This window comes from Solanum dulcamara, chromosome 6 (genome assembly GCF_947179165.1).
Source record: "Solanum dulcamara chromosome 6, daSolDulc1.2, whole genome shotgun sequence".
In the NCBI taxonomy this organism is placed as follows: Eukaryota; Viridiplantae; Streptophyta; class Magnoliopsida; order Solanales; family Solanaceae; genus Solanum; species Solanum dulcamara.
In genome coordinates, this window is record NC_077242.1 from 2,824,079 (window position 1) to 2,935,737 (window position 111,659).

At 32.4% G+C, this 111,659-nt stretch overlaps 6 protein-coding genes, 2 long non-coding RNA genes and 1 other non-coding gene across 11 annotated transcripts; 4 read left to right on the plus strand and 5 right to left on the minus strand.

The window, feature by feature from the left end:
• Positions 1 to 10,280: 10,280 nt before the first annotated feature.
• Positions 10,281 to 12,898, minus strand: LOC129892639 (uncharacterized). The gene has a single exon (XM_055968222.1). The coding sequence runs from the start codon at positions 12,605 to 12,607 to the stop codon at positions 10,394 to 10,396; it is 2,214 nt and encodes a 737-aa protein (XP_055824197.1). The 5' UTR covers positions 12,608 to 12,898; the 3' UTR covers positions 10,281 to 10,393.
• Positions 12,899 to 41,198: 28,300 nt separating this feature from the next.
• Positions 41,199 to 48,277, plus strand: LOC129891959 (probable E3 ubiquitin-protein ligase ZFP1). Of its 3 annotated transcripts, none has more exons than XM_055967467.1 (7): positions 41,199 to 41,301; positions 41,587 to 41,650; positions 44,981 to 45,879; positions 46,331 to 46,659; positions 46,794 to 46,892; positions 47,029 to 47,184; positions 47,919 to 48,277. In XM_055967467.1, the coding sequence occupies exons 3-7, from the start codon at positions 45,012 to 45,014 to the stop codon at positions 48,087 to 48,089; spliced, it is 1,623 nt and encodes a 540-aa protein (XP_055823442.1). In that variant the 5' UTR covers positions 41,199 to 41,301; positions 41,587 to 41,650; positions 44,981 to 45,011; the 3' UTR covers positions 48,090 to 48,277. The 3 variants fall into 3 exon arrangements, with proteins under 3 accessions (XP_055823442.1, XP_055823441.1, XP_055823443.1); XM_055967466.1 differs by having other exon boundaries at positions 41,617 to 41,650; XM_055967468.1 differs by lacking the exon at positions 41,587 to 41,650.
• An 8,591-nt stretch (positions 48,278 to 56,868) lies between these two features.
• On the plus strand, positions 56,869 to 59,359 carry LOC129892079 (basic leucine zipper 61-like). Its single transcript, XM_055967624.1, has 4 exons — positions 56,869 to 57,548; positions 57,727 to 57,817; positions 57,919 to 58,045; positions 58,688 to 59,359. Exons 1-4 carry the CDS (start codon positions 56,986 to 56,988, stop codon positions 58,831 to 58,833), a joined length of 927 nt encoding a protein of 308 aa, XP_055823599.1. The 5' UTR covers positions 56,869 to 56,985; the 3' UTR covers positions 58,834 to 59,359.
• A 2,661-nt stretch (positions 59,360 to 62,020) lies between these two features.
• Positions 62,021 to 65,506, minus strand: LOC129892369 (uncharacterized). Its single transcript, XR_008767310.1, has 4 exons — positions 64,399 to 65,506; positions 64,219 to 64,291; positions 63,681 to 63,757; positions 62,021 to 62,263 (listed from the first exon to the last, which is right to left on the minus strand). It is a non-coding gene; the product is annotated as an uncharacterized LOC129892369 (long non-coding RNA).
• An 86-nt stretch (positions 65,507 to 65,592) lies between these two features.
• Positions 65,593 to 68,237, minus strand: LOC129892368 (uncharacterized). Its single transcript, XR_008767309.1, has 3 exons — positions 68,019 to 68,237; positions 67,101 to 67,151; positions 65,593 to 66,000 (listed from the first exon to the last, which is right to left on the minus strand). It is a non-coding gene; the product is annotated as an uncharacterized LOC129892368 (long non-coding RNA).
• A 7,533-nt stretch (positions 68,238 to 75,770) lies between these two features.
• On the plus strand, positions 75,771 to 82,177 carry LOC129893356 (sodium/calcium exchanger NCL-like). Its single transcript, XM_055968874.1, has 7 exons — positions 75,771 to 76,261; positions 78,086 to 78,271; positions 79,616 to 79,797; positions 80,137 to 80,282; positions 80,359 to 80,635; positions 80,713 to 81,018; positions 81,730 to 82,177. Exons 1-7 carry the CDS (start codon positions 76,135 to 76,137, stop codon positions 81,976 to 81,978), a joined length of 1,473 nt encoding a protein of 490 aa, XP_055824849.1. The 5' UTR covers positions 75,771 to 76,134; the 3' UTR covers positions 81,979 to 82,177.
• A 531-nt stretch (positions 82,178 to 82,708) lies between these two features.
• LOC129893357 (uncharacterized) lies at positions 82,709 to 85,016 on the minus strand. Its single transcript, XM_055968875.1, has 6 exons — positions 84,693 to 85,016; positions 84,511 to 84,659; positions 83,494 to 83,610; positions 83,214 to 83,347; positions 82,943 to 83,135; positions 82,709 to 82,864 (listed from the first exon to the last, which is right to left on the minus strand). Exons 1-6 carry the CDS (start codon positions 85,009 to 85,011, stop codon positions 82,709 to 82,711), a joined length of 1,068 nt encoding a protein of 355 aa, XP_055824850.1. The 5' UTR covers positions 85,012 to 85,016.
• Positions 85,017 to 87,069: 2,053 nt separating this feature from the next.
• Positions 87,070 to 87,143, plus strand: TRNAI-UAU (transfer RNA isoleucine (anticodon UAU)). Its single transcript has one exon. It is a non-coding gene; the product is annotated as a tRNA-Ile (tRNA).
• A 3,543-nt stretch (positions 87,144 to 90,686) lies between these two features.
• On the minus strand, positions 90,687 to 93,434 carry LOC129892115 (transcription factor TCP4-like). Its single transcript, XM_055967662.1, has 2 exons — positions 91,171 to 93,434; positions 90,687 to 91,073 (listed from the first exon to the last, which is right to left on the minus strand). The coding sequence occupies exon 1, from the start codon at positions 92,408 to 92,410 to the stop codon at positions 91,208 to 91,210; it is 1,203 nt and encodes a 400-aa protein (XP_055823637.1). The 5' UTR covers positions 92,411 to 93,434; the 3' UTR covers positions 90,687 to 91,073; positions 91,171 to 91,207.
• Positions 93,435 to 111,659: the final 18,225 nt, after the last annotated feature.

Sequence of the window (111,659 nt, forward strand, 5' to 3'; positions counted from 1 at the left end):
GATACGAATTCTTGAAAATTCAATTAGACATCCATTAAAGAACCAAAAGATTCTTATAAATGATGAATTTTTATGCGTTGCTTGTTATCAAGGCAAATTAATTGCCAGACCGTCGACCTTGAAGGTTGGCATCAAATCTTCTGACTTTTTAGAGTGTATACATGGAGATATATGTTGACCTATTCATTAACCTAGTGAATTGTTTAAATATTTATGGTCTCAATAAATGCATCATCTAGATGGTCTCATGTGCATCTTATCATCTCGCAACTTGGCGTTTGCGAAGATGTTAGCACAAATAATAAGATTAAGGGCGCAATTCCTAGATTATCCAATTAAGACTATTCGCCTTGATAATGTTGAAGAATTTACATCTCAAGCATTTGATGATTATTGCTTATCAATTGGGATAAAAATTGAACATCCTGTTGCTCGTGTTCATATTTAAAATGACCTTGCAGAGTCATTTATTAAGTGCCTACAATTGATAGCCAGACTTTTACTAATGAAAAAATAAAATTGTCAATTTCTGTTTGAAGTAATGCTATCTTACATGCAGCAACACTTGTATGTCTTAGACCGACACATTATAATAAATACTCTCTATCACAACTAGTATTTGATAATGAGCCAAATATAGTCCATATACGAATTTTTAGTTGTGCGATATACGTGCCTGTAGCACCACCACAACGTAAAAAAATGGGCCCTCAACGAAGATTGGACATATATGTTGGGTTTAACTAACCTTCCATAATTTTCTATCTTGAACCGTTGACAGGAGACTTATTTACTGCTCGATTTGTAGATTGTCGATTTGATGAAATAATTTTTTCGCCATTAGGGGGAAAGAAAAAGGACCTACAAGAGAAATTGCATAGACAGTTTTATCACTATCTCATTTTGATCCACGTACCCGCACATGTGAGCAGGAGGTCCAGAAGATCATCCACTTATACAACATAGCAAATCAAATGCCAGATGCATTTACTGATTTGAAACGGATAACTAAGTCACATATCCCTATAGTGAATGTGTCTATCCGGATTAATGTCTCAAAAGGATCATCTACTAGTATCATAGCTTCTGAATCTTAAACATGCCTAAAGCATGGTAAACCGTTGGGTTCAAAGGATAAAAATCCTAGAAAGAAAAGCGTAAGGAATAATTAAAATGATACTACAAAAGACCCCCCTCCTCCCCGAATAAGGTCAAGATTTGAGTAATCTTAATATTTCTGAAGAAATTAGTGAATCTGAAACTCAAGTCAATGAAGAACTTTCAATAAATTCTATCAGTGATGAGATAAATTTAGATCGATCAAAAATTACGATGGATAATATTTTTGCATATAATGTTGCAATTAACCTCATAAAAGATAGTGAAAGTCTTGAGCCAAATTCCGTCGAAGAATATTGACGTAGATATGATTGGCTAGAATGGAAAAAGACAATTCAATCAGAAATAGACTCACTTGCTAAACGTGAGGTTTTTGGACCTGTAGTCCAAACTCGTGAAGGTGTAAAATCAGTTGGCTATAAATGGGTTTTAATGTGAAAACAAAGTGAGAGAAATGAAATTGTAAGATACAAGGCACGCTTTGTTGCATAAGGATTCTCTCAAAGATCCGGGTTCAACTATGAAGAAACATATTCACTTTTTATGGATAGAATAACTTTTTGATATCTTATCAGTTTAATTGTACATAAAAATCTTGAAATACATCTAATAGATATAGTTACAGCTTACCTTTATGGCTTACTTGATAATGAAATTTACATGAAAATACAGAAGGATTAAAATAGCCGGAAGCATGTACTAAGTCTCGGGAGATGTACTCAATGAAACTGCAAAGATCATTATATGGTCTGAAACAACTAGGGCATATGTGGTATAATCGCCTTAGTGAGTACTTGATATGTGAAGGTTATATAAATGATGTAATTTGTCCATGTTTTTATCAAGAAAACAGAATCAGAGTTTGTTATACTCGCCGTTTATGTTGATGACATAAATCTCATTGGAATTTCTGAAGACGTCCAAAACGCGATTGAATATCTAAAGAAAGAATTTAAGATGAAACATCTTGTAAAGATAAAACTTTGTCTAGGTCTTCAAATTGAATATTTAGCAGATGGGGTCTTTATCCACCAATCTTCCTACACTGAGAAAATCTTAAAACGATTTTAAATGGGCAAAGCACGTCCATTAAGTTCTCCAATGATTTTTCGATCACTTAAAGTAGAAAAAGATCCATTTCAAACTCCAGAAGAGGATAAGGAATTTCTCGATCCTGAAATACCATATCTTAGTGCTATTGGTGCACTTATGTACCTTGCTAACGCAACCAGTCCTGATATAACATTTTATGTTAATTTGTTGGCAAGGTATAGTTTATCCCTAATGCGAAAGCATTGAAATGGTATCAAACATATTTTGCGATATCTAAAAGGTACCATTGATATGAGTTTGTTTTATACTAACAGAGATTGTGCAGACCTTACCAACATCAACTTTTGAGAAGCTAAGATATAAGATTGGAATGCGTTGTCTCCACAATATCAAATAAAGTTTTCATCAGGGGGAGTAAAATACGCACTGCACTCTTTTTTCTTAATCAAGGTTTTGTCCCACTGGATTTTTCTTGATAAGATTTTTAATGAGGCAACACTCAAGGCGTATTACTAGATGTGTGTACTCTTTTTCCTTCACTAGGCATTTTTCCACTTAGTTTTTTCTAGTAAGATTTTAACGAGACACAATATTTATGGATGTTTACAATAATTATGTATATTATTTCTTGTAAAGTTTTTTGTTATTACGTGGACATCCAAGAGGGAGTATTATGTAATTGGATGTCACCTTCCCTCCCCCTTTTTCCCTTCTACGTTTTTCTTTTTTTTCTTCTACTTTTTCTCCTCCACTAACTTTTGTCCCACCAAGTTTAGGAATCAACTTGTATCAATTTGTTGCTTTCTTCATTTGCAGTGGTTATAAATAGCCACTATAAATGTAAATATACACATAAAAAATAATTATCTGGTCCTTTCTATTTTCTCTTACTCTCTACTTCTTATTTTATTAAGTTAGTTTATTTTATAACAGTGAATGCCTTTTTTGGCTTTTGCTCATTTTGTTGCAAAGTAGATGTTAATATTTTTTATTTATTGACTTAAGAATTCAAGTGTCATGTCATCAAAAATAATAGTTTAATCTTTTTGAAGTAAGTGACCTTTTAAGTGAAATAACAAAATTCAACTTTGTGATCTACTAAATGGTTGTATATTGCTTAAAGCCACATGATTATTAGCAAATGATTCTTAGAAATTTATGTTGATTGTCTATTTTGAGGAGAATTATTTAATAAATGATTATCTTTTTATTTTTTTTTATAATTTATGGATCTTTAAGATTAGTGTTATGACACTCCACTTGATCTTGAAGAAGGTAGAAGAACTAGAGTCTTGAAGAGGTTAGTGGAAGACTCTAGATTCTTGTAGAAGCTTGCAGAGAAGTCTTGAAAGACTTGGAATTCTCTAGAGTGTGTAGAGAGTTCTAAAGTAGAGACTTCTTTGTAAATATGGAGGGACTTGTATAGTAAATTTTATTTACACTTAGGCCCCTTAGGAGTAGTATAAATAGAGGGGCATTCATTTGTAGCAAACCATCAATCAAGCATTCTTCCAAAGCAATACAAAAGCCTTCTTCATAAAAGTTCTCTTGTCTTTCTTACAATCTAGCATTCTCTTAGCGATCTAGTCTTAAAAGCTTACTTGAGCTTGCAAGATCGCGAAAGATTCATGAGTAAGTTGTCAAGTGCCGCACGGAGGTCTTAGTTGAAGTCTAAGCCCGTGACATTAGGCTCTAAAAATTCACTTAAGCAAACTAAAAAACTTGTGAGAAAAAGTTAAAGACGATATCTAATATCTTGTTAATACTAACTGCTAAGAGCTATATTTACAAAAGTTTTAATAAACAAAAGGGAAAATAACATTTATATCCCAAAAAGGAAAAAATATTTATCCTTTAATGCCCATTACTTTTATATATCATTTTTTTAATTTTAAAATAATATAAATTTATTTTAAAATTCGCACGTTGATGTCATGCTGACGTCAGCACTCACCCTAGATGATAGAGATAGTATATCAATATACCGATGGAGTATTACATAAGATTAAGCTCAGTCTTATATAATATCGATATGGTATCAATATATCGATAAGGTATCGCAAAGAATAAATTACTAATTTAGAGTTTAATAAATAGGATTGTGATTTTAATAATTTTCTCTTAATTGTTTTATTTTTATTTTCTTAAAAAAGAGTCCAATCCTATATGATACAGATAGGGTATCAATATATCGACAGAGTATTACAGAGAATTAAGTTCAGTCTTATATGATACCGATATGGTATCAATATACCAATGGAGTATCACAGAGAATTATTTCATAGCAGTGATGCTGACGTCAGCATGACGTCATGTGCAAAATTAAAAAGGAGAAAGTTTGGTAAAAGGATAAATAGTTTGGTTATGAGTCTATTAAGGGTAAATAATTTGAATTGTACCCAATTTGAATAAATAATTTTATAATTGGGTCTATTTGATGTAATTTTGTATAAACAAAATCCAAATATCAACTAAAAAAAAGGCCATTTGCCTAAATCAGCCGATGACATTGCTAATGGAACAGGCCCAACTATTTCCTGACAAAAAAAAGTTAAAGGCCCATACTGAATTTCATCCCTACTTTTAAAGAGAAAAATAGGTCATTTGCACTTTTATTCCTATTTTTGTGCAGGCCTTTAATTTTATCGTTTAAAATAGATGATTTTTTTTGTAAGACATAAATTTATATTTTTACATTATAATATTTCACGAATTATATCTCGTGCCTTTAAGAACTCATGTCCAGCTAGGCCTAAATTTGATTCTAAAGACAAAAATTAAAGAACATTCTACTTGAAGGGCAAATATTAAGAAAAATATTCTGATTTGACTCAAAATGTTAAGAATTTATGCTTCCTCTAAAAGATGAAAATGTTGGGTTTGGTCATGGTTTGACTATGAATATATTTATGACTAGATGTAATAAGTTCAGTAAAAGAATATTTACTCACAGAGATTACGATGGTGTGATAAATAATTTCATCATCTTTAATCATAGATTTCAAATTTAAGCCTTAGATATGAAATCACTTTTATTAGGGAATGTTTGACTTTTCAACGCAATATGAACAGGTAATAAATAGTATATATGTAAAAGAAGTATGTCAAAAATTATTTACAAACCTCGTTTTAGTTCAGTATAATTAAGAAAAATGCTTACTGCAGATTTAATTTAATTTGGATTGCTTAACGTGTAGGACAGTCTGGCACCTAGGTGTTGTTTTTATTAGAAAAGTAATTAAAGATTTCTCATTAATTTCGTGTTAATTAAATCAGTATAACAAATTATTAAATCTCGATTGCATAACATTAAACAATAGCCTGGGAGTTGTTTTTGTCAGAGAAAGTGAAAGAAACATACACGATCCTTTGTATCAGAACAAACAAAATAATATATTTCATCTCTATTTTTACTTATCCATTTTACTAAAAATAAATATCCAACAATATTTTTTTCAATTTATGAAATCAAGAGGTAATTTTAACTTGGTTCCTAATTTACATTTATCATTAATTAGAATTCATTTTTCTGTTATATTTTTTAAGACATCACATTTATTATATTCAAAGAGTGATATAGTAAAATTATTCTTCTATTTATAGTTTCTTATGAATTGTGCAAAGTCAATAGTGGATAAGTATTAATGGACGGAGGGAAGGGGAGCCTTGGAGTAACACGTAAAGTTGCTGTCATGTGACCAAGAGGTCACGGGTTCAAGTCTTGAAAACAGCCTCTGACAGAAATGCAAGGTAAGGTTGTGTACAATAGACCCTTGTGATCCGGCCCTTTCTCGGACCCTGCGCATAGCGGGAGCTTTAATGCACCGGGCTGCCCTTTTTTATTGATGGACGGAGGGAGTAGTACTAAAAGTGTTGCATTTGATTAAATAAAAACTCCCTCCGTCCATCTTTACTTATCCACTATACTAAAAATAGATATTCAACAATACTTGTCTAATTTATGAAATCAAGAAATAATTTTCACTTAGTTCCTAATTTACCCTTATCATTAATTGCTAGTCATTTTTCTATTATATTTTTTAAGACATTATATTTATTATATTCAAAGAGTGATATGGTAAAATTGTGTAAAGTCAATAATGGATAAGTAAAGATGAATGGAGAAAGTATTATTTACGAAGGTTTCTTTATTTTATTAAAATAGTGAAAGCAAAAAATAACACTGTAATAAATAAACTATATGTAGACTCCTATAAATTACGTCGATCATAATTCATACGCGTTGGAACTCGGAATTTGTGTACGTTTTTTTTTCTTTTCTTTTAATAAGTATTTAGTATTTTTTCAAATCGTACGTAATATGAATCTGAATTAAGTGGATCAACATAAATATACATCATGGATATTTGATGATGCAATTTCAATCCATGGTCTAACTTAGACATGTTTGATATCTTATCTGGCGTAGATAAACAATAAAAATTAAATTTTATGAGTTTAATATTCGAAAATTTTCATATTAAATCTATTTGTAAACATTAAAATTATATTGGATTTAAATCCATAAATTAATTTGGACTATATTAAATTCAAAAAAATAGTTCAAATGATGTGGCAATTCAAGTCAAATAAATGATCCACTAAAAGCACACCATGTGTCAAAGTTACGTGCAATCCAAGTCAAATTAAATGAGTCACTAAAATTACACCACGTGTCAAAGTTATGTGTCAATCTAAGTCAAATTAAATGAGACACTAGAATAATGTCACGTGTATATGTGACATGTTCTGACTAATCAAATTAGAGCACTTTACCAAAGAAATTTGATTGGTCAGTTCAAACCAACCAATCAAATCACACTCTCATACCACTCTCTACAACTATAAATAGGGGTCCTTATTATTCTCAGAAAAGGGGTGGAAAAGAACAAGAAGGAAGAAGAGAGCTCGTGGATCAAATGCCATAAATTTTCTACAAAACTATAAAATTCAAGTAATCAAATTCAAGTTCAAGATCAAGAACAAAGTCAAATATTAAAAAGTTCGAGATCAAGTTACTTGTTCATATTTATTATTCGTCATAACCATACAAGTGTTCGTGAAGAATAATTCAAATCCAAATTTGAAGATGAAGATTCAAGACCAAGTTATTCAAGCCCCCTTGATTCTAAATCAAATTCAACTTCAACATATTCCATATTATTTGAAGAATCAGAGGATTATCATAGAGATTGTAACACGCACTACATTTTGAAATCAAATATTACTTTTTGTTACTCCAATTTTCTAATCTTGATTATTTATTTTTCTCGACTCGAAAATTTGTTGTTTACACTATTATAGATTCATATCTACTTTTGTTACAATATTTGCATCAAACCTATTGGATTTACGCATCAAACTTATAATAACACCTCCTTTTCAACATTCACTTTTGCGGATTTCACTTTTTTCCTTTTATATCTTTTTGTTTTTGTTTTACTTGTTTCCTTTATCGACATATATTGCATGTGTTTCAATTGGATTCAGTTTTCTTTATGAGAAAAAAATATAATAAAAGTGCATAAAAGTCAGCACTTGAGAAAGCAAGACAATCACTGAAAAGATAAAAGAAAAAAAAGCAAGATAATCTAAGGTTGGGAAGAAAAATGGGAATCTCTGACCAAAAAGATAGTTTTTGGTCGGGTCATAATTCTTATATTTTTTATACGATTATAATTACGCTTTAATTTTAAATAAGTAAAAATTAATAAATTATAAAAAAAATCATATTTTTATTTTAGCTCAACTCATATTTTCATCCTATCAAAATAAAAATAAAAGTAAAAATAAGTTAATTTATTGAGACCAGAATATAAATTTAAGTTGAACAATCAAAACCTAGAAAGAGATACTTATTCACTAAAAAAAAATTAAAATATAAGAAGTCTTTTACTATTTTTTTTTATCGGATGTCCCCGAAGGGACAAGTATTTTACTATTTTAATTGGAAAAACTTATGACTTATACTATTTATACACAAATATTTTTTTGTAGGCTATTATTTAGTTTTTCTCCTTATTTTGAACGTTGTAGATTTATACCTCTTGAACTGACAGAAAATTAGAAAGTCCTTGAAAGGTAATATAATTCTATAAATAGTTCAAGTTATATATCTTTTCTATTTACAGAGATAAAAAAATATTTTAAGTAATTAAAAATTAAATATTACATGTCATATATCACAATAATCAAAATAAAAATTAATTAATAAATAAGTTACCAGAAATATTATTAAAAATGTATAAGAATATTTTAAACTTTAATATAAGTGGTATAAAGTTGAGGAAATAAAGAGGCTCCTTGTCACAGATAAGAAAACAAAAAAAAAAAGCCAGCTGTCCATTTTAAATATCTTTCGAGCATATACTGTTCCTATGAATCTTTTATACAACATATGTAATTTTTCTCAAAAGAATAAAATATACATAAATTTTATCTTACGTGAATGTAGTTAGGAGCAAAATTTGATAGATGTCCTTACATTATGGTTAGTTCTGATAAATCATGTCATCACGTGGCTCCTCCAGATTGCCCCATCAAAGACACAAAACTATAGTGCTACTAATTATTAATTAATTGTTGTAATTTTGGCTTTGAGTGTTTATTTAGATTCAGCCAAATGTTTTTTTGGACATTCAATTATGAGTCTTTGATTCATATCATTACGTGGAACTACTTAAATGAATTAGTACATAGATTGCACTATCTTTCCATATGCTTAAAGATTGACTTTATTGCTTGTTTGGACTAGATGATTGCTTTTTGTTTAGTAATCACTCGTTAAGTATTAAATGAGTATCTAATTAAAAATATTTATCTAATATAACTTAGTTATATATTAAATCAAGATAAAATTAATTAATTTTTTTTATTTTACCCCTAAAATTAATATGACATTTTGAATGTAATCAATTTTCAATACTGGCTAAAGATAGAATTAATTAAAAATAATTCTTATTTTACCCTTAAAATTAATATGACATTTTGAATGTAATCAATTTTCAATACTGGCTAAAGATAGAATTAATTAAAAAAAATTCTTATTTTACCCTTAAAATTAATATGACATTTTGAATGTAATCAATTTTCAATACTGGCTATTTCTATATTGTATGTATATTGCATTGGTATAAACAAAAGATAAAATGATAAAATCTTTCAATATATTAATGATTTTTTAATCACAGTGTAAAGTGAAAAGTGTCCGTCTAATATGGACGGAGAAAGTACTATACTAGCATTTTCAATTTTTTTTATTGGAATTAATAACAACAATTATTTTCGATACATCCTCGATTTAAAAGAGAAGTATTTAAATTAGAATTACAAGAAAATATAACATCAAATAGCAAAGATACAAAGTAAATAAAACAACAAACAAAGGTGTTAGTGTAAGATCATTTTTCGGTGATCAAAATTTTATTTAAGAAAATAAGTTGTTTCAAAATGATGGAAATGACTTTCATGGTTATAACGACACACAAAAAAGAGATCAATTTAAGAAAAGAGAGATACTATTAGAAGTTGTAGGAGTGATAACCTAATCTAATTAAATTTAAATTAGTCAGACTTAAAAAGATATCGAAATGAAAAAACACCAAAGGAAGGAGGGTCACATCTCATCAATTTATCAGTAAAAACATTCATATAAAACCTGTCCTTAGTCCTCATCGTCTACCACCCCAACAACGGGATGTTAATTCAGAGAACAGTTGCCATTATCACTGGACCAGTAGCCTTAAAACCATTTTACAAGGATATGTTTGTCTTCTCTTTAATATAAATAAATTATTATTCATTTTTCCAGACTGGATATTAAAGAAAATACCAACTACTAAAATTCACTGGAGACCAAACAATAAAAACAAGAAGAGGGAAAATCCAACAAATCAATGCTCCCATTGCCTAACTAAACTGTTCACACCAAGTTGTAACAGAGTAATAAGTACTTCTTAAATCTTTAATCAAATATTTCATGTTGAAGTCTCTTTAATCAAATATTTCAAATTGGAGTGTGAATATGAAGTCGCCTTTGGTAGATAATGCTTCCTTTACCCACAATATAGAATTTTCGACGACACTAATTGAAAAATCAAAAACCAAAATTGATAATTTCAACTAAAAAATTTACTGATGAAATAATTTTAAAGAAAAATGTACAAGCTAGACAAACAGTGCTAGACTACTGTATCCAATAGTAACAACAATTCGGGTCAGCTCAAAACCCGACTCCAGCTGCTCCAACTCCAAATGTAGCCGGCCGGTGAGGCTCAATCTTTCTATTCTTCCAGCAACAATTCTCCGGTGTCAGCTTAGCCGCCGCAGTCCTCATTGGCTCCGACTTGCATCTTGTCAACACAAACGGCTCGTAAGCAGCTGCATTCACTAGCTTCTGCTCAATCATGGTAGCCATGGACATACCCGTCGCCGCCGGTAAAGAACACGACGATCTTGGTGGTTGTAGTAGGTGTTTATTCCTGTGTTCTGTAGGTTTAGTGTCAGTGCTCCGCCGCCTTTTGGGTTGTTCGTCAGGAATCTCTTTCTTGGGTGGTTTGGCGTGGTGTTTTCTCTCGGGTAACCATCTGAGAAAATCCCTTCTACACACCCATGTTTCTTTGGAAACTTCCATTGATAACTTGGGTTCACACATCATTAGTAGCAAACAGTCTGGCAAAACGGATTCTTTTTCTTCGTTTTCAGGCTCTTTGGGTTGTTCCATTTGCTTCTCTTCTTCGATTTGTTCATCATTTTGTACAGCTTCTTCTCGTCCTTCATGTTCAGATTGTTGTTGGAATATTGTTGAATTTAATTCTATGTTACCCAACATTAGTATTTCTTGAATTTCTTTCATTATGATTGACTTGAATCTTTCTTCTTCTTCTAAAAATTCAGCTTCTTCAGTTACTAGTTCTACTTCTTCATCCTCTATTTTGATACTTCCTCTGTCTGAGTTCTCTGACAAAGATGAACGGGTTGAAATGGTCAGTTTTTCTCCTCCTCCTGCAATCTCTCCAATATGGATACCTTCTATGCCTTCATTATCTTCTGTTTGATTTACCAATTGGACTGATTGTTCAAGATACTCGTCTTCTTCTACTACAAAAGACTCTATTTGGTCATCTTCTTGCTCGATTTCTGGTGCTAATTCACAAGTTTCATGCTTTTGCTCCTCCCTGTTTTCTTCTTCTATTTCCATGACCTCTGTTTCCTCTGGATTCTCTTCGATTTCATTGAGATTTACCGAAAGACTAGTTTCACCTGATATTTTGCACAATTTTTCCTTTGCTTCAACTTCATTAATGGGTTCACATTTCTGACAATCTACTACTTCTATATGCTTATTTTCTCCGAATTTTTCTAGTTTTCCAGCATCATCTTCTTCGTCTTCCTCGTCATAATGTTCATCTTTCAGAACAGGTGACACCCTGAATCGATTAGTTAGGTCGGCCATTTTCAAAGGATCGGATCTACATCTCATAAGAAGCAGAGCGTTTTTGGGCGGAATACAAATACTCACTCTACCTTTCTCTTCATTACCTCCTCCCCTTTCCATTTCAACAATGTCATCATTGAACTCAATATCTTCAAACACATGCCTTCTTGAACTCCTCATTGTACTATGACTCGCCTCCTCCTCTGTTCTTTCCTCTTCACCACTCGCCACCACCAACTCAATATCCCTCCTTTTTCCTCCTTCTCCATCTTGCACTGCTACTAACCATCTAGCGAAAACCGCCCCACACGATCTCTGCTCATTATTGTCTCCTCCTTTCTCTTCCTTTTCTCTTTCGTTCGTCGAAAAACACGACGAACGGCACGGGAACAAACAGCTGAACTCTGCCCCAAAAGCCCTCAAAGCTTCACAAATCGTCAATGGCAGATGAACCCACCTCTGATTTCTATGAGAAACGCATTCTTGTTGCTGATAATGCACACTCGAGTTCCCTTGTGAGTACCTCTGATTCCTCATCAATAGCCTATCATCTGTTTGATTAAATGCCTCAGTGGCTTGCTCCAGTTTCCTAAAACTCACCTCGCCGCTTCCACTTCTTCTTTTCGACAAACTACGTGATTGTTTCACTTTCTTCTTCGTCTTCACTCTAACCTGACCAATACAAGTAACCTTCGGCGAAGTAGGTTCCGGGTTTTCAAAACCCGACCCACGTTTCTTCCCGGTGGCCGGAAACATAGGAGAAGCTTGACCCCCTTTTATGCTACCATTTGCTCGGAGTCTCCGGCTAAGAGAAGTGGGAAGAGAAAGAGGCCCATCACGTGCCCGACCAGGACTAAGAATTGATTTAGAGAATTTCATGGAAGAAGAAAAAGATGAAGAAGAAAGACGAGAAGTAAAGCAAATAAAGAGCTCACTTGTTGTGCTATTATTACTTGTAACGGCTGCTGTGCGGTGATGGGGTCTGGTGTCTAAGTCCATTAAGCCCTAAAATTGACTGTGTTTTGAGATATTTTGCTTTCATTAGTACACACTACACAGTGTAATTAGTAACCATGGATGGTAGTGGCCAACTGAAAGTCCCAGAAAAAGGGTTGTGCGTGTGTGCGGATTACGGACTGTGGCCTGCAGAGTTGAGAGATGAAAAAAGAGGAATATGAGAACATGGCAAGGAGCTATGGGCTCCGCCCTTTTTTAGCCTTGGCCTTTTTATGATATTATCTCTAATCAATTTTGCAAAGTTAATGGCGAGTACCACATCTGAATCAACATTGGATTTCTAGCTTGGGCAGTCAGTTTACTTGAATTTTAAAATTTATCGGTTCGACTTATTAATTAGTGATTTATAGGCATATTATAACTAAATTATTATAGAACAATTAAAAATATTGACATATCCGTTATGAATTTATTGATTATTGATCGTTATCATATCGATTGTTGATTTCATCAAAATACAAAGTGACAAATCAAAATCAAACGAACAATGCATCTGAATTCGCAAATTGCATCATGCCCAAATAATAATAATGGGTGAATTAAGCGCTTGCATGAAGAAAGAAAGTGAAATAGAAAGAAGAGGCGAAATAGAAATTTTCTAATCTGCAAGCAACAAACAATAATGATTTTTTGATTTTTAGGTATTAGTTTTAAGTCAGATACTAATTTAAGGAGATTATTTAATAAACATAAGTACCTGTGTAAACTCTCTTTTATCGATCTTCGTCTTCACTAACAAATCAATAAGTATAGTACTTCAATAATTGTCAAAGTAAAGCTAAATTTGAGAAATAAATAATTATTACTTCTTGATCCTACACTACATATACTACCCCAATTCTTTCTTCCTTTTTTTTTTCCAACTCCATAAGCGCAACAATAAAAAAAAACATATCGTCGGGCATTTGAGCTTGTGATATTGTTTAAGTTGATTCATTCTAGGATTTAGTAGTAGGTAAAAGTAAAACCATTAAAGCTCTCATTTCCCTATTAAATATATATATAATAAAAATAAATATTCTAGGATTGAGACAAAAAAAATTTACCCTTAGGTAATTGTGTCGTTATGAACAGAACATGTTTTACCCAAAAAGCTTTCAAGTGATTTTGTCAATTAGTTTCGTACGTTAGCTTCATGCCTTTGGACCACCCAATCATTTTCGATCTTTTGGACCCATTGAACACTATCTGTAGCTTGCATAGCACATGGTTGATCCTTATCATTTTCAAGAACTAATTAAGACATATTGATTTGATGTAATGATAAGATGGTTTAAATGTTTTACTATTTTGTTATCTATGACAAATTCCTCCATGAACATGGCCAGATCATGAATTCATGAATGAAATCCAGCTGCCAAAGGACCAAAATTACCCATATGTTTTAATAGGATTCCGATGGTAAGGGTGTGCATGTCTGATAAATACAAATACAAAATTATTATACTGTTAATTTTGATAATACTTATACTTTGATATCGATGCAGTATATCGTATAATTCTTTTGATTCTATAATATTCGATACAACAAGGTCCTTTTAATGCTTTAACATTGTACATCAGATCAGATATGAATCGAATTGTCTCACAAATTTTAAATTCGACTCATATATAATTATAATAGAAAAATAACGTAATCTTCGAAACATATTATAATTTCAGATGATGATGAAGAGTCGACATTGAGATATCAAACCTTTTTTTTATCAATTAGTAACTTCTATTTTTTGAGCGACGGCCTTCCACTCAAGAAACTTTAGCACGTCTCGATTACCTGGTGTGAACGTCTACGTCCCATTGAAACTGTGTAGTAATATTGGATAGTTATAAAAAAACAAACTCAAACACACAGTAGGACATATTGTGCAAAATCAGACTTTTATCTTCCTCTTATTTTGACTAATAAAATAAGGGAAATATTGTCCTCATGCGAGTAAAATCTATTGTAAAATTACCGAATGGGCCCCACCATTTCCATTCACCTGACATTTTGTGCTTGGATTAGGTGGCATTTCCGTTATTAAATAGAATTTTGGTGTCAAATTGTGGAGCGATCACATGGGGAGTAGAAATCGACAGAGACGAGGTGAAACAGAAAACCCCAAGAGGTGCACGTGACGTGACTAGTGGCATTAGAAAGACGACATAACGCGTCTCTTGTGTGCGTGAATTGCAATTGCCACTATCTTCAAAATAGGGTCACAATTCAAATGCAATACATGTTTACAGCATATGGCTATAGATAACAAAGGCAAAACAATTACTTTTTTATTTTTAATCAAGAGGTTTTAAATTTGAGTTTATTTGAGTACGAAGTCTTCTTTATTAGGAAGCGTTTCACCTTTTAATGTAATTTTTTTAGCATAAATTTAAATTTAATCAGGCTTTAATATGGATATCAAACAACGAATGAAAAATAATTAAAAAAAAGGCAAAACAACATTCTATTTCTATACACGATCTTCACTCCTTTTTATATAGAGTGATGTTCTTAATAATATGAGGTTGTTTTATTTCTATCTAATCACCTTTCTCTAATATAAAAATTATATACTGTAATTTTTAAAAATAATTATATTAAATTATTTCTAATTTTTAAAGTTCAGAATAAAATTATTTTTTTAATTCTTAATAATAGTAATTATTTTCAAGACTACAAACACTTATTAGAGTAAATATTTAATTAAAAAAATTACATCTTAACATATAAATAAAGATAAAATAATTAAGAACTTTCTATAATTAATATTTTTTCAAAGACATCAACGAAAGTACTATAAAAAAGATTTATGATTTTACTTTAAATATTTAATTAAAAAAAGATTACTTCAATTGCATTTTTAAGGTGTTAAATTCAAGAAAGTTTGTTGTTCATATTTATGATTTTACTTTAAATTATTTTTATTGTCTAGTTAGACATTAACTAAAGGGGAAAAAGTGTGACAATAACTAAATTTTTTTTTCTTAATAAATATATATATTTTTCTCACAAATTTATTTAATATAGACTAAAAGAAATTTTTTTTAATAGAAAAATGAAAAATATAAACAGAAGAGTAATTTAAAACGTATGGTGGGAGAGTGGACGCACCCAAAGCGCGAGTGTGCAAATTGTTTTTCCTCGTTAGCCGCATTTCTATAAATCTTAGCTATCATTGAAAGCTGCAAATCTCTCGTGTTTAAGATATGAGAATTGGAAGCCGCATTTCTCAGCAGGTAGTGGCGCGTGAACTTTAAAAAAGATGTTAAAAGACGTAATTACATGTACTAATTTCCACTATATAAAACATAAAAAGCCTTAAAATAATTTGTTTATGTGGCATATCCTAGCTCAGTTTGATGACGTGGCTCTAATCATGATTTATATGAATGACGTTAAATTTGACGCTCTTGAATTTTTAACTGATATTCTTTTCATTTTTTTTTAGTTATCACAATAAAATTTTGTATAATTCTTAAAAAAAACAGTAATTAGGGGGTTTGGATGAATCTCTATGGGCAAAAACAATTATACTATTTATATAGTTAAAATATTTTTTTCATGTATATATAGTAGATGTTGAATCCTCTTCGACTAGTTCTGTGTTTATTTCTTCGGATATTGAACTCTATTAAGTCAAAATTCTAGTATTGTTACTAATTAGGAGCGTTATTTGACTAATATATCCTTTATTAATTCATTAAACCTTATCTATTTATGTGTCTCTTAATTCTAGAATAATTAACGCTAAAAGTAAAATTTTAAAAAAATCTCTTAATTATTTAAATTAAGAATAATTTTGAGTCAAAGGGAGTATTCATGTGGCTAGCATAAGTAGGAAGTATATTCATATGGTAAGCATGATAACTAATGGTAAGCATAAGTAGAAAGTTTAAAATCGCTTGGTTTCAAAGTTGTGTAATTTCCTAGATATATACATTAATATAGATAAATATATTAAGTTATATTTAAATTGTTATAATAACTCATTCACTTTATTTTCAGCTTGCTAATATTATTTCTAATAAAAATTATATGTATAAGTGAGACAACAGTATTAAAATTTACTTTATGAGTGTATAAAAGTTAATACCTCATATGAGATTGATTATTTATATTTTTATATGTGATAACTAATTTTATTATTTTAATATAAAAATTTAATTAATGCTTTAAATTAAATATAAAATAAAATTAATTTTAAAATTATTATTCTTATCCCAAATATCAAACTATCTATTTGATACTTATATAAAGATTCAGGGTTAAGCAAATGTTAAATTATGTGTTTGTACCCACCAGCAATGCGGTATAGCGATAAATATTTTTTTATTTTTAATTATAGATCTTAAATTGGAATCTCTTTGATACGAAGTCTTATTTATTAGGAAATGAAGAGCGCTTTTATTTTTAATGTAAAGCTCTTCCACGTAAATTTAAATTTAATTTGAACTCTTATGTTTAAGTAGAGCGGTTGAGGGTGGGGTAGTGCTTAGTCTAATTCAAGTCAAGGATTACCTGAAAAGAAGGGCTTTGACCAGCATTTATTACATCAGAAATGGACAAAAAGACAATTGAGTAATAAACTCCCCTGCTCATATTTTAATTGTCATGTTGTGCTTTGCGAAAATAAATTTGACTAATTTTTAAAATTAAATTATATTTTTTTAATTTAATATTATAAAGTAAAAAATAAGATATATCAAAAATTATATAAAATATAGTTTGACTCTCAAAAAGAAAATAGAAAATCATGAGAGACTATATTTATTTTTATTTATAGTGATTGGATTAGAAGTAAAGAGTTGAAAGATTAGTTGGGTTGTCAACTTGTAATTAATTATCTTTGCACATGCATACTAGAACTAGATAAGGTGGTCCAATCTAATGAAGTTGAACCTCCAATTTAGTGAAGTGATTGTGACTGTTTTAGTGTTTGGGCTTTCCTAATAAAGTTTCAAAGTCAAGGTGCAACCTTTACCCCCCTGGATCGTAGGAATAAATCCAGCCCACTTTTACTTGGTCCTACAAAAGATCCAAGGCCTTTATTCTTTTTCCTTTATGGCCTCAGCAAAGGACAAGATAAGGAGACGAGACTAAGATTGTTCAAACATATAAAGAATAGATATACGATTTTTTTAGTGCAGAGGTGTGAGAGGTTTTGCTTTGATAAATTTTAGGAGAGGTAGATATAGATTGAAAAAGAATTAGAAGAGATGATTAGACATGAAATAACACAATCTTAGCTTATAGATACATGATTTTACATAAATGATTATGAAGGACATGAATTACCGTAGAAGGTGAGTAGACAATTGTGTGCTACCTAGCTTCCCCCTTCATGCTAGTAATAGTAGTATTTACTCTACTTGAAGATTTTTGTTCTTTAATTTTGTTACTATTTGTTGTTTTCATACTTTAACTATCTTATTATTTTATTGTAGTTATTATTTTATTCTTTTTTTTTTATTTTCTTTTGTGCCTATATACTAGGTTGTTTGATATGCATGATGGATTAAGTAAGGATATTCTTTGAGATTATTTTAGCCCAGCTTTAATATGAAAAGGGAATTTCTCCATTTTAGTACAAAAGGCGGGGATAGAATAATCTTGAGATTAGCTAATATTTCAAACCAAACATTGAATTAAGTCAAATTTTAAATTTTATCTCGGAACTATTGTCTTTATCCAATGTACCAATCGGCATGATAACATTACGTGATTTAAGTTATATATGTTATTCATTGTGTTCTTAACTAGAATAATTGAACTTTATATGTAAATAGTAATGTTTAAATCAAAATTTATTTCAAGCGCACAAAATTTGTCGTAATAACAAGTACCTCAAACTCCAACAACGTTCGAACACAAAGACACACTTTTGACTTTGAACTGATTAAATTTGGGTTGCATTCACGCAAGGTCCAACCTCAAGCCACTAGATCTTAGGAATAGTCCAGCCCACTTTGACATGGTCCTATCCTGCCCAAGGCCGTTTATTTATTTTATTTTTCCACTTTTTATTTTGTGGTTAAATTTTAATATTTGCAGTTTGGTAAGTGATATATAGATGGTAGGGGAAGGGAATTTATCGCACAATTATATTCTCACAACTTTTATTCTACGAATTTCAAAATAGTCCCCTATAATTGGATATATAACTCAAAATAGTTATATAGGAGAATACAAAGTCATCCTAGTCGGCACATTGTCAATACCATCAATTATTGAAAAAGCTCAAAATAGTCCCATTGAGATTGAACATAAATTCAAAATCGTCTCTGGAATATATGATGAAACACTAAAAGCCTATTTAGATTGGTTTAAAAGTATCAACATTTAAGTTATTTTTTAGCTTTTATAAGTGTTTGACAAATAAAAAAAATACCCCACCTTCTTTTTTCTTTTTGACTTAAAATTCATTTGGGGCTTTAAAAGCATTTTTTTAAGCCAATCCAAACGGGCTCTAATAGTCTTCCTATTCAACATATTGTTGAAAATCATTACTTTTAACACACAGTTACTTTATTCGTAACGATGACTATTGAAATCCAAAATAGTCCTTTAAGTTTGAAGAAAAACTTAAAATCTCCACATAAATATATGATAGAACTGTCACGATCCAACTCTGTAGACCGTGAGTGGTGTCCAAACTGGACACTCGCGTACACCCCTGTTAACTATAATCAAACCACGCGTAATTTAGAACTTAAGTAAATAGAGTGTTATTTCAAAGCTGTCACATGTTCATATATTAACACAACCTGTCTCCTGAGGAGTCCCAACTTATCAATAGGTAACACAGTATGTAAGCCGACGAGGCTGTCATAGCATGTGGGGTCGTCCCTTGATAGACATATACGTGGGCCGATAAGACTGGCACTACGAATAGTAACGTCCCAAAACAAAAGTCATATAGACACAACCGAAAACATATACCCACAATCCACACATATGTCTACAGACCTCTAAGAGTATTAACAGTACCATATGGCAGGATAGGGTCCTGCCGTACTCCTGAATAAAAACGTACATATACATAAGGGGTCTATACCAAAAGTCCAGGTTCCAAGACAAAGGAGCACTCCAAGATAGCTGGATAAGAATCCTAGGCTAACGGATCACCGAAGTTAGTATTTGTACCTGCGGACATGAAACGCAGCCCCCCGAATATAGGGGGGTCAGTACACAATATGTACTGAGTATGTAAAGCATGAAATACAATATGAGAGATCATAACTGAAGTAGATCAAGAACTCACTGTAATTGTGTTTTACGAAACAAATCATGCATATCATTATCATATACCATACCGATTCATTATGGGACTCGATACTATAATCGTATCATTATTGTAATGACCTTGAGGGTGATTTTCGAAAATTTGTACAAAACACGCGTGAACAGTAACACGCGTGAACAGTAACACGCGTGAACAGTAACTTTTTGGGCAGAAAATGCCCCTTTCTTCCTATTTCAATATTTTTCATCATTTGTTTGAATTCTTGAACTCCTTGAGGTGATTTAAGAAGAGATTTTCGAGGCAAAGTGTTGGGTAAGTGATTTTTGACCTAAAACCTTCCTTTTTCATTAAGTTTTTGACGATTTTAACTCTTAAATTTTAGTTTCAAACCCCAAAAATCTTTGTTTTTTCCCTAATCCGAATTTAAGGAAAATTGTGATTTCCAACTCGTTTTGAGCTCTATTTTTATAGGTTTTTCAACCATGAGTTCCTTATTACCAATAGAATGGGATTGTTCAATAAATTTCCAGATTTGACCCTTTTCGAAAATAGTTAATTTTTGGACCATTTTACCCCCGGTTTCGAAACCTATCAATATGGGTGTCATTGGACTCCTTGTGACGTGTATGTTTCATTGTTGATAGTGTGTTGTCATTCTGAGCGCTAAATTCGAGAGTTGCTTGTCCGGTGGAGGTATTCGAGTGCGGTTTCGGCAATTGAGGTAGGTTTGACTATCTTTCTTTGAGATTGAGATGGGGTAATTAATCATTCATATGTTATAGACTTTGGAATGGGGTTATAGTATGAGTTGAGAATTTTATATATATTGTGATGCCCGTGTGAGGGCTTATTTATTAATGTGTTGTCGTGTGGGGGTTTATTCGTATTACATAGCCCGTGTGGGGGCCTTATTTGTTATCTTATTTGCTTTGAGAGCATGTGATTTGTGATTTGCCCAAAAAAGAGGCTTGAGTATATTATTTGACTTGTGATGCCGCCTGAGAGATTGAGTTGGATTTTTTTGAGCATACTTGAGTATTGAAATATTGTTGAGAAAGGGGTGAATATTTAAAAAAAAGTATTTCCTTTCCGTTACTATTTATTGAGGGTGAATATCATGTGTAGGTTAATTTTTGAGAACTTTGAACCTTATACCACATGTGAGTTGAATATTACTTCCATGCCATATGTGTTTTGATGCATTCATCCTCATTCATCATATCATGAAACATGAGAAGTTGAGAAATATGGAAATTCTTTTTGAGAAAGAAAATGAAACACCTTTAAACCTTTGTATTTTGAGTCCCTGACCGAGGCAGTTTTCCGGCAGGGTAGTGGATGCATTGTGATCTCAACCTTTGTATCTTGAGTCCCTGACCGAGGCGGTTTTCCGGCAGGGTAGTGGATGCATTGTGATCCCTTGACCACGAGGAGGTGGCAAGAATAATGAGATATTGTGATTGAGGTATATGGTCTGCGAGACCCCCATGGGCCCTGCTTGGTAGCACAGCTCAGCAGGTGTATACGACAGTCTGTGCGACAGTCTTGATTCCACCGTACCACCACATCATTGCATCATCATATTTGATTGCATTGCCTTGATATTTGTACTGCTTGAATTATCTGGTTAATTGTGATTATGAGCTGTTATTATGGGTTTACTTTACTCGCATCAATATATATATATAAACTGGCGGCATCGATGCCGAAGTGGGACTTTTCTGTATGCAGGTGGATGCGTTCCTTAGTTTATTTCATGGGTTTGATTAATTCTTTATACTCAGTCAGCTAAAACCTACTGAGTACATGTGAATTGTACTCACCCCTACTTCTGTGTCCCTTTTTGATGCAGATACTAGTCGGGGTACCCCACGTGGCAGTTAATATTTTAGCGGATTGTGTATTCTCAGATTAGTGGTGAGGTCCCAGAATTTGGATCGTCACTAGTCTATCTTTATTTTCCAGTCTTTTGTATCATTCAGAGACTTATGTTGTATCTTCAGATTCAAACCTTGTATTAGATGCTCTTTATACTTATGATACCAGGTTTTGGGATAATTTCTTCATTGTTTTTTTTTCTTTTTATTTAAATCGTGGCATCACTTTCCCCTTTGGGAGTTTTGTATGAGTTTTATTTTTAGGGTTACACATCAAATTGGGTTTTGAGATGTGTGTCATCATGACCTCAGTTTTTGGGTCGTGACAATTGGTATCAGAGCCCTAGGTTCACCGGTCTTATAAGTTAAATAGGAGGGTATCTAGCAGAGTTTTGCGGATCGGTACGTAGACGTCCGTACTTATCTTCGAGAGGCTACAAGATACTTAATAGGAGAATTTATTTCTTTTTACTCCCTTCGTGCGATTTATTCATATTAAGTGTTGTATACCTCTAATCTATTCCTTCTACGCAGATGGTGAGGACTAGAGCCACAATTACTGAGGGTGAGGCTGCACCTGCTGCTCGAGCCCCAGTACGCAGGCGAGGTAGAGGACGTGGTGGAGTCAGGGGACGAGGCCGAGCAAGGGGAGCGGCACCTGCTCGTGGATGAGCTAGAGAGCTATCACCTGAGCCCATGTATGAGCATGAGGATGACTTAGAGCAGAAGACTGAGGAGCAGAGGCCATCCCAGCCTCCTGTGGTTCCCGATAGTGCTCCGATTCTTCAGGAGCTACTGGTTCGATTATTGGCTAGACTGGATGGTGCTCCTACCTCTGGTATTGTTTCAGGTGCTGTAGGTTCTCCTATCATAGTTGATGCAACACCGCCAGTTCAGGGGCCTAGTGTAGGATTTCAGACTCCTGGTTCATCTTCAATGCCTTCTATTGCACCTCCGAAATTTGTAGCTCCGCCAGTTTCTGCTAATGCTGCCATGTCGGTAGCTGAGCAGAAGAGTTTCGAGAGGTTCGTTCGATTAGCGCCTCCGAGGTTTGATGGTAAAGCCGGAGAGAAAGCCTATGACTTTTTGACTGAGTGCCAAGACAGGTTGTTCAACCTAGGCATTTTAGAGGCACATGGAGTTGCTTACACTTCATATTAATTTGCGGGAGTGGGCAAAGAATGGTGGAGGTCAGTTCTTGCTCGTAGACCTATTGGTTCTCCTATGATGAGTTGGGAATAATTTACTGAGGTGTTCCTTGAGAGATTTGTGCCTTATAGCCTTCGTGATCAGCGTAGGGATGAGTTTGACAGACTGGAGCAGGGCTCCCTATCTGTATCTGAGTACGAGACTCCCTTCCATGAGTTATCTCGTTATGCTATGTCGAGTATTCCCACCGAGTTCGAGCGGATTCGCAAACTAGTGAAGGGATTCGCCAGTTATCTCCAGGAGGCTACAACCTCTCTTGTATTGTCTAGGGGTACGTTTCAGAGTATTATTAATCATGCCAGGATGATAGAGAGTATCCGATGTGCTAGACAGGGCGGGGCCAAGAGGTTTCGTCGGCAAGGTCAATTCAGCGATCATTTCTCCAAGGGTAGAGAATATTCGGGTTCAAGAACCTATGGTTATCAGGGAAGACCAGTCCAGGCAGCTATTCAGGGTTCTTCGAGCTCCGGAGGTCGTTTTGATACTTCTAGTTATTCCCTACGGAGTTTAGGTCCTCGAGGTTGTTATGTGTGTGATTAGTTTGGGCATAAGGCCCAAGATTGCCCCAAACGTGCTCCTTCTACTAGACGGCCCGGGGCACCAATTGTTCGTTCTACAGATGCTCCAGCTGTTCGAGGTTCTTCGCAGAATACTAGAGGTGGCACCCGTGGTGCTAAGGGTGGAGCACGAGGTGGTGCTCGTGGGGGTTCACAGGCTAAGGGTGACCGTCAGTTATGTTATGCTATACCGGGTAGATATGAGGCAGAAGCCTCTGATGCAGTTATTACAGGTATTGTTCCAGTTTGCCATCGTTCTGCTTCAGTATTATTTGACCCAGGGTCTACCTATTCTTATGTGTCGACTTATTTTGATGTGGGTATTGATTATGTGAGTGAGTCCCTTATTGTGCCTATTACTATTTCTACCCCAATAGGTGAATCTTTAGTAGTGGATCGGGTATACAAGGGATGTTTGGTGATATTTTCGGGTAGAGAGACCCGTGCAGACTTGATTTTATTAGACATGCTTGATTTTGATGTGATACTGGGTATGGACTAGTTATCTCCTTATCATGCTATATTAGATTGTTATTCAAAGACCGTGACCTTAGCTTATCCCGATTTACCTAGCGTGGTATGGAAAGGTAATCCGAGTTCATATCCTAAGGGGGTGATATCTTATATTCATGCTCGTCGCTTGATGGATAAGGGTTGTTTGTCTTATTTGGCTCATGTACGTGATTTCACCACAGAGTCATCTCATATAGAGACTACGAGGGTGGTGAGAGAGTTTATGGATGTATTTTCTACCGACTTGCCGGGAGTTCCTCCTAACCGTGATATCGATTTTGTGATTGATTTGGAGCATGACACTAAACCCATCTCTATTTCTCCTTATCGGATGGCTCCGGCAGAATTGAAAGAGTTGAAAGAATAATTGGAAGATTTATTGAAGAAAGGGTTTATTAGACCTAGTGTATCACCGTGGGGTGCACCGGTTTTATTTGTGAAGAAGAAAGATGGTACTATGAGGATGTGTATTGACTATCGACAGTTGAACAAAGTCACTATCAAGAACAAGTATCCTCTTCCTCGCATTGATGATTTATTTGACCAGCTTCAAGGTGCATCGGTGTTCTCAAAGATTGATTTGAGGTCGGGTTACCATCAGTTGAGAGTTCGGGAATCTGATATCCCAAAGACTGCATTCAGGACTCGTTATGGGCATTATGAGTTTGTGGTTATGTCCTTCGGGTTGACTAATGCCCCGGCTGCTTTTATGGAGTTGATGAACCGGGTATTTTGACCTTATTTGGACTCGTTTGTGATCGTGTTTATTGATGACATCTTGGTTTATTGCAAGAATGAGGCGGATCATGATAGGCACCTGAGGACAGTCCTTCGGAGATTGAGAGAGGAGAAGTTGTATGCAAAATTCTCCAAATGTGAGTTTTGGCTTGAGTCCGTGACATTCTTGGGTCATATAGTGACCAAGGATGGTATTATGGTTGATCCAGCCAAAGTTGCAGCGGTTCCTGATTGGGTTAGGCCTACTTCGGTTACCGAGATTTAGAGTTTTATTGGGTTGGCAGGCTACTATCGTCGGTTTGTTCAAGGATTCTCTTCTATTGCAGCTCCATTGACTAGGCTAACTCAAAAGACCGTGGCATTTCAGTGGACTGAGGAGTGTGAGGCGAGCTTTCAAAAGCTCAAGGAATTATTGACTTCAGCACCTATTCTAGCCTTACCCGAGGAGGGCGTGGCATTTATTATGTTTTGTGATGCTTTGGGAGTCGGCTTGGGTGGTGTATTAATGCAAAAAGGTAAAGTTATAGCTTATGCTTCTCGACAGTTGAAGGTACATGAGAAGAACTATCCTGCCCACGACTTAGAGTTAGCAGCGGTGGTGTTTGTTCTGAAGTTGTAGAGGCATTATCTCTATGGAGTGCATTGCGAGGTCTATACTGACCACCGTAGCCTTAAGTATATCTTTTCTCAGCCGAATCTGAACATGCGGCAGCGTAGGTGGTTAGAGTTATTGAAAGACTATGACATCACCATACTTTATCATCCGGGAAAAGCTAATGTGGTAGCGGATGCCCTGAGTCGCAAAGCATCTAGCATGGGTAGTTTGGCCTTTCTTAAGGCTGTGGAGAGGCCTTTGGCATTGGAGGTTCAGTCATTGGCTAGACAGTTGGTCCGACTTGATATTTCTACACATCATAGTATTTTGGCCTTTGTGGAGGCTAGGTCTACTTTGATAGACCAGATTCGTACATACCAGTTTGAAGATGAAAAGTTGAGGGCCATTCGAGACAAAGTGTTAAGTGGTGAAGCAAAATCAGCCTCTCTTGATTCGGAAGGAGTTTTGAGGATTAATGGTCGTATTTGTGTGCCCAAGGTTAGTGAATGGGTACGTATGATATTGGAGGAGGCTCATTGTTCCAAGTATTCGATTCATCCGGGAGTGGCAAAAATGTTTCATGACTTGAAACAACACTATTGGTGGTGTGGCATGAAGAGAGACATTATTGATTTTGTGGCTAAGTGTTTAAATTGTCAACATGTGAAGTATGAGCATCAGAAACCGGGTGGTCCTATGCAAAGGATGCCCATTCCTGAGTGGAAATGGGAGCGTATCACTATGGACTTCGTGTCTGGATTACCCATGGCATTGGGTAAGTATGACTCTGTCTGGGTGATTGTGGATCGATTGACCAAATCAGCCCATTTCCTTCCGGTGAAGACTAGCTACAATGCGGATCAGTTAGCTAGGATCTATCTTCGTGAGATTGTTAGGCTGCATGGGGTGCCTATCTCTATTGTATCGGATCGGGGTTCAGTGTTCACCTCTCACTTTTGGAAGGCATTACAGCGTGGTATGGGTACGCGGCTAGAGATGAGTTCAGTATTTCATCCCCAAACCGATGGTCAGTCCGAGCGGACTATTCAGGTGTTGGAGGATATGCTTAGGGCCTGTGTGATTGATTTTGGTGCCCGATGGGACCAACACTTGCCCTTAGCAGAGTTTGCCTATAATAACAGTTATCACTCCAGCATTCAAATGGCACCATTTGAGGCATTGTATGGTCGTAGGTGTCGATCACACATTGGATGGTTTGATTCTGTTGCGGTTGATGCATTGGATACTGACTTACTTAGGGATGCTGTGGAGCGGGTACGTTTGATTCAGGGTAGACTATTGACAGCTCAGAGTCGTCAGAAGAGTTATGCTGATAGGAGGGTTCGTCCCTTAGAGTTCATGGTGGGTGATTGCGTGTGGCTTAAAATATCGCCCATGAAGGGTGTGATGAGGTTCGGAAAGAAGGGCAAGCTTAGCCCAAGATTTGTTGGCCCGTTTGAAATCCTGAGGAGAGTAGGTGGAGTGGCGTATAAGTTGGCCTTACCCCCTAAATTGTCAGCTGTCCATCCGGTGTTACATGTTTCCATGCTTCGCAAGTACATACCGGATGAGTCTCATGTGATTTCTTATGATGCGGTAGAGTTGAGTACGGATTTGACTTATGAGGAGGAGCCGACAGGTATTCTAGATAGGCGGCTTCGTAGACTCAGGACCAAGGAAGTCGCTTCGTTCAAGGTGCAGTGGCAGCATCGGCCTGCTGAGGAAGCGACTTGGGAGTTAGAGTCTGATATGCAGGCTCGGTACCCTCAGCTTTTTGAGACCCCAGGTACTTTATTTTATCTTATGTTCGAGGACGAACATCCTTTTTAGTGGTGGATATTGTAATGACCTTGAGGGTGATTTTCGAAAATTTGTACAAAACACGCGTGAACAGTAACTTTTTGGGCAGAAAATGCCCCTTTCTTCCCATTTCAATATTTTTCATCATTTGTTTGAGTTCTTGAACTCCTTGAGGTGATTTGAGAAGAGATTTTCGAGGCAAAGTGTTGGGTAAGTGATTTTTAACCTAAAACCTTCCTTTTTCATTAAGTTTTTGACGATTTTAACTCTTAAATTTTAGTTTCAAACCCCAAAAATCTTTGTTTCTTCCCTAATCCGAATTTAAGGAAAATTGTGATTTCCAACTCGTTTTGAGCTCTATTTTTATGGGTTTTTCAACCATGAGTTCCTTATTACCAATAGAATGAGATTGTTCAATATATTTCCAGATTTGACCCTTTTCGAAAATAGTTAATTTTTGGACCATTTTACCCCTGGTTCCGAAACCTATCAATATGGGTGTCATTGGACTCCTTGTGACGTGTATGTTTCATTGTTGATAGTGTGTTATCATTCTGAGCGCTGAATTCGAGAGTTGCTTGTCCGGTGGAGGTATTCGAGTGCGGTTTCGGCAATTGAGGTAGGTTTGGCTATCTTTCTTTGAGATTGAGATGGGGTAATTAATCATTCATATGTTATAGACTTTGGAATGGGGTTATAGTATGAGTTGAGAATGTTATATATATTGTGATGCCCGTGTGGGGGCTTATTTATTAATGTGTTGTCGTGTGGGGGTTTATTCGTATTACATAGCCCGTGTGGGGGCCTTATTTGTTATCTTATTTGCTTTGAGAGCATGTGATTTGTGATTTGCCCAAAAGAGAGGCTTGAGTATATTATTTGACTTGTGATGCCGCTTGAGAGATTGAGTTGGGTTTTTTTGAGCATACTTGAGTATTGAAATATTGTTGAGAAAGGGGTGAATATTTAAAAAAAAAGTATTTCCTTTCCGTTACTATTTATTGAGGGTGAATATCATGTGTAGGTTAATTTTTGAGAACTTTGAACCTTATACCACATGTGAGTTGAATATTACTTCCATGCCATATGTGTTTTGATGCATTCATCCTCATTCATCATATCATGAAACATGAGAAGTTGAGAAATATGGAAATTCTTTTTGAGAAAGAAAATGAAACACCTTTAAACCTTTGTATCTTGAGTCCCTGACCGAGGCAGTTTTCCGGCAGGGTAGTGGATGCATTGTGATCTCAACCTTTGTATCTTGAGTCCCTGACTGAGGCGGTTTTCCGGCAGGGTAGTGGATGCATTGTGATCCCTTGACCACGAGGAGGTGGCAAGGATAATGAGATATTGTGATTGAGGTATATGGTCTGCGAGACCCCCATGGGCCCTGCTTGGTAGCACAGCTCAGCAGGTGTATACGACAGTCTGTGCGACAGTCTTGATTCCACCGTACCACCACATCATTGCATCATCATATTGCATTGCATTGCCTTGATATTTGTACTGCTTGAATTATCTGGTTAATTGTGATTATGAGCTGTTATTATGGGTTTACTTTACTCGCATCAATATATATATATAAACTGGCGGCACCGATGCCGAAGTGGGACTTTTCTGTATGCAGGTGGATGCGTTCCTTAGTTTATTTCATGGGTTTGATTAATTCTTTATACTCAGTCAGCTAAAACCTACTGAGTACATGTGAATTGTACTCACCCCTACTTCTGTGTCCCTTTTTGATGCAGATACTAGTCGGGGTACCCCACGTGACAGTTAATATTCTAGCGGATTGTGTATTCTCAGATTAGTGGTGAGGTCCCAGAATTTGGATCGTCACTAGTCTATCTTTATTTTCCAGTCTTTTGTATCATTCAGAGACTTATGTTGTATCTTCAGATTCGAACCTTGTATTAGATGCTCTTTATACTTATGATACCAGGTTTTGGGATAATTTCTTCATTGTTTTTTTTCTTTTTATTTAAATCATGGCATCACTTTCCCCTTTGGGAGTTTTGTATGAGTTTTATTTTTAGGGTTACACATCAGATTGAGTTTTGAGATGAGTGCCATCATGACCTCAGTTTTTGGGTCGTGACAATTATATTATCATATCATCATATACATATACCGTAATTAGCCCTCTAGTAAGGAACTCGATGCATAAAATCGTGTATACGTATACCGTATCTGACCCATCATGGGACTCGATACCATAACCATATCATTGCATCATCATGTCATCATATATCGTACCAACCTTCTAGTGAGGGACTCGGTGGATAATGTAGTAAATTGTGCGTGATAACATACCCAACTCGGGACTCGGTGAAAGAGATAATAACAATATGCACGAGCAAAATAGTGAGTAACTATATGCAAATCAAATCATCATTTGAGATTCAATAGAACAATCATAATGAACTATCATTTGAAGATCAAAATAGTAATCGTCTCAAGTACCCTCTGAATGTCATTAGGGACCATATCTAATAAAGCCTTAGGAATCATAGACATGTATCAAGATAATGCTAAACAACTTATGAAATCAGAGACATTGGTCATCGTAGAGTTCTTAGGAATAGGAGCTTATATATCCATTTACTATTCAACATAAAGAAGGCTCGAGGGCAGTAACTCAACTACTTCAAGAGTTTTACCGTCAAGAAGTGAATAAGAATTATGAATCATACTCGGAGCTTATGAATGGAATTACCCCCAAAGCTCATATCATATATCACTTATATCTAAGACATGTCAAAAGAAAATAGGGTTGCTTTACATACCATTAGCGCTTATTCGCCACACAACACGTATAGACTGCCCGAAGCATCTCCACCTATATTAAGATATCAAGAACTATGCTTAAATTACTAAAAGATTATGATGTTGTCATCCTCTACCACCCAAGGAAAGCAAATGTTGTACCAGATGCATTCATCCGTAAATCGATGGGTAGCTTGGCAGATGTACAACCAGAACGAAAGGAGATAGTCCGTGAGATTTACCAGTTGGTTAACCTTGAAATCCATTTAGTTGGTTCTGATGATAATGGAGTTTCCACTCGAGGAATTGCTGAAGCCTCTATTATAGGAGAAGTAAAGCAATGCCAATATGAAGACCCTATTCTGGCACAGTACATGGATGTAACCTTTCAAAAGGAAAAGACCTCATTCGAGGACACACATGACGGAGTGCTGAGGTATAAGGGTAGGTTATATGTACCTAAAATTGCAGGGCTACGACAATAGGTTAGGGAAGAGTCACACTATGCCCGTTATTCTGTTCACCCAGGAACAACAAAAATGTACCATAACCTCACATATTTATATTGGTGGAATGACATGAAGAAGGACATAGCAGAATTCCTAGCCTAGTGCCTAAATTGCAAACAAGTCAAGATTGAGCATCAGAAGCCTGGTGGAATATTATAGGAGATGGAAATCCCGACTTGGAAATGAGAAACAATTAATATGAATTTTATCACAAGCTTACCTCGCACTCTACGGAAGTATGATTCCATATAGGTTATTGTTGATAGGCTGACAAAATTAGCCAATTTTCTTCCAGTTAGGACTACATATTCAACTGAGGATTATGCGGAGTTATATATCAAAGAAGTAGAAAGATTTCATGGGGTTCCTATATCTATTATCTCAGATAAAGGAGCCCAATTTACAGCTAACTTTTGAAGATCATTCCAAAAGGGATTGGAAACACATGTGAATCTTAGTACAATATTTCACCCTCAGATAGATGGACAGGCCGAGTGCACTATGTAGACACTAGAAGATAGGTTGCGGACCTGTATTATTGACTTCAGAAGTAGCTGGGATGATCATTTTCCACTTGTTAAGTTTGCCTATAGTAATAGCTATCATTCTAGCATCCAGATAACACCATATGAAGCTTTGTATGACAGAAAATGCAGATCACCTATTGGTTGGTTTGAGGTTGGTACGATTAAACTAGTAGGCCCAGACATGTTTCAGCAAGCTATTGATAAAGTAAAGTTCATTTAGGAGAAACTATTAATAGCCCAGAGTCGACAGAAGTCATATGCAGATAACCGACGTCGACACTTAGAGTTTGAAGTTGGGGATTGGGAATTCTTGAAGGTGCCACCAATGAAAGGTGTAATGAGATTCGGCAAGAAAGGGAGACTTAGCCCAAGGTACATTGACCCTTATCAGATCATTCGTAGGGTAGGCAAGGTTGCCTATGAATTGGACCTACTATCTGATTTGGAAGCAGTACATCCAGTTTTTCATGTGTCAATGCTCCGCAAATTTATAAGCAACCCATCCAGAAAATTTCCCTTAGATGATGTCCAGGTAATAGAGGAGTTATCCTACAAGGAGCAACCTATCGCCTTCCTGGATTGATAGATTAAAAGATTGCAAACTAAAGACGTGACTTCCATCAAGATATTATGGCAAAATAACAATCGGGGAGAGATAATCTAGGAAGCCGAAGAAGAGATGAAAAAAAACAAATATCCGTCTTGTTCCCTATGTCTACAAGTAATCTAAACTCCTAAAATTATTACATTGATTGATAGGTGAAACTATATATTGTAGCAATAAAAGAGATTTGTCCGAAATCTGTATAAGATCTTGGGGGGGTTGCTTAACATTCGAGGACGAATGTTCTAAGAGGGGGAGGATGTTATACCCCGTACTTTTGTACATCAGAACATTTTTTTAGCTTCTCTAAAATTGTCATGTGATCCATGTTATCCATGATGTTACCAAATAATCCGAAGAAGGGGAGCATGTAATGCCTCATATTTTGCATAGACTAGTTCTATGTGAGTGATGATGGTTGAAAATAGGTTTGGAAGGATTTGAAAGGAGTTAGAGGCCAAATAATGAGTTGTGGTAATCGACCTACTTGCTTAAGCTATCGGTTTGGATGTCTTACATAATTAAGCTACTTGAATACATGTCGAGCTTAAGTAGCAAGAATCACAGAGGTTCTTAAGGCAAGACTAGATTACGAACCTACTAAAAAGAGTAAGTAGGCGATGCACCTACTTAGAATATGTGGGCAACATTTATGAAAAGGGCAAGTAGGTGATGCAACTACTAAATGGACCCTACCAAGACACGTGGCAGCAGCTGGTTGGTGTATGGATGGGATTAACATATGTAGGAGCTAGACACGTGCCACCCTTGGGGGCTAGACACGTGGAGGGGCTGAAAATATGTCACCCTTAGGGGCTGGACACATGTTACTCTTAAGGGCTATATAGATAAGCCTAAATTAATGACATGTCCACAATGGACACATGTCAACCCCACATGGACAGTATATATATGGTCTCTAATGACTAAGAGCTTATTTTTGGCTTATTGTAAAGTCTCTCTATCTCTCTATTTTTCTTTAAGTCAGGAAGAAGAATAATGAGCCAAAAATGAGTTCTTAGTCATTAGGGACCATATATATGCTGTCCATGTGGGGTTGACATGTGTCCATTGTGGACATGTCATTAATTTAGGCTTATCTATATAGCCCTTAAGAGTAACATGTGTCCTGCCCCTAAGGGTGACATGTTTTCAGCCCCTACACGTGTCCAGCCCCCAAGGGTGGCACGTGTCCATCTCCTACACGTGTCCATCCTATTAATGCACCAACCAGCTGCTGCCACGTGTCTAAGTGGGTTCCACTTAGTAGTTGCATCACCTACTTGCCATTTTCATAAAATGCTGCCTACATATTCTAAGTAGGTGCATCACCTACTTACTTTTTTTAGTAGGTTCGTAATCTAGTCTCACCTTAAAAACATACTTAAGCTCGACATATACTCAAATAGCTTAATTATGTAAGACATCCAAACCGGTAGCTTAAGCAAGTAGGTCGATTACCACGACTCATTATTTGGCCTCCAACTCCTTTCAAATCCTTCCAAACCTATTTCCAACCATCACCACTCACATAACCACTCACATAGAACTAGTCTATGCAAAATATGAGGCATTACATCCTCTCCTCCTTCGGATTATTTGGTAACGTCATGGATAACATGGATCACATGGCAACTTTAGAGAAGCTAAAAAAAATCTTGATGTACAAAAGTACGGGGTATAACATAGAACACTCATAGTCCTCCTACACGAACATCATTTGGATCGAATATTATTAAAAAAAATCCAAACTCAAGTTTATGTTCAAACTTGAGGGATTATTTTGAATTTTTAATAATATTCGATACTAACGATGTTCGTACAAGAGGACTATAACTGTTCCATCATATATTTAAGTGGCGATTTTAACTTTTTCTTCAAACTTAATAGACTATTTTGGATTTAAGTAATTATCATTACTAACAAAGTAACAATGTGTTTTAGAGTTATGATTTTCAGCAATGTGTTGAATATAACTATTAGTTTGAATATAACTATTAGTGTTCCATCATATATTTAAGGGGATGATTTTAAATTTATGTCCAAATTTAAGGGACTATTTTTAAAAAAAATTATTAGCCGAAGATATTAATGTGTTGAGTAGAAGGAATATTAGCGTATCACTATATATTTAATGGACGATTTTTAATGTAAATCAAAACTTAAGGGACTATTTTGAGTTTACCTCCAAACTTAAGGGACTAATTTGGATTATCTTTTTAATAATATGTATTGAGTATGATGAATATTAGCGGCCCGCCGTATATCTAAGGTGTAATTTTAGTATGTGCCCAAACTTATGGGACTATTTTGAGTTTTTCAATGATTGAAAATATTAATAATGTGTTGAGTGGGAAGACTATTAGCGTTTCATGCACCATATGTTTAAGGGACGATTTTGTGTTTATTTTCGAACTTAAGGAACTATTTTGATTTTTTTTTAATAATTGATGATATTAACAATTTGTTGAGTAGGAGGAGCATTAGCATTCCATCATATATTTAATGGACGATTTTGTAAGTATGTCCAAACTTCAGGGGGCTATTTCGAGATTTTTGAATAATTTGGCGATATTGAGTAGGAGGACTATTTTATTTGTAGCAATTATTTTTATCACGAACAAAATATTTTTGTATTATCTGTTTTTAATGTAAGATAATTTCCTATTTCTATAATACAAGTATAAGTATTTGAAACCAAACCACTTGAAATTTAGAAAATAGAAAGCACAACATACTCATATGATTTCTAAAGTTATGTATAGACTAGGTTTCCATATTTGGATCGGGTCAGGTGTTGGGCCTGACCCTTTAAACTTGGCTCCTGGCCATTTTTTCGTTTTCACTAATAATCAATAAAATGGTCCATTAATCACAAAAAATCATTAAAAAGAAATAAAGATCGAAACTTAAAGTCAAAATTGTTACAAATTATCTTTCTTCTCGTTGTTTCTCTAAATTAATTCACACATCACTTGAGTATGTATATTAGTTGTCATACATTGATAAAAATTAATTTTTATTGTATGAGTAATGAGACCTTATTATTAATTATTATTGTACAGCGCAATATTAACAATAACATATTTAGTGTATTTTTATAGGTAAAAAAATTCTCAATTAAAGATTAAAAAACAGAAACAATTTAAAATATATTTAATTAAACATGATTTTAAAGTTTCACACAATATCATATAACTTTACTTTAATCTAGATGACATACCTGAGTTATGATGTTTTCTTGAATTATCTTCGACTGAAGTGATTGACTTTAGGAAAAACTGATTTCTCTTCTTTATAGTATGCTTTTTCTCATGCTATTTGATAAGAATTAACTATGAATTGCACCCCGAGAGGCAAACTTAGACCAATTAGACATAATGCAAATGTACGTATATAATTAAATCATAACCAGCTATTTATAATTGGAGAATGATTATACAAAACACATTAACGCAGATTTAACACGTGTCAGAAAGAGATTGTGATTCCCAAACATGCAAATTAGAGCAACACCATTTATGTATGTTTAGCCGGTGTCATTTATGCAATCCTTCTAATGCATGTGTGACACATGTTAAACGTGCGTGGCAAGGGTCATGCGGGCTAACATGTGCTGTGTTGTGTTGTGTTGATCAATACATATTTATATATGGACACCTTCTATTAATGAAATAACCACTTAATTCTTCACATTTTATCAAAGTGGAAAGTTACTTTATTATCTTAAAATTTATTTAATAAGTTTTAGTCAACATTCTTTTATAGCCTTTTTATTTATTAAATTCAATTTAATCATGTGGGATATAACTCATGGAGGTAAAGAAACTGCTTGCGAAGATTCTTGACTCAATTATATGCATAAAGTAAAAATTTAAAAGAACGAAAAAATAAAATAAAGTTATCGCAGATAATAAAAAATGGCTCTAAAAAGTGTTATTAATTCTTACATCTTATAATTGTGGCAGTTAATGCTTCAAGACTAGCTGATGTGCTAGAATATGTTCAGCTAAAGTAAATTTGAGCTTTGAAGTCTGTTGGTTTTCAATTTTCACAACGGGCAGTCTTGAATTATGACTACAATTAAATAGTTATACTAAATTTCTTAGTGTATATATATATATAATCTGAATAAAAGTTAATAGATTTACCTGAATCCGTACTGAATAAAAAGAATTAAGATGATAAGATCAAGTATGTGAATTTACAATGCTGGGTCTGATTTATTCGTTTCAATAAATTTCTATTATTACTGCATGACACCTAACATATAGTATTTGTAATTCATAAAATTTAATAATCGGTCATGTTGACAATGTGTTGAATTATGATTTTCAACTATAGTTTCTTCTCCATACAAATCGTCCATTGAATGAGTTTTAAGATAAGAAAAATGTAAACATTGCTTTAAGATTTTCTTTTATATTCAAGTAATAAATTAAAAATTGTAAACAGAAATAAAAGTCATTTAGTTTCTTCTTCCAAGAATACTAAAAAGATGAAGCATAGTAGTAAAATTTTAAACATTGCTTTAAAAAATAATATAATAAATTTAGTGTAATTTCACGAGTAGATCTAAAAGAGATGGTAGAAGTAGAACTACAATGTACCAAAAATAATCAGACTAATATCCTTGATTGAAAAATTATATCGTATATATAAGTAAAATGCTACTCAATATGGTATCACGTTTTGAACATCCTTGATGCAATTGAATAATGTAGCCAGCAATGTTTGGTGTTTATGAGAAACCTAAGGCACACAACTTTTTACCATAATTTACAAATTTGATAAAAATTCCTCTTTTATTGCTCATTAAGAACAATAAATTGATAAGGATCAAAACATGATCCTTTAAAATAGAAATAATTAGATTATTATCTATTTTGTGGTATAAGTATAATAGATGATAAATTTTCATTTTTGAAATAATTTTAAATTAATATTATTTATTAAAATAATTCTTAATTAAAAACCTAAAACAAACAAAAAAAAGGTTTTGCGGGTAACTGGATAACTCTTTCTTATCATTAAAAATTTAAAGTAAAATATAAAAGTAATTATTTAATTTCAAATTAATAAGCAAATCTTAAAAGCTCTCTAAAACTTTGCCAAAAGCGAGAAGGCTCCACAATTATTTTTTTTAAAGATGAATTCATTAAAGCTAAATATTATGCAATTTGATTTTTAAATTTTGGTACATTTATTTATAAAATATTAATTATTAATATTACGTAGTTTGATTTTAAATTTTTTGATGCACTCATTCGTCAACTTTTTTATATATATAATTTAAATATCCTTGATAAAATTTCTGCTTCTGCCATTAATGAGTAGTGTATACACAATTTTATCCTTTTTTGTGCTGGTAGAAAGGTTATTTTTGATGGACCTTCGGCTCAGGTAATGCATATAAAAAACAGTATGAAAAGAAAATATATGTAGTAATGAAAAATCAAGTAGAAAATAATGAAGAAAAGAGTTGCATTAACAAGAAATTAATATTACGATAACTGAAGTAAATGAGACGACACATACTGATAAAATTGAAGAATAGAATAATAAGGATGTAATAATAATAACAATAATAATAATAATATTGATTATGAGAACTAGACAACGCTTAACAATCTACTATCCTAATCATATCTAGTTTCATGGTCGCCGTGAACTGTAAATGCACTTATTCAATCACCTCTCTCCAATGCTTCTTCGGTCTAAATCTACCTCTTTTAAGACCCATCATAGCCATCCTCTCACACCTCCCCATTGAGACATTTGTACATCTCCATTTTTCATGTCCGAACCAATCTTAGTCTCGTTTCTCTCATTTTGTCCATCATTGAGAGCACTCTTACATTGTTCCAAATTTATTCGTTCCAAATCCTATCTTTCTTAGTATGCCCATACTTCCATCTCAATATCCATATTTATGCTACTTTTATTTTCTAGATGTGCAAGCTCTTGACTGATTATTACTTCGTCCGACACAATATAACTGGTCTAACAACCACTTTATAAAACTTATCTTTAAATCTTAGTGACATTTGCTTATATTAGTGACATTTGCTTATATCATCACGTAAAATACTGGCTAGATGTGAGCCTCTATTTCACCTATCCCACTCTGATATAATGTGTTACATCGTTGTCAATCCCCAATTTCTTGGTTTATTTACATAAAAATCTTAAAACTTTATTTTTTTAGAAATAACTTGTACATCAATTCGTACTTCATATATAACTCCTTTTTTAGAGATAACTTGTGCATCAATTCGTACTTCATATTTTGTCTGGCGAATAATGTTGTTGAACTTGCATTTTAAGCAATCTATTTTAGTCATGTTTAATCTGAACATTTTATACTTCAAAGATCATTGACTTTGTCCGTATCTCATCAATGAATACTTTGTATCATTTGCAGATAGAATGCACCATGATACCTTCTCTTAGATATGTCGCATCACTTAGAAATGGCATTAGATGATATCTATCGAATATCATATTGAAATCAGAAATTTTAATGCTTCAATTTCGATATGATAATATTTAGTACGTATTTTAAAAAAAAATGATATTCGATATTTTTAAAAATATAATACTAAAATCATATTAAAGTATACAATTACATATATCATTATAATACTAGCAGATATATAAAATAGTATTAGTACAAAAATTAATTATTTAGACATTAAAATTTTATCTATTTGATCTTGATTAAAAAATCTTTTTTGTGTAATTCATTGACACACTAAATAATTACTTGTACTTTCCATTAATATTCTTACATGTGTAATGTCAGTTGTAGCATGTTTGAGAATGTCATAAGACCTTCACCATCTTGAAACAATTACTTGAATTTTTTTTTAATTTTCTTTTTTAAATCAATACCAACAGTTCATCCAATAATATTATAAAAAATTAGGACTCAACACACGTTCTTAACAATTAGGATCTTATCTCTATTAATTTTGTAATCCATAGAACTCTAATAATATAGAGTTGTGATATGCTAGGATCAGGTCACCATCAAAATCTTAGCTTGTGAGACATGATTGTTAACACAAACAACTTGTTTCAATTGTCATATTTTCTTCACATATGATATAATTAGAATGTTTTTGAAAAAGTCAAAGTGATAATTTTATATTATATGAGTATATTAGTCGAAGTCGAACATGCTATAGCTATCGATTTATCGTATAATAAAAATTCAAAATCGAACTTAAAATTTCGAACTATACCGAATTAATTTGATATTGTAATGTTATAGTATTTTTAAAAAGGCAAAATTACCAAATCAAGTTTTTTAATAAAGTACCATATCATACCATGTCCATTCCTAGTATTAGTTCACCTATCATCAAGGCAAATAAAAATGAATTGAGTGCTGATACCTGAAATAATAATAAAAATAATTGAAATAACTAAAAAAATATTAGGACAAAAAGAAATAAACTAAACTCTTGATTAGTGCAGCTCTGGCAAGAATATCTTGTTCGTACCACAATAATCTTCTATGAAAGCAATAACTAATAACTAAAAACAACTACAACAACAACAACATACTCAATAAAGTCCTACAAGTGGGATTTGGGGAGGGTAGAGTGTACGCAGACCTTACCACTACTTCATAGAGAAAGAGAAGTTGTTTCCGAAAGACCCTCAGCTCAAAAGTATCAGTCCCAAAAAAAAAGAGAACAACACTATATATACAAATCATATCATGCAAATTCTACAAGATAAGAACAATACAAAAATAAAAAACAACAACTACTATGGACCCAAATTTTGACTCTTTTGTACATGTTTTTAATCATCCTATAATATAAACATTGTTTTAGAATTCCCTCTTATAATCAATTGAAATTAGAAAATATAAAACAGAAATAAAAACATTTTCTTTTCTACCTTCAAAGAATATTGAAAAGATAAAGAAGAGTACTAAAACTTAATTTAAACATTTTCTTTTTCGAAATACCTTTGATGTGATTATTAATATGTGTTTAATTATAAGTTCATAGTTCGTCCGAAGAAGAAGAATATGTGTTAATACTTCTCTCTTCAAGTGAATCAAATATTTCCCTCTCTAATTTTCATATTTAACAGACAATTTTGGGTTATGTCCAAGTATAAAATTTTATTTTTTTAATAATTGATGATATAAATATTGTCTTGAATAAGAGATAATTAGTGTTCCACCACATATTTAAAGGACAATTGAGTTTATGTTTAAATTAAAAGGATTATTGTTTTAAACAAAATAGCCGACGATATTCAAAATGTCGAGTAAGAGGACTATTTGTGTTCTACCACATAGTTAAGAGACGATTTCGAGTTTATGTCCAAACTTAAGGGACTATTTTAACCTTTTTTTTTATTTTAATAATCATCAATATTAACAATGTACTGAATAGGAGGATTATTAGTGTTTAATCAATATATTTAAGGGACAAGTTGAGTTTATGTCAAAATTTAAAGAATTATTTTAAGCATTTTTAATAATCATCGATATTAATGATGTACTGATCAGTAGGATGACTATAAGTGTTCCACCATATATCTAAGGACGATTTTGAGTTTATGTTCAAACTTAGGAGACTATTTCTGGCTTTTTCAAAAATCATCGATATTAAGTATTAACGATGTTTAGTAGGAGGATTATTAGTGTTCTGCCATGTACTTGAGGGACGATTTTGAGTTAATGTCTAAACTTGAGGGATTTTTTTAAAAATAATCTTTAATATTAACGATATTTGTGTAGGAGGACTATAACTGTTCTATTATATACTTGACATACAATTTTAATTTTTTGTTCAAAACCTGAGATATTTAGATTTTCTAATAATCTTCGATACTAAAAATATTTGTGTAGGAAGACTATAATTGTTCTATCATATTTAACGAAGGATTTTAATTTTTTTCTTCAAACTTAAAGGACCGTTTGTATTTTTTTTTAATAATTGTCTATACTAATGATGTTCATGTAGAAGCACAATAAGTGTTCTACTATCATATATTTAAGGGAAAATTTGAGTTTATGTCTAAATTTAAGGGACTATTTTTAGTCTTTTTTTAATAATTATCGATGTTAATGATGTACTGAATAGGAGGATTATAAGTGTTCCACCATATATTTGATGGAAGATTTTAAGTTTTCTTCAAACTTGACGGATTATTTTGGGGTTTCGAATAATATTCGATACTAACGAGGTTCGTGTACAAGGACGATAATTGTGCTATCATATATTTAACGGGCGATTTTAAATTGCTCTCCAAACTCAAGGGACTATTTTGTATTTTCTAATAATATCCGATACAAACAAGGTTCGTGTAGGAGGTCTATAATTGTACTATCGTATATTTAACGGGTGATTTTAAATTTTTCTTCAAACTTAATGGACTATTTTGTATTTTCTAATAATATTCGATATCAACGAGGAGGACCACAATTGTTCTATCGTATATTTTAATGGGCGATTTTAAATATTTTCAAACTTAATGGACTATTTTATATATTTTTTTTACTAATCATAGTTATGAACGACGTAAATGTGTTTTAAGTTTTAATGGTTTTCAAGTAGTTGAGGGGTGAGAGTAGTAATTAAGAAAGAAATAAGGTAAATAATGACAAAATGAAAGAGCCACGTTGCAGTAAACTCCCAGAAAAATACACAGGAAAAACAATACCAGGGAGTTCATAGTTTTTGAAGAGCAAAAAACATGTGTTAATGCTTCAGTTTTTTCTCGAGGTAATCAACTATTTCTCTCTCTAATTTTCATTTGCAATTCTTCATCAAGCTCTATTTGGGTTAGTTTTTCTGCCTTTTTTTGATGGTTTGATTGAAGGTTTCAGTTTTGTTTTGCTTATAAAAAAGTGTTTTATTTTTGGTCGGTTACAGCTTTTTTCTTGCTAATTAATCTTTGTGGAAGTGCAGCATTTGGTCAGAAGAAAGAAAAATTTTGTGGGTTTTTGCTGGAGTTCATTTTTATGATCATTGATCATCATTTTTCATTGATAACTAACTTGAATTTAGGGCTTTTTGTTTGGTTGGTTGTTTTTGTAGGTGTCTACAGTTGTTGTGAAGTTTTCTGTGAAAGGTAAGGTTTTGTTTTTATTAGTGAATTGCATTTTTGTTTAAAAAACTTTTTATATCAGTTGCATGTTGATTCTCTCTGGAAAAATGTTAAAGATTGTTTTTTTTTATGTTTATATCTAATGTTTGTGTATGTTCATTTTAGAATTAACTTAAATGGGGACGCTGAAAGAATGATTTTCTAAAATGGGGATGTTCTTGATTGTTTGGGAAAGAAAAAAGGTGGAAAAAATTGAAGGTTTTAAATTTGTTTACTAAGTGTTTTGTTTGAATTAAATGGTGTCTAAATGGAGAAAACACTTGATGATTTTTTTATCATCTGTATAAGCATTGGTAGGATTAATCTCCTGTGTTTGTGGGAGGTAGGACGTACCCGGTGAAACAACTGAGGTGTGTGCAAGCTGGTCTGAACACCACTGTCTCTAAGAAAAAAAAATCCAGTTCTTGCTTGTTAAAGAAAAATAAAAAGAAAATGAAAAAGAAAAAGGATTTTGACAGTCGACCCTAACTAATTTGGGAGTGAGGCTTCTGGGCATTGTTTTCTTGACTAACAGCTATTGAATTTTACTTGGAACTTTGAAAGGTGTTTGATCAGCGTATATTTGTTTGTTTTTTTAGTTTTTGAGGTAATTCCTTATAAAGAAAAGGTATACGAAGTTGTTTTTGCCTTGGTTAACCTCAGTCATCAAGGTTTGTTGAATTTATAAACTACTGGTCTGAAATTCAAGAGTGTGTTCTTTGTTATGATTGTTTATATGCATTTCCATTAGGAACCGTACTTCCTATCTGGTTGAATTTTCTAAAGGTTTTTATTCTATGAGCTAACAAGGAAAGAAAAGCAAATCTTCATACAGCTAGCTCAACTCCGTGATAAGCGGTTTAGCTAAAAGTCACTCTGTGTGGAACCACTACAGCTATCTCAACTTTGTGATACAAGTTCTCTATCTAGTATCTCATATTGAGTCTAATGACTTTGAGTTTTTAAACATGGTCATATCGATCCCATGAATGATGGAGCACTCCTTATGTGGATGCTACTTGTTCTGTCTTTTCCTACTCTTTTGTAGTTTTTACTAACCGCGTGGCAAATTCGGTTTGACTTGTAAGGGAAATCAGATAACTTTGGTACCTGATAGTTACCTCTATACTTCCCAATTCTTTTTTTCTTCTTGTCACATCTGCAATCAATTGTACTAAGTTTCGTATCCTCTCTAAGATCATTCTCTTTCTTGTTTTTCTCTCATCATTGTCATGTGGACTTTTGTAGACTTCGAGAATCTATTGGTTTTTGACTGGCTAAGGGAGTAAAGGTGGCCTTTTTGCAACTGTGAATTGTGAAGGTTTATCTTGATTGTCAATTTTATCACAACTTCTTCTGTGAAAGACAAACAAATACGAAGGGTACTCTTTCATGTTTGCAATTATCTAGTCCATTAGGAGGCTTCAAGGAAGGAGGTCTTGGCACGTTAACATGTATTTAGGGGAGGGGAGTTATTTCCCCTATTTAATCATGTTTCCTATAGCCGATTTTACTATTTTCCTTATTAAAGTAAATTGCAGTTGTCTGTAAGACAGGTTTCCTATGTTAGTTATTCTTGACAATAGTAGATGCATGAATTGCTTCTACTTATCGTGTCTGTTGTCTGTTTAAGAATGGTACGAGTATTATTTAGTGCTTATAAAAAGGATGGTAATAGTTTCATCTAGGCTTAGCTGGGAAGTTATTGCCGATTACGAGCACATTATTTCATCTGGAGATAAAGCTATGATCTGTAGCTTTTGCAATGTAATAATGTCAATGATACGTATCTAGGTCAGAAAATTGGTTTCTAAGAAATTCGGTAAAATGGTATGATTAGTGGAAATCTTTAATGCTAGCTGCAAATGGGCTAGTTAGTTGGTTGAACTTCACAAGACTACATTGAAATGAAGCCTTACCGCTGCTGCTTGAGTATATGCTTACAGCGAAGCCATTAGTATCGTGCCTACCTTTTCACTTCCAATAAAATTGGAATATTTTGCCTCTAATGGCTTAAACTTGCAACAGAAATGGCTCAATTGCTCTAATGAACTGAATTCCTTCTCTGACAAATGATAACTTCTGCTTGTTGGGTGTATTTTGCAGATGTTGGTATATCCTTCCTTTCCATCTTCCACCCATTTTATACTAGAGCATTTGCGTAATTCAGCTATTTTAAGACGTCAACAGATTCACGATGTATATCACTTTAGGCTCACTCCCCACCTTCACCCATGAGATCTCCAATACCCCACGTTTAACCCTCTTTCTCCTCACCACCTTCTTTGTTTCCCCATCATCCTTTTCCCATTTGTATCAGAAACAACCTCTCTACCTGCACAAGGTAGGGGTAAGGTTTGCATACAACCTTCCCTACTTGCACAAGGTAGGGGTAAGGTTTGCGTACAACCTTCCCTCTCCAGACACCACTTGTGGGATTACACTGGGTATGTCAAGTATTGTTTTTTGTGGCAGTGGGTACCTGTGTAGCTGCCTTATGCATCTACCACCAGAATGTGGAAGTCTGTTTTCAACAAGATGGAGTGTGGTCTTTTTTACCTTAGCTTCTGTTTTCAACAAGATGGAGTGTGGTCTTTTTTACCTGAGCTTCTCTTAAGCATTCGTAGAAGTGGTGTTGTGCTTGATTTTGAGGAGAGAGGTTACCCGGTACCTGTTGCTGGTGGGAGGTGACAGATATTCTGTGGAATTAGTCTAGGTGCATGAAAGCTGATCCTGACACCACGGTTATCAAAAAAAAAGTTATTGTCTTTCTGTAATGGGAGTAGATCTGATTTATCTCTTCCCCCTTCCTAAAGAAAAAAAAATAGGGCAAGAAATTTTTCCATTTTAAGGATACTCCTTTCATGGCTAGTGAACTCGCGGTTCTTAGATCCGTAATAGTAGCTTTTTGTCTATCCACGTGCCATATTCGCTTCGTCTAACTTCCACTTCTCTTTCTGTTTGGTTTAGTTACTCTTTACCAAATGTAACAATTGCATATCAAGAAAAAACTTTATACTCGCGTTCTATTGCTGCTTGGTGTATTTCTATGATGGTTTGCATTACGTAAGTAAACTTCTGAATTAAAGAGAATTAATCCTAAAACTTTTGTATGGGATCTTGTTAACTTTACTGTCAATTTTGAAGTGTGATTTTTGAGATAAATGCCAAGAAAAATTTACATATTAGCATTGAACTTCAGGTTTAATTAAATTGGTATCATATCAGCTGGCAGATACTGAGTTTATGTGATCTCTTAGTTAATGTATGTATTGGCATGTAGTTTTGCATGACGGTTTATTCTTGTCTGACCAGATATTATCCACACGAGATTGTACTCGATATCATGGGGGAAAGGAGTAGGTCCCACAGTAATCACTTCATGGATTTGGGAGCAGATCAGCCGAGTCAAGCATATATTTATCCAGAGCCTTGTATGATGTATGGGAGCTTTACAGCTTTTCCACATCCAAATGTCCACTCTATTGTACCAGCTCCAGGAAACATTGGTAATTTCTATGTGCCCCATCTACCAGGCCATCTAGAGGGTGCTTTAATTTATGGGATGCCACCGGCCAATGGGACTCAACAGTGGCATCATCTCACCAGTGTTGGCGCAGCATTTGCACCACCATCAAATTACTTTTACCCTTATGTGGCTGCTCCATCTTCATCTACAGCTTTTCCATTTCCAGTAAATCATGGGTTACGTGATGGGGTTCCAGTCTCAGGCACTCAGGGCAGTGTTGGAAATAACGCAAATAATTTAGATAGGAATGATCCTCGTATGGACAGTACCAGAGGGTCAGCTAAGCAAAAGAGTGTTGAACGCAACTCTGGAAATCTTCATCATTCTGATGTGGCTGGGCCTAGTACTTCCGCTGCCTCCGTCATAACAACAGCTCATGAATCAGGTGCTTCTTCCAGTGATGTATCACGCGAGCATGGAGGGAGCGACTCAGAAACACTGCTTGAAAATGCAGCTCCATCTGCATCTACAGATTTGCCATTTCCAGTAGATCATGGGTTACGTGATGGGCTTCCAGTCTCAGGCACTACAGAGGATTCTGTATCACGTGAGGATGGAGGTAACTATGTAGGTCAATCCTATCAGTTTCCAGGCAATCCATGGTTAAACATGCCTTTCCATAGCAGCAGCAGTGTGGCTCAACCTTGGGCCTGGAGCCAGGCTGCTCCTTTACCCTATCTGCCCGGTAACTACTCTTTTTGTTTTAATTTACATTTATGACTTTTGAGTATCTATTCAGCTTAACTTTTTGTTTGATAGGTTATCTTCTCCCCTTCATCAAATTCTTTTGTTCTTCTAAATTTGTTTTTATATGAGGTATTAGCATGCTGCCAAGTTGAGCAATGCATACGTCAGTTGTCCTTCTTTCTTCTTACAAATTAAAAAGCGATAATCCACTTGAAACACATCTTATTCTTTTCTTTTGCCATCTTCACATTTTATGTGGCATACGTCTCTTTTGTTCCATGTTTATAACCTAATGTTTGTTTCATTTCCTTTTCTAATAATCCAGGAAAGCCTTTGTTTTTCTCTTTCCTCAAATTATCAACTGCAATTCGTGATCTTTATTCTAAGTGTCAGAAATGAACTTTATTAACTGATTGCATCTTTCTTCTGCTTTTTTCTATTTACTTTAGGTGGTGCCGGAGGCTATGTACTAGGTGCTGGAAACATGGGTATGCAAGGTTATCAAGTACCTTCCAGCAATGGGGGTTTGACTAGTTTTATGTATCCACCCATTCCTCAAGGACCACCGCAGTACCATGCTCATCTGCCACCTAATATGCAAAGTATGGTAGGCCACACAATGAGCTCCCCTCCTCAGATGACAGCATCTCCAGGCAGACAACTACAACTTAGTTCGTCCAATATGGGACCCTTGCTGCCGTCTGGCTTTAGAATGTACAGACCTCATCAAAGGGAATTCATACGTGGAACAAATACTAGTCACCACAACCTCCCTAACGTAAGAGTTTTGCCACAAGATGTAAAATTTGTTCCATTTGACCAGTTCTTCTTGTTATCTTTGCTGTAGTGTAGTTTCGGTGCAGTTAAAGTAATGAGATTGGATGTTGTATCTCTTTCTTTTGGTTTTACTAGGGAGTGGCAATGCTGGGTGTTCCAGGGTTCCGTGGAGTGGGTGTTGTTATTGATCAGCACAGAGATATGCGTTTGGACGTTGATCGCATGTCCTATGAGGTGAGGTCCATTGTAGGTTATTTTCATGTGTCATATATTTGTCATGATTGTTGATAAGTAAAAGCCGTGGTAATCCTCAGTTAATTATTTGCCATAATTTGGCAAACTTATCCTGCAATGTAAAAATTCTATCCAGGAGCTTCTTGCGTTGGGGGAGCGAATTGGCAATGTGAATACTGGTTTATCTGAGGAATTCATTGTTACCAATATGAAAACGAGAATATTTTTGTCTACCGAAACTCTTGAAAGTGTTGCAGCTCAAGATCAGAAAACTGTCTGTGTCATATGCCAGGTATTACCCCTTCACTGGCTTATAGTTGATATAAGAATATTGCGATTTTCTGCAGGGGTCAGTAGTCAATTTGTAACCTATAGTTTCTATAAAAACTGGATGCTGTTGTACTTCAATATCCTTATTTGACTTATCTTTACTGCACTCTGCGTATTGTTTATATTGCCATTTTCTTCCTATATCTTCTTCAAAATATTGTCATGAATCTTTATAAGGTTTCCTTATCATGCAAATGAGTAACTTTTTGGTTGTTCACCTGGCACAATGTCACCTCAGCCCAGGGGCGTATCTAGGTGGGGGTCACCGGGTTCACGTGAACCTATGCTCCCCTTCCCAAATAATATATATTAGTGTTATATTTTTTTAAAAAATACTTAAATATAGATGTGTGCCTACACTGAAGTATCGCATAATGCGATAATAATAGTGCACCCACTCCCTCGAAATTCTAAATACGCATCTGCCTCAGCCTCTATGTTGTGATTTTCTTCATTCTTTGAAGTTTGCATCTTATTTACCCGAAGGGTGAACTTACGTAGGTTAGCTTCTAGCACTAAATAATAGGGCTTTAGGCATCCTTGATTGCTTCTGCATGACTATTACTCCCATATTCAATGATTTAGTGTTAAAGTTTTCCTTGATTAGCTTTTCAGTTGAGCTATATTCCTTTTTCTTGTCGCTTGTTTCTTTGAGATAGCTCTGATGACCTGCATATCTTACACGCGTTATTGCAGACTGATTACAAAGACCATGAAAAGATTGGCATTCTTGACTGTGGGCACGAGTATCATGAAGATTGTATAAAGAAGTGGTTAGTTGTGAAGAATAGCTGTGCTATATGCAAATCTACAGCATTGTCTACCGAGAAAAAGGACAAGGACGTTGTGAATACAGGAGGCGATTGATATTACTATTTTGGTTCAGTAAATAACTAAAAAGCGCGGGCATTTTGTACTCTGTTTTAAATATTTAATCTCCAAGATGTGGAGTTGTTGCTGAAACTGTAACTTGTATATACTTTATACAGCAGTCCACCTCTCGTAAAACATTTACCTGTTGAACCTTATCTATGTGAGACTTAAAGTTGTACAGACTTGTACTTCTTGCTCAATCTTGCATGTTTGCTGTATCTATGTGTTCTGTTGATAGTTTGTGTTGCAGGGCGGAATGTAGTCTGTACAACAACATCAAGGTACGTAGCCTTACCCTTATCTTGTGAAGGCTAGATAAGTTGTTTTCAATAGACCTTCGGTAAGTAGCCATATATATTGAAGTAGATATAATAGTCTGTTTGGCCAAGTTTTTAAGATCAACTTTTTGAAAAGTGCTTTTTAAAAAAGCATTTTTGGCATGAAAAGTTGTTTGTGTTTGGCTAATAAATTTCAAAAATTACTTTTGAGCACCAATTGATGTTTGATAATTTTTTTCTAATGCTTCTAAATATAATTTTCGTAAAACTGTTTTTCAAAAAAGTATTTTTGGGAAACTTCTGCTACTCTACAGTAGTATTTATTTCCTCCCAAAAGTTTAATCAAATTCCTTACTTTTCTAAAACAAGCATTTTGAAAAGTGAAGTTGCCATATATGTTGGAGTGGAAAATAATAGTATGTTTGACCTAAGTTCTTAGAACCAACTATTTTGAGAAGTGTTTTTTTAAAAAAAATATTTTTGGTGAGAAGTTGGAAATGACTTCTGCTACTCTCCGATAGCATTCATTTCCTCTTAAAAGTTTGATCAAACATCTTATTTTAAAAAAAATAAGCATTTTGAAAAGTAAAATAGCCATATGTATTGGAGTGAAAAATAATAGTCTATTTGATCAAGTTTTTAAAATCAACTAGATGATTGGCCAAGTTTTTAGTATCAACTATTTTTGAAAAGTGTTTTTGTTAAAACATATTTTTGGTGAGAAGTTTGAGACTTCTAAATTTTAAAAGTGCTTCTAAAGTGTATTTTTCTTAAAATTGTTTTTCAAAAAAGTGTTTATGGGAAAAATAATTACTTCTGCTATTCTCCTGTAGCATTTATTTCCACTCAAAAGTTTGATCAAACAGATTACTTTTCTAAAATAAGCATTTTGAAAAGTGAAGTAGCCATATATATTGAAGTAGAAAATAATAGTTTGTTTGGCCAAGTTTTTAGAATCAACTATTTTGGAAAGTGACTTCAAAAAAGGAATTTTTGGTGAGTGTTTGGCAAATAAATTTAAAAAGTGCTTCTAAAGTGTATTTTGCTGAAAACTGTTTTTCAAAAACGTGTTTTTGGTTTATTATTTTTTAATGGTTTTTAGCTTCTGAAAAATAACTTCTCCTACTCTCGAGAAGAATTTATTTTGTGATCAAACACCTTACTTTTCTAAAGTAAACATTTTTTGATTAAAAAAAAGGCACGTTTGACCTTTCAAAAATTTGGCCAAAAAACTATTATAAGTTCAATAGTGAACGATTTTTGTAGATTGAGATATAACTGGCTATAAAGATAAGTGATGCTTGAAAATTGAAATGGATAAATTACAATTCTAGTTATATATAGCCCTAATCTAGTGTAAAAATGTCATATATATGGATTTTAAACATTGCACTTAAGTAGTCATAGTGTAAATGTAACTTTCGTCTAACAAGTAACAAAAGTATTACTTTCTAAAAACTATAAAAGACGTGATAATTTATTTTTAAAAATATATAGATATGTTCCGTAGTTACAAAATGCATTACAAACATATTTTCCATTTAGAATACATTATATTGAAATATATTTCTACTTATGATTTTATAAAAGCTAATCTAAGGATAAGAACTAAACATAAATGTAAAAGAGAGAGGCTCTAATTTGTCTTAATGAACATAAAGACGGTTAATAGTGAACTAGAAAAAACTGATAGGAATAGTTTCGTAACCACTAGAAAATTGTAAGTGGAATTTCTGGTTTCTTAAACTAACTTGTATATTGTTGCCGATGGTGTTGCAACCTAAGCTTATTTTATATGTCAATGTCAAAGCTTATCAAATGATCGCATTAGTGTTCTTCCTTTCGTGCAAGTTAGAAATATTATAATTAAGCGAATGTTATTAACATAAAAAAATTAAAAAAATCTCAGCGAAACAAGTAATCATGTGATTAATTGTGATGAAAGAGTGGAAATACGTAGCATGTATTTAACTATCGATAATGCGTCAATCATCATGAGTCAATATATTTTAAAAAAGATTCATAGATGCTCATGTGAGCAAATTTAGGAGTTTCTATGGTAAATAGATGTCACATTTGTTATCCTGATACTCATTCTAAGCATTGTGACGAAATTCTAAGAGTGAGTAACATATAGTTTGAAACTTGATAGACAATGGACTCCCTCCGTTATCATTCTTTATTTTATTATCATATTTTGAACGTTTTTAATTTTGCTTCAGAGTTACACTTTCTCTTTTTAGAAGTTCAAAGGTTCTTTATCTTTTTCTAAAATCCTTAACTCCTGAGTAATCTGCTATTGAATTTCTGAAAGTAAAAATAAGTCATTTGAATTTTGAAAAATATTTGACTTATGATTTCTGATTTATTTTTCACATCTTGTTTAGGAGAAAAAATAAATCAATTTCATTAAATTAGAAGTGGTAGGCCGTGATTATATCACATTGTCTCCCATGAGTTGATGAAATTGTGCAAAAGAAGGACCCGCTCTTTTAATATTTAAACATTTGCACCCCTTGTTTTTGTGTGTCCCTCAACAAAAAAGTTAATTGTCGGAATGGTCCTGCAACTTTTGATAGCTTTCCATTTGATTATATAATTTGTTAGAGGTGGGTGTTCGGTTCGATTTTGCTAAAGTTCGATTCGATTCTTCAATGTTCGATCTTAAAAAAGTGTGCATCATATTCCAAACCAAACTAGATTGGTTCGGTTTGATTTTTTCAACTTTGGTTCGATTTATTTCGATGTTTTAAAAATAATTTTTCTGTACAATTAACTATGATTATTCATTAGTCAAAAGAAAAGATTTGTTGAGTCCAGGCGTGTCATTTATATTACTTAGGTGAAGTTTATCGGTTTGATAAAAGTACAATATCGGTAAACTATTTTAATTATGTCTTTGTTCCAAATTAGTTATATAGGTAATCTATATATTTTTCACTCTATTCATGTAATTTTAATATTTCATAGAGTAATTTGAAATATATAAAGACTAAAAATATAAGTACTAAAACTCAAAAAAAAAAAAAACTAGTCTTTTGTAATGATAGCAAGAAACTTCATTGGGTGAAGAAACCAATGGAGAGTGAAGAGTGACAAGGGAGTGAAGCCTGGAGGCAGGGGGTGAGCAATTTAGGGCTCTAAAATTTGGGCCAAAATTTAAAATGGGTCATTAGGTTGGATAAAAATTAAAACATTTTGGGTCAAAATATATAATTAATATAATATTTTAAATTTAATTAATAAAACTTCGATTCTTTAATGCATCGTGATTTCGTGACCCTTACACCATACACCGAATCGAAGAACTGAAGTTTCCAAAAAAAAAAAGAACCGATACAGAATCGAAAAACCAAAAAATCAACACCAAAAAACTAAATTAATTCAATTTAATTTGATTCGATTTTTTCAATTTTCCGATATTTATGCCCACTCCTATAATTTGTGATTGAAATGAACAAGTAGGGTCCTACTGGCTCCTCCCACGTGCAATAATGCTACTTTTGTGTCCTACTTGTTAATGCTCTTTTCATGTACGGACCCCCCCCCCCCCACCCACCCCCCAACCCTTTGAGAATTTTTTTGGGATCCCCACCAATCCAAAGATTTAGGATATTTTAAAATTTTAAAGACAATTATGGAGAGGGACATTAACTAATAAAATATATTAGCCAAAAGAATCTTTGTTGCCTATATATCAAAATGGTATCTTCTTTCTCAAAATTTCTTTCTGGATTGCACATGCTAATCCCCTTGGATTGTCATCACCCAACTATCTCTTTTTTATAAACTTGAAATCTTTGTTATATTAATTTCATCATCATTCAAAGTATGAAACTTGTAAAATAGTAATAGTTTGGAATTTTCTGTGTTAATTATATGTTCAAATAATGGTTGAAATCTGAATAAAGATAAAACACTAGTAATTTCATTTATTTGTTTTAGAGTTAGTGAACATGGTTATTTGATACTTGTGACATGAATCATGTGAAATAATTGGTTAAGTTGCGCATAAGTTAACCCTGAAATTATAAAAAAATATATGTTCAAATGACAAATAATGTGTTACTCAACACATTTTAAGTATTTATGGCCTTAGGGGTATGAAATACACACATTAACAAATATTGAGTTGAAGGGGTTTTAACCCTTGAAAGTTATAATATACGGGGTAGCAGAAAAATCCAATAATTGGAGTGTGAAATTTATAAAAACGAGATAGTTTAAATAAACTTCTCACCATTATTTCCTTTATCAAATATGCCAATATTTCTTTTAATTTAGAAATCTTTATTGTTTTTTCACAAATCTTGGCGGTAGATTTTTTTTTCTTCTTTTTTTTTTTTTTTTTTTGAAATATCACTCTTTAACACCATAATGAGATATGTAATATGAATTTGGTTGGAAAGGAGATAATCTCTCAAGATTCTGAATTAACCGCGTTCAAATATCAAAAGTGGTGAACTTAAAAGATCGTCCATTGCACAAAGCATTTCGTATTAGCAAGGTTTAAGAGAAGAGTCATACTCTAAGAAATGCGATATAGATAACTCATCCTAATATAAGTATTAATAGTTATTTGCATGGCTCGAACTCATAATAAATATATCCTACAAAGACAATTTTTGTGACTTATATGTTACATCGTGACAAACTTTGCAATTATTCCAACGCTCTCCTTCTAATTTTTTATTCTTTGAAACAAGAAATAAAGGAGGAAAAGAGCGAAAATTAATTAAGACGTCATATTCAAGTTAACTTGAACAAGGGGCTTTTTTTTTTTATATATATATATAATTATTATTGTTAATGCATGACAAAGAGGGAATCAAAATTATAGAATATTAAATCAACGATCTCAAACTTTACAAAAACAGAAGATAATAATACTATATATTAATATAGACAATATATATATATATATATATATATATATATATATATATATATATATATATATATATATATATATATATATATATATATATATAGTAAGTAGGCACATGCAGTAGACAAGTTTTCTGCGTGACAGAGGTATTAACATGCCTTTAGAACTCATCACTAATCATTATTAGTGTCTCCCTTATTATTTATTTCTGCTTTAAAAAATACTACCAAGAAAAGAAAAAGAATCATTGATAATAAATGCATATAGGGCGATGGTGCAAAGAAACTACCAAAAAATTAAACTATATAGTTTGGGATTTGGTTGAAGTCTTTAATTAATGTTTAGAGGTGGGGGTATAGGACCACAAAGGTTCTAGGGTATACTCTCTCCTTAACTAGATATTTCGAATCTGAATTATAAAAATAAAGCATTTTCTGGTAATTATTATAAAAAATATAAATATTTGAGCAACTTACGTTTCTGATTAAATCAATTAGAAATTCCTCGAAAACATTACCAACGATCTAAACTTCATTCGGTTTTCAACATGCTTCGTCGAGAATTTCCATTTTTAATTATTAGTGAAAAAAAAGTTTACCTTCGGACTGAAACTTTACAATGTTAGTTTAAGTTCATTGGACTTCAAAATAAAATCGAATATTGGATGAAATTGTACCGAGTATTTTCCATCCTTAGCCTGTAGATATTTTGAATTTGAATTTTGAGAATATCGCATTTTTTAGTAGGAAAAATTTACTCTCAAAGCAAAACTTCACGTACAACTCGAACTCATATTAACCTAAGATTAACGAATATCAATTATTGAATGAAAATTAAAATAGAGTCATTTACTTAAATAATATAATATATAGCATTCATTACAAATTTTAAAACATATTTTAACTTTAACAAAAATAATAATACTTTTTTTATCCAAAATAATAAAAGAAAGACTAAAAATATTTTTCTTCCTCCCTCTCTCCTTTTTTTTTCCTTCTTTAGTCCGTTGGTTTTCCCTTTCTTTCTCTTTCTCTTTCTCTTTGTCCCTCCCACCCCCGTGTCTCTCTCCTCCTTCTTTTTTTGGTCGTTTTTTTCCGCTCTCTTTATCATTATCTTTTTTTTTTCTTCTTTTAAAAATAATAATTAATTATCCTAAATTTAATTTAATTTTAGATTTAATATTACAGAAATGATAATTTTACTATCTTTTAAATTAGATAATTTTTTTATGTAAATACATATATAATGCATTTCTAACACAATAAAGAAATATAAATATAAACAATAATTGTAATATATTTTAAATTCAATATATTATACATATTATAAGTATGTTTCAATGCACGTGGTGAATATATAACTAAAATATTTTTAATACAATAATATATTCCGTTAACAAGAGTAAAAAATAAAAAATAATTATAATAGATTTTGAATCCAATATACTATATTATAGGCATGTTTCAATGCACGTGGTGAATATATAATTAAAATATTTTTAATACAATAATATACTCCGTTAATAAGAGAAAAAAATAAAAAATAATTATAATAGATTTCGAATTCAATATGTTATAATTAAAATGTGATGAATATATAATTAAAATATTTTTAATAAAAATATATTATAAGTATTATGTGTAAATTTCAAACATTTTGATACTATTTAAATTAATTTTAAATTAGGATAATTAAAAGAGGGAGCAAGATAAATAGAAAGAGTGATGAAATGGAAAAAAAAAGGAGTCACCTAGAGAAAGAGGGGGTAATTGAGTAATTTTTTTTTATTAATTAAAATAAATATGTTATAGAGAGTAATTAGAAAAACGTATCCTAAAAAAATAATTATTAATATAAAAGAATTTATTTATGTAAAAATTCCATAAAAATAAAATAAAAGATGGCTTCTTTCTCTTTCCTTTTTTTTTTCCTTCACAAAAGGGACATTGACATAGCCTCCATGTGAGTGTGATTTGGGGACAAAGGAAAGAGGAGATAGGGGTTGCTATTACAAACAGTTCACATGGGGGAAGAAGAAGACATGATTCTAACATCCTACTTTTTATTTTTCCACAACTCATCTTCCCTACATACCCCCACTATACCTTTATCCTTTAATTTTAATTTTAATTTTAATACTATAACTTTTTTCTTTCTTTATTCAATTTGTAGAGTTTTCTCCTTTTCTATACCATCCATTTTGAGGTCCTTATTTTATTTTCAAAATTGTGCAAATTTCATTTTTTGTAAAATGATTTTAGTAACTATTTTTTTTAATTAGAAGTTTCTAATTCAAATCTCCAAAAAAATTATCTTTATTAGCGTGTGCTTTATCTATTAATGTTGAAGTTCTTGATGTAAGTTTTTTGATTTAATCAAACTCTAATATCAAATATAAAATAATAATAATATAACAATAATAAAATAACCGTCAAAACTACTCAAATGTAACAATGGTGATAATTATTTACTTTAAAATTAAAAAAGAGGAGAAAAAGTGAGAAAGGTCAAAAGGGTCACATCGATAGGCACGTGGTGACTGATTCCTCCAGTTAATAAACCGTTGAGAAAAGACTAATTTCCCTCTCTTCACAGCTGTTGCTAGCTGTTCTTAATCCCCTCCCATGTGACTCACTATTCCTCTTCCTCCAAAAACAAATGAAAAACAAAACTAAACAAATATGATTCATTTTTAATTTATCGAGGACATTATCTCAAATAAAAGAGAATAAAAGTTATGAATAAGAATAGAAAGTTAGTATGTAATTAAGAATTATCTTATTACTAGTCTATTCATGTATTTGAATTGATGATTGTATAGAGTACTGTATCAAGCGTAGTATTAGCCTATTCATATTATAGTCTTAAACTTTTGGTATCTAATCACTTGTCAATGTGTTTTGGTAGCCACGCCTTCTTGTCGCATATATGTTTTGCACTGTTTTGCTTTGTACTAGCCGTATTATTATAATTCTTGCTTCTAATATTCAACATCCTTGGTTGTTTTAAGACTCTAATTTGTCATTGAACTTTGAGAAAAAAAGCTTATCTATGCTATCAGTTAAAAGTTTGGCTTATTTATGTCATTTTTGTTTGAGAAAAGACTCATTCATGCCATTATTTATAAACTAAAAATATTTTTCGCTTTGTAAAACTATTTTGTACACGTGGTCAATTATGATTCGATAGCATAAATGAACCAAACTTTTAACGGATGACATAAATGAGTCTTTTCTCAAAGTTCGATGACATATTTTAGCATTTTCTCTTGTTTTAATTATTGCACTATTTTGTTGTTCTTGTTCCTTGTACACTATTTCTTGTTCCTTGGATTTGCTGTACTTGAGCTAAGAGTGTTTGAGAAACAGTGCCTCTACGGCATTTACAAAATAATGATAAGGTCAGCATACGCTCTATCTTTTTTAGACCTCACTTATAATAATTTACCGAATATGATATTTATATCAAATATTATCAATTTATTATATTTAAGTGATTAAATGATATAATAATGCATGCCAATTGATAATCAAACACTAATTTATTTATTTTTTATGTATAGACACATTCATATCATGCATTTATTTAGCTGATATGAATATCAAGTAGGAATAAATTTTTACCAACTTTACCTCCTTATTATCCTTTTCTTCATCTTCTTTATATACCCAAAAGCTCAATTCTTTCAACACAATTGAACCTTTTTGCCAATTTTTAGTAGTGCATGGCTCAACTACCACCAAAAGTTCCTACAATGGCACACAATTGGCCTTTTCAAAACATGCCTCCATTGCCTAATTCCTCCACCATCGTCGCCAATCACCACAGTAGTAATTCCTGGGTCGACGATTTCCTGGATTTCTCGTCGGCCCGAAGGAATTCTCACCGGAGATCGGTTAGCGACCCGATTGCATTCGTGGAGGCTCCTTTTCTCCAGCAATGTCGGGGCACCGGGTTGAATAATGGATTCGATAAATTGGATGATGAACAACTTACTACTATGTTTTCCGATGATAGCGGCGGCGGCGGCGGCGGCGGTACTGCATTTTCTGTTACGGCGCCGTCGTCAAATCCGTCGAGTACGAATCCTTCTACGCCGTCTGATCAAATCAGCGAAAATGAAGATCAGAAATCACCGTTTCGACTAGTAGATGTTAATCAAGTGGTTCAACCGAAGAATGAGCCAGGAGAAGATGATAGTGATAATCAATCGGCGGCAGCTAATAAAAATCCTGCTAATGATTCTTCTGATAATAATTCTATTGTGGATCCAAAGAGGATTAAGAGGTAATTATGATTATGACTAGCCTAATTGCTAATTTAAGCATTAATCTTTCGTCATTTGCATATGTAAATGTTAAATCACGTGAAACAGTTAGAGCTATGATATTGTTATTTATTTAATTATATTGTCAACACGTCTTATCACGATGAGTAATTAACGGGTTCTCGCTTTTTTTTTTAGAATTTTAGCAAACAGGCAATCAGCTCAAAGATCTAGAGTTAGAAAGTTACAGTACATTTCAGAACTGGAAAGAAGTGTAACCACTCTGCAAGTAAGTGTATAATATAATATTCTAATTACTAACAACTAATTGTTCATTAATCATAATCAATTAATTAATACTAATTAACTTCTGTTTTTTCCCCCTTTCAGACTGAAGTATCAGCATTGTCACCAAGAGTTGCTTTTTTGGATCATCAAAGGCTGCTTCTTAACGTTGATAATAGCGCACTCAGGCAACGAATTGCAGCTTTGGCTCAAGATAAGATTTTTAAAGATGGTAAGTTACAAGAGTTTAAAAAAGCGAATATTTTTTTAACTTGTTCATTATCATACAATTACTTATTCACAAATTTACTGAATTTCTGAAAAAGTTCCAAGTTATGACAAGCGATACTGATCAATTTTTTTTTTCCTAGTGAAATGGTCTTTCATATAATGAAACGAAGGACATGCATGCAAGTCATGATTGTCTGTACTAATTAGGTTTACACCTGGTCAGCCACAGCCCACAAAGTAATCAATTCACCTAAATTTCACGTGCTGTGAACAGAAAAGTGTAGGATTAATGCACTAATTATCACTCATCACTTTTGACTAAGAATATTAAACCATACTATAGTGACATAATTAACTTGTTCAGCCAAAATTAAAGAATTAGCTAGCGTACGTCTATTTAAGAATTATATACGTAACCATAGTATTTAATTGTTGGAAACAAATGAGGGCCTTACCGTGTCGAGCGTTTAATGCAATTAAATTTTGTACATTATTAAGTCACCTAAAAAATCATTACAGTGAGGGACGAAATTAAAAAATATAAGACGTTCATTTGAATAATTTTTACTGAAAAACTATACTGTATATACAAAGTTGAATATAAACGCGAGTTGATTATTATTTTTTCGTGTGAATTTGGCAGCACATCAAGAAGCACTGAAGAAAGAAATTGAGAGATTAAGACAGATTTATCATGAACAAAACTTGAAGAAAATGAACAACAACGGTACCGCCGATGCACCACCGTCAGCAACGGCGCCGCCGATGAGTTGCACGGAAGAAGCGTAAGCTTCTTAAAAATGTATTGCCTTCAGCTAACTTACGCCTTCACGTGATGTGTTCCTATTTTCTCTTATGGACCCCTTTTCACTAGCTGTGATAATTTAACATGATTTTTGGAAATTAATTCCTACTATTTGATTTAAAATAGTAGTAGGAAATAGTTCATTTGATATTTGGAAAAAAAAAAAAAAAGAAGCAAACCCAAAAGTTTGCTTTGTTTTGTACTTTATTGTGTGACTAATTTTTTTCTATTATCTAGTATTTTACGAAGTATCATTTTAATTTTGGTCATGTTAATTAGGGTTGAGATTGAGTCGATTTAATTTAATTTGTGACTGATTTGTGAATCTTGTATTTTATTTGATTGTACAAGAAAAAGGGTGGTTGGGAATTTTTAACAATGTAATTTGTAAGGGTAGTTTTTGGTTGTTAATTTTGATGAATTTTCGTATTGTAATTTCTTTATAGTTCTATGGTATAATAACTTGTATACCTTCTAAATTTGTTCTTAAGGAATGTAAGGACAAATGAACATAAGGAAAATTTGAATGAAGAAACTGTTTTAGATGTTTATATATTCACTTTTGTTTATTAATTCCTTTATTCTGTTTATTTTTTTTATATATGATAAATAATTGGATCCATAAAACATTCTTCTGCTTATTTCGAATTTCGATCATGTGTTCTAAACTTTATATACAACAAGATTGTTTAGTAAGCTCAAATGCAATAGGTAAGGTAATCTTAATATAATTTTTGAGCAAAAGTTATTGAGTTCGATGGAATTTTTATATGAACTTTTGCCTCCGTGTCTACTTTTTGTGTATTTCAACTCTGTTGTGATATACTTCATAGAAAACCATGAAAATATACCATTCAAGATCATCCCAAAAGATAATTGAAGAATACTAACTTGCACAAATTGCATGCACTTCATTAAGAGGAATCTTAGTAAATCACTGAAAAATGCTACCTGGTTGATTCTTCGTTTTATAATTCCATCTCTTGTTTTCCCTTCTCCAACCTCTAATTTTTTTAATAAAATTAAACTAGAACAATGACGTCTGCTTTTTCACGTGTTATTTACTTTATTAATTAATATAATACATATTATTGTCTCATTGTTTTTATTTATTCGTGGATTTGTTGCATAAATCGAGTTTCAATTATAGGTTTTTTTCCCGTCAAAGTATGCCTTACAAAAGCAATGAAATAAGGCTAAAACAGCGGAGTAAATTGTGTAAATATTCAATCAAACATATATACAAAGAAATTAAACGCTAAAAAGAAAATAAGTCAAATTTGGAGAATACTATACTTTTTTCTTTGCATATATGTCTAGCTAATTCTTCTCTGACTTTTTCTTTATTACCCATTATTATAATACAATTTTCACTTTTAATTAATAGTCTTCTTTATAAGAAACTTGAGTGAACAGTGATGTCGGTTGGTAAAGCTCATAGTTTTGAAGTAATTTTTACAAGTTTCTACTTTTGATAATATTTTTGGTCTCCATTATTCGAATACTTTTTTGCTGGCTTTGCCAAGAGTTGCTAAACATTTTATTCCATTGAGTACTCTCTACATATATTTTAAAAGAAGCATTGATTCCTTTTGATCTCTAAAAATTTTGGGTGATATATGTCCAACTTATCCACACTAATAACAAGATCTAATTTTTGTGTTTGTTTTTCTATAGTTTATTTAATTATCAAATTAAAACCAAAATAATACTTGTAATTTTACTATTATTATAAATATATATATATATATATATATATATATATATATCCAAAAAGATACTTATAATTACTTCTAATATTTTTTACCTTTGAACCTAAAACTTTGCGATAACCACTTGGTTAAACTCTTAGGGGTCGTTTGGTTTGAATACAAGTTATGATGGGATTACTTATAATGAAATAAGTTATGCTAAGATTAGTTATAACGGGATAAATTATGTTGGAATTATTTTTTATTGATTGCTTGCATAAATTTTAAGAACAAGTTATTCGTTTACAAAAATACCCTTCACTGTATTTAGTCTTTTATATTTTCTTTACAAGCTTTAGTTATTCATTCTTAAAAATAAAACCTTCATACTTATTATTTAGCTTAAATATTTTTGTGTGTGCATTTCCATGATAGTATCATATGTATTTAAAAATAAAATCTTCATCATATTTAGCTTAAAAGTAGAACTTTCATCTTAAATGTGTTAAAGTAAAAAGGGATTATTATTTATATTACTTCATTTAAGCACATATTACTTTTAAATTGTAAAATACTAAAGTTTGCATTTTAGTTGATATATAAAATACAATCTTTCAAGTGACTAAAAAAATATATACTTAAAAATATGTAATTTAGTAGTAGAGAAATCAAAACATAAATAAACATAAGAATTAGTCAAATAATTATATTTGTATAGTCTAATTTTTTAATAAAAAATATAAAGAATTATCATAAAAATAATGAGCAGTGAAGATTGTGAATGTTAGTATATGATATTAAAAATAATGTGAATATACATAAATGTGAAAAGTGATGTATAAAGAGGGTTTTAAGGGATATTTTTGTCATTTTCTCTATTTTATTTCAAGATAAGTTATTTCGAAATTACTATACCATCCAAGAGGATGAATAACTTATCCCGATCTAATTATTAATTTTAAAATAAATTATTTCAAACTTATTAATTAAATAATAAATTAAATGATATTATAATTTAGTTCTGAAACTACCTAATGTAATCTTTCACAAACGACCCCTTAGAAAATTGTAGGAGGCAAAGTCATGTCACATGACTCACGGGAGGCTACAGCCTACGTGAAGATGATATTTAATTCTTTTAATAAGCGGTGATCCCAAAGTGTCACTGAAATTAATACTATTAATAGCACGTTAGTTGAATCCACTAGAACTAATTTGCAAGTAGTAGTTGTTCCTTGTAAATGACGCCATGTGGACTCTAATTTCGTTTTGTTTAATCATTTCTATTTTCTTTATATAATTGTCACGACCCAATTTCTTAGATCATGATGGCACCTACTATAATCCACCAGTAGGTAAGCTAATCCGTCAACCCATAACTTCAAATAATGGGTTTGAGGGCAGAAACTAAATAAAATTGGCGAATTATAAAGATAGGCAAAAAGAATAAGCAGAAGTAACCAAAACATGATATAAACAACTAAAGATCCCTCCCAAAATCTGAAAGTCACAAGTACAAAACTGCTACAAAATAAAAGACGAGTACAAGTCTCGAAAATGGACCGGACATATATACAGCAACTGGCTAGTCTCAAAAGACAAAAGACGGGTCATCCGTACTGAATGAGACAAGAATGATCCAAAAACGTCAAGTGCTCACTCTAGTCTTCAAAGTTGACTTCAACAGGCTCGATCTATCCACGGCAGTAGCTGGTGCTCAGTCCTGCATCACGAAAGTAGATGCAGAGTGTAGTATGAGTACCAAGACAACAGGTAACCAGTAGGCCTCATAGATCGAATGAGCAGAAAAGGTAAAAACAATATGAAAAAGAGGAATAGCCTAAATAGGAGTCAACATAAGCATCAAAAAGGGAAAAGAGTACTACATATGAGAACTACAATTAACTATACCCAACTGAGCCCCCATAAGCCAAGCCAAGGCACTCGTGCGCAAGTTAAATAAAAATCCGAATGAACCTTCATAAGCCCGCCGAAGACACAGAATAACTACAACTATCAAGGCTAGGAACCAAGAATCTGTGATGTCAGGAGCCGAAGTATTGTACCATTTTCAAACCCATAATCTCCAAGAGTCAATCGATCTAGGGGTGACTTAGGGGTCAAGGCTGGGACCCAGATGCTCACCCGAATGTTCAAAGTGGCCAAGGCTGGAATTGGGTACCCACATGTTTGTCATAATACATAAGTGCGATCGAGGCTGGGACTGGGTATCCAGATGTTCATCGCAATACATCGGTGCGGTCGAGCCTAGACTGGTACCCGAATGCTCGCCGTAACACATCGATATAATCGAGGCCGGGACTGGATATCCGGATGCTCTTCATACTAGCAAGCCGGCGGAGGTCAGCACTAGGTACTCGGATGCTCCTTGATAATTTAGAATGGAGGTCAAAACTGGGTACCCAGATGCTCGATGATATTTTATCCCATGGTGCCGAATATTCTCTTTTCCAACTAAACAATAACACCAATGAGTCAACCGATATGCCGCCAAAACTAGAAGCGAAGCCAAAGTCAATGATCACAAAATCTAGTGTTGCCGACACATCACAAAGTCATGATTATATCGAGTTATGGATGAGAGTATTTTTAAGAGCAAGGGTAATGCCTAGCTAAGACCAAACTATCAGGCACTAACCCGCTACACCATTCTACAAGGATCTAACTCCACCGGAGCAACACTGGGGCATCTAAAACAAGTTTACATCCTATACTAAGTACAACATACTCCACAATATCAACAACATGCTCATTCAACTCTCTTTATAATACTAACAAATACCGACAAGATACACACGTTTCTAAATATCCGAAAAACCGATAACAAGCCTAAGCATAATTTCTAACACTTGAGATATACAATTAAACTTTACAACATATACTAAGGACAACATACTCCACAATATCAATAATATGCTCATACAACTCTCCTTATAATACTAACAAATAATGACAAGATACATATGCTTCTAAATATCCGAAAAACCCGATAACAAGCCTAAAGCATGATTTCTAACACCTAAATTATACAATCAAACTACCTAACCCAAATTCCAACTATTTCAACATGCTTTCACACATTCTATCTCAATCTAAAGAAATGTATAATCGTAGCCTACCTGTAGGCTAAACATGCGAGCTTTAAATCACTATGCTGGAGATTTACCCTTTCGAACGGCCTCAGAACGCTGTCAAGCTGTGAAAAACAGAACCACAATGTCGATACAGTCGTTTAGACACTAATTTTATAATTTTTGAATACGGATCAATTTTGGGGTCTAAACGGGAATTGTGGGATCCGCATACGAAATTTCAAATTTGACCCCCAAAACAGGTTCCAAACGTCACCCCAAGCTCAAATTTCAGATTTATAACACATTTTAGGATGGAAAAATAACGCAAGACGATCAAACAATCAATTCTCACATTTTTCAAACTAAGAAAACAAACAAGACAGCCTCTTTACGTGTTGATTTATCAAAAAAAAAATCTTCCAATCAAAACAAATTACACCATGACTTTTTTTGCGAAAATCTCACAATCTAGCCTCAAGAATCACTCAAAACGGAGTTTGTTGACCAAGATACACTCTTCCAAAATTCAACAAAATTTGATTTCGAAAAATACTAAATCTGCAGCTAAAAATCAATTTATTACCTCGAACGACGTTCCAAAAGCATATTTTAAAACTTCCACGATGTTCTCCTCAAAATTCCACGCAAGATAGCCTCTAGATCATCGAAATCGGATTTATATAGGTCAAGAAATAACTTGTTAAAGTTTTTCAAAAATACATTCCGAAAATGGACATTGTTGCAAATAATATCACAATTTTACCTGAATGAAATGCTCCAAATCAGTTTTCAAGCTCTCCAATGCGTTCCCCACGAAAAATCTCATTAGTGCCTTTTGAATCACCCAATTTGGAGTTATATAACTCAAGTTATGGGTTTTAAAATTGAAGCCAAACCTAAAAACGGGCTTGCACCAGATTTTCTGCAACACATATTTTGGAAAAGTCCAAAAATCTCGGACGGGCTCAATGGCGCATTCAAAATTCCCATACGAGATCATTTTAACAAAAAATGGGACCCACACCCAAAAATTATTTTAAGTAACATTCCACAACGGGCCTCGATATTAGTGTGGAAGCCTCGAAAAGCAAACGAATGGTCGTTCTAGATCAAAATCGACATTTCGTAACTAATCGCGCTGTCAGAATTTTCATTCAAGAGCGTTTTCCAAGAATATTGACCAAAGTCAACCATAGGCTAACTTTCAAAGTCAAAAGCGTCAAATGGTCTCAAATTCGTATCGATTGCCTCGATAGTGATTCCAACAGTGCTACCAGCCTAATTTGAATCTGAGATCTCGTTGAACCAAAACTCAAAAAATCACAACTAAACCCACTTAGGCCTTCAAAATACCAAAACGAACTCGGACCTCTAAAAATTTAACCAACACTTCTTCTAGACCAAAAACCATATCCCGAATCCAATGAAGTCCTCAAAATTTCATTCTGAGCATCGAAACTCCAAAAGTTGACCAAAGTCAAACCTTAGCTTAAAATTTCTCAATTTCTCAACTTAAGGCCTCAAAACTTCGTTACAACTCCAAAACTGATTCCGTAAAGTCTCCTAACCCAATTTCACATTTCGGAGCTGCTGGAATCAACAGAATTCTATTCCGAGATCTGTAGCTCCGATTGACCCCAAATACCACTTTTTAATACTTAAAACTTATGAAAACTCAAAATTTTCAAAGACTTAACTTTTCATAGAATTTTCTAAAAATCAACACCCGGTACCAATCGAAAATAACTTGGGGCAACTAAAAAGATAGATAAAATGGTCATTTTTACAAAAATTCCAAAAATACCTTTGAGAGTCATTACAATAATCAACCTTATTCAATTTATTCATCATTCATTTACTATTAATAAATAGTTTATCAAAATAATTTTTCTATAGTAAGATCACTTATTCCCTGTACACCTCGTATTGAAGCTTCTCTTCCTTTTAACTTCCTCGGTTTCTGTCATGACCCAACCCCGTAGGCCGCGATTGGTGCCCTAGTTGGGCACCTAAACGTACCCTAATCCCAAATTAGCCTTTTTAATCGAATAAACATATGTAGTGATTAGTAGAAATTGCTAAATATATCATAAAAGTAGATATAGGAACGAGGGTTGATAGACCGTCACAAAACACACAAAACTTAAACCATATATACAAAACCCACAACATAACTCTATCTACAGACCTCTACAGATGATAGCATAGTCATATGACGGGACAGGGCCCCGTCGTATCCCTGACCAACATATCCAAATATACAGAGATAAAGTCAGTACCAAAATACAAGCTCCGAACAAGGGAGCACTGTCAACGACGCAGCAAATGTCCTAAACAGGTGGATCAGCAAATCGAACTTCGGTACCTGCGGGCATGTAACGCAGCCCCCAAAGAAAGAGGGTCAGTACGAAAAATGTACCGAATATGTAAAGCATGGACTGTAATAATTAAACCATAATCTGAATAGTGGGTGCAGAAAACGGATTAAATGTTTAGAATATCAAAATGCTTATCATAATCACAAATCATATATGCAAATACATATGCCATATTCGGCCCCATTTTGTGGGACTCGATGAACAAAACGTGATCGCCCTCCCGTCATTGGCGCCACAGCACATCATAACACCAGAGTAGGATATGTCTCCATAACAGATCACATCATATCAGATGGCCATATCAAATCATATCAAATCATATCAAATCATATCATATCATATGTGTACATGGCACAGCATAACTTCGTGGCATAACATACACCACCCCATGTACATGGTGTACCTGCCCCCTCACATCGGGGCACGACGAATAATGCAAAGAAATACGCTTGATAACATATCCTGACCCAGGCTCAGTGAAAGAGTGGTTACAGTATGCACGAGTAGAGTAGTGAGAGACTAAATGCAATTTAAAATATAAAATATTTATACAGACTCGATTGCATAATTTCAAAAACAAATCATATATAAAAATACTTGAATAATAATAATAGTGCAAGTCTTATCAATGTCCCGATAGTCTATGTCAAAATAATTTTCTGAAATTGTTTTCGTATTTCAAAATATATTATGGGAGTTAACGGAATAATTAGTCATATGATATTTGGAAGAGTAGCAAAGAGTTTCCTTTAAATTCTAACTAATATAAGTCAAACGGAATAACAAAGAAAAATTCGAAATAGTGGGGACCACCTCGGACAAATGAGGTGGCGTATCGAAATTATAGGTGTTAACATTCATAACATTATTTATAAGAGTTTCAAGATAGTCGGGTCCTATTTGTGCAAATTCTAGAGGTTTAGACAATTTTTCAAAAATATTCATAAATACTTAATTCAATTCTACTGAATAGAAAATGATCAAATTTAGGTATCGATTCCGAAGAGTAAAGTCATCCTCGAGGCTCGTATCCAAACCTATTACACCTAAGATATGCCGATAGAAGAAAAAATAAAATTTTACATACCTTATTGGCTTTTCACACTTGTCCAAATTCAATTCCCGTTTTCTTCAAAATCTACAATTGGTCACATTTACCAATTACTATTCATAAGACTTTAAGACTCCAATCTTAATCAATACTTGTCTACAAAAATTTCGGCAGCATCTCCCCTATATATACAACAATCCCGAGATTTCAACTCGGCCACAATGTCAACAACCAAGCCAACAACAACACCAATACCATCAACAATCAATTTAAAACGCATCATAACATAAATTGGTTTCTTTTCCAAATAGTGCAACAACTTTCAACCCAACTTTGCATTTCCAAATAAATATGAATATTTCATGTTCATAATTAGTTTCAACTCATTCCAACATAAGTGAAAAATATTCCAAGTAAACTATCCAATATTCATCAATTTCATATTTCACCCAAAAATTCCATAAATGCAATAAAACTATTATAATTCATTTTCTTCTTTCAACTTCATAATCAACAACAATAATCACACACTTTAACAACTTTATTTTCATAATATTACAAAATCATCCTTTAAGGACATAATTCCTACAAACCATTTTAATACCAACTTACACCATATAAACTTCATTTATATCACAAAAATCATAACAACAACTAACAAATTATACAAACTTAATTTTTTCCATTTCATCACCTAACCCATATTTCCAACTTCAATAAATTCATTTAACTTCCAATTCCAACATAAAATTTTTACCATAACTACTACTCCATAACTACTACTAAAATACTACACAAAAATTCAAGTCTTCTTGCCAACAATCTTACCTACACAACTTATTCATATGTCAAAATCCAACCATATAACTTCCATATTTCCATGGATTCTACACATCTCTACTTACTACAACATAAACAAACTTCATAACATAATGAAATTGGATTAATTCTTACCTTTTCCTACTAACTTCTTCACTTAATCAAAGCTCCAAATCAACCAAACAAGCCTTCTATTTTCCAAAATAAATTTACCATGTTATAAGGGACCTTTGATTTAATGGAAATACCAAGAAATTATAATTTTTGGAACAAGATTTCTAGGACCAAAATTTCCCTAGGCTTGTCCGATCTTCTCTCTATGTTTTCTCTTCTTTCTTTTGTTTTTCTCCTTCTATCTTCTTCCAATTCTCTTGAATATTCTAGAAGTTGGAACCCCCTAGGTGAAATTACCATTTTGCCCCTCACCTTTTCTAATATTTCCAAGTTGAAATTCCAATTTTTTCCTTAACCTTTTATAGTATTTCCACATGTGAAATTCCAATTTTGTCCTTAACCTTTTATAGTATTTCCACATGTGAAATTTCAATTTTACCTTTAAACTTTTCCAATATTTCCACATCCCAATTTAGTCATAAGAATTATGTATCCAACAAAATCAAACATAGCCTTGGCCTTGACTTGTTACCGTTATCCCAAAAATGTCTATTGTGAAAAAAAATAAAAAAAATATATGGGATATAACAGTTTCTTTTTACTTATTAAATTTTGATTTGACACACCTATTAATAAAATAATAATTGGTATATTAGTTTATCATTTTATTTCTATTAATTGTTAAAGCTTTAAAAATATTTACTCACTACATTTTTCTAAAACATTAACTCAATGTTAATAAATTAAGGGTATTATAGAAAGAAAAAAATTATTCTTTCTTAATTTGTCAAAATTGACAAGTAAAAAGAGAAATTAAATTAAATGATATTTGAAAAGTGTAATCATTTAAATTTATTAAATATAAATTTATAAAATGATTCAATTTATATTAAATTCAAGATATATTAGTCCAAATAAATATTATGGATTAATAAAATTGGGTCAATTATTTAAGTCCAACAAATGTGGATTTAATTAAAAATCCAAATCCATTGATTTGGGCTATAAAGATGAGTCTACTTTGTTAAGCCCAATATCATCTCATCCTAGAGGTCCATTTTGATGCCACGTGTGAAGTGACGTGTCATGTCAAGTCAAATTAAACAAGCTACTAGAAATATGCCACGCGCGAAAGTTAGGTGGCAATCCAAGTCAAATTAAATAGGCCACTAAAATCATGCCACATGTCAAAGTTACGTGGCAATCCAAGTCAAATTAAATAAGCCGCTAGAATTATGCCATGTACCAAAGTTTGGTGGCAATCCAAGTCAAATTAAATAAGTCACTAAAATCATGTCACATGTCAAAGTTATGTGGTAATTCAAGTCAAATTAAATGAGCCAATAGAATAATGTCACGTGTATATGTAACATGTTATGACCAATCAAATCGAAGCTTTTCACCAAAGGCATCTGATTGATCAGTTCAAACCGACCAATCAAATCACACAAGCACACCACTCCCTACAACTATAAATAGGGGTCCTCATTATTCTTAAAGAAATTCTTTTTAAAGAACAAGAAGCAAGAAGAAAGCTTGTGGATCAAAGACAACAAATTATCTACAAAGTTACAAAGTTCAAGTAGTCAAATTCAAGTTCAAGTTCAAGAACGAAGGTGTTCAAGATCAAGTAACTTGTTCATATTTATTATTTTTCATAACCATACAGGTGTTCGTGACGAATAATTTAAATCCAAATTTGAAGACGAAGATTTTAGATCAAGCTATTCAAGTCCTTGACTCAACATCAAATTCAAGTTCAACATATTTCATATTTTTTGAAGAATCAGGGGATTATCATAGAAATTGTAATACGCATTATATTTTGAAATTAAATATTACACTTTATTACTTCAATTTTTTTGATCTTAATTATTTATTTTTTCTCCGTTCGAAAATATATTATTTACAACAAGTAAATAGGGACGAAGCGAGTAAGTTCTTTCTCATTCAATCAACCTTCCCATTTTTTATTTTTTTTTGGGAGCACCCATATATTTTTTTTTCTTGTATTTGTGCAATCCAAACTTGAATATCTTGGCCACTTCTAGATTTTTGTTTTCTTTTTTCAAAAAAGGTATAAGTCGACTTCTAGAAGTATTGGGTTCCAATGAGCTACTCTCCGTTTTTTTTTACTTCTTAAATTTTGACTTGACAATATCTATTAAGAAAATAATAATTGTTATATCATTTTACCCTTATTAATTGATAGAATTTTAAATATATTTACTCACTATATTTTTCAAAGACATTAAGTCAATATTAATAAATTGAGGGTATAATAGGACGAAAATTTTTATCTTTTTTTAATTTATCAAAATAGACAAATAATATATATAAAATAAGTAAATAAGAACTGAGAGAAATATTCAATACCCTTTGAAACATCACTGATATTTCAGCTTCATATAAAAAAGTCTTATTTTGAAGTTAAAATATAATGTTGTATGGTTATCAAAAGCGACTTTATAATTCTCAAAGTCCAACACCGGATATAAAAAGAAATAATTCGTCGAGTGAAGTACATCATTTTCCATATATGTTGTCGGCAACGAGACATCTTAACCAAGCATGTGGACAAAAAATATTTTTTGTCACCAGTGAAGTTATTTTTTTTAAAAAAAATTGATAATATTCAAATTTTTGAAAAATTTGTTTTTCTCACAACACAAGGTTGAATTTATTTATTTATTACATAAAGTGGTGTACTTTTTATTTTTTATCATAAATTTTTATTTCGAGCTTTCAATGGAGAGTTATTTTTAATAGAGAACGTTTTATCTTTCAACGAGGAATTTATTGCACCCCAAAGGTGAATCTTGAATCTTAAGTATATGAATTTTAGATTCAAAGACACGATTATTTATCTAATTCAAGATAGAATATTTATACATATCCAGTGAAACTTTTGACACGAATATAAAAATTGAGATAAAAAAAAATAAAATCTGCGAAACTCATGACTAATCATTATGTAGATTTGTTCTTGTGAACACCAGATGTGAAATTTTCTAATTATTCTTATATGATCCAAGCTAATCAATCAAGCTATGAACAGGCTGAAAAGAGTAATAATGAATCTCGAAGGAACTAAACGCACATATATGACAAAATACAAAAATGACTTGTAGCTAAGTGTAATGAAAATGGAATATAGAGCCCGTTTGGATTGAAGACCAACTTAAAGCCCATTTTCAGCTTTTGGACGTGTTTGACTAATGCTAACTTTAAGCCAGAAAGTTCTTAAAGTCAGTCAAAAATGAAAAGTTAGGATTCCTAACTTTTTTTTTTTCTAAGTGCTTAAAGTCATTTTCTTTGACCATGGAAATTACTTTTATATCCCTTATATTTTAACTAAATTCCCAAACTACCCTTTTTATTCTTTTAACCCTAAAATTCACGTAATTTTCTTCATTTAAGCACTTTTATCCAAACACTCAACTGCTTATTTATAAAAATAACTTTCAGCACTTTAAAGTTCTAAAAGCACTTCATACATAAAAGTTACTTTTTTTAAGCCCATCCAAACGGGCTCATAATTAGTATTCTACAGAATCTATTTTAATATAATATATGACGTCAATAATTCGAGATAGAGTATTTAATGGCCCCATTTTGCCACCCAATTTGAGGAAATTTGTGTGGGAAACCAAAAAAAAATGATGGGAAAGATGCAAATTGGCCACTGGATGGACAACCAACCACATATACTTGAAACGTCGTTAAGATTGGAATTAATAATAGAGTTACATCGACATAAAAATTAAAGTTTATACACGGCATTTGGACGTGGCGATCTGTTTGCTACATATGAACGTTATGACAATCTTTATGGGGCCATACTACTGATGTAAGAACAGAAACATAATTCAGTGCCCAACTTATCCAATCCAACAATAATACATTAATATTTCCTTTCCGTTGGCTATTTGTTTTGATTTTTCTAGTATAATTGAGGTTTTTTTTTTGTTAATTCTTTTTTTTATAGAAAAAGATTTATGGCTTTATAAATAGAGGTTCATTCCTTCTAACTTGGTAGCATTCACAATGTAGTTCTAAGGGCTTTGAGAGTTTTGTGTGTGTGTGTGGGGGGGGGGGGGAATTCGGGAGACATAGGTGATACGTGAATTGTTGAGGTTATTTCTCTCGATATTTTATACTCTCATATTTATATAGTGAATTGCCCATCTCGTCTTGTGGAGGTAGTCGATTGATCGAACCACGTTAAATATTTGTGTCTTTTGGTATAGTTCTCATTTATCTTCTTACTCATGGTATTTTGAGGTTTGCTTTGCTAGATTACGCATGACACCTAATTATTTTCGATCTAACACCTTCATGAGCTCCATCCAAAATAAATATATGTTTTCTTAATTAAGGATGTTGGATTTAAATTTTCTAATCCTTGGTAAATAATCATTTTTGTTAGACAATGTTTTACCTTTAAGGCGTGTTTGGTATGAAGTAAAAGATTTTTCACAAGAAAAATAAATAGATTTTTTGTGTTCAATACCTAAGTAGAAATATTATCATTTGTATATAATCTACACAAATATTATGGATGGTGGGATGGAGGCTATAAAAGTGGGGATGAAGATATATATGAAATGTGTTCGAGGGCGGAGAGGAAGATAATCACTTGTGAAACTTATTTTTCTTACTTCCAATAGTTAGAAAAGTTATTTTCCTCATTTTTTAAAACATATAAAATTTTTCGACACAAATTTATATTTTATAGGATCGCCATGTTAATATTGAACGCCTGATGAAAAATAAAACAAAAAATAAATTCCAATATATCTCTCTCTATCGAGATATAGAACAGATGGATTGATTGTAAAGCAAGAAGAAGCAATTTTCTATCAAGCTCGTTGACTCCTAAGTCCTAACTTACCTACTTGGGATTACTTCTATATTTTCATGTAAAACAGATCATTAAGGTTTAATTTATTTTTGTTGAGATTAAAACGTTAAAGTTTAAATACACAAGTGAATATTAAGATGTACATTAAAATTTAGAATTATGAATCTGAATCTGAATCTGAATACACATTTGAATACTAAATAAATAAGACTGTAGGTTTTCTTAAATTTGAATATATAAAAACTCTTTGTTTAAAAAATAATAAATGTAAAATTTAATATTATATTAATAAAACATTTTAAAATTTTTATATGATAATTGTTGGTGATGAATACTAGGGGTTGTGTTGACTTATGCTGGTGGTTGTGGTAGTATCATATGGTATAGTGGTTGACAGTAGTAATTAAGCGTTGTTGATGGTGGCAGCTGATAATTAGTAGCGGAATGATGCTGATAGCTAATGGCGATGATATATAATGATGTTGGTTAGTGATATATATGTTAAATAATGATGATAATTATTGATAGTAATTAGTGGATATAATAATGATTGCTCGATATGATTGCAAACGATGGATAATGATGATGACGATTGATTTTTATGATTGACAGTAATAATAGTTGTGGTTAGGCTGTGTATTGTGGTTGTAGATGGTAGGCAATGTGATAGTAATGATATTAAGATTTTATTATAGATGTTAATCATTCAAATTTATTTAGACTCATTAATTAGTTGTAAAATAAGAAAAATAAACGTATTTAATGAATAAGATTTAGATCTAAAAATTAAATAAACTTAATGACTGAAATTTAAATTATTAAGATTAAATTTTTTAGCAAGTATAAATAAATGAGGCCTAAGTCTTTGTAATAATCTGAATGATAAACAATTTCAAGGCGTCAAAATAAAACTGCTTAAAAAATTTGATCATACACAATTGTTGCTCAAAAATAATTTTAAAAATTATTGATCAAACATAAATTATTTATTACAAAATTAAACTAATTTTAAAGATTTGACTAAACAGATTATAATTATGAGTTATCCTCTGTCGAAAAAATAATTAAATTTTATCTAAATCTCATAGTGAATTTTTTCAATTGTACTCTATTCCTACTCTTTTAAAAATTACTCGAAATCCCTTCTTTTTGGTGGAATCCGAATACATCACGTATGTCTTGATACATCATTTTCTGATACATCACATAAAGTGATGTATCTGACCGATTCATCGCATAAAGTGATGTATCCGACATCCTGATACATCACGTAAATGATGTATCCGATCGATACATCGCAAAAAGTGATGTATCTGACGTCCTGATATATCACATAAAATAATGTATCAGATCGATACATCACGTACAGTAATATTTCAGAGATTATGAAAAAGTAGAATTTTTTATAATTTTTTCAAATAATAATTTTTTTTTAGAAAATATGATAAAATTTTTATAATTTTTGCCTGCCTCGCCTCGTCCCCGCCCACTCCCTCGTTCGGTCGCAATTGCCATTCCTAGGTATTTAAAAGAAAAAATAGAAATGACAGATCTTCAAAGTGCTACCCTTTTGAAAAGTTATAGAAGCGTCAAGATTTGGTGGCGTTGACATTGCTGCGGATGAAGACTAATCACCTAACTACTCCCTTATTTCCTAAACCTCTGTCTAATTTTACGTCACCTTATTTAACCTGACACGTTTTTTTTTTAAAATAAAAAATTAAAAATTTATGATCTACAACAATCTTTGATACTTGCGTTATAATAAAATAACATTCTTTTTTAGATAGACTAAACAAAAAGTATCACATAAAATGGGTAAATATTACTCATTTTCTTTTTGGGTTAAACAAATAAATATATAAGTATCTATCTTTTGATATTTAAAAATGAATAATTTTTCTTACTCTTAATAATGAAAGAACTTATAATTACATAAATGAATAAACTTAACTTTTAGATTATAAAATTTTCAAGCATTCTTTTCTGTTTCAAATTATATATCAGTTAAATAATATTAGATAGATTAGGATTGATGGAGTATTTAATAGGCATTTGAAGATAAAATTTGGTTGAAACTTTTTTTTATTTTAGAACTTTTAAAGTTGCAATTAGAAAATAATATTTAGAAATTAAAGCTATGTTTGAACATAGATATCACTTGGAAAAGAAAAACTAATTTCAATATAATCAAATAATATTTTAAAATATCCTCCATTTGGCCCTATACGGATATGGGAAGTCAGAAAGTATAATTAAGCACATATAGCATATTTTGTCATTTTAATACAAAAAAAATTCACTTTCTTTTTAGTTTGTTTTTCTTATTTTTTTTTTCCTTTTTAAGTCGTTTTAAAAGGAATATATTTTTTCTTTTCTATTAACTTTTGTAACTTTACATATAATATGACATATTTAAGACAATAAAATTTAAAAATCTTTAAATATATTTTAAAATAAGTAATAATTAAACACAAGATAAAATAATTCTCCATGACCCTTGACTTTCCACTTTCCAGAAAACTGGATCGGATAGTAAGCAAAAAGAAAAACAAATTTCGTTACTTAATATTATCTCCATTTCATATTACTTGACTTTTATTAATTTAAAATATTTTTAATTAAAAATATATAATAACAACAAATTTAGTATAGTCTCACTATGTGGGGTCTGAGGATATAAAAATTAGGTTAATAGACAAGTAAAATGAATGTAAGAATTGATACATAGATTATCAAAAAATATGATACAGATTAAGCCCTCCGAAAAAATCGTTGGTAGGATTCGCTTTCCTCTCTGAAAAAAAATAATCAGTACACGGCAATACACGTTCGAAAAAAAGGACCCACACCATACGATACGCGTTAAAGATTAAACTAATTAAATTTGTCTTAATCAGTGAGACTAAAACAGATCTCTCTCTGTATATATAATTCATATATCTAAAAATTATTCTGCGGATATTTCTAACTATGAAAAAATCTTCAAATATGTTCCCCAAATCTCCTTTTCTTACTCTCCTGATTCTCTTCATTTTATCTACCGTCGTATACGGCGGCCGTGTTATCGTCGACCAGTCATCGTTGGATCTCGTCTCCGATGGAGTTCACGGCGACGGCGGAGGAAGAACTAATAGTAGTACTGGCCGTGAATGAGGAATTATCTCCCTTTTTTCTGCAACAGAAGAGGCATGTGAACAGAGCTATGGCTTTTTGCCTTGCACGAAAACTGCTCTAGGAAATGTCTTCCTCATTATTGTGTATGGTTACCTTATGTTTTCGGCTGCTACTTATCTCTCCTCCGGTAGTGAGCTGTTGCTTGAGATTTTGGGACCTGGTCTTATTGGTGGACTTTTCCTTCCTATTCTCGGTGCTCTTCCTGATGCTATGCTCATTCTCGGTACGTCGATTTCCGTCCTTTCGTTCACTCTGTTACCATTTAGTACCTTCTTACTTCCAAAAATGGTGTAGTTGTTAAAATTTGGTAGGGTTGAAGATGCCATGTCTTATTGTAGTATTAGAATTGTAAATACTCCATTTATCCCAATTTATGTCCCAAAGTTAGAATTTTGAGATTGGAATTTCTAAAATTTATCATGAATTTACACATAGAAGCTTTATGTTTTTTGAAATAAAGTTTATATATTTGAAAACTGGGTAAAAAGTTTATTAATTACAATAATTAACAACTTATATTTAAAAATCATATAAAATTTATATATTTGAAAAACTATATAAAAAATATTATAAATCACAATAATTAATAACTTATATTTAAAAATCATATAAAGGAATAAAAAAAAACATGTTGGACTTTTGAAATTTCAACTGTGCCATATAAGTTGGGACGAGAGAATATTAGTTTAAGAGATTTACGGGTTGTCTTCGTAGCTGAATCGGATCTGCAACAACCACATCTAGAATCCTCGCGAAATGGATATATTCCCTTTGTCCAAATCCAGGGCGGATCCACGGGATGGGATGGTGTTCACCCGAACCCGTTGACAAAAGATTCACTATATATAAAAGATATTTTTTTAGTTTTGTATACATATGTAGGTTTTGAATCCATTGAACACAAGATTAGAGGTTAGCTCGGTGATGCAAGCTCGGTGATATAGGGGTTCAAAATTTATCTTGAAGTTCCAAGTTTAAAAGTCTTAGGCACTATATTTTATTTTTCGAAATCCTTAGTGAAAATCCTTGATCCACTATATTTTCCGAACTCCTTAGTGAAAATCTTGATCCACCACTATCCACAGCCTAAATATCCTCTGAAGATTAAGAACATTTTTTTCTGTGTCTTGGATAGCTAAAGCTAAGACTAATTAGTACCCCTTGTGGTTAGACCCAACCTAATAGTTATTTCCAACACTTATTTTGAAAGTCTCTGAGGACTAAAAGAAATATTCAAATCACAATTGTTTGTTGTTAAAAGTTAATTGAAATTTATTATAGAAATGGAAAATCATTTTTTAGCCAAGTAATCTGAGACGAGGGAGTATTATTATGGGATATTAGAGAGGTTTAGAATTGCATCAGAAGGAACAAACATCCAAAAATTTCGTTTATCTTGTTTTATTTGATTATTCTGTCTAGATTTAAGTTTTTGTACATTGATTTGTAAGTTAACTTTTGTTGACTTAATCGGTCATGCTTTGAATTCTATTTTTTGTGAAATTCCACTTAATCAGGACCTTAATGTGTAAATGTATTTTTCAAAGAGTGAATTCCATTTTTTGTGAAATTTAACCCATTTTTATATTTAGATGTCAAATTCATTTGAAAGGACAACATTACCATTCTATAACAAATCATTTCTCTTGAAAGATCACACAAATGTGATCATATAGTTGTAGAAAATTGTAATCATTTTTGTTGAAGTAATTTTAGGATGTAGTAAGTAAATTATATTTGTAGTCAAAGCATCATCATCATTGATTGGATTGGTGATTTTACTAGAAAACATCTAATCAAAATGTGTTGTGACGCTAACATAAATTTGTAATCAGACATGGCAACTACAGGACCTATTGTAGATGTAATAACAACTAAGTTTATGTTGAACTAGTTGGTATCCCTTATATAGATCAGTTGCTTCCATTGTGTTTTGTTCTTAGGTAAGTTCTCCTTCCTTTTCATAATAAACCTTATTTTGATATTAGATCATAAAAATCATTTGTTGCAAGCCATATTAAATTCACAAGTTTTTTCTTTTCATCAGTATCGGGGATAACTGGAAGTGCTGCAGCTGCTCAGAGCCAGGTCTCTGTAGGAATAGGCTTGTTAGCTGGGTCGACAGTGATGCTTCTTACTGCGATATGGGGAACCTGTTGCATTGTTGGCAAGTGCGATATAGAAGATTCTACTGCTGTGGATTTGAAAGACACTAAAGGGCTCAGTTTGACTGGTTTGTCTCTTTACTTTAGAGTATCTGCGCATGAACTTGCTTTTCTCTCACCCTCCTTTTTTATCAAGTTTTATGAATGATGTTTGATGTGTTGCATCCACAAAAGCATAGTTCGCTACTACAAACTGAAAGAGAAAGAACAGTCAAAAAAATTAGTTACAACAGTTACGACTTTGGTAATTAGTATACCAAAAATAAGTTCACTTAACATCTAGCTTTTATGAAAGAGATGACAGATGAAACCCCTCAAAGTTCTGTTTTTTTTGTCTCCATATTGTCCAAAATGGCAGATTGGAATGGATTGCTGTAGCTTCCTACGGATTTTTTGTGCTTTCAAGTGAGACCAATGAACATCATTCTTCAAGTTGTGCGATATTATCGAGAAACCAGAAAGAGCAAGTAACACAGTTGAGATATCTCTAGCAGCTGAACAATAAGTAATACCTAAAGCAAGGCTTGAATACTCTCATCTTATTGCTTTAGGTGAGGCAAACCTCATGCATCAGTAGCCTTCTGAAGCAGGTTACTTTTGCTGGGATCTGCAATCTCCATGTCAATTTCCATGTCCATTTTTCAATATTACCTTCTCACCAACAAACCATGCCTTACTTGACCGAGGATGGTTTTCTACTGTTACTTGCCATCTTATTCTGTCCCCCTTTTTAGGGATTGATATTAGCTTGCTCCAGCTTGTTCATCAAGGCCAGTAGACTTTCCAGTTCCCCTGTCCCTTTCATCATTGTTACGTTATTGCTGTAACACAACACTTTAACCTGATGTCTTAAATTTAAAAATAAAATAGTAAACCCTGCTGTTCTTTCACCTCTTCCTTTTAAGCAGATATCTTTTACCTTTTCATAGGAGGATGGGAGCCATTCTGAGATGCATAAGTATACTATTCTTGACCGAATTTTCTTTAGGAAGAATTACAGTACAAGTAGTTACTGGGCTGTTGTTGACTTTTGAATCATCCTTTTGAAAAACAGTATAAAGGAAAGAATTCCTTGGAAAAGGAGTTGACTTTCTTGTAGTCGATTATGAATTGAGATTTGTAATTAACTTTGCTAGTTTACATAGGGGAACTTTCATGAAAGACCCTTGTACCCATCTGGTACCGAATTTCAGGAACAAATCCTGTATATTTGCTTTTATTCCATATGATATAAAAGATTAGGACGTCTTAAACTTTAAGCCTCGGATATTTTTATGGTGACAAACATGTTCCTCGTAATTCTCCTTACAATCTGTAGCCTTGAATAATGGATGTCATTTTTTATGCTACTAGAAGGTAGCTTCTATCTATCAAAGCGTTTCTGCTCAAAAAGTAGGTCTATCTGTCTGTAGGTTCTGGTGTTACTACTGATATCTGGACAAGCTATGCTGCAATGATCATGGTCGTATCTGTTCTTCCATTTATTGTTGTGCAGTTACCACAGCTCTTTCATTCAAATTCAGGAAGACATTTAGCTGTCTTGATAGCTCTTATCATATCATTGTCGCTGCTCCTCTCTTATTGTCTTTATCAGGTAATTGTCAGGTTTTCATTTTTTTTTTCTCTCCATCAAACTTGATGGGTTTTTCTTTCTTGCACACCACTGACATTAATGGCCAGAGAATACACACAAGATTGAGCACATTTTGCAAAATGGAATCAACTTTCACAGTGTTTCAAGTAGTTTCATCCAACCAGAATTGGATAAATCACTTCCCCATGTAACCTCTTGAGTTCAAGTTGAAATGATTTCATCTCATCCTCTTCTCGTAAACTAAAGGGATGAAGTAAAGGGGAGAAAAACCTAATCATCCTCTTGCCTGGTTGGTAAATAGATAAATCCTGCTGAACTTCCTTTTAACTTCTAATGCAGGTCTTTCAGCCTTGGATACAAACACGAAAACTTGCTTATGTAAAACATAAGCATGTCATATCAGGAATTTTGAAACATTTAAAAAAGCACGCATTGGGGAAGCTTTTCACAGATCATGGAACACCAAATAAAGAAGTTTTAGAAAAGTGAGTTCTAAATTCTTTTTGCCCAGTTTATATCACCGCAGAATGATGGCTGATGTGATGAGGTGTTGTGTGACAGGCTGTTCAATGCAATTGATGGAAATGGTGATGGACATCTTTCCCATGCTGAATTAAGAGCTCTGGTCGTAGGAATCAGTCTTGAGGAGATAAACTTAGAAGAAAATGATGCGATAACGAAGGTACTGAAGGACTTTGATACGTCTTGTGATGATCAAGTTGATCTGAAAGAATTCATTGCTGGAATTGAAAAATGGCTTTTAGAAGCCAGGAGTTCTAATGGTTCTTCTGTTGAGGCTGGTTCTGATACATTCAAATGCATTGATAATTTTCATGAGGTATGTTATGAGCTGATGGCATTATTTGGATAGTTATAGCTAGGATGATTATGATGCAATGTAGATGCATTTTGCAGGAAACAAGGAGGGAGCACAGCCTCTTAGGGGAGGATCAAAGTGATGAAATTGTTGAGGGTGTCGAGAATCCTCGAAAAATTGCTATAAAGGCCGCGTTACTGTTGTTGCTGGGTACTATTATCGCTGCTGTTTTTGCTGATCCTTTGGTGGATGCTGTTAATAATTTTTCCAGTGCCACGAGTATTCCATCTTTCTTCATCTCATTCATTGCACTGCCTCTGGCAACAAACTCCAGTGAGGCAGTGTCTGCTATAATTTTCGCTACCCGAAAGAAGAAGAGATCTGCGTCATTAACATTTTCTGAGGTCTGTTTTTCTGAGTTGACTTCCGCCCCTTTAGTATGAGAATTTAATGGATTTATCCTCCAATACTTGCATTAGTTAATATAAACGATCAAATTCTTGGTAATCATCAACGATTTAGACTTGAACTGAAGATTTAAGTTGTAAATCCTTTGTCGTTCACAACTTTAGCTGTACCAGCACTTCACTAGATTTAATGGCATAAAGAAGTTTGCCTAACAGTTTATGGTCTGTTGAAGCAAATAAAGAAACCTCATTCATCACAAAAAAGAACGACGAGTATAATAGTAAAATACAGAACCTCAAATAGAGATTCTAAGGGTTTCTGCATTTTCATGGGCACATTTCTGACAGGACTTGGTATTACACTTGTTTTCATGCAATAATTACTCTCCTAATTTCTTGTTCTTCGATTTTATTTGTTGTCGCTACTGTCCTCTTCTCCTTCTGTTTTTAGCATGTCATCTTCATTATTATATTTTCTGTCTATACTTGATTTTGATATGCTTTACTTGAGTCACGAGTCTATTGGAAACAACCTCTTTGCCTTCACAAGGTAGGGATAAGGCTGTGTACCCACCATCCTCCCCAATCCCCACTTGTGGAACTAGATTGGGTATGTTGTTGTTCTACTTTAAACTTCACTCTTAGGTAAGCCTCGTTTGTTTTGTTCAGTTTCCCAAGTCTAATAATACATCTGATGCTATCTTGCAGTTATATGGAGCTGTTACTATGAACAATCTCCTTTGTCTGTCAGTCTTCTTGGCTATTGTTTACACCCGAGGATTGATATGGAACTTCTCATCTGAAGTGCTGGTTATTCTAATTGTTTGCATTGCTATGGGGCTCTTAGGGAGCATCCGCACCACCTTTCCTCTGTGGACCAGTTTGATAGCTTTTACATTTTATCCATTCTCCCTTGTACTCGTATATGTTCTTGACTACGTATTTGGTTGGTCGTAGATCGATCATTGTATTGAACAAAGATCAGAGTTGGTGTGTATATTTTGAGCAGCAGTGCACATCGGTCGTCTTGAATGTGTCGAAAACTTGTGGATTATAAACCTCAATTGCTCTTGTCAGAGCTGAGAAACCTTGTTTTTACGTGTAATTTGAAATTCCGCATGCTATGTTTATTATGTATCGGATTTTAAGTTTTCCAGATCTGCATACATGTCATTGATGTTGAGCTAATTGCTGTTGCATTCTCAGTCTTGTTCTCTCTCGCACACATTTATCAAACACTGTCTCGACAAAAAGTAATAGTACATACTCGGACACTACAGTGGAAGTATGTCAATCAAGAACAGATTTAATGCCATGAAACACATCCTAAGTTTAAGACAGGCCTTAGAAGCCTGTTATTCTTCTGATGTTTTCGATTGTTACAAGCAAAAAAATGACTTCCATTACACTTTTCACTTCAAGAGACCTCATAAACTACCTGAAAGACATGAAATGAAGAGCTTTTGTTTACCATGATTTTTGTAATAAAACTATTCTCAAACAACTATATCTTTCTTTTTTCCCTTGGGGGAACACTATGTCAAGGCATCTTTTTCATTTTTCAATTATCTAGTGCTGCAGTTTAGAAGTAATGGTTTTTACCTCTATACTTGACAAGCCATTTCTCCAGGATATCATAACAGATAGTTTCTCCTGGCAAAAGCATCATATGGCATGGAATAAACTTCTATAGCTTCAGATTGAGATCAACTTTTCCTCCTACTTCACTGTGAGTGTTTCCTGGTTGGCTAATTTGCACGTTTGGATGTGGGAAGAATCTGAAAACGTGTTGTTGAACTGATCTGTTTAAGCCTGACCTAGTGCTAGGTTCTTCAGCAACTTCCTGTGGAGTTAAAACAACTAAATAAGGATGCATATAAGGTACATGAAACATAGATGTTGTAGTCCTTTTGTTGCTCACTTGAAAAGGTACAGTCTCGAATTTAAATAACTCGATGTTCTGAGGGGCTGAATAAGGAAAAGCTTGCTGATTTCCTGCAACAACAGCTGTAGGAGGAGCCAATGTGAGAAAATCTCCATTGAGAGCTCTATTTTGTCTAACAACATTCCTTGGTTTTGCATCTGGCAGAGTTCTTGATTTTAAAGGAACTTCCCTGAAAAAATTGATCAACGAGACTCGTTAGAGGTACTCAACAAGTAAAACAACGCCAACTTCAGGGGAGGTATCGAACCTTTTAAGAAATGTTCTCGAGTCTGAATTCATTGTGCACATGGGGGCATCATAGCGCGGAGGAAATTTGCAGTGAAATGCAGGAACAATTGGGAACTCTGGAGGGAATGGATATGGTCTTTTTATGCCAACCCTCTACATTAACAAACAAAATATAGTAGCTATCAACCAAAAACTACAAAACTTGATCTCTTCTACAAACAGATTAGAAGATAGAAACTATTTATCTTAAGTCAGGAATTGTATGGCATTTCTATCATGTAGATGAAACAGAAATTTACCTTCACTTCTTCAGGCCATAGAGGTAAATAATTATAGCCATGGTAACTTTGGTTTGAAGGGGGCTCCATCTGAAAATTTCTTACAGATGATGATGAAATCCCTGATGAGATATTCACCTGCAACATCCAGTATACTAATTTGGTTCAGTAACTAAATTCGACCGACTAAAATTTAGCCTGAATAACAAAACATAGAACTGTAGGTGATGATTAAGCTACCTTCAAGGGCTGTGATGGAATGGTAAAGATTTCTCTACCCTTAACTAAAATTCTCATGTTCAAGCACCGGGAATGGACGACTCATTGATAGGGAAGTAAAAACTCCCTCTAGTGGATTGCACACACCAAATGGTTAAACAAGAAAAGAACAAAGGTGACAATTAAGCTACCATCAACCACTGATGGAATGCTTTAAAGATTTTTCTATCCTTAACTAGGGGTCTCGTATTCGGGCCTTGAGAATGGAGTTTTCTTTAACAGGAAGACCAAAGCTCCTCGTAGTGGGCTTTCTACAAAGCTAATCAGGATTAGTCTGGAGTAATTGATTTCGGAAACCAGATGATTAAACCAAGAAAAAAAAAGAAGATAAAAAGTAAGCTACCACCAAGGGTCGTGATGTAATGGTAAAGATTCCTCTACCCTTAACCAGGGGTTTTTGGTAGGAGCCCTAAGAATAATGTCCTCTTTGATACGGAGCCTAAAACTCTCCATAGTTGTCTTTCTAAGACTCAAATTCAAATTAGTCGAGCTAGTGAATTCTGAACCACATATTGTTAAACTAGAAAAAGGAAAGTGATAAGTAAGCTACCACCAAGGGGCATGATGGAATGGTAATAGGTCCTCTATCCTTAACCAAACAAAAGGTCTCAAGTTCGAGTCTTGAGAACAAAATCACTCTAAAACTCCCCTAGTAAACTTTCTACGACACTAATGTAGACTAGCCGGGCTAGTAGATTCCGAACCCAATTGGTTAATCCAAAAAAAAAAAGAAGTAAAAAGATAAGTAAGGTGGCTTACCATTGATGAAGAACAAACAGGTTGCTGAAAATGTGGCAAGGAGAAAATAGGGGGCTGAAAAACAACACCATTGTGGTACAACTTCTCATCATGATCTTCCTCAGAACTATACTTTCCACTACACAATTTAGAGCAATCATCATCATACCCTTTACCCAAAACTGCTGACAAATTCATTTCACCTTCACTCACATTCACTTGTTTTGGAGATTGTAATGCATTTGGACTCAAATTATCAAGAAATGGGGTTGATGAATTTAGTCTAAAGTCACATTTTTTCAAGACTGTTGTTGGTTTTAAAGGCCTAAAAGTTGAATCTTTTGATGAAACAATTGAATTTGGTGGCAAAATTTCATCTTTTATGTGTTGTTCCTCCAATCTTATCTTCTCAAGTTGAGCAACACCTAGTCCTCTTTGTGGAACTCTTTTTTGCTTCAACTTTTTAGTGGCACTACTACTACTATTGGTATGTTCATCTATTGTCATTATTGCTTCAGCCATCAAAATCAAGAAAATTGTATCTTTATAAAGTATACAAAAAAACAAAAAAAAACAAAAAAAAACTATATATAAATAAACACAGAATCCATCAAGTTATATGAACATGATTTTCTTGAAATACAGAGGATCTGAGGACAAATATAAAAGAAGAAAAAGATCAAAAGTAATGGGGAAAAAAATCCCAATTCAAAGAAATGAATACTCAAATAACTCAGCAAGATTGTGACTTTGAATATGAAAATAATATGTGAGACTTGGGATTTTTGATAAACTATAGTTTTTGATCAGATCACTAAAATATGGAAATAAACACACTTGAGAGCAGAGTTATTAAAAAAAAAAATTAAAAGAGAAAAACCAAGAATCTAAAAATGTTCAAATTTTAAAATGCAAATCTAAAGGAAGCTAAAAAAGTGGTCTTTCTCCCATTTTTTTCCTAACAAAAATATCGGCAAAATGGTCGTTCCACTACTCATTTCTTTCTCCCTAGACCGACTCTCATGTACTCTTCTTCCTCCTTTCTTCTCTCCCACCTACGTCACATCTGACGGAGACTAAAAATATTAACTTTTTATAAATTTAAAAGATCCACTAATTGCTCACTGCATATTTTATAGTGAAAGTTAGTATTTATAAAACGTAGCAATGATTTATTTTAAAATGTAGCGGAATATATTGTTAGTAAAATACGCTATATTCATGCTACTGTATTTTCACTATAATTATAACTAATATTTATAATTAACCATCTTGCATTATATGATTGTCAACATTATATTAATTGATTTAATTCTCCTAAAAAGTACGTTGGGGTTGGACCAAAATATGGGACCCTTTTATTACATGCATGCAATTCACCAACAAGAAAATTAAATTAAAGAAAAAGATCTTCATCATGACCTCAATCCATCTTTAATAACTAAAATATATATATATTTTTAAAAGTGAGTCGTTTAAAATTTGAACTACGTCATATAAATTAAGACGGAATATATATATATATAGTGCTATGTACGATCTTATGTAAGTTGATCTTGATGAAATGTAGTTTATTATAATTATTGTTGTCATTCTTTCTTGAAAATGATAGACGATCTAAAGTGGCTTCACAAGGTCATCAAGTCACTTTTTAAAAAAAATTAAAGATATTCAGAATTTGAAACTCCATGACAGTTGCTGCTTTGTAAATAAATAAAAGTCGGAGCAGCATCGAAATTGGCCAATGATTGCTATTTCATCGATGGGGGTTGACGTTAGATTTGGAGTAGGTCCATTGATCACGTAATCTTTTAAAATCTTAATTTTAGTTTTATGTTAATTTTATTATAAGAGATCTATAAAAATTATTTTCTTCTATTGAAATTGTAATTGGTCGGGGGAGACATATCATCACACAAAGATTTGTTCAAGAAATTTATCTAAGCTCATCACAACACAAACACAAATGGAGAAAAGAGGCTTAGGATGCAAGTGAACAAAGACTGCTACAAGTAAAGGGAAAATAGATGGTAAAATTCACAAATATCTATTTTTCAACGCATGCAATTGAAAATTATTCTCATGGAGCTTTAGAAATTTAAAATTTCATAATAATGACTACTTTCTTTCCAAATTAAAGCCATAACCATAAAGTGGCCAATTGACGCAACTTTTAGAAAGTAGAGAAGTAAAGATTAAATTCTTCAATGTGAGGTCCGAATTAGCTCAAGAATCTTCTAAAAACTAGAAATAAAATAAACTCTGAATAAAGCAAAATAGATAAAAGAAAATCATAGAATACGATAATCAATAGACTAAATTGGAATTGGTGTATAGCCAATTGATTTGAAAGAGATAAAAATGGTTAAAAAAAACATATCCGTATCGAATATTTACATGTAACCAATATGCATAACATGTATTTGAACATATTAAACTAATTATGATTAAGTAATGTATCTTTTTCCTTTATTAGATCACATAAAGTAAATAACAAATGATTATCCCCACATTTTCGATTTTCTAAAGTACATAAATATATTGTAAAAAATAGAAAAAGTCCGCAAGTTGAAGTTGCAATGTCCCGTAGCTCAGTTGGTTAGAGCGTTGGTCTTATGAGCCGAAGGTCACGGGTTCGAGCCCCGCTGGACCATGTTGAATAATTATGTTGTATATTTTATTTTTTAAGAAAAAATTGTTTGGATGGTTGATATCATATTGTATTGTACTATTTTTTGTTTTGATGAATACAATATTGAATAGAATGTAATTTTTCATATTGTATTATTTTATTTTGATGAATACAACATTTTGAATAGGTTGTATCATTCATCATAACATAATGTCTCACATTAATGAGGAATAAATTCACAAAATTATAAAAATAAAAAGAGTCAAGAACAAGATGAAGCTATTATTAAAAAAAATGGATTAAAGAATAAAATAAAAAATTATTGAATAGGAGTAATAAACAAAGATAAAATGAGAAAAAAAAGAGAAGATAATGACAATGAGATTATACCAAGTTGATGGATAGTGAGTGGCCTGATTAGGCAAGTTGTCTTCCTGTAGAACAACCTTTTCTCCTTGAACTGCTTTACAGTCTAGTTAGGTTCGAGATTTATTTTCTTAAGAAGGTCTCAAAATTAGGTTGACCCAATTTTCATTTAACTCGATTTTGGCTTCCATAGTCTTATGCACACTTTGGTCGTCAAACCTAAACATACGGGCGTGTTAGTAACTCCACATGTGTAGACTATGGGTTAGATCCAAAGTCCATTTTATCTTACTAAGTTCATTCGGTGCTTATATCCTAATATTAACATGGATAATTGGAGCTATTTCTCTCTTAATCAAAAATCTCCGATTCGAGTCCTGAGTACGAAAGAAACCTTGACAGAGAGCGCTTTCCTCCAATGGAGTCCTATGCGGCACAAATCCAAATTTGATCATACTCCAATTCGATTATTGGACACTGAATGAAAAATAATTTTTTTTTAAAAATAAACATGGGATTCTTATTAACTCCTCGTATTGATTTTGTCCCAATGAAATGGTTACTTCTATGTAGAAGGAGAAAAGTGCCCAACAAATTGCTTTCGTCAATCAACATGAGGGTCTGGCGTTATGACCCGCCACGAAGTCTAAGTCGGGACAAATAACTTTCTAACAATAATTAACACTCTTAGAGGATGTTTAGATTAGCTTTTTTTAATTAGCTAAAAGCTAAAAGTTGGTCATATTCAACTTTTAGTTTTTACCTTATTTTTGTACGATTTTAGCTTAAAAGTAGGTGCTTAAAAATACTTTTTATCTTTCTCAAAAATCTTTAAAAATAAAAGATAAAAAGCTTAAAAATCAAAAGATATTTAAAATAAGCCAATCCAAAGCTCTTAAAGGGGGAGCCCCAAAAAAACTAAAATTCATAGCTCTTTGACAAATACCTGGCTGGTAGTGCATTCAAGGTGAAGAAAGAGGAAATTTCTCTAGCTGTAAATAACTGAATGAGCCACACAGAATTCAAAGTTTTCCAAAATGGCGTCAACCGGTAATAAAATGTAGCTAGATAACTGATGCCACAAAATTGTGATGGGATGAATAGAATTATTCTATCATATAACTAGATATCTCGTGTTTGAGCTCTAAAAATAATTTAAAAAATCCTTTATTGAGTTTTAAGCAGCACAAATTCAAATCAGTCGAGGCTCTAAAATGAGTACCAATCAGAGGGTGGCATATCACTTCTTAGACAGTAAGTAAATAAACCTGAACTGATTTTTTGGGGCCTGCTAGTACTGTTCCATATTAACACTTTCATTACTCCTATTAAACTTTGTAGGTACAAGAAAAAAGATATGCCAATTATAACACTATTGGTTGATGGAAACTTTGCAGTTCACTTAACAAGATTTGATTTTTATTTTCCCTTTAAACCTATAATGGAATAGAAGTCATCCCACATGGGGCGAAGTAATGACACACTTAATACAAAACTGTAACATAGAAACAAAATACAGCAAGCTCCAACACATGAATCATGATATAGCCATAAAGCATTAGTTTCTGTCATTTAGTAGGCCATCCAAATTATAAATGGTATTGAAACGTAGCCACCACAATAAACTCTGCAATTAAATACTAATCACTTATCATATCAAAGAAAATTTCCTGTAGCATTACACAACTGGATGTTACATGTACCAGATGTCTACATGTTTAACATTAAAGCAGTCGCGAAGCCAAAATTTTTGTTAAGTGTGTTCAAAATGCAAAGTTTTCCCTATATATAGAGTATACTTTTCCGGCAAAGGAAGGTGAAGGAAGTTCAACTGACCACACTTGGCATATTTAGCTCCATTTATCTTCCTGTTTGATAGTACCAACCAATCATAAAGAAGTGACAATAACTACTATGAAGTAATTGTCAACATCTTGATGTGTCTAAACTAAAATTTTCCCAAGGGAGTAAACTATAAACCCCAAAAAAAGAAAACAAAGAAAGAACATCCCACTAGACAGTTTTTTCATTACGTGTACTGAGATTTGCAGGGCAAGGGGACCATGGATTCATTGCCAAGTGCCATACTTCGTTGTATCTGTGTCTGGTAGTTCTTTCTATTATTCAGCCTCTGCTTCATCTTTAATAGAAATTTGACTGGTTCTCTTTACTTTCTCATTTTTATGAAGTCTAGCTTAGCCCCACTTAGTTCTTCTACCTTCCTACATTCATCTAGAATGATCATTTTCTTTACTTGCAGGAGGCTGTCCTTGACTTGGGCTCTATGCTATGTTGCTATGCTTCAAAAATGTCAATGGGTGCAAGTTGGATTCTCCAAAAGTAGTGTACTTTTGGAGAAACCAACATGGGTGCGGCATCGAAAGTGAAAAGTCCGTGCAACTTTAGGCTCTTAGGGGCTATGATTATTAACTCAACACTTGGTTACCATAAACATGAATCACCTTTTGACACTAATGGACAGCAAAGAATTCTGATTCAGTTTCTTTCTGTTTTCATTTCCTTTCGATTGAACAAGAGAGTAACTTAGTTTCACAAAAATGCAATCATATCTGAGAAATCCTTCCCATTTCATTCTAGCCTTATGCTGGCTTAACTAATGTAAGGAATAAGAGCAACTAACTAGACAAAAGAAATCAAAACATAAATAAAAAAAGTCAGCAAAGACTTGAATGGCTACCAAACCCTTCAATGATAGGAGATTAGGTAGATGAAGCTCTCAAGACTATATATATTTATCTGTAAAGGCTAGTCTAGCAATCTCATGATCTGTACCATAAAAGCTAATTTAGGTAATAAAAGTCACTAAAAATCAGTTTGAAGTTAAAGCTGGCATTCAGATTAGCTCACTCAAACCCACCCTCAATCAACTCTACTGTTCATAGAAAATGACTTACCCTTTAATGCTCACAAAAATCCTAGAAGTGATAGGGATGTTAAAAAGGCCATGTATTTCTTTTGAGGGCTTGAGGATGTAGTTGAAACATGAACTGTTTTATCAGAAAAGAGTAAAGCATCTATCAAACCAAAGAAAGATCTCTCTTTCACCTACATGCAAAATTTGACTCTTTTATCTAAACAGCTGAAAAAAATCACATTTCTTCAATCCATTCACATTTTTAAAATTGGAAAGACAGCAATCAACCTAAATCAATGAAACAGTAATCAGCGTAGCCAGGAATTAAAGAAACCTCCATCACATTCAGAAAATATTACTAAGAGTGGCATTCAAGACTTTAAAATATCTAAACAGAACATTACCAATTCTAGCTTGAAAGTCTCCAAAATCATGAAACAAAAGCAAACAGCATCAAGATGACAAATCTGGCCAAACACATTACACTACACTAAAGTAGCTGTTGAGCTAGAAAAGCTCAATTACACAAGAACGAAATAACTAAAAATATTAGACCGGATCGAAAACCTGAAACAATGATCAGGATTCTTTTCGACACGGTGCATGCCATTGAATCAGACTCTATAATGAACTCTATCATTTTCTCCAGCTCCAGGCTCTTTGACAGCATCACTTCTGTAAGTTCCAATTGCATTCAAGTAGAGCATATCCCTGCAGATTGAGCTCAATGCAACAATGAACAACGTTTCAAGAACAATAAAGTTCAAGTACAAGATTTAAGCAATTAACCAACTGTTAAAGTGAGTACCTGTCAGGAATTGAGAAAGAGATAATTTTGAGCTAATTCAATGGCGAGAATCAGAGGAAGCAGAAGATGGCTTATCGGAAATGCCATCGTGCTCCTCTTCTTCACCTTGGATTCGAGCAGGAATACGAAACCCAGAGAATCCGCCTACTTCAGAGGCAAATCCATAACCAGGAATTGTTGATGGATACATTGGTAATACAGCTTGATGGTGATGACTTGGATCACCTGAGGCAATTGCTATCGCTGATGGGTCCATCCATGCTCGAACCGAAGATGTGTTACTGGACTGAAGGGGTCCCCTCTGAGAAAAAAACTGATTTTGGCCGAATAGCGGCTGCAGCAGCACCGGCGCTGGTGGCGAATTGAACAAGTACCCACCAGGTTCTGTGACTGCCCCACCACTTCCACCAGGGGCAGTGTCTCTACTGTCACTCCAAGAAGAAAGTCTCTGATGCATAGACCAGCCTGAGGTGTCAAACCCAAGTGGGGTGTTTCCTGTATAGTGGGCTGGTGCTTGAACCTGCACTTGCTCTTGTTCCCTATGGTTGGTTTGATTATGGTGTTGAGCTTGCTGGTTTTGGTGGTGAAGCAAAATAGGATCTTGAAATTGTAAAGAGAGACTCAAATCTTGGTTCTGGCTATTGGTTCTTGACAACAAATGAGGTTCTTGGAAGCTGTGAAACTGCATAGCTGAAGAGTTAGCTGAGGTTGAAGAACCCATTGGGAAAAAAGATTTAATGGTATCAGCAATAGCATCAGATTCTAAAGATGGAGGCAGAAAGCTCGCAGTATTACTTTCCATTGCTCTTTTACTTGAAGGGCCAGGCACATTATCATCAAACAAACCTGCATGTCCTTGTTGATATGCAAAGTTATTGTCTTGTTGCTGCTTTTGAGTTTGCTCTTGTTCAAAATTAGTGTTAGTTGCAGCAGCAGAGGCAGAACCAATGGTGGGTTTCCAGGCGGGTAACTCAGCTAGCTCATCAATGGCGGGTTTCGCCTTTTTAATGAGCCAATCAACAGCTTTACTAGGACGGTCATAGCCAAGGCGGTCTTGGACATCGTAAAACTGAATAGCAGTATGAGCAGAGAGACGCACACGGCGGTCTCTGGGGCCTTTGGCAGTGCAAACCTTGCTGTGGCGGTCTTTCCGCCCAGTAGACCTCACAATGTGACCTCCTTGAACTTCTACAATCTCTCCTACAGTGTTCCTTAGGCCTAATCTTGACGTTTCTCCCATTTTTCCTCGCAATGTTGCATGTTCGACGTTTTGCCCCAGTGAAGATGAAGAAGGCAAATACGAACGTTTCTTCGGAGGATGAGGCTGTGGCTGAGTTTGAGGTTGTGGTGGTGGAAGTAATTGTTGGGGTGTTTGTGAGTCTAACCTTCCATAAAGAACCTGATGGTGATGAAGAAATGCTTGTTGTTGAGGATGTAGATAAAGTTGGGGTTCGTTTTCTGATGGTTCTTGATTTTCTTCTTGTTTGCCAACTTCTCCTACATGTCTCAAAGATGGATCTTGATTTTGATTTTGATAATGGTGATGATGGTGCTGCTGATTCCTCTGAGGATCCAGACTCAGACCCTTGGTGTGCTTTTCTCTTTCCAGCTTTTGATTGATTACACTTCCTCTTCTGTACTCTTGTTCTTGTTCTTCTGTATCTGGTACCACTCTGAAATCTGAAACTCTCTGCCATCCAACTTCCCAAATTCCATCACTTATTCAACAACAACCTATTATATCCTGTACCATAACTACTTCACCCTAACCCATCCCTCTCCTTCTCACACTTTTTTCATATGTTTTACAGCAACCCCTTATGTTTTTTTCTGATAAAAGAGTGGCCACTATTGATTTGGTTGTTGCTAGAGAAGAAGAGGGGGAGTTGCGGAGTAATTAAAGAATAGCCAAAAAGGATTCCTTTATTTGGGCTGATGATAAGAGTGAGCCAGCCAGCCAGCCAGCTCCCTTTTGTCAGTTATAAGAGTAAAGGTCTTTGTAACCTCATCATCACTGCCATCTCTCTTTCTCTTTCTCTCTGTGTACTGTACTATGCAGCTACTGCTGCTGCTCCTGCTAACCCTTGTGCTATTTTTCACTTTTGTACTGCCCAAAAAGCACATATATCACCAATCCAAACACTCTTTTTTACCTTTTGACATTCAACCACAACCAACTTGGTTCAATTTTAACCCCCCCTTAAACTACTCTCATCTCTCCCAAGTCACTTATTTTTACCTCTATGATATTCAAATTTTACTTGTTCTAACAAAGTTTGATTTAGATATAACATACATTTTTTAACTTGTTCATAATTAATATCTACGTTCTTCAATTTAAGATATACAAAAAATTAGACTCATGTATCCGGTGTTTGATGTCCCACTTATTAATATTGTCCAAAGGTTTTTTTCTCTTTTTGTAACTTCTTAGTTACAGGTTACAACCATTTGGTTACTTAGCTCAAATTGAAATATTCAAATTACTTTTCTTTTGCTGAAAGTGACACCTTACAGCTTTTTTCTGCTTTCTCTAGATCACACCTTTTTTTCCCTCTCTCTTACTTCTATTTTTTTTTATTCATTCTTTGATTTCGATATTAAAGTTCAATAATCTGAATTTATACCACCAAAAAGAACATTTCATATCAAGAATTTATTTTTTTTATCAAGAAAAGAACAATCTCCACATTCTAACCAATAAATTGCTTACCCGTTCTTTATTTATAATCCAAAGTACAATCACTCTCATTGTCTAACGGTGTGTCTCAATATGAATTGAGTGATATTTTTTAAATAAATACAGTAATATTTTAAATTAAGTTGATTCCACAGGGTTGGTTGTGTATATAGGAGATCTCAAGATTGTAATTCTCTATTTGCTTTCTCGATCAAGTTTGTTGCAATGAAAATTGCCTCTTGCGATAACTTTTTCTTTGCGATTCGCAAAGATATTACATTGGAATGAGGTTTATCTTTAAAAAAAATAAATTTTGAAAAATTGTTGTTTTTTTTCACAGTAATTTACAATTGTGATTTTAGAGAGGTGGTCTTAGAAAAAGAAAAGACAAAAAAAAAAAGGTTAAAAAGAAAAAGGCATAGATATTGTCAAAAATCTTGGTGAAGGTGAGGAGGCATTACTGTTCCCTATAAATCCATGTCTGCCTAATTGCAGTCACACTGCCCATAAAACTTACTCAAAACTCTCATTTGGGAGACAAAAATCCTACTCCAAAATATCATCTTTTATACATTTTCAGTATCTTCTTGGATTTAATTTGTTATGTTTTTTTTTGTTTTTTTTTTTTACCAATTTTCAGTACAAAAATAAAATATTTTTATATTTGATTAGTACATTATATTATGGACTAGTGGTCTTCTTCTTATTGGACAGACAAACATTCCCACAACAACAATCCACCTTACACCTTGTTTGAATGGTTGTTTCTCCCTGTTTAGTATTTCCTCTGTTATATTGGTAGATTAAATATAATATTTATTTTAATTATTATTTAAATTTTATTATTAGATAATGATAAAATATTTCATTTTGTGTAATAATGACTTTAGTGTGATCATGTTGTTATGTTAATATTTTTTTCTCATTTTGTCTTTATTTATTATTTTAATAATTTCATTTTATTATTTATCCTATTTTTTCATAGTATTTTAACTACATATCCTGCTTTTTTTATTAATTTATCATTTAAATTATTAATATGTGACATTATATAATAACGTAAAATAATAATACATTCTATTCAAAGATTAAATTCATTAATATGAGACATTATAATGCAATATAATACGATACAATACATTATTAAACTATATCTAACAACCATCCAAAGAGAAGGAATTACTGCTATCCTATATGAAAATGCTCAAATATCTATATATCACCCAATTTGAACAATAATAATAATATATTCGATGAAATTCATTAAATGAAATCTTAAGCAAAACTATCTCTTATTGAGCAATATATTTAGATGAAGAAACAAAGGCAAAGAGAGTGTCACAGCCGTAATGTCCCGCCAATTGGTGATAAATGACTGGTCATATCGAATTTGGATGAGTTAAAAACATGATAATAAAAATGTATTTTAGTTTATATATATGATGTAGTTTGACTGAGCAAAATAATTTAAATTTGTTGAAACATGCGTTTTAAACTAAATTATAGATATTTATGGTGTCCGTAAATCATTTTATTATAAGGTAAAATATGCATTTTGAGGTTAAATTATTAATAGTTAATATAAAAATATGTTATTTTATTTTAGAATTAACAACTAAAAAGGAAAAGTATGTGATATAAATTGAGAAATTAAAATTACACCTTTATTTTATCACATGGAATCTTCAAATAATTCCAAAATTATATTTTTTTTAAATGAAAATTATGTGATCTAAGTATTTGTCCTGTATAACAAGTTGTGCCCCCGCCACTCCTCACGCGTAAGGAAAAAATATGCTATCTATACTGACATACTTTTATAAAATCCAGTGCAAATTAATGTGCAATTCTTTAGTATATGTAATATTTTGTAATATTTTGTAGTACTTTTACTTCGACCCTTTATATGAAGACACACTAGTGCACCTTAATCTTTAATGTACTTTATGTCATACGAATTCAAAATAGTTAGATATTAAAAGAAACTACACCGAATAAGAAATCAAAAAGATATAGTAATTGATTCATGCTATGAGCTTGGATCGTTTTATAAGTTCTTTATCAATGGACCAGTTGTTTGAGTTATATAGTAGTATATTAATATTGAAAAAGACTAGACAAAGAGGTATATACTATTACAATTTACAACAACAACAACATGTAATTACTCTTTCATCTTTAACCAAGAGGTTTCGAGTTTGAATCCTCTTGGGTATGGAGTCGTCTTTGTTAGGAAGCGCTTTATCCTTCAATGTGGGACTTTTCGATGCAAATTTCAATTTAATCGGACTCCAATATAAATATCAGACATCGAATGAAAAAAAAAACATGCAAGTTGATTAAGGAGTTGAAGGACAAAATGGCAGGTACGGGCAAAATCATTAATGAACTTTTTGACATTTGTTTGATTGAACAATTAAGTTAGTACACATGCAAATTAAATGAGGAATCAGGATTCAAATTAACAACAAAAAAAATCGGAAAATTAGTAATGGAAACTTACGAAAATCCTTTATAAATGTTGTGCATCAGAATCGTATTAAGGTTTAAGAAAATTCATGATTATTCAAGTTATTGTGCTTAGAATTCAGTATTTATATGTTTTAAATAGATTAATTAACACATTTATATAATGTTGAAAACAAAATTAGTTATTGAGTTCAATCAAACTGATAACTTCTACACGTGCATGCAGGGGCGGACCTTAGGGAGGTGAGGGGTTCATCGGAATTCCCTCGACAAAATATTACACAATTTATATATATATATAATAAATTTGAACTCCTTAAACAAAAATCAAAGTGTATCTCAGTGGATAGTGTTAGAATATATGAAAATATATTCTGACAGATTATATATATTTAATTCCTAATAAATAGATAGTTAGTTTCCTTAATTATAGCCTAATTATACTCTTGTATTTTGTGTATATAAATCAAAGGATTAATCTCTTTCAGATAGTGTTTTGCAAACGGACCCTTGCGTTCGAGTTTCATATCTCATTGTGAGTATTATGTTTTTATCTTCTGTTATAAAACATTTAATTTTGCTAACAACCATTAGTCCGATCCAAATTTTCACTATTAATTTTTTCAATTGATGAAATAGTAGATTTAATCCCCTCAAAAATGCAAACAAACCCAAAAAATCAAATTCCTAAGTGAAAAATCTGAATCCATCACTTTATGCATGCGCTGATGTTGCACGCATGCAATATAACTCCTAGAGATCGTTTGGTGTGAGGAATAAAAATAAATAGTCCTAAAATAAAAATAAATAAAATTTTGGTGTCTTATTTGATTATCAAGTTTGGAATAACTTATCTTATCATTTATACCATAATGGTGAAATAAGTTATCTTATATAATAATAAAATAACTTGTTCCCAATCAAACAACCTTTAACGCTGCTCTATGACACATATCAAAATGAAAACTCCATCACATATATCAATTATTTTTGGTAAAATTTGGTTCCACTTTCCAACATATCCCTATTTTGCCTCATGAACGGAATCCTTTTTTTTCTTTTTCCCAAAATACATAAATGTATTTTTTAAAATATAATCTCATATGGTATTTATGTCTTTTAACTTTGCGTATGTATAAGTAAGAACTTAAATTTTATTAGAGTTGAACAAATAGATACATGTATTTTATTTGACATTCTATGCGATATCCTACGTGTAATATTTCAGGTAGGACGCATGTGTACTCTATTAGTGCAACTTTATACAATTTTAAATATCTACTTGTGCACACCCAAAATTAGAGGACATAAATGTCAACTAAAGTCAAGTTAAAAAGTATATTTATGATGCCTTTCAACTTTGAATATGCATTTTTTGATATCTTTCAAAATCAATGATATTGCGCGATAAACTTCTTCCTAGCAAATGTAATTTCACTTCTAGGATCGAATTTAAGACTTCAGAATAAGAATTAAGAAGTATTTATCCACAACATTGTTGGTGCATTTTATGATGCCTCCCCTTACACAGCCTGGACTCAACAACTACACCCATTATATTGATCCTTAATGTGTAACTACAGAAGTGATTCATTCAGTAAGTGGTTGCTTGCCTAATTGAAGCAACTTATCAAATTAGTATGGTGCAATTGGTGAGTATGAGTGGAACAGCTAGCTAGCATGTGACTTACCCTTACTTGATATTCACTCCTTTAAATAGGAAAATGACATTTATAGTGGTTTTTCTATTCAACAACTTTGATGTAGACCCACCAACAAGGTTCCTTTTTCATTAACCAAAAATTTCAAGTTCGAGTCTTTCTAAATATAAAGTCGCTTTTGTTAGGAAATATTTTACCTCAATATGAAATTTTTTGGAGCGAATTCAAATTTAATCGGGGTTGCACAATTCTTTAAAAAATATTAATAATAAGGAGTGTTATTTGACTAATATACCCCTTAATAATTCTTTGATCTTTATTTATTTATGTGGCTCTTAATTCTAGAATAATTAATGTTAAGGGTAAAGTTGGAAAATATAATTAATTTTCTTTTGATTGTTTAAATTGACAACTATTTTGGGATAACAATTTTTAATATACATGACAACTAATATGGAACGGAGGGAGTAATTAACGCGATGTTACGATCATCATCAGAAATTAATGTATGAACCTCAGAGTCAGAAGTGTCTCCGTCACAAAGTTATGACAAACTTGTAACATTATTATTTCTATCACAAACTTGTGATGGAATTGTAATAGATTGTTATTTTCGTCTTAAATTCGTGACAAATTATCATGCCCATCACAAATTAGTTGATAATGTCACAATCTTATGTTTTTCTTGTAGTAATTTTCTTCCACAACTTAGTAATATGCTTGACATTGATCAGTATCAGACTAAGTGTATTTGATGGCGGGGAGGGGATAGGATGGGTGTAGGGATGAGGGCGGGGTTAGGTTGGGATTGGGTGTCCTATGGGGAGGACGGTGAGATGATCGAATGTCAGTTGTGAAACTTAATTTTTTTTTTATAAATTTTACTAGGAAGTGAAAAATGTTTGAGTGGAAAAGTTTTACAAGGATAAGAGGCAGTGAGGTCGTCAGTGCTGACCAAATCACACACTTCAGACTTTAGTTACAATCGATTCCAACTTTTTTTTTCCCTTTAGACGTAGACATCCTTTGAACCATTATTTGTGACAATATGGAATCTACAAGTCACACTCACTTAGTTATATGCAATCAGTGTCTGAGATATAATCATGTTCCTCTTTTTCTCTTTTCTTGACTTTGAATTTTGGGAAGTTAGATTTTAGTTGACCAAGAAAAATCTAAAGATCACACCAGATATCGAATATGGAGTGGAAAATATGGAAAAAAATTATAAAGAGTTTTGTTTCTTAGCGCTAATGGAACAGCCACTTAGAACAAGTCTTTTGAAAAATGGTCCATTGCAACTAACGTACTAATGTGCATGCCAAGCATCGACATAACCTTTTACAAAAATGGACAAAAGGAATCTTAAACTTGTAGCAAACTTGAAAAGTCAAGTTATTTAATCGACATGAATAAGAAGAGTCCTAATTAGAATTAAGTTATTTGATATTTGTGTATTGGCAAGATATTATAGATATGCGATGAAATGATTGAGATGCGTGTAGCGTGTAAGTTGAACTGAACATCATCGTTATCAAAAGAAAAAAAATATTAGGACATTTATTCCTCTAGCACATGCTTGGTACTCAATTAAAATTTATTTGTTACTTGTCGCTTATTAAAAGTAAATTCGATAACGGTTGAAATTTAGTGAAAAGGTACAAAAATATGTAGAAATTACACAAAAATTACGATGATAAGTATGCAAGTCACAATTTTTTATTTGGGGTACATCATAATGTAGAAAGAAAATTACTTCTAAATTTTTTTGTCCTAGTTCACCTAATTTGATTCTCATGAAGCAAAAAGTTCATTTAATACACAAAATGTGAATAGTTGCAAACGTAAATTGGGCTTATGGGCCTCAAATGGATCACAAAGTATTTCAATTTCAATCATAAGGGTTAAGTGGGCTTTAAACATTAAGGCACTTTGCAGGTCCTTTATATAACATTTTAAGTTTGGAAAAATTACTTAACTACACATCCTTTTTTATCATATTTTCTTATTTTTTCTACAGTTTAAAAAAATATCAAAAATCTCTTCTTTTGCTTCCATCATCTCCTTTTTCGATCAATTCAAAATACTATACCCATGATTTCCTTCATTTTTTTACTCCACAAATCTCTCTATATTTACATCCATCAATCTATTTTTGAATTTCAAATATTTTCTTTTTTCAATTAATGATTTCAAGTTATTCAAGAGGTAGATTTCTTTCCATCACTTAGTGTTTTTTTTTAGTTTTTTCGTCTTAAAAATTGCTGAGACATATGGATGAAGGTCGATTTTTGTTGTTTATCTTTTTGTGATACATATAGGTTCACATTTTTAATGTATCTAATTATTTTTGTTTCTTAAATTAATGTATAATGCATTCATTTTAACATTATGATACATTACATTTGAATTATATTTTCGAGATGAATAGATTTATCATGATACATTACTATTTATGTACCTTGTTTGAATTGTTAAGTATTGTATGTCTACTAGATACACTTAAATAGGTAATTATTGCCCATAAGATGTTATATTTGAGATAGATACATTACCGGTAGTCGTTATATATCAGATACTTTTATTATAAATTTAAATTTATGTATCATGTCCAAAACTCATATGTATCAGAAAAAAGATTAACAATAAAAAATCAAACAAAAAAAATCAACAAGTTGTTCTATCAATTTGTGTCATATACATAACTATGAATATGATACAAACTGATATTATTATAAAAATATTAGTGTTTATTTATCAACAATTATATTTGATAATGTCTACAGATACAAAACCTTCTATTTGAATAAGTTAAGGTGTATGTATCTGGTAGTAAAAAATAATGAAATTTGTAATAGTTATGTATCAAATAAATAGCTATGAACATGATATATACTAATTTGTGTTTTAATAAATTAAGGTTATATATCAAAACTAATATTTGAACACAATATCATGTGCATGATAAAAATGTAATATATCATAATATTGAAACGAAGGCATGATACATTAATTTAAGAAAGAAAAACAACTAGATTTGTTGAAAACAAAAAAACATGATGAAGAAATCCTTCTACACATTCTTTTTTGCTCTGTACCAATTTCCGTAACTTTTTTTCACTTTCAACAATGATGCAATCCATGAATCTTGACTCAAAGACCTTACCGGAGCCACTACCAACTCTCATATTTTGACCAACAACAATTTCATCACTTTTGTATCGTTCATACCTCACCTCTCCTTTTTAGATTTCGAAATGTCTCAACAAGATCGACAGATTCATGTTGTATCAGTACAATTTGTCTATAATTTTGTTTCAAAAATTGAAAGTTTTTTTTGGAAGAATGGAAAAACGAATTTTGAATTTTCAATTGTAGTAGCATGTTTCAATTTGGCAGGGATTGAATCAAATTGTCAATAAAGTTTTTTCCATAAGTTATGCTTTCTTTATTTACTTTTTTCCTTTTTAAATATAACAAAATATTCAATTAACAATTCTTCCGTTAATTTTCTTTTTTTACCGCAACAACATTAAGGCATCATTATGTATCAACGAAGATGACCTGTGTATCTGAGTTTATCAAACAATAAGAGATTTTTGTAATTTAAAAAAGAAAAGGGATAGGATGTAATTGAGACTCTTAACACTATGAGATTTATGTAAGTTATACTTTAAGTTTTCATTGTAAAATTACATCCATAAACTTGAAAATAGCTAATCTCGGCCTTTTGACCCCAACTTATTTTATGAGCAAGCCTACATTCCATGTCAAAAGTCAAAACATGAAATTTTGCTCGTGAAGAAACGAGGTCAAAATTTCAAGATCATCCACTTTCAAGGTCATTTTTGTAAATTGCTCGGATGAGGATGTATTTTGTATTGATGGATGATGCTGAGAAAACGAAAATCATGTGACTTGGAGATTATTGATAAATTCATATTAAATTTGGATTAAATCTTAAATTCACGATATGTTGACCAAGTCAAATTATTGGTTAGTAAATTTGAATTAATATTTAAGTTAAAATTATATGACTTAAATAAAGTTCAAATTACATTTAGGTAAGTTGATAAGATGAGCCCAATTCATGCTCTTTAAGCTCAAGGTCCTCTAAAATTACTGAAAGACGAAAATATCCTCAAAATACTAGTTCATGCCTATATAAAAGGATCTTCATAAGACCATAAAAGAGGAGGAAAAATATAGGGAAGAGAAAAGACATAGCAAAGATTTGTACTTCAATGGTGATCCGCAAGTCCTCTGCTAAAGTTTCAACAAGTATTTCATCGATTTAAGAACAAAGCAAAGTTCTTGAGTTGACGATCGTGAAGAGAAGAATTAGAGGATTATACATTTTTCATTAGATTTTATAAAGATTGTAACTTTCGCATAAATTATTTAAATATAAATATCATTGTTACATTTGTCGCTATTTTTCTTTCTTGATTGCTATTTTTCAAGAACAAAACTTAGCCTCTTTCAAAGATATAAATAAATTAATGGGTGGAGCTAGGGTAACGGAAGCTAGGCTTCAACCGAACCGCTTCATCAAAAAAATATGTTATATATACAAGGTCAGAATTATTTTTTAAGTATATATATATTAAGTATTGAATCTTTTTATGAGGATCCACATGTATATATAGTGATTCGTTATACATGTTATGCTTGTGGAGGGTGAATACTAGTTGTATATCAATTACCACAATAAGATCAATGTGGCAAAACTTGCAAAGCTTCACTGTTGTTAACCATTTTATGTGCAGACCCTTAACTTTATCATCCAACATATAGGAAGAAAAAAGATGGAAACTTTCATTCTAGAACTCTACTATTCCTAGCCTCCGTTTTAATTTATATGATATAGTTTGATTTGGTACGAAACTCAAATTAAAAAAAAAATTAAAATATGTGAATTGTGATATTATAAAAAATGTCATAACATTTGTGTGAACACAATCTCCTTGGCCAGCTGACTGCTATTGGAATGAAATTTGTGTATAAAGTTAAATGAAAAATGAACAATCCATGTAATCTCATATTGGTTCTTCACCTATAAGTGTGTGACTATCTCATTTAAAAGTTTAAGGACTCCCTCACGTACGGTTCCTAATTCTTTTTCATGAACCAAACACAAGAAAATTCTTTTCAATAATGAGTAACAATTAGATTTCGAATCCAGAATCTTTGTCTGCTCTAATACCACATTGAAGTGTGTTATTAAAAAAGACATTTAATTACTCAATTATATTCTCAACATCACCAAATGCAACATGCTTTCATCATTCAACAAATTAAATTAAATAACAAGCGTATCTTGCTCTCCATATCAAATTTAATTATATACAAATATATCTTCATGCATACTGGATGATTTATTTACTAAGTGGGGAAAGGAGTTTATAACTAGATACTGAGATATACCTCACCATAAGATTATGAACATAAACATATATATACTTAGATATGGATTGCATCATAAAGATATATAATAAACATATAATAAGGACTTCTATGCTTAAAATATATATAAAAAAAAGAAGTAAAGACATGAGCTTTTAAAATTATTATCCACAACTAATAATTTAAATCCCAATCACATCAAGAACTCTCACTATTATATGAGGGGAATTGCAAATGTCCACTTCCAATTATATTGAGGAACACAATTGGTCTTTTTTTTTAAAAAAAAACATTTTTAATTCTCTCCTTTTTTTATATTTTATTTTCCTTCCCTTTTATCACTTGGAAGATGAGCCTCTTTGAAGGACCGGAGTCGATAACCTTACAATGAGTTGAGTAGGTATTACTTGAAATCATCAGGTTTAAATCTTGAATCAACTTCTGGCCCTAATGATGTTTAGGGTCAGGTCCACCCGGACTAACACGGTTGACATCATATTTATTTGAATGTGCTTTAAGCAATCGTTCTCTTAAAATATCTCGTGCAATCTCCATCATTGTCTCCTTCCTCTTCCCTGAAAATGCCTTGAGAAGGCGACTCTCAGAGCATAAACAAGAAAGCAAGAGAATAAAGAAACAGAACCAAAATCTAAAACTAGCCATTATTTGAGTTTGAAAGAATGAGGTCTGCAAAGTATTATACTAAGTTAGGTGTTCTAAAGTTGCATGAAATATGTGGAGGGTTAAGTGCTTAAATGTTGGGTTTATATAGAAATTAGTAGTATTAAATTATTACTAATATTTAAATAGTAGGGCGGCGCAAATAAGACACAAGTGATTAAAGAAGAACTAATACACTTATTTAGGTGATGCACAAACTCGAAAAAGTAAAGCCTTGAACCTATTTAAATGACAAAGTGGTGATGTTGGAAACTTGAAACCAAGATGTCACTAATAAATTATATTAGGTCGTTTGATTTATGGGATAAGATGAAATATTTTATTAAATTAGATATTAGTTTATCCATTTTTCAGGTGCCAAACATAAATAGCTTAGACCGCGAACCAAACAATCTTTGGTGCTAAACGTAAATATTCTTTTACCATATAGTATCTACTAGTGCTAGTGTTAACTTATGTAAACAACCTATCTTTCATAGTGAACTTCAAATGTGCGTATTTAAATTATTTAAATGAACAAATTAGCAAGTTTTGAAGAATTTACGCATTTTATTTTCTAAGAAAAAGATTATAGTGATTGGCATCTCTCAATTCAACGAAACGAAATGAAAAGCTAAATTAAAGCGTGTAGCAAAATTCAAAATTTGATTTAGATTAATAAGTTTACGATCACTAAATAAACTTAATTGATTGATGAATGTAATTTATCAAATGCTAATATAACAGCTTGTCAAGCATTTGAGAAACTCACATGAGTCATTTCAAATAGGAGTATCCCACAGACATATGAGCAATCCAATCCTTGTGATTTTCTTTTATGAAAAAGTTATGGTCTAATAATAATCAAGAAATATCCATTTTCTGCTAAACATGATGAAATATTGAAATTAAAATTTATAAAATATTTTTTATGAAAGTCAACTAAAAATCTCACTTTCAATATTGTTTAATCATTTGTTAATTAAATTAAAGCTACCATTCATGCATATGTCGACGATATAATGAGTGATCTGTTCTCGTAATGCTATAAACTAAAAACTTTAAAAAAGCAACCAAAAAAAAAGTACCTTAGTATAACAGACGTGTATTTTTTATAGACCTTTTTGTGGATGGTAGTTTGTGTGCGGCAATTCTTTTAGTGCCGCCTTTTGATCACTAAGTCACAAGTCATAATTAATCACAATTAATTTGCATCAATGCTAATGTGGTCCAGAGTTAACGTAAAATGCAGATTTAAAATTTTATATTAATGGATTTATGTCTTAGTTTAGACATAATTAATAACGCTAAAGTACGGAATTATACGAATATTAATTGTATTAATATATAGTTCAAACATATAGCATTGCTTGGAGTGTGATCATATAACATATGCTACATTAGACGATTTAGCCTATAATAAAATAACGTGAAAATAATATTTTAAATCGAACTTTTATTATATTTATTTTTAGTATTGACCGAAAACAAACTCTCTATTCTATAAAAATATAGAAATAAGAAAAACCCGACCCAACCTTATTAGGCCATGGTCCTTGCCTTAATTTGTCTATTTCTTTCATGTGATTCGATAATGTTATGTTTTTATTATTATTAATGATGTGTGTAAGTTAAATTTTTATTCTAACAATAATGCAAGGACATGACAGTAATTTTTTGATAAGTGGCGTTCTCCTGCTTCAACAATTATACTATGAGATATTACATTAAAGCAGATTATTTGTTATAACAAATAAAAGTTATAAGTTAAAGCATAAACAACTAAAAATTATTTACACTATATATTTGCAATTTTCACTCTATTCATAATAATCTACTTTAGAAAAAACTCATGTTTCAATAAAAAGATTTTTCAAAAAATTAATAAATCGAACATGAAAAAATTAAAATGATACCGAAACACACCCTTAAGCACAAGATCACAAAATTGTTTGCTTTTAATGACTTCACAAAACAGACAAATTAAGAATATTCAACTTTCATGTGTAATATACACTATCGTTAAAATTAAATCCCAAGAAAACTTTAATTATTTAATTTAGATAAGATAGAGTGATGGAGGCCTATTCTTGGTAGTGCATTTATACTTTTTAATTTTTAACTTTTATGCTAGCCTGACCAAATTAATAAAACAATCCGAATTGCATTGCTTACTTAATTATCAAATACATGAAAAAAATATATATATTTTTCTTCATGCGGAACCGGTTCAAATCCAAGTTGTATCAAGATCATTAACCAACAGTCAAGCTCGATCTCTCCAAAGGCCAAACACTAAAAGGTTTTTTAGTTGTCCGTGTATTCAATATAATAAAGCAAAAATACTTTTAAGATAAAAAGAAAAAAAGTATTCGAGTCCACATAATTCATTGTGTCCTTAAAGAATTTAATTATTTCGCTGTATTTGAGATTATGAATTATTTTCTCCCAGAATAAAATGGATTAACTATTAGAGAAGTAGCGATACCTCAAACTTTAATAATTTCAGAAAACTCAAAAGTCAGCAACAAATCACACAAAGACTCAACTTTGTTTGTAAGAAAATATATGTAGAAGAGAGAGAATTTTAATTTTTTTTAATTGAAAATTGAGGGAGAAACCTCTCTATTTATAGCCAAAAAAAGGGTAGTATGAAAATGTGCTAATTGTGTCTTATTAGAGAGGTCACATCCGTTGGAAAAAGAATAACCTTTCAAAACGGCCACAACTCTTTAAAAAAGGCACAACCTTACGTAAAGGTCACAACCATTTGGAAAAGGCACAACCTTTCAAAACGGTTACAATCGAAAAGGCACAACCTTTTGAAAAATACACTACCTTTTTCATAATGATTAACTCTTAATTTCTCATTCACACTTTTAAAACTCAACCGTTTTTCAACTTTTGCTTAAAAAACTCATTTTTATACTCCAATTATTAGTTAGTTAGATGGATAAATGCTCATTGCTTTATCAAAAGGTTAATGGATTTAATTAATTAGTACAAACTATATTTTTTATTAGTTTAGTGGTCGGTGTATTCAATCATTTGCAAGACCGACTTTTCCAAATTATCATTCGAAGATGCTAAAACGGTAAAGTGAAATAATTACAATTATTTAAGGAGTATTTTTAAAAACCATTATGGATGTTTATAATACTGGTAAAGATTTGTATGTTTTCTGTAAAAGTTATTAATATTTTTTTTAAAATAAAATAAAAAAAGATTCCACTAGTTTTAACAAACAAACAAAGGTTTTCCTAACGAAAATGACTCACTAAACCCAAAAAGGGTATTAGGTCAACCTTAGTGCACCCCATCTTTCGGTCCATATTGATTATTCATAGATAAGTTATCCATATATTGCGTTAACCAAAACATCCATTTACCAACTAGTGTGAATGAATTTGACTTTAATGAATTACACATACATTCATATTATATATACTAATTTTACTTATACTTTAAATAATTACTTATTTTATTATTTAATTAATAGTTTTCTGATACATCTAGATATATACATGTACATTTGCTATAAGATACACTAAAATAAGGAGAGAGGCAAGCGAGATCGGGAGGAAGGCGAGCAAGATAGTAATGTATCTCAGATACATGCGAATCACACTAGATATATACTAGATACGTGTATATATTTGGTGTGATTCGCATACCAGATATATAGGAGGGCGAGATGGGAGGGAGGTAAACGAAATTTGTCTATGTATCCAGATACATATGAGTCCACTTGTATATAGTGTATCTAGAACAAATTACACATAATTTTAACTCATGTGTTCTGAGATACATGTATCTGAACGCACCAAAATCTAGTATAAATATATAATATTGTAAATTAGAATATATTTAAGTAATTAATTTCTAAACTAGTAGAATTCTCTGAGTTCCCAGAAAATGACTCACATGCACTCATGATCCATTTTATGAATTTAAATAATCAATCAACATTTCTAGCATTTTGCTTATTGAGGGATAATATATGTTTAACTTAATATTAAGTTAAGCACTTAAGGTTGCTTTAAGATTATCGCTTCAAGTGTAAAACAAATGCTACCTAGAAATTAGTCGAATGAAGAATGATTAATGCAAGAAAAAGCTAATTAAGCTAACCCCCCCCCCCCCCCACACCCAATTTCTTCATAATGATTTCTTTAAGATTATTTCTGAGAAATTAATGTGTTAATGACATAACTAATATTCCTTGTCGAGATAATCTTCTAATAAAGAAGTACCAAGTTGCCCTTTTTTGTTTTAAAAATTGTCATTAATGATTCTATGGAGCACATTGTGTTGTATTATTCTTTTAGAGGTTTTGTTTTGCATGAAAAAAAAAAGAGATTTAGTAAAATCTTGCATAAATATAAATGCAAAATAATTTTTTCAGATTCCTTCATTTTTTTAATTTTTTTTGTGTGTGTGGTTAGAGAAGTTGGAAAAAGGAACTTAGAGAAATAAATAATAAATATAAAGAAAACCCCACCATCAAACTTCAAATGTGGCATTTAGCCTGTCCAGCAGAGAAGGATTGCACAACAACTAATGAAAACCTTATCCCATGCATACTGTAGTCCATAGAGTGAGAGATGACATAATGAGTGAGGTATGAATTTTAATTTTTTGATGTTTGATGGGTTGAAGTATTTTGAAAAATAGTTTTTTGGAAAAAATAACTTTCATAAAGATTAGAAAAATGATTTTTCTATGATATAATTAAAAGAGGAAAAACAAATTCTAAAAGTAGCATTGCATGCTCATTGTCTAATTTCTGCCCCAACGTCGATTCCTACTCACTTTCCGTAATGTTTTGCAAAATTACATATAAGTATTAAGTGCTTGTTGATTAGAGCTACTTCGGGAATGAAAGGATATAGATAACTTTTTTGAGGTATTATCTTAATTTTCAAAAAACTAATATAAGATAAAGTATGACTTAACCATAGAAACATATATCTTTTAAAAAAAATTAGGGGCAGGGGAAGGGGAATGTGGAGGAAATTATAAGGTGTGGAATTGAACTCTCACTAATAAGATGAAAGATTAGGTAGTCAACTAACTGAGCTATTAAAATTTCCCTAATTCAATAATAATCACTTAATAGTTTGTTTTTAAAACCCTTCTCCGGAGCTCCTACTATTTTTTTGCTTTTTTGATAACTTAAATTCACAACTTTAAAATTGAAGATTAGAAATCCTTAACATATGAGCAACTCCCTCTTATCTTAAACATATATGAATATAACTTATAACAAGATCTAGAAAAATAAGTATTGTAATTTTTATTGGATCATTATTCCTTTTTAGGTTCATTAAATTTGTTATTAGTTGGAACTTTCGGTTATATTGGTAGAAATTTGATCACTCAATTTTCGCAGAAACAAATCTTCTTCTACTTTCACAAAAAATCATGATATTTTTGTATGGGATTTAGATATGGCATTCTTTTATTTTTTTTTCCTAATCTATTTAATAAAATTTCTAACTTCATCAATGGTTAGAGTCCTTTATGATTGTTTCTACAAATTTTAGAAGCATCACCTCTAACTACACCACATGTATTTTCACTTTTTACTTCTTTCCCATAGTTGGAAAACAGAAAAATGATGTTGGGCATGGGCCTATATCTGTTGGATCAAGCTTGTTGGAAAACAGAAAAAAAATGACCTTCGTTGATATTCGAACCCTAAATCGGAATAAAGAAAGGTAAAGTTATAACCATTAGTTTGTACCTTCATTATAAAATTAGCTAAAGTTCGTGCACCTCTTAGTTTTCATTTTATGAAAAAGAAATAAAGAAACTATAATCACGAAGTAAATGTTAATACTAACAATGATATAAAGATATACAAAATTTCGAATATCGACGCAATCTAATATAATATAATTAAGTGAATTTTTTATTAATCTCTGTTAGTGTGTGAACATTTTAACATTTTATTAAATTGCAATTTTAGCAATTGTCCATTGATGACATTTAATGTCATCTTTATTATTCTTTCTTTAGTGCATAAAAATGTCTTTCATTATCATCTTTATTTAGTGCAAGACTAAATCATTCCATTATGTATTTTTAATTTAATTATCACTAATAAGTGGTGCACTAAATCATATTATTATGTATTTTTAATTTAATTATCACTAATAAGTGGTGCACTAAATCATAATGGTGCACTAAATCATAATGGTACACTAAATGATGATAATGATGGCATTCTATTATTTTTTCATCTTTGTATGATTTTCTCTCCTATAAATAGAGAGGTCTTCTTTGTTTTGAAGGGAGAATAAGAGAAGAAAAAATTGAGAGAGTTAAGTTTATATAAAAAAGAGAGTTCTTATTAGTTGAAGAGAGGTGTTCTTTGTGTAGAGCTTTAAACTCAACTCTTGTCCAGAGTTTGTTGAGTTACATTTTTGTGATAAGGCTGTTGTATCCTGGAGGGGACAAGTCAAGAGGACTACTGCTGGACCAGTGAAACGATTTACTGCAGTGGGCTTGAATCTCCTTAAAGAGAGCGAGATATCCGCGCCTCAGCCAAGAAGTGAAGTTAATTTCTTCATTTTATTTTTTAATTGTAATTTGTAATCTTATAATTTCTCCAACAATTTTAAGGAGATTCAATATGGCTACAATTGAAAAATCCGCGGATATCAAGATGGGAGATCTAAACAAACCATTTCGGTTTAATGGTAATCATTTCAAGAGATGGAAGGGTAAAGTACTTTTCTACTTAAGTCTTCTCAATGTTTCATATGTGTTGACTCAAAAAAATCCTAATAAAGTTGACATCCTCTCCATGGATAACGATGAACTAATTTCTCATCAAGAGAAAGTGGAAAAGTACAATAATGATTCCTACAAGTGTCGGTATTATATTCTTAATTGTCTATCTGATAATTTTTATGATTATTATGATAGAACTTACTCTAGTGCAAAGAAAATATGGAAAGCATTGCAGAGTAAATATGATACCGAAGAAGCTGGAGCGAAAAAATATGCTGCTAGTCGATTTTTTCGTTTCCAAATGGTGGATGATAAATCAGTGATAGACCAAGCTCAAGATTTTATAATGATCGTTGGAGAGCTCAGGTCTGAGGAAGTCAAAATTGGAGACAATCTTATTGTTTGTGGCATAATAGACAAACTTCCACCTTCATGGAAGGAGTTTCAAAAAACTATGCGCCACAAACAAAAGGAAACCTCTCTTGAGACTTTGATCATGAAAATCCGCATGGAAGAGGAGGCAAGGGGCCAAGATGCACTTTTACAAAATGAAGAGAGCAACATCACAACGAAGGTAAATTTAGTTACTTCAAAATATATTACTCCTGAATCTAACAAAAATACCTCTTTGAAGCCTAAGAAGAAAAAGTTCAAGAAAAATAATGGTAGACTTTCCAAGAAAAATAATGGTGAAAATAGCCAAGCACAAAATCAACAAGTTTATGATAAAGGACCGTGCTTTGTCTGTGGCAAGAGTGAGCATATTGCTCGATTTTGCAGATACCGGAAACGTGGTCCTATACCTCAGGCAAACGTTATCGAAGAGCCTTTTGTGGCAATGATTACAGACATAAACATGGTTGAGAATGTTGATG

Excerpts from the sequence above, each read along its gene's own strand:
- LOC129893356 (XM_055968874.1), top strand. The coding sequence starts at position 76,135 with ATGTTTTCGGCTGCTACTTATCTCTCCTCCGGTAGTGAGCTGTTGCTT. Across the intron at positions 76,262-78,085 it reads TGATGCTATGCTCATTCTCG|TATCGGGGATAACTGGAAGT; the intron begins GTACGTCGATTT and ends TCTTTTCATCAG. Across the intron at positions 80,283-80,358 it reads AATAAAGAAGTTTTAGAAAA|GCTGTTCAATGCAATTGATG; the intron begins GTGAGTTCTAAA and ends GTTGTGTGACAG.
- LOC129891959 (XM_055967467.1), top strand. The coding sequence starts at position 45,012 with ATGGGGGAAAGGAGTAGGTCCCACAGTAATCACTTCATGGATTTGGGA. Across the intron at positions 45,880-46,330 it reads TCCTTTACCCTATCTGCCCG|GTGGTGCCGGAGGCTATGTA; the intron begins GTAACTACTCTT and ends TATTTACTTTAG. Across the intron at positions 46,660-46,793 it reads GTCACCACAACCTCCCTAAC|GGAGTGGCAATGCTGGGTGT; the intron begins GTAAGAGTTTTG and ends TGGTTTTACTAG.
- LOC129893357 (XM_055968875.1), bottom strand. The coding sequence starts at position 85,011 with ATGGCTGAAGCAATAATGACAATAGATGAACATACCAATAGTAGTAGT. Across the intron at positions 83,611-84,510 it reads CTGTTTGTTCTTCATCAATG|GTGAATATCTCATCAGGGAT; the intron begins GTAAGCCACCTT and ends TGGATGTTGCAG. Across the intron at positions 83,348-83,493 it reads TATGGCCTGAAGAAGTGAAG|AGGGTTGGCATAAAAAGACC; the intron begins GTAAATTTCTGT and ends TTGTTAATGTAG.
- LOC129892079 (XM_055967624.1), top strand. The coding sequence starts at position 56,986 with ATGGCTCAACTACCACCAAAAGTTCCTACAATGGCACACAATTGGCCT. Across the intron at positions 57,549-57,726 it reads GATCCAAAGAGGATTAAGAG|AATTTTAGCAAACAGGCAAT; the intron begins GTAATTATGATT and ends TTTTTTTTTTAG. Across the intron at positions 58,046-58,687 it reads AGATAAGATTTTTAAAGATG|CACATCAAGAAGCACTGAAG; the intron begins GTAAGTTACAAG and ends TGAATTTGGCAG.
- LOC129892115 (XM_055967662.1), bottom strand. The coding sequence starts at position 92,410 with ATGGGAGAAACGTCAAGATTAGGCCTAAGGAACACTGTAGGAGAGATT.
- LOC129892639 (XM_055968222.1), bottom strand. The coding sequence starts at position 12,607 with ATGGACTTAGACACCAGACCCCATCACCGCACAGCAGCCGTTACAAGT.